General features: G+C 37.6%; 6 protein-coding genes, 1 non-coding gene and 3 pseudogenes across 19 annotated transcripts; 6 read left to right on the top strand and 4 right to left on the bottom strand.

Annotated features, from left to right (window-relative positions):
* Positions 1–9,835: 9,835 nt before the first annotated feature.
* LOC148848217 (putative aspartyl protease At4g16563 pseudogene) lies at positions 9,836–11,922 on the top strand (annotated as a pseudogene). The gene has a single exon (XR_016100524.1). The product of XR_016100524.1 is annotated as a putative aspartyl protease At4g16563 pseudogene (transcript).
* Positions 11,923–26,039: 14,117 nt separating this feature from the next.
* On the top strand, positions 26,040–28,793 carry LOC148848216 (polyubiquitin-like). Its single transcript, XM_088950344.1, has 2 exons — positions 26,040–26,441; positions 27,070–28,793. Exon 2 carries the CDS (start codon positions 27,070–27,072, stop codon positions 28,216–28,218), a length of 1,149 nt encoding a protein of 382 aa, XP_088806470.1. The 5' UTR covers positions 26,040–26,441; the 3' UTR covers positions 28,219–28,793.
* Positions 28,794–38,632: 9,839 nt separating this feature from the next.
* On the top strand, positions 38,633–43,391 carry LOC148848215 (cytochrome P450 family protein). The gene is made up of 2 exons (XM_088952538.1): positions 38,633–38,880; positions 42,107–43,391. The coding sequence occupies exon 2, from the start codon at positions 42,157–42,159 to the stop codon at positions 43,162–43,164; it is 1,008 nt and encodes a 335-aa protein (XP_088808664.1). The 5' UTR covers positions 38,633–38,880; positions 42,107–42,156; the 3' UTR covers positions 43,165–43,391.
* A 6,022-nt stretch (positions 43,392–49,413) lies between these two features.
* LOC148848214 (LUC7 N terminus domain-containing protein) lies at positions 49,414–57,859 on the top strand. 8 transcript variants are annotated; one of them, XR_016100929.1, is made up of 10 exons: positions 49,414–49,987; positions 50,208–50,336; positions 50,428–50,467; positions 55,129–55,204; positions 55,295–55,495; positions 55,577–55,786; positions 55,880–56,314; positions 56,409–56,469; positions 56,568–56,690; positions 57,319–57,859. XR_016100929.1 is itself a non-coding variant. In XM_088950593.1 (9 exons), exons 4-8 carry the CDS (start codon positions 54,786–54,788, stop codon positions 56,270–56,272), a joined length of 900 nt encoding a protein of 299 aa, XP_088806719.1. In that variant the 5' UTR covers positions 49,417–49,987; positions 50,208–50,336; positions 50,428–50,467; positions 54,625–54,785; the 3' UTR covers positions 56,273–56,314; positions 56,409–57,859. The 8 variants fall into 8 exon arrangements, 5 of the variants coding, with proteins under 5 accessions (XP_088806715.1, XP_088806714.1, XP_088806719.1 ...); XR_016100928.1 differs by having other exon boundaries at positions 56,568–57,859; XR_016100927.1 differs by having other exon boundaries at positions 56,409–56,690.
* Positions 57,860–58,809: 950 nt separating this feature from the next.
* Positions 58,810–58,882, bottom strand: TRNAA-AGC (transfer RNA alanine (anticodon AGC)). The gene has a single exon. It is a non-coding gene; the product is annotated as a tRNA-Ala (tRNA).
* A 5,979-nt stretch (positions 58,883–64,861) lies between these two features.
* LOC148848212 (vesicle-associated protein 1-2-like) lies at positions 64,862–75,749 on the top strand. Of its 2 annotated transcripts, XR_016100638.1 has the most exons (9): positions 65,098–65,472; positions 65,620–65,690; positions 65,939–66,020; positions 66,116–66,231; positions 66,338–66,502; positions 66,665–66,706; positions 70,458–70,623; positions 70,808–70,885; positions 74,712–75,749. XR_016100638.1 is itself a non-coding variant. In XM_088949206.1 (8 exons), exons 1-8 carry the CDS (start codon positions 65,421–65,423, stop codon positions 74,820–74,822), a joined length of 717 nt encoding a protein of 238 aa, XP_088805332.1. In that variant the 5' UTR covers positions 64,862–65,420; the 3' UTR covers positions 74,823–75,749. The 2 variants fall into 2 exon arrangements, 1 of the variants encoding a protein (XP_088805332.1); XM_088949206.1 differs by lacking the exon at positions 70,458–70,623 and having other exon boundaries at positions 64,862–65,472.
* Positions 75,750–76,534: 785 nt separating this feature from the next.
* LOC148848211 (trihelix transcription factor ASIL2 pseudogene) lies at positions 76,535–78,121 on the bottom strand (annotated as a pseudogene). The gene has a single exon (XR_016100444.1). The product of XR_016100444.1 is annotated as a trihelix transcription factor ASIL2 pseudogene (transcript).
* Positions 78,122–82,815: 4,694 nt separating this feature from the next.
* LOC148848210 (small heat shock protein, chloroplastic-like) lies at positions 82,816–84,033 on the top strand. Of its 2 annotated transcripts, none has more exons than XM_088948548.1 (2): positions 82,816–83,250; positions 83,411–84,033. In XM_088948548.1, exons 1-2 carry the CDS (start codon positions 83,028–83,030, stop codon positions 83,827–83,829), a joined length of 642 nt encoding a protein of 213 aa, XP_088804674.1. In that variant the 5' UTR covers positions 82,816–83,027; the 3' UTR covers positions 83,830–84,033. The 2 variants fall into 2 exon arrangements, with proteins under 2 accessions (XP_088804674.1, XP_088804672.1); XM_088948546.1 differs by having other exon boundaries at positions 82,816–83,253.
* Positions 84,034–92,775: 8,742 nt separating this feature from the next.
* Positions 92,776–112,334, bottom strand: LOC148848208 (uncharacterized; annotated as a pseudogene). Its single transcript, XR_016100281.1, has 3 exons — positions 111,638–112,334; positions 111,478–111,524; positions 92,776–93,408 (listed from the first exon to the last, which is right to left on the bottom strand). The product of XR_016100281.1 is annotated as an uncharacterized LOC148848208 (transcript).
* On the bottom strand, positions 103,575–104,084 carry LOC148848209 (uncharacterized). Its single transcript, XM_088951308.1, has one exon. The coding sequence runs from the start codon at positions 104,082–104,084 to the stop codon at positions 103,575–103,577; it is 510 nt and encodes a 169-aa protein (XP_088807434.1).
* Positions 112,335–116,648: the final 4,314 nt, after the last annotated feature.

The following is a 116,648-nucleotide window of genomic DNA, read 5'->3' as shown; positions in this document are numbered from 1 at the left end:
ATTATCTCATAAAAAATAATTTTCAACCTCAAAATAATATTCAAACAATATAAATAAAAAATTAATAATTAATAATTACTAATTAATAAATGAAACAATTAAAATAAAAAAATAAATAATGATTATAAAAATATTAAAATAATTAATAATTTACACAAATAAAAATTAAAAATTATTAGTTAATAAAAATAATTAATAAATGACACAAGTAAATTAAACTTTAATAAAAATATTAAAATAATTAATACAACAATTTTATAATTAATAATTTATAAAAACATTATTATTATTCACCGAAGTACCAAACCACCACTGCTACAACGGCGGTGACGATGGTGGGAAGATAGGGGAGGGGGAGAGAGAGAGAGGGGGAGAGAGAGAGCTGCCGCTGGGGGAGAGAGAGAAGACAACGGCGGTGGCTGTGGTGGGAATATAGGGTAGAGAGAGAGAGAGAGAGCAAGCGAGAGAAGACGAGAGGGGAGAGAGCCGCCACTACAGCTTGTAGCGGTGGTGGCGAGAATACAAGGGGCGCAAAGAGAGAGTGAAAGCAAGAGGGAGAGTGAGAGAGAGAGAGAGAGAGAGAGAGAGAGAGAGAGAGATAAGTGAGAGCGAGAGAAGACATGCGGAGAGAAAGCCGCCACTGCAACTTGTAGGGGCGGCGGGAATACAAGGGGCGAAGAGAGAGTGAAAGCAAGAGCGAGAGTGAGAGCGAGAGAGAGAGTGAGTGAGTGAGAACGAGAGAAGACATGCGGAGAGAAAGCCGCCACTGCAAGTTGCAGCGGCGGTGGCGGGAATTCAGGGGGCGGAGAGAGAGAGAGAGAGAGAGAGAGAGAGAGAGAGAGAGAGAGAGAGAGAGAGAGAGAGAAAGGGGGAGCAGAGTCGTCGCTGCAAGTTGTAGTGGCGGTGGCGGGAATACAGGGCAAAGAGAGAGAGAGAGAGAGAGAGAGAGAGAGAGTCGGAGAAAGAGAGGTTAAATGTTGTGGCTTTCTGGGTTTGGGGTATCAAGGGTAACTCAGGTCATTTACGAAAACTTGTAAGGATATTTTGGACATTGGGCCAGCTCTGAAACATGTCTAAGTGCATTAAGAGCCAGCCCAAGGCCTGTGATTTTTAGATCTGAAAATTAGTTTCAGACCTAGTTTAAGAGGTACAATCAAACAAGGGGTGAGGTCTGAAAAGTAGCATTTTCATATTTATACCTCTAAAAAGTGCAATCAAACGGCACCTAAGTCACACCATCTCTTGCATAGCCGGCACTCTGGTGAGTATTTTGAAAACAATGTCTTCACTTACACAAGGATTGGCCATCTTCTAGTTCTCCCTTTGTACTTTTGGCTTCAGCGATGAACAGAATCCTCTAAATCAAAATCAAATAAGGAAAGTTGCGAATTTCTGAAGCCTAATTGATTTCTTTCTTTTTTTTTCCCTATTTGAATTTTGAACTTGATATGTGATACATGATTTTCTTTGAACGCAAGTAAAAGCTTCTCTGAAAAATGCTTAGGAAAAGGAAAAAGAAAAAAAAAAAACAAATTTCCCTATTAAGATTTCCACAAGATCCCTCACTTTCCTCTCCTAAATAATTTCTTCTCCTAAATAATTTCTTCTCCTAAATTACCTCTAATTCCTATTTACCTCCCAAACTATCTCTAATTTAGTAGAGAATTTTTCTCCTAAATTATCTCTAATTCTTATTTATCCTCAACCCCAATTTTTATTTATTTCCACAAGATCCCCCAATTTTTATTTATTTCTATTTAAATATTCCAATAAAATTATATAATAAATTTAAAATACTTATTCAAACACAAAAGTAATTATAATAGATTTAATAATGTTCATATTATTAATAATTTATATTTTTACAAAATTCATTGCGAAATTATAAATTATGATGTTTTGGATTGTTCTATTTAAATTCTATATAAATAATAAAATTTAACATTAAAAAATAAAATATTATTTAAATATTTTAACAACTAAGGGGTGTTCTCTAGTGTGGATGAGAAATTTGTGGGTGTAGACTGGTCCAAACCACACCCTATGACAGGGACCAATCCACACCACACCACAGTCCAGAACTATTCTAAACTATGGACAAATTGTGTGGACTGGACTAGTCCACACCCATAGTGGCAATCTGTAGCGTGGTGTGGATCAGTCCACACCACAATTTTTTGACTTCATGTATCTCATATACATTTTATGAATGATATACATAGTTAATCATAAATACTAATTTTTACATTTTATATGATAAATATTTTTAAAAAATGCATCAATGAACTATATTAACCAATAAATCATGATTTTCAAAATCGGACCAGACTGAAAAACCAAGAATCGATCAAGTGACCAGTTCCATTTTTCTCCAAAACCAATTTGCAAAAAAACAAACGTTGATTTGGTCAGCAAACCGCTGACCCGGATGGTTCAACCATTCGAAGAGTTCAATGGTTTTGACTATTTTTTATGTTTTTGTTAGAACGGGCCAGTCATTTGGTGAATGGTCGGACCATTTGATCCAGGAACTGGACCCTTGATCGGTTTGTTCTCCAAGTCAATTTTAAAAGCCATGCAATAAATATTATTTTTTTATAAAACAATAGTAAAATAATTAAAAAATAAAGAAATATATTTTAAATATTTAAAAATATTATTTTATTGATAAAAGCATTAAAATTTTATAAAGAAAATAAAAATTAAGAAAAATAATTAATATTTTAGATCATACAACCAAAATGCAATTGGAATTTCAAAGATAAAATTAAAGGTGTATCTTTGTGTATCTACAGTCTGTCTTAGATCACATAACGTCTGACCCCTGCTCCTTGAAAAATTGGATCAAAAATAAACCATTGGCGGGATGTATCCATAAGTTTTCCCGATGATGATATATTGGGGTGTGGTGTGGACCGGTCCCGTTCACACCTAGCCGAAACGGGACCAAATCCCGTGGACAGGATTGAAATGGTCCCTTCCACGAGATATACGTTGTGCCAAACACCGCCTAAATATCTTAAATAACAAAATAACATTTTTGAACAACCAATGGCATTCTCTCTCTCTCTCTCTCTCTCTCTCTTCTCTCTCTCTCTCTCTGTGAGCACCCAAAATTGAACATTTGACCCCCTTTAAACCATAAATTGCCCATATAGACACTTCATTTAATAAATCTAACATTACCAAAAGACCCTAACCCTAAAACCCTTGCCTATCAAGTTTCACCTTGAAACACCTTAGTTTACCCCTTGATCAAGTCAAGATTCTTTTTCAGCTCATCTTATTGATTAGGACCTATGACCCTTGAATCCCTTGTTTCTAAGCTTCTTTCGACCAATTGGATCTCGCCAACAAGTCTAAAAGCCTCGAAAACCCCATCCTAACAAATTTCACCTAAAAACTCCATCCCTAACCTTCAAACCAAACAAGGTTCTGTATCACAAGTTGTCATTCGCTTGCATAATTTTTACCCTCTCCCCCACCTTTTATCTATATACTAGCAGGGACCCGTGCAGTGCACGAGAAAATATGAAAGATTTAATAATTTAATTTTTCATTTAATGTTGATTTATAAAAGATAATTATTGTTAATTGAATATAAATAAATTTAGTTTTATTAATAATTTGTAGTAATTTTAATAATTTTTATTATTTTTAAATGAAATTTTGATTAACTTTAAATAAATAAAAAAAAGCATAAAAGATAACATTTTTATTAATTCCAGTAATAATTAACAATTATATATGAATGACAATAGGGTGGGTTCACGCAGGTTCAGGGCAAGGTAACCACTCCTCAATGTCAAGCGAGTTCAGGGGCAAGGCACCCCACTCCTCATCAATGATGGAGAATCCTCAAATTTCCCTGCCCCATCCCTAGTTAGTAGAGCTTCCCCCACAGGTCGAGCTCCCTGTGGCTCTGGTATAAGTAGACGACCAACAGACTGATGCAATGGAGCTATGGCACCAAACTACTGGCCAATGCCAACAATAACATACAAGGGGAGCAAAACGTAAAGGACTAGCCCGGGCAAGTTTCAACGATCTGGCCCAGATTGCCTCCTAGCCTGAACTGCAAAGCCTCACTACTGATCGAACCCTGTATGGCTCCTGTAAGAGTTGGAAGCGAACTGGATGTGGAATTGGCTTCACAAGTCAAACCCTTTGTGCTTCTCGTGAGAGTAGGCGAACTGCGGACAATAGAGCCACCAATTCCATGTGAGCCTCCCATGGCTCTAGCAGGAGTAGGTGACCAATGGTTCCAAGAGTAGGTGCAATACATGTATGCCATGATCTCCCAAGTGACGACATTAGAAGCAACCATCTTTAAAGCCACAACAGAATGACTATCCACCTCGGTGACAACGGGAAGATCGACCTCAAAAGGTCAGCACACCCGTTTATATAGCTTAGGTGCACACTTGAATCGATCTCAAAGGACATCAGCCACAAAAAAAAATGAATGGAAGACTAATTCTCTTTTAGCACCATTGCAGAATCGTCGATCTCTTTACAGCTAACCTTTACCTCGGTTTCAGGCTTCGCATCGGCCTCACCGGCTACTTTGTTGAGAAACCGGCTTGAAGGACATTGCGTCAAAGTCTACCTGAGTGGAGTAGCCTGACAAGGCAATCACACAGTTAGAACCCCCTCTTGAGGACAGCATGATGAGCTTCACTCTTGAAGTACTTAGTTAGATTGCAAAACCCCTTGATGGTTGCATCCCTAGTAAGGTCGATGTCCTCGGGGTATCTATTCCACCTCTTTTTGAGCAGATGAATTCGCTCCAATGCCCCGATAATAAAGACTACCTGCGTAAGGCTACAAACACTTGGACTCTTCCGACTTGAAGAGCAAATTGGACTGATGCCTACGACTACGAGCTTATCGAATCAGTCATTCTGGGCCAAAAGGAACAATGTACTCCCTTCGCCAAGCTACACACAACTCGAGAGTGGGGGGCAATTGACGAGGGCGGATTTGGCCCTCCAATGACATCATGACACATGGCATCTTAAAACAGTTGGATGACACACAAACACCACCTAAGCGATGATTTGGAGTCCCAGATTGCAGTTCATCTTTTTCCCGACCTGGTGACCTAACTTAGGCCAGCTAGAAGCACCTTGTCCAGGGCTGACCAATAGCACCTCGTCACCGGCCGAAGTGACCTCGACGCGAGGAGCGACCTTCCTTAAGGGCTTGCCAACCTCATTGAGGTCCAGGAGGCAACCTGCGAGACATGCTCACTAACCAATTCTACATGCACGACCCGTCACTACTGGGTCTCTCACAAGTTGGCCCCCGTACCGAATGTTCTGGAGGAGACCGAGCAAGGTGCGAAGATTGGTCTACGTGTATGGATACACCCGTGGACTTCAAACATGTTGGGCACAACCTCCTAGAGAACTCGGACACAATGCATGAAGCCCACGCCATGCAACACCTATATAAAAGCCTAACCTCCAACCTAACAAGGTGGGAAGGTAAGATGCGCAACTCAGCTCTCACAGCCCTCTAACTCTTTTACTCTCAACTCTCCCATAATAAAATCTCTGATTCACTGACTTAAGCATTGGAGTGCCCACCCTAGGTAAAGAAACCTAGGACACTCTAATATTGCCACCTTGTAGGGCTCTTTGGAAGGATATACAGCTCGTCGGTTTATTCAGCTCGGCACCCGAGTCATTTCTCGACGAGGAAATTCTCCAACTCGATATTTGAATAACCTCTTAACAAGGAATCCACCAGCTCAACCTCTGAGCTGCCATCCAGCGCAGGAGCTGCCGCAATGCGCTTCAACAACTATTATTATAAAATTATTACTAATAAATATAATTTTGTTGATAGTTATTTTCTATAATTATTAATTGATGTAAGTGAAATTAGTTATTTGCAAATTTATTTAGTTATTGAAATAGTATTTTTATTTAAATTCTTAAAATATTAATTATATATTGAATTTAATAGTCCATAAAATAATAGTTGTACTATTATTACATAATTTGTTATTAATTTGGTAAAATATTAAATTATTATTAATACGAATATTATGAATTCTATTATAATTAATTTTCTACTTTTAATTTTTTAAAATTTATTATATAATTTTTTTATTTTAACTATTTAAAATTTTGTTATTTAAATAATATGTAAAACATTTAAAATTTTTCATTATTTGAATTTTATTTATTTTAATGTTATTATGTAATATTAAATATTTTGTTATATTATTGAAATATTTAAATAGTGTTTTACTTTTTTAATGTTAAATTTTTATTATTTGAATAACATTTAAATTGAATAATTCATAAAATTATAATTTATATTGCTACTACATAATTTCATGATGAATTTCGTAAAAATATTGAATTATTAATAATATGAATATTTTTAAATCAATTAATTTTTTGTGTTTTGAATAAATATTTTAGTTTTAGTATATAATTTCATTATAACATTTAAATAGTTCTTAATTTTTTTAATTGAAACGGTCTTTACATAGATATAGATAAAAAGTGGGGAAGAGGATAAATAGGAATTAGAGATAGTTTAGGAGAGAATCTCTCTACTAAATTAGAGATAATTTAAGAGATAAATAGGAGTTGGAGATAATTTAGGAGATAAATAGGAATTAGAGACAATTTAGGAGAAAGTGGGAGAAAGTGATGCCACTTGGCTAAACATTAGAAAACCAAATCCCTCTTTCTTTGTGGTTGTTATAAATAGTTAAGCATATGTGATTTCCTTCTTAATGGGTAATTATATGGAATTAAAAAATAAAAGATTAAAAAAAAAAACAGAAATTAGGAAGGAGGTTTGAAGCAAGGAAAGGTATAGTTAAAATGTTATCCTCAAGAGTCAAGAAGTCCACCATGTTTATTACTAGTTGGCATGAAAATTTTTTGCCAATTTTTGCTTCAGGTTTAAGTTTGCTTAAAAAGAGAGTGCAATTTTTGAATAATAGGAGTGAAAATTTAGATGGCTCTCAATAGAGACAGGATTTATATAGCCAGCCTCTAATGGTTACAAGGTTTAGTTTGTGTAAGGTGTATAAGGTGTGTGTGTGAGAGAGAGAATTACTCCAGAAATTTTTTGGTCTACCCATATCCATTCAAGCCATTGCCATGTTCATTGTAATGTTTCTCACTTGATTTGGCATCTTTGGGAGTTGGGATAAACACCTCAGTTATGCACCCAATGTTGCCCATGTGGTAAACCCACAGGTCATGAATCAATAAAAAGGTTCCATTTTGAAGTGTATTGAAGAACAGAATTTTTCATGAATTACGATATTGTCAATCTTAAAAGTACAATGTGTAGAAATTATTGAGCAAAATGGCAGGTTACAATTTCTGTAGCCGACCCCAAATAGTTTAGATTGAGGCTGACTTGTATTGAATACATGAAAACTATTTACGATTAGAAAGGGTATACACAAATGTTCTATTTGGTCACCTCATTGTTTGTACTCAATTGTGAGCCCTATGTTCTATTCATTGTTCTGTTATAGTGTCTAATGTGATCACTTGTGAACATCAAACTTGGATCATCATAAGCAATGTTTGATGACCCAAATGGATATTCTATTGATTACTTTTTTTCCCGAGACTATTCACATCAATCTCTGAGATTTCCTTTAAAGCAAATAAAACTGCTTGCACACAACAGTAAAGTGATTATGATATCATGGGGGCGAAGAGAAAGGAACGGTTTTAGTTGATCCCTAGCAACTGTGAAATGGTAAACAGATTTGCTTACACAACGGTAATAAAATAGGAAAGTAGATTTCCATGCATCCACTGTTTTTGGTGGCTTTAGATGCTAAGGACTGGATCCACAAGATCGGCCCACACCACAATCCATGATTGAGATGTGTGCCTTTCAGTGCGGGGTCGAGGTGAATGGTTTTTGACATGATGGAGAGAGTCTTTACCAGACTTGGTCTCATCTGTCGCCATCAAGGGAATCGCAGATTATACATTGCCATTCAAATTCCAAACAAAGTTTACACTCTACAGGATGACTGATTAGTATCGTAGTATAGAAAGCCTGGGCCCCAGGCCTTGATGTGAAGCCCATTAGTTGGTTTACACATCGGGCCTGGGCCTTGCCATCCTTCAGCAGTGGAGCTGCCAATGCCATACTGTCGTGAGCATATATACCTATACTCGTCTACTAAATTTATCTGGGAAAACTCTTGATTAGTATATTGGATCTAGTTTTATTTTGGTCCCATAAATTTAAAATGTGACAATTCAGTATTTGAATTTTTAAAACTTGACAACTCAGTATTTATCGTTAATTAATTATTAGCCAGCCATTAAATGGTATTTCAAAAAGACATAAATGCCCTTCAAGTATTATTTAATTTTCTTTATCAATCATATAAACGTTGACAAAAATTAATAATCCTAAATCCTTGTTTTTTCCATTCAACAAAGTTAGGGTTACGTTTGAATGAGTATTCTAGTGACCCCAACTTTTTTGAATAAGAGAAACAATGATTTGAGATTGTTAATTTTTTGTCAATGTTTGGATGATTGATAAAGAAAATTAGATGATACTTGAAGGATATTTATGTCTTTTTTAGATACTACTTAATGGCTGATTAACAACTAGTTAACAATATGTACTGAATTATCATGTTTTGAAAATTCAGATACTGAATTATTGTATTTTAAAATTCGGGGATCAAAGTGACACTAGGCCAATTTTCCCAAATTATTATTATACTATAACAACATCAAACAAATACTTCATAAAAGGAGGGAAAGAAACGTCGAGTTTTGTACCCAGCCGAGCAGCTACCTCCTACCAAACCTGCATCCGAATCCGCTTTCCTTACCCGAATGCAGTATTCACTTGCCCTTGAGTCGAGAAAAATAGATGACGTGGAGTCTTCAACTTCAAGTCTCGACTTCTTGTCTAGGTCAGCGTTACAGCTGTCCTTGCCATGGTTTCGTACTTGACCAGTCACTCGACTGGTCAAGTAGGACTTAGGCGGTATTTAGTAGGACTTAGGCGGATCACGAGAATCTCTGGAGCGGTCTCTGGCCAAGTCACCACTCGCCAGTAAAAGGGTGATCAGTGTTCTGTGATGTCTTCCCCCTTCCCACTCACTTGTGGGTCCACTTAGGGATGGGCCCACCCTGGACTGCTGCGTTTGTGAACACTTTGTTTTTGAAACAGCTGACCAGAGGCTCAGAGCAGATCAAAGCTGAATATAATTTGCTAGCTTTTGGAAGCCGGAAACTGTTGGTAGGCTCGGCTGCCTCCCTCCTGTTTGACGAAAATACCACATGTTCTTCTGGCCATTGGTGTTAGGAGGTTTGAATCTTTGATTACCCTTTTGACAAAAGAAAACAAAACTGCAAGCCCACAACTTTCCGGTTTCCACCACTGAGTGACGCCGAAAGGGAGATAAACTCATGACTCATGGGTCATGGCCGAAAGATTCCTCCAGTTGAACAATGAAACCGTTCGATGTAACTTCAATATCAAACTATCAATCAGATCACATACGTCAACAGTTTCATTTCTTTCTCCTTTTAAATTCGCCCTTGTCTTTTTTTAGGTAACACACTTTCTCTCTGCTCTGTGAATCTGCATTTTCTGTATTTCTGTACACTGATTCTATCATCCATCCAATTTGAATTACGTACCTAGCAAACCCGTAGATAAATGGTAATAAGTTGCCATTTGCTATTTTGCGCCGCAGGGTTGAGGCCACCCGTCCGTCATACAACAGTTGTCCTCAGTCTCTCTCTCTCTCTCTCTCTCGGTCCCCAATTCATCAATTAATTAAACCTTTTAAATGATTATTTATGAAATTTAATAGCTCTGAGATGATCTCTCTCTCCCTCGATTCCGCATTTCTCTTTTTCTGCTTTTTATTAATAGTCCACACAACAGTCTTCGCTCCGCTTTGCTTCTGTTGTTGTTAATAAAAAACTTCAACCAGTAGGCAGAAGCTTCGTCATCTTTTTGGTTTCAGTCTTCACCCACCTCTTTTAAAACCCAATCAAAGCCCTCCCTCTCTCTGTCTGTATCGCACTTCCTCTACAGCGATACTCAAAGGCTCTGCCTGTCCTTGTTACCTCTGTTCCAGTTCTACTTCTAGTCTTCTTTCTATCCCAGTTCTGCATTCATGGCTTCCTTCCTTCTTTTCGCCATCATCGTTATGCACCTCTCTGTTTCGTCTTCGCAGATTGTTCTGCCTCTCACACATTCACTCTCAAATACCGATTTCAATCACACCCACCACCTTCTCAAAACCTCTTCCGTGCGCTCCACCACCAGATTCCATCGCCACCACTTGGTTCGTCGTCATATCTCTCTACCACTCTCTCCCGGTAGCGACTATACTCTGTCCTTCTCCCTCGGTTCCAACCCAACTCAAACCATCTCTCTTTACATGGACACTGGGAGCGACCTTGTCTGGTTTCCCTGTGCCCCATTCGAATGCATACTCTGCGAAGACAAATACGGCACCACCATCACCGCCGACACCACCCCGCCCAATGTTTCCTCTGCCACCCGCGTCTCCTGCAACTCCCCTGCCTGCTCCGCCGTCCACTCTTCTCTCCCGTCTTCCGACATCTGCGCCATAGCTCGCTGCCCATTAGAAACCATCGAAACTTCCGATTGCTCCTCCTTCTCTTGCCCTCCTTTTTACTACGCTTACGGCGACGGGAGTCTGATAGCCCGTCTGTACCGCGACAGTTTCTCAATACCCTCGTCGTCTCCCTCGCTTCATCTACCAAACCTTACGTTCGGGTGTGCTCATACCGCACTCGCCGAGCCAATCGGAGTTGCGGGCTTCGGCCAAGGCCTCCTCTCTCTGCCTGCTCAACTCGCTCACCTCTCCCCGCAGCTCGGTAACCAATTTTCGTATTGCTTAATATCCCATACATTCGACGTTCATCGCATTCGTCGACCCAGCCCACTCATTATCGGCCGTTACCAAAAAGAGAAACAACCCGGCGACGACGAATTTCAGTACACGCCGATGCTCGATAATCCAAAGCACCCCTATTTTTACTGCGTCGGGCTCGAAGCGGTCTCCGTTGGCAGTACTCGGATTCCAGCACCACGGAATTTAAAGCGAGTAAACGGGGAAGGAAATGGCGGAATGGTGGTGGACTCTGGCACTACATTTACTATGCTCCCGGCGGGGTTGTATAAAACAGTGGTGACCGAGTTTGACCGCCGAGTCGGACAAGTTTACGAGCGAGCGACCGAGACGGAGGACCAGACGGGACTCGGTCCGTGTTACTACTACGATGACTCGGTGGACAAGTACCCGAGGTTGCCCAAACTAGTGCTGCATTTCGTGGGCAATACAAGTATGGTTCTGCCCAGGAGGAATTACTTATTTGGGTTCACAAGCGGTGGCGATGGAGGGCAGAAGAAGAAAGCGGGGTGTTTGATGCTGATGAACGGTGGAGATGACGCAGAGTCGGGCGGGCCCGCTGCTACGCTTGGTAACTACCAGCAGCAGGGATTTGAAGTTGTGTATGAGTTGGACAAGCGAAGGGTTGGATTCGCTAGGAAAAGGTGCGCGTCCCTCTGGGATAGCTTGAACCGCGGCTAACGTTCGCCGGTAGGAGTGGCCGTCCGACACCGGGAGTTGACTCTTCGTTTAGTCAATTGGGGGGAGGAGTTTTGACCGCACGTGGAGTCTCTGCAGGTGGACGAGTTCAGAGATTGGCTTTGCTGTAAAATTGTGAATAAAAAAAGTATGAGTTAATTAAGTGCTTTGTAAAGAATGATTGAGATTAAGAGTGTATAGAAAATATCAGTTTAATCTCACCCGTCGATTGTTGGACGTTAGAATTGTATTTTTCGGCATAAAGGGTGCAATCTCAGCAAGCCACGTGTTAGTAATGGTCTACACGTTTGGCTTAATTTAGAGTAGAGTCGAAGACCTTACACGCTATTGCCAGTTTGCCACACCTTCCTTGGATTTGTTAGAAACTAGCACACATTTGGCGGAATCTGGTTGGCGTGGAATTCAAATTTGGGCCGGACCGGGGACATCTCAACCGTAAACTGGTTCAAATGCGAACCACAGTATGGTTTTCTCGGAATCCTAATAATTTATCAATCCTTCCCACCGACGGGCGGGGCTGTCCTTATCCATCATTAGTGTGTTGTAATTAGGACAGATTTGGGTCGAATCCAATGAGATCCGAGTGTAATCCAATTATCAAGAATCCCTCAATCCCATTTGGGGCCTTGGGGGTCTTGGGTCGGATTTTTGAATCCAATCAACCATCTTAAAGAGAGAGAGAATTCACCCGTTAATAACTATTTAAACTATAGGGTCTGTTTGATTTACAGTCCAAATTAGAATCGGATTTAAAATCTGAATTGGAATGATTTATTCCCTTCCTATCTGGTTTAAACCTGAATTGAAATAGAAATCGAGTGGAATGGAATTTTAGCAGTGGGAGGAGGAAAGAGCCACTCCAGGAAATATCGCTCCATTAATCAGAATGAATCATTTCAATTCCGATTTCAGAAAACCAAACGGACCCTAAATTCAATCCGATTACACGTTGAGCATCCGAGTTCAAGATAAGTTGATCGAATCTCAAGCAGTCAAGCTTGACCAGTCCGGTGTCAACGAGAATGGTGACGGTCGTTTTCTTTTTTCCTGAATTATTATCTCCACCGTCCAAAACAAACGAGCCACTAGATGATGATGATACAAGTGGAACCACCCGCCTACTCCAATCACTGATAACGAATGTTCCTCACTTCCTCTTGAATCCTTTCCGATATTTTTTTATATATTGGTATGTCTTTGAAAAAAATCTTGTCAGTAGTTTATGTGGTTGTTCAGCTCAACCACCATGGGTTGGTGTGTGGGGGAGTGTGGGCTGCCCGAATCCTACGTGATAATCTAACTTTATTTGATGGACCCACCAATCTTTCTTACTTTATGGTAGCCTATCATGAGGGACGAGAAGGTGGGGTTATATACTTATATTAATGCAATGTCGTATTATATACTATACACTTCTTCTGCCCCTCAAATGAGAATGATTTCCATTCCTTAAAAAATTGAAAAAACAAACAAATTATTGAAAAGCCGATTGATAGTGTTGATTAGACTAATGATCCAGTTTAATAGTTAAATTAATCCAACTCGCTAATGGACAAAATCCTCCTAACCACAAATTTTATATTCCTTTGGAATGTTTATATGATCATCACCACTTTTTTTTCTCCTTTTTCTTTTATAATTCAAATTTACCTTTTACATTCCATTTGATCTGAAGGAAAATTAATGATTTTCTGAAAATTGTTATTTTATGATGTGTGGTTCATTAAGGAAGGAAAAAGTGAGGAATAAGTGTAGGTAAATGACAAATTATATGTAAGTCATTTTTGGAAACCAGAAAAATTAGAAATATAATTTGTTTTTTTAATATCATTTTCCTAGGAAATCAATTGTTTTCCTTTGTTTTTACATGCGCAGCCAGATACAGCCAAAGTGTGTAATCCATCTACTGGAATTGTCTGCTAGGAGAGAACCCATTTATTATAATTTAGGGAGTATCTTGGGTCAAATGACCTACAATATTTGTGTAGTGTGTGTGTATATTTCATCCCTCCTCCTTAAATCCCCAAATCTAGTGGTAGCGGAATTTGATCTCAATCTCTACTCTGATAAATCAGAGATCCTATCAACTGAGTCACCATCACTTGGTGATCTGATTTGGGAATTCATTCAATATGCTTAGGTTGAATTCAAACATTCAGCAAGTCTTAACAAATCAATTTTGAAACAGAAATTTTGGATATCTGTAGTCACAGTGATGATTCCTAGCATGGCCCAAACCACAAATTTCCAGGTCAGGCCAGGTCTGAATATTAGAAACTAATGACATTTGCAACTTAATGGGGTGTTTTACAATGTGAATTGTTTTTCTTCCAAAAACAAATCAAAACCAACCGGTTTCGAAACAAATTGGTTTTGAAAAGGAAAAATAGAAAACGTATTCATGGTGGTTATATACGTATTTCTTGTTTCCAAAGCTGAAACAAAAAATATGTTCTTGAACTTTTGTTTTAAAGAACATGTTTTTATCTTGTTATCTAATATCATGTTCTATAGCTTGCATAGTTTCTATACTATAAAATTTATTTTTGTTTTAAAAACCATCATTTTGATGATTTTAAAAACATGCTTTTTTTTAAATAAAACCAATCTATTTTTGCTTTTCAAAACAGAAAACATGGTTTAAGAAGGTTTTTTTTTTTTTTTTACTTTAACTGATGTGACAAATTGTCAGTGGCAGAAATAAATGAAAACAAGAACATTCGTGTTGGATAACACCCTCTGAATAAAGCAATTTCCCAATACTAGAAACTAGTGAGATTTACAAATTAAATAAAACATTTTTTTCTGAATCAAATTAAGTATCCAGATATTTAAATGATTCGAATTTTAATCTATGCTTCACATATCTAATAGATATCAAATCGAATTTATATCTCCCATATTCTTATCAGGTTGGATGTAAGAAGAGGTCTGTACTGTTTGCAGCCTTAAATCCAATACCCCAGTTCACATATCCAGCCTGTCATGTATGGCTTTCAGGTTCAACATGCTTATCCCTTCGAAGTTTTTTATTTTGCCTTGTCCTCAAGCACATAAACAAGGTGATGGAGAGAGAGAGAGGAAAAGACAACCAAAGCTCTCTCTTCGATAAGAATAAGGATGAGACTACAGTAGATATGAATATGAGCTTTGACCACAAACCCTAAAAATATCTCGTAGGAAACTTCACATAAAGAAAGGAGTTGGTGAAGAAGAAAGGAGGAAGCTACCAATGGCTGCTATACCCTTTTAATACCTTTTATTTTTAGCTTAAAATCAAGAGTTAGAAGAGGAAAGAAGGCAACCAGTTGGATGCATGTGAATTCATTTTCTTTGGTTGCGTTTGAAAACAATGCAAATGGAGTGTAAATTCCAGTTTAGGGTAAATTTATACTCTGCTTCACTTTTACCTGTGTTTGACAACATTACATTTATAGATTGATAAATGATAGAAAACATATTATCCAATACATATTTACATTGATAATAAGATGTAAAAGTGCATCAATAAAAAAAAAAAGTAAATTTGTATTCATATGGGCTTTTGATAAAAAAAAGGCATATGTTTTATTGGATTTCTTATTTGCATCCATTATAGCTAAAAGTTTGTTTGGTAAGAAGGTAAATTTGTCTATACAAAACTAACTCAATTTTGCAATTTATATGGACTGTTTTACACTCTACATATTTGCAATTACACTTATTTGCATTGTTTCCAAACAATGGGCTTGCACATTCAATCACGGCTCAACATATTAATACCATGGTTTTGAAAACTGGACCAGACCGAATGATTAGACCGGTTTCACCATAGAACTGTTATTGGGCCAAAAACCGTTGACTTGGTCAATGGCGTGCTGATTCAGGAGGTCAAACCATCAACCCATTGACCCAGACAACAGTTTTGGCCTTTTATTTTAATTAATTTTTTAATTTTTATTTTTTAAATCAGAATGAACCATCTGTCCAAACTGGACAGTCAGACCATTTGACCAAAAAACCAATGGCCAAAACAGTTTCATGCCCAGTCCAGTTTTTAAAACCTTGGTTAATGCAATATGTTTATGACGTATCATAACGATTTCTTTTTTTTTTTTTCTTTCTTTCAACATCATATTGGTTTTCTTATTTAGGGCACTGATACACTATATATTAATGACTGGTTGGGTTTATATGTTCTATTTTTCGTATAAGTATTGGTTAAATTGAAATGTGACTTTATTTGGTCATTAAATCCTGACGTAAAAACATGTATTGAAAACCAAAAATTCAAGGATACTCTTTTAGTTTCATTTCTAGAAATAATAGACACATATACAACCAACGACATGTTTACTGTGTTTTTATTTTAAAAACTAGTCTATTTTCAATCTAGATAGTTTTGATTTTTTTTTTCGGATTTAGCAACAAGAAAAATCGGATTGAAGACAAATTTCCTAACTTTCGACGCCTTTAATTTTGTCTTTCATTTTAGAAATCAGGATTTTCAACAAGTTAGAATTCCACAACTTCATACTCAACCTTTGAGTGTTTGTGTGTGAGAGAGGGAAAGGAAATTACTCGTTCTTGTATAATTTTGTTCACAAAAGCATTTAATTGATATAAAGATATAATAAATTTTGCTAAGTACAGATTCCCAGCAACTAAGACTTGCATTGAAGACAATAATAATTACCTGTAACAACGTTTAATTTTTGGGTACTAAATTAATTATCCAACGGATCTATAACAATTAACAAGTATCCCTATCTTGGGTGGAAAATCTACGTCAATATTTGAATTTTCATTCAAGAGTCTTTGGATCTGAAGAATCAAGCAAATCAGACTTGGTTTACAATCATGTCTTTCGAGAAGCTAATCAAGCGGTAGATTGGCTCGTCAATCAAGCTTTTTCGTCCCTATTGGGTACAGTAAGTCTCAATCTTAATGATCTTCTTTAAAATTTAGCTTGTATTTGTAAGTCTGATTTATAGGGACGCACTACCCCCCCCCCCCCCCCGGTCTTGTGTAGCCCCTCTTGATTTCTATCAGAAATATATATTTGAATTTTCATTTCTTTGAATGGATACGTGGATTTTAGCCTCCGTAGTCTACTTGTGACTAGGATTTGGAAGGGGGGTAAGACAGATTAAGAAAAATTGAGGACAGGCTGACGTGGTAAGTGTGACTGCTGACCTAAAGGAAGAATATAACAAATGGTTAAAAAGAGAAAGAGATGATGTGGCAAATTCAATGAAGATAAACTTGGTGTCTGTTTGGCATGTTGCCGTTGCTTTAGAAAATGGCACCACATTAGTGCCACGTTGGAAAAAATAGTGTTCCAGAAAATGGGCTTTTGTTTATAACCGTTTTTTCCATAAAAAACAGTGTTCCAAGCCACACTTTGGAAATCGGGAAGGTATGGCTTGAAGCAATGCCGAATTTGGCGTTTCCTGGCGTTGCAGCTCGTTGCTGCCAACAGGAATGTGAGATGACTGTTGTATGGCACTGGATAATGGGTACCAGTGCTGAAAACGTTTCTTAGAGCATTGGTACCAAACAGAAAAAGTTACTATTGTTCTAAAAAACATCATACCTGGCAGCAAAGATTCTAAACAAAAAAAATATAATAAAAATAAAAGTAATGCTTCCAACCCACACATCAGCAGCACCATCGATGCCAAACATATACTAGGTTACAAGGAGGAGACATAAATGCTAAATATAAAAGAAGAATGAATTATTTAAGCATGCTAAGAATGATAAAGGAGAACGGATTGCGGTAGAGGAGATTAATGCAACTTTCAAGCGGTTGCTTCAGATTTCCTTCAATTCTTGTACATGACATTTCATCAAGCATGATTTAATGAATGAGCCTAGGGGCACTTTTTTTTACCACAAAAGAAAAAAGAATAAATTACTAAAAATTAAAAACATTGCCCAAAATCATATCCCCAAACAATGAGCATTTATAAAGGGGAGACAAGGGGTGGATAATATCATAATGGTGAGAGAAATCTTTCATCATATGAAGAAGTTAGGGAAGGGATGGGTTGCAATTAAAATAAACATGTCAAGTGCATAGGATAAAATGAAGTGAGAATTTGTAGTAAAAGTGGCTAAGAATATGGATTTCTCATAGAAGTGGTCTCAAATGGTGGAACATTGTATCACAATTTGCAATTAAGGGTGCATTTGGAAATGATGCAAATAAAGTGTAAATCTCGGTTCAGGGTAAATTTGCACTTGGGTTACTAACACAATTTTACATTTATGCATTGATAAATGACAAATCAATGCATATTTACATTGATAATAAGATGTAAAAGTACATCAGTAAAGTAGAAGTAAATTTGCATTCAAGTGGGCTTTTGGTAAAAAAAGGCATATGCTTTATTGAAATTCGCATTTACATCCATTACAGCTAAAAGTCTATTTGGTAAGAAGGCAATTTTATTTGTGCAAAACTAGCTCAACTTTACAATTTATAGACTGTTTTATACTCTACATATTTGCATTCACACTTATTTGCATCGTTTCCAAACACAGCATAAGTTGAATGGCTACTCAATAAAACCTTTTTATTTAGACAAGGGTTTAATTAAGACAAAGCGAACTATTGTCACCACACCAATTTATTGGTAGGCAAGACTTTTCAACTTTCAAGCATGATAGAGAAGCCGAAAAAAGAAGGCAAAACTCAAAACTCAGGGTTTGAAGTTTGGAAGGAGACGAGTGGGACTTTTCCATCTTCTATTTAATGATAATTGTATGTTATGTAGCTGATTTCTTCTTTACCGAAATAGGGTAAATGACAAAGAACCCCGTGCTGTGGGGTCCTGACAATTGTACTCCTTAAACTTCTAGCTGTGATAAATATCCCCTAAAATTTTACTTCGTAACAAATATCCCCTTTGTTAGAGTTTCATCAATTAACTTTAATTTCCAAATCATCGTTTTCTTATTTATTTAAATGATTTAAGGATTCAAGATATTAAATCCCTCTCAATTGCTCTAATACGTCCTTGTAGATTTTTTATTGGATTCATTATTCAGGTGAGAAGGTAGAGGTTTCTTTTTGATAGATATAAATTTAAGGTTCCGTTCAGTTTTTCTTAGTCTATTGGCAGGAGTGGATAATCTGTATATTTTAAGACGAAAAGAGACATTCATGTTAAAGAAATGAAACAAGAATTTAAAGAAACTTGTTATTTTAGCTGGTTTTGTTTAGAAAAAATAAGAGGTATTCTTGGATCAATTAGAATTAAGAGAAAATGACGAAGAAAAACAAATTAAAAAAAAAATTATTTTGATAAGACATGGTGATGGAGGCCCATCTCACCTCTAGGGGCAGCAGCTCCTAGGGTAAGGTCAAGACTCCAATATTTATCAAGAATCCAAGATTATCAAAACTCTTCCAAGATTAGCAAGAACTCAAGACTCCAATCAAGATCCAACAAAGACTCCAAGAAGCATCAAGAAATCCAAGACTCCCAGATTCATGCATAAGGAGAGCCAGGGAGATCGGACGGTGGAAGATCAAGCCCAAGAAATCCAACAGGGTTCGACCTTATCAAGACAGCCCAAGAGGATCAAGATCAAGATCAAGATTCATGTTCTTTCCTAGTCCTTTTACAATTTCCAAATGTATTATAAATACTGCTATTTTCACAAAGTTATTCATCAATTCATACTTCAGATTTTCAGAATTTCTTCAAGTTCTCTTCTTCCTATTTTCACTACCTTTTTCTCTCTCCTAGAGAAATCGGTGTTTTTCGCTGGTGCTAGCGAACGCCCAGTCATGTCCAACCCAGACGGTAGCAGTCGCAACCCACCCCGTGACGGAGATCAGGGGTTCCCAACTGTTTGGAGAGCAATCGAAGAGCAACGTACAGCCACACGTAACATCGAACGGCAGTTGGCAAAGGTGACTGAACAACTGCAAACCTTGTTACGGGAGGTTGTCCCACGAATCTGGGAAAATCCATAGCAGATCACAGGAGACGACCACGACAGACTACCCGTCGCTACTGTGTCCCGACGTCCAGTTCTTGACGACGACAGTGATGTTGATTTCGAATTTGGTGGTGCTCCAGTTCTTCCCGACAATGACAGAAACGGTAGAAATTGGCACAATCAAAGTAATTTCAACCCCCGTAGGAATAATGATGAATTTAAACTCAAGGTAGATATTCCTACTTTTAGTGGAGATCTTGGTATAGAGGGACTTCTGGATTGGATCACAGAAGTCGATAGGTTCTTTGATTACATGGAAATACCAAAGGAACGAAGGGTAAAATTAGTAGCTTTCCGATTAAAGGGAGGCGCATCTGTTTGGTGGGAACGGATGAGAGAGACCCGGATGAGAGAAGGAAGGGGTCCTGTTCGAACCTGGAGGCGCATGAAACAATTAATCAGAGGTAGATTTTTACCTCCTGACTATGAACAATATATGTTTGAATCTTATCAGAGGTGTGCGTAGGGTTCCCGTAGTGTTAATGAATATACATCTGAATTTTTGAGATTAGCTGAAAGAAATCAATTATCTAAAAGTGATAATCAGCAGGCAGCCCGTTATCTAAGCAGTTTAAGACCGTCTATCAGAGATAAAATTGGTGTACAGATGGTTCTTAGTGTGTAGGAAGCAAGGAACCTAGCCTTGAAAGTAGAATTAATGTTCCAGGACAAGGCACGCAGTGATAATTATCGTCAGTACAGCGGGAGCGACAACAGACTGGCAACTGTCGACACGAACAAATCAGCTCCAGCAGTACAACCTTCTCACCCGGCAAGTACAAGTAATGCCGGTAAGGCTACTACAGGAGGACATACTCGAGGTAATCCTTCCAACCCTCCTAAACCCAGTAACCCTTATGCAAGGCCTGCTCCTATTAAATGTTTTAAATGTAATGAGGTTGGACATAGATCCAGTGACTGTCCCAGGAGGAAGGCAGTTAATATGGTAGAAAGGGAAGAGGAAGAAGTATATTGTGGACCTGATGGGGAGGATGAAGAGGGTCCATATGAACATGAGGAGTATACTTGTGTGGTAAGAAAATTAATGTTGTTCCAGAAAAATAAGGATACTTCTCAAAGGCATAGATTATTTCGTACTAGATGCACTGTCAAGGGAAAATTATTTAATTTAATTATTGACAGTGGTAGTCAGGAAAATATTATTTGCAAGGATGTCATCCAACAATTACAGCTAGTTCCTGAAAAACATCCCAACCCATACACAATTGGGTGGATCAAGGAAGGAGGCGGCATACGAGTGGAAGAACGCTGCAAGGTACATTTTTCAATTGGTAAGTACCATGATGAAGCATATTGTGATATTGTAGATATGGATGCTTGCCATATTTTGTTAGGGAGGCCTTGGCAATTTGATAAAGATGCAAGGCACATGGATAGGAAGAATACCTACCAACTTGAAAAAGAAGGTACACATTATACTTTGTTACCCATAGAAAAAAGTATTACAAATACTCCAAAGGCACATGAGAAAAATTTCCTTACCATCACCCATCATCATGTTGAATTTGTTAAAGAATGTAAGGATACTTATGAGATACATTTGTTAGTAGTAAAAGGAGAAGATGTTAATGATGAAAATACAATTCCAACTGAAATACAGGAACTACTGGATGAATTTAATGATGTAGTTCCAGAGGAGTTACCAAATGAACTCCCTCCCATGAGAGATATACAACACTATATTGCTTTTGTTCCAGGTGCTAGTCTACCTAACCTCCCACATTACAGGATGAGTCCTAAGGAGAATGAAATTTTACGAGAAAATGTAGAATAATTATTGAAAAAGGGGCACATTCAAATCAGCATGAGTCCTTGTGCAGTACCTGCCTTATTAGCACCTAAGAAGGATGGCAGTTGAAGAATGTGTGTCGACAGCAGAGCCATTAACAAGATCACCATTGGGTACAAATTTCTCATTCCTAGGCTGGACGACATGTTGGACCAACTAAGCGGAGCTGTAGTTTTCTCAAAAATAGATCTCAGGAGTGGACATCATCAAATCAGGATCCATCCTGGAGATAAATGGAAGACAACCTTCAAGACTAGAGATGGCTTGTTCGAATGGTTGGTCATGCCCTTTGGACTAACCAACGCACCCAGCACTTTCATGAGGCTGATGAACCAGGTATTGCACCCCTTCATTGGTAAATTTGTGGTAGTCTATTTTGATGATATTTTGATATATAACAAATCTATCACTAAGTATGTGGGACAAATTAGGGAGGTCCTGAAAATATTGAGGGAAAATAAATTATATGCTAATTTGAAGAAATGCATCTTTATGAAAGATAATTTATTATTCCTAGGATTTATTATAAGCAAGAATGGTGTGAAAGGAGATGAGGAAAAGGTGAAAGCCATTAGGGAGTGGCCGACCCCATCCATTGTCACAGATGTCAGGCGATTTCATGGGTTGGCAACCTTCTATAGGTGTTTTATTAAGAATTTTAGTAGTATCATGGCTCCCATTACTGAATGCTTGAAAAAGGGGAAATTTCAATGGGGAGAAGAACAAGAGCAAAGTTTTGCTCTCATATAAGAAAAGTTATGTACTGCTCATGTTCTTGCCTTACCTGATTTCAATAAATTATTTGAAGTTGAATGTGACGCCAGTAGAGTTGGCATAGGGGTTGTATTGTCCCAAGAGAAAAGACCCATTGCCTTCTTTAGTGAAAATTTATGTGAAGCCAGGAGAAAGTGGTCTACTTATGACAAGGAGTTTTATGTTATGATAAGAGCCTTGAAAACATGGGAACACTATTTAATTGCAAAAGAATTTGTTCTCTATACTGACCATCAGGCCCTAAAATATCTTAGTGGGCAAAAGCAATTAAGAAGTGATTTACATGCCAGATGGTCAGTTTTCCTAGACAAATTCCCATATAAAATTGTGTATAAGACAGGACAGCAAAATAAAGTGGCTGATGCACTTAGTAGGCGTGTAGCTCTCATCAAGACCCTCAGTGTTGAGATTGTGGGTTTTGAGTGCCTAAAAGACGTATATGCCCAAGATGAAGACTTCCAACAGGTATGGGAGAAATGTATGAATAAGCAGTCAGCAGAAGACTTCTTTATTTATGACGGGTTCCTTATAAAAGGGGAACAGTTGTGTATCCCTTGCACCTCCATCCGCGAAAAGATCATCAGGGATTTTCATGGGGGTGGACTAGTAGGACATTTGGGAAGGGATAAAACAATAAAAGCTGTTAAGGGGCGATATTACTGGCCGAAATTGAGAAGGGACGTGTCTACCATCGTAAGCAGGTGCTATGTTTGTCAGACAACTAAGGGACAAACTCAGAACACAGGTCTCTACATGCCCCTACCCGTTCCTACTGCTATATGGGAAGACTTGTCCATGGATTTTGTGCTAGGCTTGCCAAAGACCCAGAGGAACATGGACTCCGTCTTCGTGGTGGTTGATAGGTTCTCAAAAATGGCTCACTTCCTCCCATGCAAGAAAACAACAAATGCATCTGCAACAGCCAAATTATTTTTCAGGGAGATTGTTCGCTTACATGGGGTACCCAAGACCATCACTTCAAATCGTGACACACGGTTCCTCAGTCACTTTTGGATGACCCTGTGGAGGTTGTTTGATTCATCACTTAATTTCAGCAGTACAGCCCATTTGCAGACAGATGGACAAACAGAAGTGGTAAATCGAACCTTAGGGAATTTAATTCGCAGCATATGCTGGGAACGACCGAAACAGTGGGACTTCGCCATAGCCCAGGCTGAGTTCGCCTATAACAATGCAGTGCATAGTTCTACAGGCAGATCCCCATTCTCCATCGTGTACATGAAGGTCCCTAACCATGCGCTGGATCTAGTGAAACTACCGAAGGTATCCAGTGCCAGTATCTCAGCAGAGCAGATGGCAGAACAAATCCAGTCCGTCCAAAATGTCGTGAAGCAGAAGCTAGAGCAATCCAACGCCAAGTACAAGATGGCCGCAGACAAACACCGCCGACCTCAAGTGTTTGATGTAGGTGATGAGGTTATGGTCTTCTTAAGGAAGGAAAGAATTCCCGTAGGTACCTACAACAAGTTGAAGCCTCGGAAGTATGGTCCATACAAGATCGTGAAGAAGATTAATGACAATGCCTATATAGTGGACCTACCAAATCATATGGGTATATCCAAGACCTTCAACATTGCTGACCTTCACCGGTACCTGCCAGAGATAACACTTGCCTATCCTCGTCACGACTCGGGGTCGAGTTCTCTCCAAGTGGGGGAGAATGATGGAGGCCAATCCCAAGGCCCATCTCACCCCTAGGGGCGGTAGCTCCTAGGATAAGGTCAAGACTCCAAGACTTATCAAGAATCCAAGATTATCAAGACTCTTCCAAGATTAGCAAGAACTCAAGACTCCAAGAAGCATCAAGAAATTCAAGACTCCCAGATTCATGCATAAGGAGAGCCAGGGAGATCGGGCGGTGGAAGATCAAGCCCAAGAAATCCAACAGGGTTCAACCTTATCAAGACAGCCCAAGAGGATCAAGATCAAGATCAAGATTCATGTTCTTTCCTATTCCTTTTACAATTTCCAAATGTATTATAATTACTGCTATTTTCACAAAGTTATTCATCAATTCATACTTCAGATTTTTTAGAATTTCTTCAAGTTCTCTTCTTCCTATTTTCGCTACCTTTTTCTCTCTCCTAGAGAAATCGGTGTTTTTCGCTAGGTGCTAGCGAACGCCCGGTGCTTGCATAGCCAGCTCCGGTTCTCATTGCTTCCACGCTGCGTCACATGGTATGGGAGAGTTTTGTGGCACGAAACTCATTCTTTTAATTCTTGCTGATTCTAAAAATGAATGGGCAAGAATGAATGGGATGTAGGTGTTTGGATAATCATTTCTTGTTGCAAGACTCATTCTTCCCAGAATGAAATTTCAATATCGGCAAAAAAATTAACCTATTTTGTGGCACGAAAAATTTTCATGCCGCATTACTAATTCTTTTTTTGTTCGAGTTTGAAACTCGAGTCCTCTGAACTGAAGTCACTGAACCCTTGTCCCCCGCCTCTCTCTCGTAAAATCGATTGAAGCTAAGATCTCAACCTGTTGAAGTCCCAAAGCTAAGATCAATCCAAAGAGCTCAAATCCAAGGTAATCTCTCTCTCTCTCTCTCTCTCTCTCTCTCTCTCTCTCTCTCTCTCTCTCTCTCTCTCTCTCTCTCTCTCTCTCTCTCTCTCTCTCTCTCTCTCTCTCTCGCCTTCTTCTTCATCTCCTTCTCAAGCTGAGCATAGAAGATGTATACCTCCTCCTCGCCCTCCTTCTCCTTCTCCTTCTCCTTCTTTTTCTTCTTCTTCTTCTTCTTTTTCTTCTTCTTCTTCTTCTTCTTGATATATTTTGCATCTCATTGTTTCTTATTTTTAAGGCATGTTCACAACAAAATTGTTTTTGTTGAACTGCTATATCAGAAAAATTATATTGTTTTTGCTGATGTGGTATTTATTTTTGTATTCAAAAACCAAATGAATGATGTTGTGCAGCACCCTCTAACATATTGTTTTATAGGCGTTGCAGAGCAACTTTTACTGCCTTGCATTGAGAATATCTCTATGTTTTATTTCATGGAGAGATATTTCCAATGCAAGATTGCAAAATGATGTTAGAAGGGTGTGGGCCTGATGATCTCAAATCAATACCTTTCAACGCCTCTCTTATTACACAAATATCAATTATTTTCTCTTTCCTTTAATCAATTCGGAAATTCTACAAATGACCTTCTCAAAACTCAATAATGCACAATGTTTTTATACAAAAAAAATCAAGACCATGTTTGAAAGTAATTGTTGAGGGTTTCTGTTTTCACATTAGAGAAGCCAAAAGTGGTTGGGGGGGGGGGGGGGGTTAAAAATTCTATGGAAAAGTTTGAAATGTTATTGTCTAGCATCTTAAAAAATAAAATAAAATAAGGGTAAAATAAAAAAACCTCCTCTGAGATTTCAATTTTACAAAAACTTCCCTCGTAGTATTGAAAAAAACCTAATGCATTAGTTTTCAAATTATATCCATCAATTCAGATGAGAATTTACTAAAATACATCCAAAAGAATTTTTTACTTTTAATTAAAAAATATTTCTCGTTGAAAAGAATAAAGCAATTTTACTCTATAAAAAAGTTAGGTCTAAGAATTGAATTATATTGAAAATGCCCTAATAAGTTGTAAGAATAATTTCGTAAATTTGAAATCTACATTAATAGAACAAAGTTGGAAGGGAGATAACCGAAGGTTTTCGTGAAACTAGAGGGGAGGTTGTTATGATTGTAAGAAAATTCAGGCAGAGGACTTTTTATTTTATCCAACCATTCATCCAAACACTATTTACTTCACATATTCTCAAATAGCATTTTTTTAATTAGAAAATAATTTTCCAAACCCATTCAAATGCGAAAAATACACACACACAACACTCTAAACACGGCCCAAGGGCCAGGGGCCCAGGATCCACGATCATATTCCAGAAGTGCGGGTGAGGTGAGAACACGTGAACCCGATTACCCCGCCCGAATTTTATTCACCGACGTTGGCACTTCTGGCAACTTCTAGAAATGTCCGGTGCGGTCCATTCTGACAACTAGAAACGTGCATGAATCATCATCTCATACGGAGACCATAAGAACTACCGGCCTCCACAAAGAAAGCTTATAAATTGCCGTCTCTTCTCGTCTGTGTGCAACACCATCGAATACGAAGAGATATATATAAGCTTCTTTCAGTTTTCTTCGGTTTTAAATTCGCTTCCAGTGCCCTTCGTCCCGTTTGTTCATTCAGATTACACTACTGAGTCAAGGTATGCATGATTTTTCTTCTTCTTCTTCTTCTTTTCAACGATTCTTTCGTCTCTCTGGTGATTTTTATCCTTTCTCTTTTTCTTGATCTAAAATTCTATTCTAGATTTATTGGCTTTTGTTTATGTTTTTTGTTTAATTGTTTTCCTTTATTTCTTTCTCTTTCGGTTATGTGATTTTCATCCGCTTGGATGTTCTTTTTATTTCGATTCGAGCTGTGTTCAAATACCTAGGGTTTCCGTTTTCTTCTATTATATATTCGTATATGTGATTCTTTATGGTTTTATCGTTTCTATTTATTTCAGGTTTTTTGTGCAAGACTTATTTCTCTTTTCGCTTTCAGAAGCTTTTGCAATTTACCTGTGTCAACTACTGCAACCTTTTATTTAAGTTCTAAATTTATGAAGATGTTGCAAAGAGAAAATTGATCGTTTTGTTGCCTTTTTAGTTTTTACACTATGAAAATTTCCTCCTTTGTGGTTTAGGGCTTTTGGTTTTCCTGATTGCACAGCCTTGACATAATGGATCTAAATAATAGTCTCTATTTTATGCCCTTCTATATGCCTGCGCTTAGTTCTATTCTTTGATTTGCCAGTTGTACTGAAATCTCTTTGCTCCCTGTGGTTACAGATGCAGATTTTTGTTAAGACTCTTACAGGCAAAACCATCACCCTTGAGGTTGAAAGCTCCGACACTATTGACAATGTCAAGGCCAAAATCCAAGAAAAGGAAGGAATCCCCCCTGACCAGCAGCGGCTTATCTTTGCTGGTAAGCAACTAGAGGATGGCCGAACCTTGGCAGATTACAACATCCAGAAGGAGTCCACCCTCCATCTGGTTCTTCGATTGAGGGGTGGAATGCAAATCTTTGTCAAGACTCTAACTGGGAAAACCATTACTTTGGAGGTTGAGAGTTCTGATACAATCGACAATGTCAAGGCCAAGATCCAAGACAAGGAAGGAATCCCTCCTGATCAGCAGAGACTTATCTTTGCTGGAAAGCAACTTGAAGATGGTAGGACACTAGCTGACTACAACATTCAGAAGGAATCCACTCTCCACCTTGTTCTCCGTCTCAGAGGTGGGATGCAGATATTTGTTAAGACCCTTACTGGGAAAACCATCACGCTTGAAGTAGAAAGCTCGGACACCATTGACAATGTTAAGGCTAAGATTCAGGATAAGGAGGGCATCCCACCTGACCAACAGAGGCTCATTTTTGCTGGAAAACAGCTTGAGGATGGTCGTACCTTGGCTGATTACAATATTCAGAAGGAATCCACCCTCCACCTTGTCCTCAGGCTTCGTGGGGGCATGCAAATCTTTGTCAAGACGCTAACTGGGAAGACGATTACTTTGGAAGTGGAGAGCTCTGATACCATTGATAATGTGAAGGCCAAGATCCAAGACAAGGAGGGAATACCACCAGATCAACAGAGGCTTATCTTTGCAGGGAAGCAGCTGGAGGATGGAAGGACCCTAGCTGATTACAATATCCAGAAGGAGTCTACTCTTCACTTGGTCCTCCGTCTGCGTGGTGGTATGCAGATCTTTGTGAAGACTCTTACAGGGAAAACCATAACACTGGAGGTGGAGAGCTCTGACACCATAGACAATGTGAAAGCCAAGATCCAGGACAAAGAGGGCATTCCTCCGGATCAGCAGAGGCTCATCTTTGCTGGGAAGCAACTAGAGGATGGGCGAACGTTGGCGGATTATAATATTCAGAAGGAATCAACCCTCCACCTCGTTCTTCGTCTTCGTGGTGGCATTTGTTGAGGCGTCCTGGACTCTCCTAGTTCCTGGCATGTCTATTCTCGCTTCATTGATTAGAAAACAATTTGACCTTACAAGTAAAAACGATGGGCCATTGGATTTAACTATCTATTTACATGAATAAGCGAACTAAGCAGCAGCTTCCGGATGTGAGCCCAGTGCATCTGTTTTACCCATGAACTTGGTCTGGTATGAATTGTGAAGAGATTTAACAAAATTTTCACAATCAGAATATATTGTTATATCAACTATATTGGCTGTTGAGTTGAGGATGCTTCTAGACCACTAGTTAAGGCACGAAGCTCCCCGTCATAATTGGTGTCATTTATAGTTTGTTAGAAATGTGAAAAAAATTTCTTTCGCTGAGTTTATGCTTTATCCTCAATGAATAGTTCAAGTTTAGTGGAGTGTCATAGAACTCTGGCAATTGCCTTTTTCGTCCATGTTTAAGTGATTTGGTCGAGCAACTTGTCTACGAATCTACGATATGTGTTCATACTTAGTCATTTCTGTGGAAATAACAGTGCAATCATGTAATATCTATGTGGTTGAGTTTATTTTCTGAGTGATTGAGATCATTTCAACTTTATTAGTATGCTTTATGATTGTGTCGAAGAGTCCCCAAATGAGGGACAAGAAGCTTATGTGTAAATCTCATAAGTCAGAACTTGCACATTGTCAAATACTATTTTGCTTTCAGGTGTTAATGAAAATGAAAAGATTTATGAGATGTCTTAGGTTTCTTTGGGTACCATCCTTTTATCCTTTTTGTTTGTTGTTAATTTTCTTTTGTGCTCAAAATACCAACTTTTGTATGCGGATTTGAGTAGTTGCCTTTCAGAATGTTTACATGGACCAAAGAACTTCATTACTGTTTTAGGCTCACTGTCTGTAAAAAAAAGATCCCATCTCACTAAGGGGGCGTTCTTTTTTGGATTTTGAGAGGAGGAAAATTGATTAATGGGATTTTGATTTTCATTAATCAAAAAATTCATGTTCTGTTTTTCATATTTATGTGGGGATTATGGGGATTAGGGAAAGTTTATTTTCTTAGGTATTACTTATTCTATCTCTTAGGTATGATTAAAATGATTTCTTTTATTTACTTGCAAAATAAAAGAATATGAATAAATACACTTATATTCTCTCGAAAATATTTATCCAGATAGGGAATTAGGTTAATCTTGTGGTTATGGTCCAATTCAAGCAAGCTCGCCTGGGATCAGATTGGTCCAATTTATTCACCCGCTGTTGTTTAAAAAAAAATATTCTCACTTCTAAGATTTTGGATTTGCTAATTAAGGTTGACTAAATTGAATGCAAATTTTGCATTTTGATTTATATTTGCACTATAAATATGAATAACAGCCCAATACAAAGTAGAAAATGAACACATGTCCATGATCTAATAGTTGAGATGGTTATTTGGTGGTGTCTTTTCAAATACGGACGTGTAGGATCAAAATCATGGGCCTGTTTGGTTCGTTGCCAAGTTCTGCCATGCCCTACCCTAAATAAAACTTTATTCTAACAACAAATAAGAATAAAATGAACAATTTTGGAAGAAATGAAAATTGTTATTTGTTTTTAACTATCAAAAAACAGAGCATTTTCAAAAAAAAAAAAAAACCTCAAAAACAGAGTACCATTAAAAAAATAGAGGAATTTTCAAAATTGCTTTTGGTTTAAGAATTGACCAAAATATTTCTCAACACTTTTTTTGCTTGGTGATTCATGTTATTTAAACCCAAAGTTATGAGCCCTACTTGACATTGCTTTCAGGAAATTTGAACATACACAAGAAATTTTTATAAAAAGAAATCGATGGATCCCACTTGACATTGTTTTATAAAATTTGAAACATATAGAGAACTTTTTATTATAATAAAAGAAAAATTAATGAATCTCACATGAAAAATGTAAACATGAATTATGTACTATGTAGGTGAATCAATGCAAAGGTGTGTATTGAGAGAGAGCACATCTGCTCTGGTGGTAGTCTCAACACTTTTTGTAAGTTGTAACCTCCCAGTGAAAGACAAAAACATCACTAACCATGGTCATAGGGAGAGGACATTTGTGATCATGGTTATAAGTGAAATATGTATACATCACCAATAAAAATAAGGGAAAATTCTCAATGGGTATCCTGTACTTTTAAGTCAAGTGCCAATTTAGTATTCGAATTTTAAAATACGATAATCTAGTACTTGAACTTTATCTTGAAACAATTTAGTATCTGGTGTTAATTCATTATTAAGCGTTATGGGAAAAGACACAAATGCCTCTTAAGTTTTATCTGATTTTTTACTGTTTATTGTTTCGTTGAACACCACCCCAACGTGGCCTCTATGCTACTGTAAAACTCCTCCTCTATAAGAATGAGACCGTGAAACTCATCTGCCTATACCTTTGCAAAGCTACAGAGAGAGAAAAAAAGAGTCCCAAGAGGAGAAATACAGAGAGAGATGAGATGGGACCTGCAAGTGCAAATCTGCATGCATCTGCTGCCACCAGATTCGGAGGATGGAATTCTCCACTACCATACCTCTTCTCCTCCTCCAAGGGAAACCCATGAACCCAAGAAACCAGCATTGGATAACTCGACTGTGATGATTGACGAAATCAACTTGCTTAAAGAGAAGTTGACAGAGAAGGAGAAGCAATTGGACATGGTTCGGGAAGAGAACGAGCTCTTGAAAAAGAAGGTGAAGGAGGCAGCGGTGAAATCTTCTTCTTTTCTAGTTATGGAGGAGGAATCCGCTCTGAAGAAACACCAAATGATCTGATCACTTTCGGCTACCTTCATCTATTTTGACCACCACTTGTCTAGCATCGTTGAACAACTTTAACGCGGTAGAGGACTAGGAATACTATCAGAGCAGAAGCGGGAAGTGGAACATGTGGATCAGTAGTAGGTACATCTCCGTTGTGATTTAGAAACACCAGATGACCTGATCACTTTCGGTTATTGATGGAGCGCAATCCGACCGGTCTCAGCTGTCAACGATTTCGCCTCTGACTGGAGCGACGGGGAGCCTGAAACGGAGAAGATGAGGGAACTCCGAGGGGAACCCAGTGAGATAATTCCGAAGCTCAAGTTAGTATTCTCTCAAAGGCAAAGTAAAGACCAGATGACGCAAAGTTTACATACCTTGTTGTTGGGGGTAGGGAGCCTTTATAGCCACTTCGCGCACTCACTCCGAAGCCCCTGTCAGGTCGGGTATCATTCTTTCTACTAGGACAGAACCATCACTGCTCTTTGTCGGAGCCGTCTCTGTAATTGGAGATGACGGTGTCAGGAGGCGGTGGCAGGTGGCCGTTTGGAGTGCGGTCGTCAAGCGTCAGATCCCAAGTCAGTCAGGTGCACCGCCCTTGGGTACGAACTTCCTCGGTGTCAGGCATGGTACGGTTTGTTCGGTTTTGGCGTCCTGGAGGTGATGTGCTGGAGTGGTGAGCGAGGTGAAGCTTGAGTACGGAGGTATGTCTTGTATTGCTATATGGCAGGCCAGTTCGGCGAGGTGTGTCCCGAACTACTATAAGGCAGGCCAGTTCGGTGAGGTGTATTCCGAACTGCTACAGGCAAGCCTGTTCGGGTTACTGTCTGGCTTGGGGTCAAAGGGAGAGATCGGGTTCCTAGTAGGGAGTTCGGACTGCCGGCAGGGGAGTTCGGTCCACTAGTTTCTCCCTTTGGTGCTCGCACCTTAGGTGTGCTTTTGTGCTGAGCTGTTGCCTTTACCACGTATTGCGTAAATATGAAGTCGGGCCAAATCTTCCTTCATCAATTACCTTCATCTGTTTTGACCACTACCTGTCTAGCATTGTTGAACAACTTTATCGCAGCAGAGGACTGGGAACATTACCAGAGCTGAAGCGCGAAGTGGAACATGTGGATCAGTAGGTACATCTTCATTGTGATCTAGAAACACCATAAGAAGTTGAGGGTAGAGACAGAGCAGAGGAGGAAGGCAGCCGATGCAGCAGCGGCAGTGTTGGCCGTTGGAATGGAGATGAAACTGAGGAGAAAACAACAAAGCCCACCAGCCCACCGCCCGACACCGAGTACAGGGTTCTCGTCCTCATGCCTGGAGGCAACGAGCCAACCTTCATCGCAAAGCCCGTCTCTTCATCCAACATCAGTAGCAGTGATGAAAAGAGCCCCAAGATAGAGAAATACAGAGAGAGATGGAGATGGGATCTGATGCCACGACTTCCATTGCTTTGATGCCACAACTTTCTGAGTTGCGGCTGGACAAATGCCCCCAAGTTAAAAGAGCTGCCCCCTCTGTTTTTCTCTGCTGAAGCACTAAGAACACTGTGCATCAAGAACTGTGCTCAGTTGACTTGGACGCCGTTTACGCCATCGCCATGTCTTCTACAACAGCTTGAGGAATTGGAGTTAAAAGGTGATGTAGGTGGTTTTTCAAGATCATTACCGTAAAATAACAAAATAAAGGTATTGAATATATGGTTTTCACCTTTTGAGTCACTCCCCAGTGGTCTGGAAAATTTAACGGCACTTCAAACCTTGTCGATCCGCTTTTGCTACTTTATTATGTCCATTCCTGTCGAGTTGCAACGTCTCACATTGCTAGTGAAGTTGGAGATTTATCGTTGTTATCTACTACAATAACGTAGTAAGAAAGAAGTAGGAGAAGATTGGATGAAGATATGCCGCATCCAGCGGCAAACCCTCTGGATTCTGTTTCATTTTCTTGAGAAAGAAGATGATGAATAATATATTTTTAAGGGTAATTTTGGAATTTTAAAAATTGTTAAATTGCACATGAGGTCATTTGATATACAGAACTGAGGGTCCATTAACTCTAGGTAGTAGATTGTCACAAAATGAAAGTTTGGGTACTATATTTGTTGCATTTTAAAGTTCAAGTACTAAATTGGCATCCAACCTAAATTACAGGGTACCTATCGGGAATTTTCCCTAAAAATAACAAAGTAGTTTATGCTCTACTTTGAATTTGTTTCCATTGTTAGCATATCTCTATTTTACTACTGAAACATTGACATAGATGTGCAGTGTCGGATCATGTTGGTAGGGTGTTATAATGTGTTTTGTAGGTAGGAGATCCCAATTAGTGATCCAAAGCATGGTTTTCAAAACCGGATCGGACCGTACGGTCGGATAAAAAAAACCAGAAACCAGCCAGGTGATTGATTTCAGTTTTTCCCAAAACAGAAAATTTGCCCAAAATCATTGATTTTGATCAATAAATCACTAACCCGGGCAGCTAACCATTCAAACAATTTTGACCATTTTTATTTTTTTATTTTTTTGTCAGAACAAACCGGCCATTCAGTTTGAATGATCAAACCATTCAACCCATTAACCGGACCACTGACCGATTCGGCCTCCAGGTCGGTTATAAAAACCATGATCCGAAGAAAGTATGATGAATGTGGGTTGACTACATTTATATGGGTCTAAGAGATGTGGCCGCGTATTTGTCGGGAAATTAGATTGCGAAATAGATCCATTCTAATTTTTAAGTCAAATTGTAAAATTAACAAAATAAAAAAAAAATAGAAGACTCACTCTCCAACTTCTGCATGATGCTTAGATCTATGCCTTAACCCAAGTTTAAACACATTCTAAATTATTTTGTATTTTATCAATTTTTAGGTCATTATCTAAGGGAAAATCTATGATGCAGAAAATATATGATACGGAGAGTTTTGATCAATCAAAATTCACCCATGAATTTTGATAAATAACATCTTATTAATTTGCTACCATGTTTATGATTTCAGTGTATTGATCAATTGTTTTCCTATATCTATCTTTTTCATATATCTCTTCATTTCTCCAATTCTCTTAAACTTACCCTGAGTTTTCAAAACCTTTAAAGATCCCCTCAAATAATTTTTGTTATCTAAAACTTGTCTTCCATCATCTTGTTGTTTGTGACCATTGATGGAAGTTGTGCAATTAGGCCATTAATTGTTTTTAATGACCAATTTAACATTAATATTTTTGTTAAATAATTGTTAGAAAACATGTGAAAAATAGAAAAAAAAAATCATTTCTAGATGCTGCTGGAAGAGTCACCTCTCGGGCCCCCTAATTGCATTTTCGCCTAAAAAATAAAAAAGTGATGAACCCCCAAATCTCAGATAGAGGGGTAGTATGATAAATTCATTATTGCACAATTTTGTTTAAGGCAAACTCAAAAAGAGGGATAATACATAAAATTTACAATGGTAATTCATCTCCTAATCATGATTTTGAAAATTGGACCGGACTGGACAGTCAAACTGGTTGACCCATGAACTGTCTAGGTAATCGGTTCTTTTTCACCCTAAAACCGCTTTTGAGCCAATATATATATATATATTGGCTTGATCAGTGACCTACTGACCGGGGTGATCAAATCATCAATCCAGACAATGATTTTTGGTCTTTTTTATTTTAATTATTTTCTAAATCAGAATGAACTATCTATTTGAACCGAATAGTCAGATCATTCGACCTGGGAGTCACCAAAACAATTCCGTATCCAGTCCTTAATGGTAGATCTTTGATAGAGGAAGGTTTTCAAAAGTTAGAATAAGTGTAAAACAAATGTGAAAGAAAGGTGATAAAGTTTTAGATAAGCAATCGTTATTTTATTTATATTTATATTTTTTATTTGATATTATATGTTAGAGGCAAAGTTCAAAGTATCGGAAACGCAAGGTGTATCAGAAAGACAATTTTAAGAAACATGTCAGGATACATTTTAGATAGCATGGATACAAACGAAAAATCAAGATATGCATAAATATGATAGAAAATTCAAATAGTTCATAAAAAATATATTAATAACAATACTTACAAGTTTATTGTAAATAAGTCGTTTAAATGTAAAAAACCATAATTTAATGTTTATATAAAATGTGACATATCAAGATATAAGTAATAACCGTTGAAAAATGATGGAATAATTAAAATGTGAAAAAGTACAAAAAAAACTAAAATGTGAATGTATATACATCAATTTTCAAATAATCAATATAATTTATCTTAATATTTATTAGTATATAAATTTTAATAACTAATTTCAACATTTATTAATAAGCACCACTAAGAAAAGATAAAATTTACTTCAAACTAAAAATGTATATAATTGTAACAAACAAATTGGAATGGCTTAGTGATGAAGCTATAGGCGTTAAAATCTAGTGACAAAGGTTTAAATCTTGTTAATTGTTATTGTTAACATTTGTAGTTTTTTATACTAATAAAATGAAATTAACTAGAAAGAGGATCATTAATTAATGAGAGGATTGGGATTAGACGCTAAAATTCAAATTTGAATTTATGACTAATTAATGAAGGAGATGTTAGACATAAATATACGAGTAAGAAACTACATTAATGAGAGAGATTCGGTATTAAATGTAAATTAATCAAATTAATGGAAGAAGGGGAACCAAAACAAAAAGAAACGAAACATATAATTTATACGTGTTCCATGTATCGAGTTCTTATCGGAATATCAGTCAATATGGCTCGATACATTATGATATTTTAAACCTAGGTTAGAGGTCACTTAAATATAGGAGTAAGAAACTAAATTAACAAGATAGATTTTATATGAAATATAAATTAACAAAATTAATGGAAGAAGGGGAACTGAAATTACTCGGTTTGTATCGGTTTGTTTTGGGCTCATATCGACTGATACATATACAAAACAACTCATACAAACCAATACATACGAAAAGAAATTGAACAAATGATTTATACGCATTCCATGTATCGAGTTCTTATCGGAATGGTACGTATCAGCCGATACGGCCCGATACATTACGATATTTTAAACCTTGGTTAGAGGTGATAGAGAATTAGGGAAATAAGAGAGTACGTTATGCACATTAAGATTAATAGATTTTATTTAGGGTAAATTTCTTAAACTACCCTTATGATTTAGCTAATTGACTAACTATACCCTTATTGTTTGAAAATTGACTCATGCTACCCCTACTTTTTTTATAATTGACTAATTCTATTCTTACCGTAACCTCAATCAAAACCCGTGCAAAATGCCTAAACTACCCTTTTATGGTCCAAAATATTCGATTTTAAACCCGTGCGGCTTAAAAAATGCATAGCTCAAAGACGACCCTACAACAAGACCGTGAAGACAATCTTCAGTCTGGTGGAATCTCTCGGGTCTTTTTTCGATCCCGGGCCCCTATCAAACATAGGTGGCCTCCTTTATTAACTGGTCAACAACGAAATCAAGAGTTGTCGTTGCAACTTGGATGGTCGGTTTCAATTGGAAAGGGGAGGCAGAACATAGGAGAATAGAGAGAGGAGGAGGAAAGAAGATGGAAGAATGGTCAGGTGATTCCGCCGCTAGGTGGAGCTACAAGGCAGTGTTGCCGCCGTCGCCCAGAGGAAAAAGAGAGAGCAAAGGAGAGATCAGAGTTCAGACGGGGTTGCCGCCACCGTCACCCCTGTTCAGTTCGCTCATACCACTTTGGTTGCCACCACCGTTGCCCCTATTCAGTTCACTCGTTCTCTTCTTCTTCAACAGACCACCCCCACTGTTGAAGAAGAAAGAGGATGAAGCCAGAAAGTTCATTCTGACGAGCTCCAATGGAGAGCACTTCGAGGTCGACGAGGCCGTCACCCTTCAATCTAAGATGATCAAGCAAATGGTCAAAGATGGTTGGTTGAAGAAGAAACCCCACTAAAAGAGAAGGATTAATAGATACTCCTGCGAATAAAAAATTTGAATGATACCAGTAGCAAATAGTAGAGATTGGCTTTGATTTTCTTTTTATTCTTGTTTTTTTTTTTTTTTGTTATTGATTGTGAAAAGATCGGACAGATGCTTTAATTTTCTTTTTTTTTTTGGTTCTTTTATACAGTGTGAATACCGTGCTATTGCTCCCCGGTGATCTGGTGTTGACGAAGATGGTGGGAGGAAGACAGAGGGAAGAGAGAGGTAGGTCGGAGGAGAAAGGGTGCGCCAGGTCGAGAGGAAGGAGACAAGAGGCATTGGATTGTAAAAAATTTTAAATGTCACGTGGTGTCACATGTGTACAGGTTAAAAACAGTAAAATAACATTAATTAATTTTTAAATAATAAAAATATACTTAATCAAGTAGCTAAATCATAACGATAGTAAAAAAAACTATCAATTGGATAAGTAAAGGGACTGAATGAATTGTTGGCCCTGACTACCAAAGTTTTTTTCCTCAATTACCAGGTTATTGGCCGCCAGCGAGCACTGAAAAAACAAATAATAAAACTAGTGGGACATCGACAAAGCAATTATTGTGCATATCATCTTTGGGTTAGACCAGAATTATACAGACCACAGTTTTGATAAATGAAATTTACTCAAACTACTTTTTTTATTTTTTTGTAAAAGACTTAAACCTCTTTTGAGGATTATGTTAAATACTAATACCTTTCCTTTATTTTCAAAATAGACTAACGCCTCTCTTATTGGTGATGTCATAAAACAAATACCTTCGATTAAATTTTATTAATATTTTTAAAAACCCAATATTGCCCCTCTATGTCATACATGGTTTGAGTTTTCACGGAGAATGAAAATCCTTTTTTGGATAAATGTTCAATTAAAATCTCTGAGACAAGAAACTTTACAGAGGCAAGTTCTTATAGAGCATGTCATCAATCACTCAATGCATGTTGATGTGTCTAAATTAGATTTCACATCAAATTATCCAAAATATTCATGAGATCAATTTGTGAATAAACTCTTGTGAGAAGCCCTTAAAGTGATTGTACAAAGGTTGATTCAAGCTACAACAATCATTCTTGTTTCAAAATGATGAAAGTTAGTGGTACTCATTGAAATTTTGAAGGATAATAAAGGATAAAAGAGTCTTTTTATCAATTATGTCAAATATAAAGGCATCTTATTTATATGGGAGGTTCAAGTCCTATTAGAAATTATATGGGAGGCATAACTAAAGTCTTTTTGCCTTTTTTTTGGTAACAATATACTGAAAATATAATTGTTCATAAGGCCGATCAAGGCGATCAATCTAATATAGAAAATCAAATCAAATCAAATCAATAAATCCAATCCAAATTAATCTGAGTTGGTCAGTTTTTAACTATTTTCGATGGGATTTGGTTCATGCGTTATGCTAACCCGAGAGATTGGGTTGGTTTCGATTTGAACATAACCCAATTATATATATATATATATAATATTTAAATTTTTAATGTGAGAAAATGGAAATTTTTCTTATTTTTTATTTTAAAATATTTTATATTTTATATTTAATTTTTTATAATATCATTAAAATTATTAATTTATTTTGTTGTTTTAAAATTTTATCCAATCAAACCCTGTTTCCCAATTTAATAAATTAGTTCTGTAAACCAAACCGAGACGAGCTGAATTGATCGATTTGCACTGATAAGCGATCGGTTTCGGTTGGTCAATGCCCCAACCCGATTAGGTAGGTTCGATTGGCCAAATAACCTGCAATCGAACCGAACCGACCAGTCGACGCTCCTCAGTCTGAGACGAGGTTAATACAGATTCTACGGACAATCATCAGTAGCCCGTTATTCCTCAGTGCTGAAGACGCTTCCACTGATTCCCGAGTTATAATTTTCAAACAATTCCAGGCTCCTGGGTTGAACTTCTGATTCTTAAATGGCGTTTTGAGAGGTGATTTTATATCTTGCGCCCTAATTCTCATCTTTACCAGTTTTTTTGTTTTGTTATTTCCTCTTTTGTTGATTTTCTAGAACTCGTTCATGTTCTTTCTGAAATTTGTGATTTACGAATTTGTTCTTATCGAGGGTTAATTGCATATTGGTAATTGATTTCTTGATTTGATGCTTTTCCACGTATTAAGATGAAGGCAAGTTGTCATGAATCTAATCGTTTGCTCTCTGCTTCAAACGCTAGGGTTCCTGGGGAAGCAGATTTTTTTCCTTTTACATCAACAATATCTGGTCCTTGGACTTTTTAGACATAATTTAAAGAAGCAAAGTATTTGAGAACCAACTTGAACTGCTAGTTCATTCAAATGGAATCCTAGTCCTAGGTCAGCCAACAGCCTTGCTGACCTCTGGCAAGGGAGGGAATTGTAAGAATTTAGTTTGCGAGCCCCAGGCCCGGGGATGGATTTGTAACTACGGTGGTTCAAATCCACGAAAACAGTTACCAGTTTGTAGCCTTGTCCATGGTTGTATTTTCTAAGATAATCAGATTAACTTGCAGAAATCGTTGTGGCGGTGTACCTTCGTGGTGGCAGCACAGTAAACACCTTGTGTCCTCCCTAATACCATCACTTCCATTCATTTTTTCTTAGTGAACTTACTTTTTCTTCCTAGTTGTAAAACTTTTCGATAGGTAAGATGGGATCAAAGCCAGAAATCTTCATGTTGCAGCTAATTGAACTATGATCAATCTTATTTGGTTTGAATTGTGCATACGAGTTTGTTGGGGAGGGGGGAGGGGGACGGATGGGATTGAAGCCTAGTGTTAAATCTCTGTTATCGAAGAAGCTATTTGTTGGGAGCTTTTACTAATTGCATTTCAAGTTAGGTTTCTACCTGAGTGGTTGTTTAATTGTGACAATGGAGTTAGTTTGTGTCCTATTTGATCAAACACTAAACATAGTTATTGGCAAGTGTAGAGGGAAAAACATTGAATGTTCAACGTGGAAATGATGAGCATTATTTTGATAAATGATGCAGGATCAGTTGAATAGGTTATATTTTCTTATGTGTTCAAAGATACAAGGTTTTTACATGCAGTAGGCTTAACTTTGAGTAGCACTTCAGATATTATCATTATTTAACCTTACTTATTAATGGCAATTCTGCCAATCTCTGAGGTGATATTGTGGATGATGCCATGAGTGAGAAGAACTGGAACTGTGAATCATGATAGGTTCATTGTAACAGAAAATTCAAGGATAAAAATAGATGACTCCTGGACATTAACCTTCCGTGTTCTTACAGCTAGTTTTGAAATGAAGATAAAAACAATGAAGTAGTAGTTCCAGGCTGCTTGTTGGTTAAAATTTGACAGAAAATATTCTAGGAATAACACTCAGAGTTTGCCTCTAAATCATGTTTAATGAAGAGAAGTATGACATAGTAACCTTATTCATTGCATTCACGAAGGTAGCTTAGTTAAAAATTAAGTCAAAAAACTCTATGGAAAACTTCTATTGTCCCATATTCTGCACCCCCAGCTAGTAAACCTTACTGAACTTGAGGGTGTTTGTTGTGGCCGCATGGCCACATGGCCATAACTTACAACTCTCTTGCATAATAATCATATGTTTTAGAACGTGGAAGTGTGACACGAGGTGTTCCACTACCTAGAGGCGTGATGTTCAGAATGTAAGAGGCATAACCTCCTGAACACAAGGAGGCTTGTACTTCCTTAAGAGGAGGGGGAGGAGGAAGAAGAGGAGGGAGGATCCCATTTTTCTTTGTTTTTAATAAAAATCACTTATATTAAGAAGATTGAAGATGCATAACACGAATTGGGGGATCGGGGGGGAGAAGCCCCCCAACCAAGGGGGTCTGGGGGCTCTACTCCACTTTCTCTCTAATAAATCTTTCTTTTCTCTTTTTTGTTCTCTTTCTTTCTTTTTTTCTTCCTTTTTTCTTTTTTGGATATTGCTATTCTAAATATTTTACTGGAATATGACTAGCAGTGGCAATTGGGCGGGTTGGGTTGGGTTGAGCTCAACCCAACCCATCTAGCCTGCCAACCCATTAATGATCCAGTTATATAAAATTATATGGGTTGGGTTCAACCCAAACCTGCTTTAACCCAATCACATTACATGCATGTTATTTTTACACAAGCGGCAAATCCATTTGACTATGTTCGGGTTTCAGGTTTGATCGAACCACTTAGGTTCAAACCAGTCAAACCAACTTGAACTATCTAATTGGATTGTCTTTGAGCTAATCATATCAAGGGTGGTTGAACCGTTTAGATTTGGATCAGTCCGGTCTGACTAGACCAGACCGGTTCAATCAATGGCCGATTGACATGGACAGGCCCATATCAGGTTTGTGCACGGGTTTGGGACCGAAGGTCGGGTTGTGTGGATACAAGCCAGACCAGGGTCCTAGTCGAACCATCCCGCACCGTGCCCGTTTTGAATTCTAGTCGACCCAGATCGACTTGCCCTGGGTCAGTCGGGTTCGGATTGGCTGACCACCCTAAACAAACCAAACCGAGATGATCGGGTCTGTTCATATTTAGACCAAGTTGAGCTGGTCCGGACTCGGGTCAAGTTGATTTGGATTTATGTCGATTTGGGTGAAGTGTGTTGATTCGAGGCAAAACTAATTTTAGTCAATAATTAATAGAAAATTAATGCATTAATTATATATTATTTCATTCAAATGAAGAAAATTTAAAAAAAATGGCTAAGGAATTAATACTTATATCTTTAGTGGTTAACCCAATGGTTATCCACAACCCAACCCAACCCATTTAAATTGACCGAATGGGTGATCAACCCATTTCCAACCCGCCAAGTAAATGGGCGGGTTGGGTGGGTTAGATACTGGGTGGGTTCAGCGGGTTGGGTGAAAAACTGCCACCCCTAAATATGACAACTAAGACACTAACACTGCACAATTGCTTTTAAGGAAATATTTACCTAGTTAAGTAGACTTATCTATGGTATTCCAGGATTGTTATCTATGGTATTAAGGATCAGTTGATCCAGTCTTTTGTTGTTCTGCTTTCTTATAAACCTGGATAAAGGAACTTAGAAACTACATTTTATCAGCATATAATAGGAATTTTGGTAATATTATGATTCTGTTTCTATTTGGAAATCTTCCATTATAATTGTTTTTTTGGTCATCTTTGCATAATAAAATTTTCTTACTTTATTTTATTATTTCAGGAATCCAGTTCCAGCCAAATCGTCTGAAGTTTCAAGTATTCAACCAACTCATGGCATCCTTTGCACAGCCACCACAAACCATAGCAAACATCAATATTGCCCAACACCGTCTGAAAAGCCTGCCTTACAAGTCATCAAGGGCACTATATAGATTCACCTTTCCCCCAATTTGCTTGAAACTGCAACCAAATTTTTGTACGAAATTGTCCTCTTGGGAACCATCTCCTTCAATCACATATGTTCATAATGAGGAAACTGATGACAACTTTTTGAAGAGTGGTAGCAACATATTTGAAACCATGACTGCTGAAAGTACAACTGAGACTTCAATTCCAAATGATACAAGTGAGACTTCAGCTCTAAATGATAGAGATGGTGTTCTAGATGCAAGTAATCAACTATCCATGCATTCCCAACTTCTTAAATGGCTTATGTGGCTTTTGGGTCCGTCTGTTTTGCTTGCCACAGGGATGGTACCCACCTTGTGGTTACCGTTGTCTTCTGTCTATCTTGGCACTAATGTAGCTAGCTTGCTTTCATTGGTGGGACTTGATTGCATCTTTAATATTGGTGTGACCTTGTTTCTCCTCATGGCTGATGCCTGTGCTCGACCAAAGAGTCCAACCCAATCATGCAAAAGCCAGGCTCCTCTTAGTTACAGGTTTTGGAACATGGCTGCAAGCATCATTGGTTTTGTTATCCCATTGGCAATGTTCATGGCCTCACACAAAGGTTTTCTCCAACCGCAACTGTCTTTCATCTCATTCTCAGTTCTATTGGTTCCCTACCTTCTACTCCTGTCTATACAGATGCTGACAGAAATGCTGACATGGCACTGGGAGTCACCAGTGTGGCTTGTAACCCCAGTTGTATATGAGGCTTACCGGGTGTTGCAGCTTATGAGGGGATTGAAGTTGGGGGCTGAAATTGTTGCACCTGCTTGGATGGTTCATACCATTAGGGGTTTGGTATCATGGTGGGTGCTAATACTTGGAATGCAGCTCATGAGGGTCGCTTGGTTTGCTGGATTCACTGCTCGAGCTCAAAAACAGGCTTGAATATTTACCATATTTGGTATCCTCGATCTCAATGATGGATTTTATATGCCCCCAATGAAGATATATAATAAATAATATAAGTATTTTTTACAGTACAGTACAATTAAGTAACATGTATAGATAAATGATCTTTCCTCCCCCGTTTCATTAGCATATTATTAATATTCCCTTTCTTCGTTGTATACATGTAAAATAGAAACAGCAATGAATGAATATCCTTTTCCCCATTTCGTCTTTAGTAATACATGCAGGATCAGTGATTCTGGTTAGATTTGTTTTGTGTAACTGGCTTATTGAAAATAGCTGTTTGTCTAGCTGCATGATCCATCTTCTTCACCTTGTAGTTAATGGCCATATCCCATATGTTGAACGGCCACCAAACGATCAAGGGTGTACTTGGTTTGTGATTGCATTCATGTTTCATCGAGTTTTGGAACATACCAGAATTGAAATAACTGTTCATTTGATTATTGCTCGTTCTGGAACTGGCAACACATGGTTCCAGAAGCAAAAAATTTGTTGTTTTTGTACACAACTGTTGATGGTTTTCTTAACTAGGCAACATGGTTTTGCTTATTAATGTTTCTAAGGCTCAGTTTGGGAAGAGTGCAGATACAAGATTTAGAAATACCATAGGCAAGGTTTTGCATTCAACATATATTTGCTCTCTTCCCAAACTGAGCTTAAAAGAGGACAATTACAAATATGTACAATATAAATACATACAAAATAATGCAAAATACATGGTTTTCTTTATATTTGTATTTGTATTCCTTCCAAACTGAGCCCAATGATCATAAGATCAAAAGTAAATAGTGACACGAGTCATACAATCAATACTCACATATCATGTTCAAGTTTTGGCAGTGTATTGAATGGAAAAAAAAAGGGTTTTGGCAGTGTATTCGTTGATACATCGTTAACTTTTTCTCTCATCAACTTCTGTTTGAGCCATAATTTTTGTAACACAGGAGGATTTGAAGCCAGGCCTATAGGTTACAACAAGCCTATCAGTCCACCAGGACCACCACCACTTTGAAGAGGGCGGTTAATGTAAGGCCTGTCTAGTGTCTTTTTCTTAAAATAGGTCAAACTTCGAACCTCCAAGCACTTTGCGTATCTGTATCCACCAATACGACACATATCAACTGATAATGATACAGGCCAATACTTCGTAAAATTTTGCCCCTTGGTCAATTATTAATTTTGAATCTAAATTCTATGCTTGCGGTGTTGTGATTTAACATGATAGCTGTTTAAAGTTTAAACATTCCTTAGATGTTGTAGGGAATTATCTCCTTCTAAATTTTGTTTCTAACACTTTTCATCGTCTTCTTTCTGATAAGTTAACAGTGAGGGCCTATATCAGCTAATAATAAGCTCACTAGGACACATCAATGTTGGTGAAGGAAAATGCTATGATGATGTGGATGTATTTATCATGAAAATAACTCGACTTTGATCTATCTGATGTAAGGTTTCTCAAGAATCATGTTTTTGGATTTGCTATATAACAAGATTCAAGGAAGTATTCTGGAACAGATCACCGGATTGGATAATTTGCAATGGCTAGAACTAGGTTGTACTGGGTTACAATGGGAAGGTGGAGCAGTTTGATGCTCCATCGTTCATCCAAAACTTTTGTTTGTGGTGGGGAGCATCTCTCCCTGACTACAAAGAAGAAATCCTAACCGTTATTCCTTGTTTTGATGATGATGATGATAAATAGAATGCTGTATACTAGAAATTTTAATTTTAACATGTTCATACTTGCATCAGCTACACCTACCATAAGAACGTGCTCATTTTGTGAAGGAAACAAAAAAGAGAGAGAGAGAGAGAAATCTAAATGACATGTTTTGAAAATTTAATAAATAGCAAAGGGCATTTATGACATCAAAACGCAAAGGACAGATGGTCCAAAACGTTTCACTGACGAGTGATCTGTTTGTGTCTGGAACCCCCTCACAAGTAGTTAGTGTAGGGAAACCTCATAGCATATTTAAGTAATTAATTCTTAAAAAATTATTCCTCTCTATCAAACCAAATGCTCCCTTATAGTCTATATAAGCATATAAAGCTACTTAAGGTCCATTTGGTTCATGGGATAGGAGTTTGGAATTGAACCATGATCAAAATTGCATTTCCATTCCTGGTGGAATCATGGAATGGCATTCTCCATTTGAGGAAATAGTCATCCCCCTTTCCATTGGAAATGAGAATCCATTCCATTTGATTCTCATTTCCGTATGAACCAAAAAGGCTATGAGGAATAGACTATTCCATTTCCAATTCTGATGGATTTTGATCCAATTCTAATTTCAATTCCAACTGTGAAACCAAACAGACTCAGTGCAGTTTTGACATTAAGATAACTGAACTTATTTAAATGTGGATAAGGGCATATATGGGCCAGACCTGGGCCTGCCTTGTTAGGCTCGCTTGACCATAATTAGCGTGATATAATCTCTGTCCACTTTGCAAATACATGCATTTAAATTTTCATCAATGTATTAAAATATTAATGTTTTAAGTTAAAATTATTTTTGAAAACAGTTTAAATTAAAACTTAAATTTTGAAATAAGAAGATTATAAATATTCTAAACTAATAATAAGAGAAAAATGGACAATACAACAACACAAATAATAAAAGTAAAGTAAAATTTTAATAATTAATAAAAATCTTATTATAATTATAAATAGAACAATTACAGAATTAAATACAGTTAACTAATTAACTAGATTTAAATGCTATCTAATAATTGCTGTTATTCATTAAATGCTTAATTAATTATAGTTAATTAGAGCTGATAACGAATTACTTAATTAATTAATGTTAAAAATTAATCATAATAACTAATTAAGTAAATTTATGAATTATTCAAATAAAATTTTGCAGTAATTAAAATAACAATAATTAAGCTCAATCCAGACCCAACCCTTAGTTTTGGGCTTAAGGCCCAAGACTAAGGTCAAGCCAGATCTGTCCAACCCTAGCCCAACGAGCACTAAAATAGTAAAATTTGATGCACTCGTGTTGGGCTCGATCCTGGGCTATTGGGCTTAGGTTAGTCAATAAGCACACACTAAAGTTTAACCTTAACATCCATATCTATACTACTATTAAAAGAGTAAATGAGAGCATAGAACTTTGTTTGACTAAAATACCCTGATTTTTTTATTTTGTTACTCTTTAATTGTAAGGACAAATTAAAAATGTAATTTGAACAACCACTTTTCTCCTGGTTCAAGTCCACCTTATCAATTCTTATATTTAAGGTATTAACTCTCATTAACATTCATTGAATCTCATTCTTGACTAAAATACCCCTATTTTGAATTTGATCTCTCTATAATTATAAGGGTACAAAATGTAACCTGAACTATTACATTTCTCCTCATTCAATTCCCTCTCGTTAAGTCTTATATTTAAGATATTAAATCTCATTATTTCATTGAATCCTATATGAATTAATCATATCAAAGAAAAACAAGTGTGATAAAGAATAATAGATTTTAGTGATGATAGGAATAAAATACAAATTAACCAATGCAAAAATGGAGTTGCTTTTCTATTTGGGGGCAAGTCAACAATTCAACCTTTTTGGGGTCAAATGTGTAAGCCCTTAATGTCGTAATTAAATAATAATAATTAAAAATATATAAAACACACACAAATGTATAAAAACTACAAAGAAAAAATTGTATAAGACATTTGGGCACATCTCTAGCATCATATACGCATCATATTAAACAAAATTAAGTGTGACAAATAAGAATAAATTTTATAGACATAGAAATATAAGAAGTTGTAGAAAATTTTGGAAACCTATTGTTTATCATCATTATCATTATTTGTGTGTATGAGTGTATGTGTGTGTGTGTGCACAAATAATGTGTCATATGTTCATGTACATATGTATATTGTTCAATTGGGCTCAAGTTGGGATAAGGTTGGGTTGGGCTAGCATTACATAAGGGCTAGGCCAGGGCTTAACCCCCTAAAAGCTCAAACTTTTAGGCTTAGATCCAACCCATCCAACCCAAGGACCAAAAATTCCTTGCCCATCACAGGTAAATTTATGGGTCAGGTCAGCCTGGTTGGGCTTGTCCAAGTTGCATCCCAGGGTATAGGTTCTTATTTAAGTTTAGATTTATATTACACATGTATCCATTAGTTCGATGCCAATTATACTACAACTGTAAGTGCAAATTATTTAACAAACGTGTGATTTAAGTTACCTATTTAATTAGGCAACTTGTTTATGTGGTTAAACAATCCTAATTAACTTAATTAAATACCGTAATTATTAATTATTGGTAATAAAACTTTAAATTTTGTAATTTTAATCAATCTAAATCATATTTAAAAAATATAAAACTAATTCGATTTTGTTAATAATAATTGCAAGTCCAACTAAAATACTAACATTATAAATGTAATTAATTTATAATAAAAACAGTTTTATAAATAGGAAATACTAATCTTATAAAATTTATTTTGATATGATAAATTTATTAGTTTTAAATTTTTTTATTAATTTAAATTCTGTTTAAAATAGTTACATTAGTAAATCTTTATAATAGACTTAAGCCTAACCTTGTCCATGACCACACCTAATTAAAAATGCCATAGAGCTCTTTCTACTTCATTTTACTCTAAAAAAATCAATACATACTAAAAAAATAGAGCATGGGAGAATAAGGATATCAACCCAATAACCCATAAACCAATTTTCAACTTAAATTAATGACTCTTAAGTTTTCAAAATCTATCACAAAAATTACAATTGAAATATTGCGACATGGGTTGGGTTAATTTCAGGTCGAACCCTATAAGTATGGGTGGGTTGGTAAGGGTGGCCACAAGTCAAGCTTGTGCTTAATAAATCTCAGGTCATGAGGCTCACAAGCCTAATCGAATGTGTACATAGGGTGTCACCTCAGCCACTGAGGAAAGCCTCAACTCGACAACTTGTCAACTGAGGGAGATATCAACTCGGCACCTCATCAACTAAGGAAAACCTCAGCTCAGCACCTCACTTGTTAGGGAAAACTCAGCTCGACGCTTCAATAGCTGAGGGAGATCTCAATTGTTGAGGGAGATCTGCAATCAAAGGTAGTCGAGCTGAGCTCAAACTTCTGAGCTTTTGACTTGAGTTGAACTTGAGCTCAAGTTTCTAATTTGAATCCAGCTCGAGCTCGAGCCTGATAGTTTATGAGCAAGCCAAGCTTGAATAGTCAGATATTCAGTTCAGCTCGAATCCACCCCTATGGGTTGGTATGAGTTTGACTCAATCTTAACCCAACTCTCCCATCTTCCACTCAAACCCAACATGACCTAACTCAATACTATGCAATTTTTTATCCTACCTCAACCTATAGGGTTCAACTTAATACAATCCCAATCCATCATGTAGTATTTCAATTGTATTTCTTGTGATACTTTTTGAAAACAAAAGAGCCAATATTTAAGTTGAAAATTGGTTTATGGGTTCAAAGGTATGGATTCTCTAGAGTGAAAAAAACAAACAAACAGTGAAATAAATATACCTTAAAATTAAAGGTTAGAAGTTCGATCAAATTACAAGAGTACCTTTTATATGTATAGGGGTATTATGACACAGTAGGTGGGGGTTAGCCAAACCTAAACCTGGCCTGTGTTAAATAATCAAAACTTTAGCCTAACCCTACACCCAATTTAGGTTAAAACAAAAATCATAATCTTTAAGGTTAATATGAGAATACCCTTTATACATATAGGGGTATTATGACCTAATGGGCTAGGTCAATTAAACATGTACCTTATTTGAGTTAAATAATCAAAATTCTAACTTAACCCTACACCCTAATAAGCTTGACCATAACCTAACCATGGGTGAATCAAGTCGAAATTATCATTTAAGTATTTAACTTAAATCATTGACATCCCTATACAAGATTAGTCCCTTTTACTAGGGTTTCGATTGCATTATGACCAGAACAACAAAACCTAACTCAAAAATCTAATATTTGAGTTAGTTTGGATTGACTTGATTCAATTAAAAATATCATAAGACTCTTTCTATTTCAATTTCACCTAACAAAGCCGTACATGAAATAGTGAAAAAGAATTCATGCACGGAGCCCATAATTGGGAGAAGGCTTAGGCGATGATACAAATTCCAGGCCCAATATTAGGTATTATAGGTCCATGTCCGGCCCAAGTACATCTTGTGGCTCTTATTCCTTTGATAAACCAAATCTATATCGAGGGTTTTAATAATCAGTATCCACGCGAATCTCCGCTCACATACACAAAAATTAGGGCAATGTTTGGCTATTTGGCTTTCTTTTGCATGCAAGTGAAGATCAGCAGAGCTTGATGAGTCTTGTAGTCTGGACTCTGGAGTAGTCTTTTTGTTTGTTCCTTACTTGGGATGTAGTTTATTCTTGTCCATGCCCAATTCTTTCTCGTCGCATGGAATTGACACGATAGATTAGTATATATACGATAAATATATAGAAAGAAGGAAAATCACACTCGACTCCGACTCGACGGATAATTCCTTTGTGAAACCCTAAAGGACCACAAAATTCCCGCCATTTCCATTCCTTCTCGATCCCTTAGACCTCTGAAATCTCACAAACCGAACCTAGTATTCTCTTTTGTTAACTTTTTTTTTTCTTCTCTTCCTGTTTATTTTGCTAATTAGGGCTGTTTCGAATCTACTTCGTTTCATCCGGTATTGTTCAAAATCATTTGCGAGCTTCGGTTTAGAATAGTTTCGAAGTTCCCCATGGATGCTCAGAGAGCTCTTCTAGATGAACTCATGGGTGCAGGTAACTTATTTAGTTTTCTTTCCTATCTTTTGGCTATTTGATTAGTTCCTGACTGTTATATTGCACTCAACAGAAAAAATTGATATATAAAACTTCTGGGTTTCTGTTTTTTTATTGGTCTTAAACAAGAACAAAAAAGGAAAAAAGTCTCTCTCTCTCTCTCTCTCCCCCCCCCCCCCCCCCCCTCCCTCTATCTAAGCATGTTTTTTGGCCTTCGTAGCTCGTAATCTCACCGAAGAGGAGAAAAAGAGTTACAAAGAAATTCGCTGGGACGATAAGGAGGTTTGCGGGTTCTACATGGTTCGGTTTTGCCCGCATGATCTGTTCGTGAATACTAAAAGTGATCTCGGTATGTCTCTGAAGATGCTTTTTTTTCCTGTTATACTGTTTAAAACTTGGAATTGGTATCAATAATCGTTACTTCTTTGGTTTTGGATTAGGAGCTTGCCCTAGAATTCACGATCAGAAACTGAAAGAAAGGTAACCCGTTGATTCCGTTTGGGTGCTGTTTATTGTGAAATTAGTGCTGAAGAAATTTGATTTGATTGCTTCCATAGGGTTCCTTTCTGTACTTTGAAGTGTGGCTATATATTGTGAACAGAAACAAAGTCATCATTGACCCATTTTATTGTTTCACCACGAGCTTTCTATTAGAAATGCATTGGATGAATTTGTTTCAATGTTAAAGGGTTGAAAGAATCCTTTGAACTAATTGTTTGCTTTGTAGGTGTGCTGTAGGTCATGCTGGACTGGACATAATATAAACATAGTTATCAATGCGGCAGGGCAAGACTAGACATCTAAATTCCTAGGCAGCTGTATAGCAACGGTTAGGTGGTAGTTTTTTTTGACAAATAGGTACAATCTATATTAATATGTGACATATTTTCAATTTCTTTTTTTGTTTTTGAAAAATACTAAAAGAAATCTAGTAATAGCGAAATTTGCATATAAAGACACCTTATCATTAATTTCAGTAGCACTATCACTTCTATCGTAAATTCAATGCCCTATGTACAATATAATCAACTCCATTAGCAAAGTAGCAAGGCATATTTAAAATCATGAATTTTCATATAAGAAGAATTCAAATAAATAAGCAAAGCAACAGGTCAATAGCATGATGTCCAAGTAAATGCAAAATTATAACAGATCGAATCCAAGCAAAGAAATATTGCAGCAAGAATCCAAGCAATTCAACAGTGTTTCATGGATTCTCCTAAGTGGTTGAAGTGCCCTGTTGGGCACATGTCAGATTTTGAAACCCTGTAGATTCTCAAGGGACACCTCTACAAAATATTTTCCTTTTCGTCCTTTCTTGTTTCACTCAAGTGAACAGCTAATGTACATGATGAATGCAAACTTTAGACCTTTTTCTATAGGTATATGATGTTAGAATTCAAAATATATGGACCATTTTTTTTTTATCATTAACCACAACCATATTAAACAAGGGTTAAATAAAAAGTACACTGCTCAATAAAAGAGCCAGCTTCTTATAATTAAGAGCATAAATAAGCCCAGAACAGATGATCCCTAGAAACCCCTTGTTTGGCGAGAGAGTCTGGCAAAGAATTTGCAGATCTGTTAACCCATCTAAAGGTGGCCTAAACCTCTCTCGCTGTCTCCCAAGTCTCTTTCATGGCCTTTCTGTCTATTGCTGAATATCCACCCCACAACCAGTATGAGTCCCCCTCAACCTCCAACTAGCCTGAATAAAGAGCCACCATTTGCACCCAACTCACCTCTAAAGACTCCACATATACCAGGAGGACCTGGGTTTCCAAAAGAACTCCCATCAAAGTTCAGTTTGGTCTGTTGTTTTCTCGGGGGAGGGGAGGTCTACTGTTCTTGCACTGTCACTTTCAAGGTAGATAAGGCTGCTATCACCACCAACCTCTTAAGAAGTCATTCGCTTTAAATCTGCAAGGTCTTTACCCAATGGGTCACCTTCAGCTAGATTCCCTCGATCAGAGCTTCCAAAGATTTACTTTTCTCCTTAAAACAGTCTGTTATTTCTCTCTTTATCCAAAGCAGCTCTTGTTGCTTCCCAGATCACCTTCCCTCTTTTAGGCTCATTTATATAGCGTGGGCTGAAGAGAATTGACTATTTCCACTAGAGATCCAACCCACACCTGAAAAGAGAGCAAAAGTGCACCCATACATGAGACACAAAAGAGCAGGAAGTTATTAGATGGGAGATCGTCTCACCATTAGCTTTGGAAAGGGTGCATATATGGGGAGAGAGACAGCTGCTTGGTCTCCTTTTTTTGGAGCATGTCACAGGTATTGATTTTACCTAGGGGTTCTCACGGTTCAGTTAACTGAACTATGGGCCTTTTTTTTAAACCGACCTGATACTTTGGTTTTTGGAAAACCACAAATCAAAACTGAACCGAAAACAATTGGTTAACTGATTGGTTGGTTCGGTTTCTGACCAGTTTGGTTCTTCATTTTTTTTGAGTTTTTTGAATTTATAATATATTATTAGTAAATATATATTTACATAATATAGCACCAGTTTTTCATATTGATTAACCGAAACCAAAACAGTACGACATTACCTTTGGTTTTTCCAAAACACCAAACTGATCGGTTTGGTTAATTGGATTTTTGGTTTGGTTTTTGTTGAGCACCCCTAATTTTACCATGTACACCCCAATAGAAAGGTTTTACCATACCTCTTTCACAGGAAAAGGAGTGGCTGTGGAGGGATCAGAGTAAAACCAAGTTGAAGAAGTAGGAGCAATAAAACAAGTTGTGCAGCTGTAGGTGTGTCCATAAGTCCATATTGTTCTTGTCTTGCCAAGTCAAACTCTTCAACATATATTGGATTCTGATTCCTGTTTCTCTGTCCATGTGGCGATAAAATAAGTAGTAAGGTTCCTGCCTTGTACCATGCATGAATGTAAAAAAGGCATGATGTAAAGGCATCCCCAAAAAAGCTATGCTGGCTAGTCGTTGCTCAACAGTTATGAACATGTATAGGAGCTACGCTAAATAAGATCTTTGGAGTCTGGATATTTGCAGGCTTTTACCTGGGTTACTGGTTAAAGATTTTTATTTGTATATTTGCATGAAGGGGAATTCCCTACCTTAGCAACAGGTAGATTTCATTGGTGTTACCATTTGGTTAGTTATCAAGCTGCCCTCTTGTCTGAGTGGTGCTTACAATTCAAAGTTGTTGAGGATGGGGGAAAGAAATATTGTGTTAATCAAGCATATTTAACTAGTTACTCTACATCACAAATTATTGCCTTCTTTAGCTTATACATTTTAACTTTATCTGTTGAAAGGAGATCATCTTCAATACTGCAGAGTCCTCTCATAGGGGTAAGAAAATTCAACAATATAATGATTGGTGACAGGTTTTGATACAGTCCTTTTCTTATAGAACAAGGGGCAAGGGAAACTAGTGAGATCAAAAGTGACATCTTTTTTTGAAGATTCTCCATTTGTTTAATGAAAGTGTATATGGCTTTTTTATCAGTGATAGGGGGATATGTAAATGGAAAAATAGAAGGGAGTGGTCAACCAAGGCTAGCATTTTTTGGCGTGGTTGGCATAACTTGGGTGTATACCATTATTTCTTAGAGATGTTAATAAAATTTAGTTTTACTGACAAAAGCATGACGTGGTTTTAGAAAAGCTGTTTGTAGTTGTTGCACATTTGGTTTGGTATTTTATATGGAGTGGATTTTTTGGTCTGATTTTGGTAATTATGGCTGCTGATATATAGGTTGTACAAGTTCCGTTTTTGGATAAAGAGATCTTTTATACAGTATTGATACCTTAAATACAGTTCTTCAGTTATGGTAGTTTTTTATGGTCTAAGATTTTATTATTCTATTGTTTTCTTTTGAGTTTTGGCCAATTCACTATGATTCAGAGTTCTTATAGGAAAAGATCTTGTATAGTAATTTTGCCTTAAATTAAAATCACTGAATTTGATGCATCAATTTGGAGGGACCCATTGCTAGGTGCAATGGTAAGATCTCAGGCTGACTCGCATGAGAATGCATGTTTGAGACGAATGCTGAAGGTTAGATCTGTATCCAGCTTACCCCTCCTCTGACCCAGGATCAGTAGGATCATTATTAGCTAATGGTCCTTTAGAAAAGAATGTAAATTAGATCAAACCCAGATCCCACAGTAGTAATCTTAGGCAACCTGAGATCATGTGATGCACTAGATTCTTACTTTTCTTTTTCTCATTTTGTCATTTCATTATAAACTTGTCTAGTGGAAGGCATTGCTTGTTCAATCTTGCTACAGCCTCCAAGTAGCAAATGGCCAACTCTTATATTTCCATGTTCAGACTATTAAGATCTCTGGTGCAAGGCATTATTGAGGTTCTCACGTTTTTATTAAAAAGTAAGCAAAAGAGTGGAGTTTTAGAATCTTAAAATGATTGAATATGGGAAAAGATTACTATTGATAGCATTTAATGTCTTGTTTACTATGAATTTAGTATTGTAATTCAAATTAATCAGAAAATTCAATTAATAAGATGGTATTTAATGCACTCTTTACTTGAAAGGAAAAATGTCAAGGAGGATGAATAATAATTGGATGGGGAAAACTGTCCTTGACAAATAAAGGATGGACCTAATTACCTGATGCTGCTTTTGTATTAGGTAAGGGGCCATTGCCTGGTGCAATGGTGAAATTTCAGGATGACAAGTGTGAGAACACAGGTTCAAGTATGAGAGCCAACACTGGAAATTTTGCCAAAGGCTAGGTCTATATCCAATCCACCCCTCCCAAGACCCTGGATATCCAGGACTGACATTGGACAATGACCTTTTTTTGTATAAGGTAATTAGATACACCGACTACCATAAACTCACAGTTGATACTTATTATCCACATATAGATGCATTTACAGCTTTTGATGTTGTGCATTCTTCAACTGGTGGGTTGTGGGCTTGAATCACTTCATGTCATGATATAGTTTTTTAATCATACATGTAGTGGATGCATCTTGATGTTTGAAAAAAAAAACGCTCTATGATGCCTATAGCTTACAAACTGCTCCAGCTGTCTGCCCTACATATTATCTATCATTTGAAGGATTTTTTATGCTTTGTTTCTTTAATCTCAGTGTTATCTTGATAAGAGTTTGACTTTGTTGGTTTTAGCTTTGAGAAGTCTCCAAGACATGGTTCTTTTGTTCCCAAGTTTGAGGCAGAACTTGCTCAGTTTTGCGAGAAACTGGTAGGTTCCATCCATTTAGCTTTCCTCAAATTTGATAACACTTTGTGGTTTTAGATTTATTTCATTTAATCATCGTTTCTCCTATTGTAGGTGTATGATCTGGATAGAAAGGTTAGGCGTGGTCGGGAACGCCTTGCTCAAGAGGTTGAAGTTACACCCCCTGCTCCAATCTCTACAGAAAAATCTGAGCAGCTGTCTGTGCTGGAGGAGAAAATTAAGAACCTGTTGGAGCAAGTGGAGTCCCTAGGGGAAGCAGGCAAGGTGGATGAAGCAGAGGCACTCATGAGGAAGGTGCTACAGTAATGCCTATCCATCCCTTCCTTTCTAAATGCAGTTTATAGTATGACTCATTTGGAGATTTTTTGGACACAGGTGGAGATGCTTAATGCTGAGAAGACAGCATTGACTCAACCACAGAATGACAAGGTCTTGATGCTTACACAGGAGAAGAAGATGGCACTTTGTGAGATCTGTGGTTCTTTCCTAGTAGCAAATGATGCTGCAGAAAGGACACAATCTCATGTGACAGGAAAGCAGCATATTGGTTATGGGATGGTCCGTGATTTCATTACTGAGTACAAGGTAAATTTCCGTTCTGATGGTGCCTTGCAGCACAGGTGGAGTATTTGTTCTGCCTCATTTTTCTGAGTAAAACAATGGAATTTAATTTTACAGGCAGCTAAGGAGAAAGCAAGAGAAGATGAAAGACTAGCAAGGGAGAAAGAAGCAGAAGAACGGAGAAAGCGGAGGGAGAAGGAATATGAGAGTAGAAGTAGAAGTGATTCAAGGGAGAGAGAGAGGTACCATGACAAGGATCGAGAGAGGGAGCGAGATAGATACCGAGAGCGGGAAAGATCCCGAGAGTGGAGTGGAAGAGCAAGCAGGGATGGGGGAAGAGGGATGGATAGGAATCACCATGGAAATGGAAGAGACTGGGGTAAGGGCAGGTATCGTGATCGAAATGGAAGTATGGACAGGCGTGAAAGGGGCCGAGAGAGAAGCAGATCATGCTCCCCTTCTAGGCATGGTCACAGAAGGTCATCAAGAAGCCCAATCCACACAAGTTAATGGATAGTGTAGATAGATGACTGGTTTTTGAAATCAAACGAGGTAGACATTTTCTATCTCTGACTTCTTTTCTCAATGTGCGCTTTCGAGTCCCAAGTAAAAATGTCATCATGGGTGGAACTCTTTTTTTTCTCAGAGCTCTGTTGATAAGTATACCATCTCCCTGTCATCAATATTTTAGAGGACAAAGGGTTGAGGTAGGTATAATTTCATTGTTGTAACTTTTCTTATATTCTTGTTTGGGTTTTGTGGAACTAAACGTGTTTTATGGATCATCTCTGAACATCATCTTCAGAGCTTTTTTGTTTGGTCATTGTGTATCCCAAATTCTTGAGTAGTTAAGATGACAGATCCAAAATATTTGCGTGAATGATGCTGCTGCTGTGGAAGGTGATGGTTTTTTCTCAACCTTTTAGAGGTAACATATAAATCTCAACTTTGTCATGGGCAAAATGTAGAGTGAAATTCCCCAAACCATTAATAATTTGGGGTGCCTGCCCTTGCTGTCCTTGATTATCCTTGCTGCATAAAATGCCGTGTGCCCATGATTCTATGTGACAAGGGTTTATTATAGCAGTCACATGGATCCAGTAACTGTTTACCTATGGCATGCTGGGCATTAAAGCATTTTGTATTCCTCCCTTTTTATCTCCTTTTCTTTTTCTTATTACCAGCAATGACTTGTCATCCTTTAAAGATGAGAAGGCTTCTGCTTCCTCGTTTTATCTTAGAAGCCAACCTTGGGGAAAAGGCATTTTCAGAATGCTTTGTCTTTTATTGGCATGGAGAGCATGTTGTACCTTCAAGTATTGGTATACTACAAAGATTCCTTGTAGAACCTGAATTTTTAGCACCTTGACCATCTCTTTAAAAACGAACTAATACCAAAAAATGGCATTTATGTATCATTTTATTTGGCTCTAGCCTGCTTCATGTTTTGTGTCAAGGACAGATGAAGCTTATTCATTAGCCAGAATAATCAAATCGGTTGATCATGATATCTTGGCCCAACAACTTTATGTTGGCCCTCTCCCATATCTTTGCAGGGAAATGGGATACAAAGGTTTCTTTTCAAAGGGGCTGGTAGAGCTCTTCTTCCTGAGAAGTGATTTTTTTTTTGTCCTGGAGGTATATCCATATTGTTCTGCAGAGTGGAATCTTTCAACTATTAGCTGCAGCCAAAACAGGTTCTCCGTCAAACCGACTGACATCAGGTTCTTTGCAAGTGTAGTAGTGCGGTAAAAATAGTTGGGCCATCTATATTTTGAAGCAGGCTTTCTGTTCAACCGCAATGGAATTATGTCAGCTGCTTTAATGAAGTGTGCTTATGTCAAGTTTTTAATCTGTGCTGCCTGTTACCTGGGCTGGTTGTGCTCAAATCCTCTTTAATTGATATGTCCTCGCTTGCTTGAGCTCATGTAAACTATTTGGCAATATTCCGAGCAGCGAAGTACTAATGTTTAGCCCATGTTTTTCGAGGTTTTTAATCAAACGCATGGTCACTAAAATACACATTTGAAGTGCTGAGTACTTTGTTACTGCGATTAATTTTTTTTTTTTTCAGAAGTGGATTATGCTTGAGCAGTAGACCAGGATTAATGGCTTTCATCTTCTCTGTTCCTCTTCCTCCTTTTAGATTAGGAGCTTCGCTGAAACTGAGATTGAATGAAATTATGTCATCTAAGAAATTCATTCACACCGTGTTTACAAGCGATTGTTAGTTTGTCGGACGCACACGATTACTAGTTTAAAAGAACGAAAGGGTGGAAATGGAAAAACAAAGAGGTACACGCAATTACTTGGGTGTTGCAGTTAAGATTGAAGGCTCCACTCTTGGAGTCTAACCTCTGATCTACCCTCTGATTATTTTTTCTTTCCTTGATGCAAAACAGATGGCTTGGTTTGTGAAGATAAAATGCACTAAACGAGTTGGGCTGAGCGAGATCTGTGTTGTGTTTTAGGGCGCTTGCGTACCCAGAAGGGGAAAAAGAAAGAATAGAAAACTGCAACAGTCTACGCTTATTCTTCTTAATTGTTAATCCATAAGAAATGTAAGGATTGAAAAAGGAGGGAGTAGATTTTGCCCTCTTTCTACGATAAAAGATGACTGGCTCCCTTTGGTTCAAGTTGAAATGTGCATCTAGCATGATGATTGATCTGAGGTGGACACGCAGCCAGCCCTTCCAGTTGGGAAATTTGGAAGTGCGAGTGGTACATGGTGCCTCCCAGTTTACATAAGAAATTGCCAGTAAGTTTGGAAATCCAGAGGTCATGTAGGAGAATTCATTGAAAAAAAAAAAAGGCCTGTTGGCAAATAAAATGATTCGACCCCCATCCACAGCAGCTATAGGATGCCATCCATTGTTTTATAGTTTGAAGCTTGTGGCTGAATAATCCAAGAGCTGCAGTAACCGTCTCTGATCCACCAAGGCATTAGGCACCAACTTCGCATTTCCACCATTGTCTAGCTGCTGATGTATTAGTATGGCCAGGCCAGTCAAATTTATGCAAAATAAATGAAGTCTTATAAAAGAAAATGGAGATGCGGGGTATCGATCCCCGTACCTCTCGCATGCTAAGCGAGCGCTCTACCATCTGAGCTACATCCCCATTGTTATTTATTAACGTTTATAATGTTTATAAATTGTTGATTCGCTGCCCAACCCATGATATTAACACTAGACGCTCAGTGCTGGACCAGGACACGATCATCGCTCCTTAGCTTTGACCATATAAATACTTAAATGATGAATAAACTTTATAGGGAATGGATTAGCTAAACTTGACATCAGGTTGTGGGAGTTGGGAGGGTGCTGGAACGTGTTTCGTTGGTAGTTGTTCCAAAGTCATTACTGTTTGTCAAGGTTGCATTTGTTTTCCAGTTTAAATGAGAATTGAGATAAATTTTACACTTCGATTTGATTTTGTTCACATTTGTTTGTAGTGTAAGTTTTACTTCGAAAATCGATGATATAATTTTTTACATGCACTAATTATACCTTTTTCACTTTAACGGTTCATTATATTTAAATTGATCCATTCACTTTTCACTTAATGTATTTTTACATCTTAAAAACTTTATACTAAAAACAAACATAGCCTTTAGAATAAAAAAAAAAAAAAAAAACTAAAAAAAGAAGGTATACACAAAGTTCAAAGTCTCCCGATAACACCCCTTTCAGTATATCTAGGTGTTATCGGGAAACATGGCTTGTTGATGTAAGCATGATATGGTGCAAGCACATGTACACATGAATCATACAATCAATGCCCACATAATGTGATTCAAAAAATGAACCTTGAATAGAACAACCTCTTTAGGTGGTAATCGGCTCACGGTTCTAAAATGGTTGTTCCTATCTCTTTTGTGAAAATGACATTTTTTAACCACACAATGCAAAAGAGGTTGTTTTATTTGCAGTTTATTTTTTAACCCTGATATGAACTCAAATCCGATGTTCACTGGGCCATGTATCACTTACTATGTAACCAATCATAAGTGAATATGCCAATGTTCATGCCAAAGTTAGCGATAGATCCCAAGTGCCATAATACACAAACATCGATTGTATAAATCATGTGTACATGTACTTTACATTATCAGTGTATGAGACACATCATACTATTGCCATGCACATTGGCAATAGTATGATGTGTCTATACTTGATAAGGTTTTCTACTGATGTTAGTGGAGAATTGGGATCAAATCCTGTCAGTACTTGAATTGGGGGATGAGCCATTTTCTTGAGTTCTTGTGAAGTCCTTTAAAATATATATATATATATATATATATATATATATATATATATATATATATATATATATGAACAATCACAAAACACAACCCTCAAAGGTTGAAACCCCCTTAAATGATTATTTAATTTTGTAAATCTAAGCAAATATTTTTGAAATTGAAATGTTACCAATAAAATCACTTTGTTCTTGAACTCGAATCCGTCATTCTTTTTATCCCTTCTTTTACCCAAATATGCCCCACGTATTTTATATTTAAATTTCAAATTTGGAAAGCCACCGGTCCACCACAATATCAAATTTGAGGGTTGGCAGAATTTGGTTGATTTCAACTTACGTAAGGGCAAATTTTGAAATTCATTTTTTTCATCGACTTTATCCCATTCACTTTATATCCCACTACGTGTCTACGCTTGACTCTGAAAGAGGAGAAAAAAGTAACTAGGACAAAAAAAATCATTAATAACAAATATAATATTGATCTATTGAAAGGGGACTTGATTTCGGCAGATTCTCATCTCTGATTAAAAGACAAAGAAGCCCCTGACCGTACAGTATGATAAAGTCAAAAAGAAGGTCGTCTTTGTCTTTTTCATTATTCGGGGGGTGTGCCCGTACTGAATGTGGTTTGCTCAAATCACTCCCTGGTCGGATTCGGTTGTTGGAGTGGTTGGACAAAAAAAAAAAAAAAAAAACTTATAATGAAATTGCCCTTAATGTTGGATTATTTGAAAAAAAAAAAGGGTTTTCAATTTCCCTCCACCCCATCCGTCTTTCGATCTCCCTCCCACTCTCTTACTATCACAATTGTCTCTCTCTGCTTAATGATTATATGATTTGAAAATAAACAAAAAATGGTTTTCGGTTTCTATGCTTACGTCATCTTTGTCAATCTTTGTGTTTTTGTGTGTATGTATGTGTCAATCTATTGTTCTTCTTCAATATCTCTTATTCTCATTCTCGCTCAATGTCTCATTCTCCCTCAATATCTATCGTTCTTTCTTAGCTTCTCTTGCACTCCCTATCTCGTTCTTTATTTTTTTATTTTTCTTACACATTTAATAATGTATTAATCATACCATATAATAGAACATAAGACCAACTACTTGTATAATCAAATTATAAACTTTTATCAAGTTGGTGTAAATTTTATAACCAAGAGTTTCTTGTGATTTTTTATCAAATTTGGCTAAGGAAATTAGAACCATACCAAGTTGGTTTTATGTTCTTTAATATAGTCTAATTAATACCATATAAGTGTGTAAAAAAATATAAAAAATAGTGAGAGAGGGAATATGAGAGAAGTCAAGAAAATGATAGAGATTAAGGGATAAGGAGAGAGAGAGAGAGAGAAAGAGAGATTAACCAAGAAACAAATGAGAGAGACTGAGGGAGAATGGATTATAGATTGATAGAGAGGGAGAGAATGAGAAAGATTGACAGAGATAATGTAAAACCCTTTTTTTTTTAAATCATACAATTGTTGAGCGGAGAAAGACAATTGTGAGAGTGAGAGAATGGGAGGGAGATCGAAAGATAGAGGGAATGTGAGGGAAGCTGAAAACCCATTTTTTTATTTTCAAATAATCCAACATTAAAGGCAATTTTATTATAGGTTTTTTGCTTTGTCTAATATGGATTAAAAGTCCCATATTGGCAACTATCATATAAACCTCTGATTACATGATGATAGCTTTTATAATTTAAAATGTACAGTTGGTTGTCAGAGTTTTGTAAGTTTTTGAACCAACTTACATATGTGTTTGGTTCCATTTATGTTTATTGGGTGGGCGTTTATTAGAAAAACGTTTATATGATAAACGCCCACTTTAAATGGTTTTCACTTTGTTGTTTGGTTAAGTTTAATTTGGGCCCCTTTACACTTTAGCAACAATAAACATTTTTCCATTTCATGCTGTTTAGTGGGGCGTTTCAAGAAGTAGCCATATGGATGTTTCAATGTGGCACTTTCATGGGAACTATGTAAAATAAATAAGAATATACCACAATCAGGATCCTCCACTTTTGACCCATGTTAAGTTGAAGTTATGAATAAATTATTTCTTACCACTTTTGACCCATGTCCATCAAAAGAGATCAACAGTGTTTCATATTTGCCAAGCCATAGTTCAATTGGTTCCTAATTAGTGGATGGGCTGGTGAATCAAATTATTATACATGATTCAATTTAACATTAATTGGTTTAATTAATCGTTGGTATTACTTTTTTACAAGTTACAACTTAAAGTTTGATAGAATTGAAGTTCTTGTCAATTCATTTTATTCAGTGTTCCTTAATTGACTTCCACACTTCACCACCAAAAATATTGGTTACTTGGTGTATCCACCTAAAATCTTTTTAACTTAAAAACATCATCCTGATTATTCTTTCTTTAACTTAGGTTGACAGCAGATACAACCAATGCTTGGATGAGATCCACATAGTCATATATGCATTCCATGTTGCATCTAGTGCTTGGTACAAACTACAAACCACATTTTGTTGGCAGCTAGCCAATGTTGCTCGTTGGCACAACTATAGGACAAATAGAGCTGGGTAACTCTAATTCAGAGTTTTTTTTTTTTTTTTTGTTTCAGAAGTGGGTTTCTATCTCTTGGAAACACATACATTTGTTTTCTCCAACACATACATTTATTTTCTCAAACACATACCAGCTAGGCAGCCTTTGTGTCACAAACACATACATTTATTTTCTCAAATCTTTAGCTAAATGCTACATCAAAATAATAGACGAAAAATAGAAAACAATAATTGACAAAAATAGATCTCAAAAAACATATCGGCGGCAAATCAGAGATATAAATCAAAGATACGAGAAACACTTTCTCCCTCTCTCTCTAAAACATTTAGCTACGACAACACTCGCTATTCAAAGAAAACAGAGATATTGTCGAAAGTTAGGAGAAAAGAGAAAACAAAGAAAAATCAGAGAGAAAATATGGAGAAAATAAAGACCTTATCGGCGACAACTGCTCCTCCCTCCGACGAAGAATCCTCTCTCTGATCGTCGCTGGACTGAAGTCTCCTGGTGTTCTCCTTTGGCGGCGAAAGACTTTCTCTTTGGTGCTTTAAAACTAGGTTATTGAAGTGAGGAAGATAACCACCTTTAGTGTGGTAGATCTGGGTTGCACTGGATCACCACCTTTGGGCGACACATCAGCAGACACATGTGCTCCATGTCAATGCCCGTTTCATGAAATGCCCAAGCATCGAAGGAAGTGAGAAATTTTCACTTCCCGCAACAACTCTTTTCACAAAAACCAAGAAAAATAAACGCATAAACGTTTATTTGCGTTTTTTTAATAAATGCACGTACCAAACAGTTAGTTTGAAGCCAAAATAACGTTTATTGTGCATTATGCTGATATGACACTAAAGTGGCACTATTTTTTCAATAAACGTAAACGGTTCCAACATGTCCAACATCATTTTAAATGTTGAGCTGGATCAGTCTATAATTTTCCTATATCTTATGAAATATTAATCCATTAAATGAAATACATAGTATTTTTACTATAATTTTCCTATATAACGATATAGTATTTTTTAATAAGATTGGTTGAATTTTGATTTTTTTGTATCATAAATCATATCCCAATCTTCTATAAAAAACACATCCCAATCTCCATCCAATCAAAACAACATCCCAATGTATTTCAACATGATGATTTACGATCACGTCATATATAGTGGGTCCCAATCTTATGACGAGTAGACCTGTTCATGGGTCGGGTAGTCCAATGGCCCGACCCGCACCTCGATCGGGCTTGGTCATGTAATTAGGCCCGTGGGCCTAATCTCGGGCCTAACACGGTAAGCCCGACTGTGTTTTGGGTCGGGCTCGGGATTTGTCAAAAAAACCCAGCCCGAGCCCGACCCGATTCAGCATTATATATTTTATAAAATACATAATGTGTATATTTATATATTATATAAATAATATAATATTTATTGAAATATATATTTATAAATTAATATATACATTTTTTATTATAATTTTTCTCTTTCTCTCTCCATTCATTTGCTTTAACAGTAGTAACAACATGGGCTAAATTTTAGGCTCAGGCCCAGGACCGGGCTTTGGGCTTTTTATGAGAGCTGGGCTCGGGCCCAAGTTGTAGGCTCGATGGTCAGGCCGGGCCGGGCTCAGGCTTGGGCTTTAGAAAAATCTATTAATATAGAGTGAAAGCCCAGCCCGGCCCATGAACAAGTGTAATAACGAGATGTGTAGAGAAGATAGATAGTGTTGGAACAAGACGGTTTTTTTTGTTTGGAAGAGATCCCAACTCAACTTTGAAAGCATTCAGCCATTCAATTGGTGGTGCCATTTCTATTAAAAGAGAAATGACATAGGCACATAGCACCAAAAAAGGTCATGACATCATTCATACCTAATTATTTTTGGATGATTTATACAATAATGAGAACCATAGATGCTGATGACCATCTTGAGGATTGGTCCCACAAGTAAATCCTCTCTTTTAGCTCAAGAATCTTTTCACTAACTACACCTATCCGATCTGAATTCTGATCGACACAATCAGAGAGATATTTATCAAGTGGGACATATCTCAAGTTCCTTATCCCTTGGGAAAGGCCCATCAACAATGACCTACATTAAAACTTCCTTTCCTTTTCAGAAGGGCGGGAATGCTTCTTTCAAAGAAGATTCCTCGGAATGTAGCGACGTGGCTTTGTTATCTACCGTCAAAAAGAGCACTTCCACCATTTTAAAGTAACACTCAAAAAGTGGTGATTTTCATTTGATCGCACAACTTTCTCAAATTCAAATAACGAAATGGCCAAAACACCCTCGGTTAAGCGGCCGGCGAGGGACATCTCGTCCTCGATTGAATGGGTCCAGATTTTCAATCCCTTTTTCTGAGAATCTTAATTACTTGTCCAATGAGATGTAAGGCGGAATTGGACGGCTCTGATCTCCCATGGTACTGATTTCAGGCCGTTGATCTCTTTGGTGGGATCGTCAGGTACCTATTCAATGCTGCCCGTACCATACACAGCAAAGCAACAACAAATAAAAGAACAAAATGAAACACGAGAGAGAGAGAGAGAGAGAGAGAGGACTGTCCCACGACGTTACTTTGCTGCAATGTTCATTCTTCGCTTTTAAAACATCTCATTCTCCCAAGAAAACCAGGGAAAAAAAACAGGTTTTAATTAACAACAATTCCAGATCCCTCAGGTCTTCGGAGTTTCTCGAATTTCTCTGGTTTCAGGCTGGTTGTGGTCGCCGGGAAACCAGTTTCTCAGTTCCAGATCTTCGCCAGGTTTTAACCTATCCGCTTAAAGGCCGTTTTTCAACATCGAGAAATCGGTACCCCTTGCGGTTTTGATCAACAACGATCCTGCAGTATGAATTCAGGAGAGTTTCTCTGCATTGAGCCTCAGGAGCTCAAGTTTCCCTGTAAGTTCATCTCTCTTTGTTGTTTTCTTTAACTATTTCTTTTGGAAGCTCTAAAGATTTTGCATTTGTAGATCTGCCCTTCCTCTTTTTTATCTATAGGGTTTGATGATTTTAATTATTTTGTTTTTGTTTTTTCGTCACGAGAAGTCGAACTGAAGAAGCAGATCTCATGTTCGCTTCAACTATCGAATAAGACGGATAACTATGTTGCTTTCAAGGTAATTCCATTTAATCATTTTTTCCCGAGATAGAATGCACCACCCGAAACAAGGCGATGATCTTAACAATAAAAAATTGTTCTTTATTCTCTTCGTTGTTTTTATATCTTCTTAATTTATCTATTTATTTTCGGTTATTTTGTCAATTTAACTTCCTTTGAAAATGTGTGATATTTATGGTAAGAAATCGGTCAATTTTGAACTTCTTGCATGTCTCGATACCTGAATGTAGAATTTCTGATTTTCAGGTGAAGACGACGAATCCAAAGAAGTACTGTGTTCGTCCAAACACCGGAATTGTATTGCCTCGATCAACATGCGATGTTATAGGTCTCTCTCTCTCTCTCTCTCTCTCTCCAGACAAACACACTGTAATTGTTTTGATTAATTAGCCACTCACGTTTACTGTTATTATTTGTTGTCAGTTACCATGCAAGCACAGCGCGAAGCTCCCCCTGACATGCAATGCAAGGACAAGTTTCTCCTTCAGAGCGTAATTGCAAGTCCTGGTGCTACTCCTAAGGATATTAACCCAGAAGTGGTAATAATCAATGCATGGAGTCATATTTAGTGCAATTTTTTTTTTTTGTGAGAATTAGATGGTGTAATGCATAAGAGTTTTAATCTATGGGATTGGTTTTATTTAGTTCAACAAGGAATCAGGAAATCTCGTTGAGGAATGTAAATTGAGAGTTGTTTATGTTTCTCCTCCTCAACCACCATCACCAGTTCCAGAAGGATCTGAGGAAAGTTCTTCCCCAAGGGCTTCTATATCAGATAATGGGAACTTTAATACTTCTGAATTTGCTGCTGTGAGTAATTTTTATTTTTATTCTTCATGTTTTAACCAAAGGTTAATGTTCTTTAATATTTCTATCTATCATGGAAATTGTTTTCATACAACTTGTTGCCCGGAGTGCAATCAGAATTTTTAGAAGCAGATTGATAACAGGTCTATATAACCATGCTTACAGGTTTCTGGCGCATATTCTGAGTCTCAAGATAAATCTTCAGAGGTAAGTTTTCTTTCAGGGAATTTTAGATGATACACTTTTACTTGGGTAGTTTTTTGAACTTGCAACTACTTCGTGATGCTAAGTTTTTTTTTCCCTGATCAGTATGTTGAAATTTTTTAAGTTGGGAAAAGAATGGGTAGTATTTATAGTACAGGCCATTCCTCAGCATCCCACAATCCTTCTTGTATTTTCCTTCAGTCTCGCCCATGCTTAACCTTTTTTGCTTTTTTAGTTACATAAGCCTTCATCATCTGTTTTAGGGGTTCTCCAATATAGTTGGTCTCCGTTCATACCTTGTCTTGCAAGTGAATCTGCCACTCCATTTGCTGATCTATTTGTGCAATCGAATATTGTTCTCAGCCCCCTTTGCAGTTGTCTGACTTCCCTTAGTTTGTGCCTATACTGCCATGTTCATGGTTTGTTGTGCTTAAGACATTCAATAATTATCTTTTGAGTCTCCTTTCACAATTAAATCCTTGTAATTTAGCATCTTCTCTAGTCTTAGCCCCTGGAGTACTGCATACAATTCTGTTTTGATTGAGTTTCCATAAGCAATAGGTCTTTAGTCAATTGTCATAATTACACTGTCTTCATAGTCTCTAAAAATTCCTCCGATACCAGACACTCCAGGGTTGCCCAAGCTGCATCTGTCAAAGTTCAATTTTACGAAGTTTGTATGTGGCGGGAGTCCAAAGAAGTTTGATGGTGCTTCTAACTGTAGACAAAGCTGCAATATGTTGTCATCCCCTTAAAATATCTTCCACTAATAATTGTTCAAATATGGGCATTGTTTTTCCCCAATGTGACACCATGTGATATTCTCAATTAAGGCATCTTTAGTTCTAGCCTTTTCCTTGAATACTCTCAATTCTCATGTTCCTTTCTTCCCAAACTGCCCATAGAATGACAACCCTTCTGCATCTCCAAAGCATCTTCCCCCTTTTCTTGGATAGGGAATGGTGGAATCTTTAAATAATTGCGATTATTGTTGTATTACTATTATATCATTGTTCTTACAGTCCATGGTATGGTTCATCATAGGCTATGAGTTTGCACGTAGTTCATTGTTTAGTTCAATATTTTAATAATAGGGTAGGAATTGTGGAATCTGAAAGATAATTTTTAGTTTTGAAAGAATATGATCTATGTTACTCAGATATCGCAAAGACACAACAAGATATGGCATTAGATATGATATGAAATTTACACTAAAAATTGAAGTATGTGATGCAACTCTGCACCCTTGCGTAAGTATATGGATTTAGATCCTATGGAGAGTGTGCTATAGACACTCGAGTAAGTGCCCACAACGCACTCGCGTTGTATCACAAACCCAAGCTTGGTGACTAGCAACGCAATCCCACTTAGTGGTTAAATCACAACAAACAGGCATACTCGCTATGAGACGTAGTGAACCATTGTTTACAACACAAAACACAACTGAGCTTACTGCAAACATTAACATCATAGTAATCCTCTACGTTGCAATGGCATATCGCCAAAGTGTTACAGCACAACAGCATAACGTACTCGCAAAGGTCTATAATAATTGACAATTCATTACCTGAATGCCACAATGCAATACTATAACACACCAAAAGAATTGTGATGATAATGAACACCCCTAATGATGTAAGCAAATGTCAAAAGCATGATAGCTACACTTGAGCTCACATATGGATCCCAAGGAGAAGGGCAAGAACCCAGACCATAGGATCTCGGATCTCTATAGTGACACATGGCAAAACCCTACTTGTGACCAAGGTTCAAAGTATCGATACGATACGAGTTTCGGTCGTATCGTATCGGTACTTAGAAACGACTGATACATACTTTTTTTTTAGTTTTTTTTTTTTCAAAGTTTAGTTTTTTGGGAAGCTTATAAGATATTTTTTATTATTAAAAAAAATTGGGGGTCCAAAACACATGGAAACAGGCGTTTCGGACTGTATCTTTTTCAAAGATATGATACTTTGAACCTTGGTCACATGGAAACAGGCGTATCGATACTTCGAACCATACTTGTGACCTCTCTGTCCTAGATCTAGCTGAATAATAATAGACTTTCCCGCTTTGGGGAAAGTTCCCTTTCTCATTACGTGTTTTCTATTCTGTTGAGGATCTTTTCTCTATAAATAGGGGAAACTTGAAGCTTTCCTCAGACATATATTACCCTCTCCTTGCGTAAGTTTTGTTGGACTGTGTCTTTAATCTCCATTACAACCTCCATTAAAGCTCCCTGCAACCTTTCTTCTTCCTCTTCTTTCCTCCCAAAGTTATCTATTGTCTTTCAGGTAGACCCCCACTGCTGCCTTACCCCCCACTCCCCTCTCACACCTTGTACAGGTATCCATGTAGCATAGACTATGATCATAAAATTTAGAGTTCAGAACATTCTTTCTACTAATAAGTTCTACCATAAGAAGTTTATTAGCTTGTAATAACATAGGGTACTCGAACTATTTCTCAGGATGGGCCATTTGTTGTATAAAACTATATAAGTATTGAGTAGATTTGCATTTATATCCGTCTATTGGGGTAGACTTATTTCTAGTTGATATTTCTATTGCATTATTGTTCTAAAGATTGAAGGTTTCAATGATTTAGAGGCGAATATATTATTTATGTGATCCTTCATGGTCAGTGTATTGATTTTACATTGTAGGGGTGGATCCAAGCTGAGCCAAGCCGAATATTTGGCTATTCGAACTCATCTCGATAGAAAAATATCAGGCTCGAGCTCGATGGTGAGCCAAGCTTCATATAAAAAACAAAAAATTTTGCATATAAAAAATGAAAAATTATATATATATATATATATATATATATATATATATATAAGTTAAAAATATTATATATAATATAAGCTCGATTAGGGCCATTAGGCTCGCAAGCCTCACAAGCCGAGCTTCAATAGTCTCAAGCTTGGCTTGAAGCTTGGTTTAAACAGAGTCGAATTGAGCTTTTCACGAGCTGAACTCGAATAGCTTGTGAGAAGCTCGATTCGTGTCCATCCCTATTACATTGTAGATCAAAGCATAGAGTTTTATGCTAATGCTTTGCTTGCATGTCTACTGTTGGTGGGTGGGGGTCATTGGTATCAATAACACATAGGTATAAGAGTCCTTTGAAATTAAGTCTGGTGTGGCAAACATAAGTGTGAAAAAGTACTTTTTTTATGTTGTACGAAGCATCAAAAAGGTCATCTGGAGAAGAAAGTTGTATGCCAACTTTGAATTCTAGGAAATAAACTGGAAAACATTAATTGAATAGAGAGAGGAAATTCTTTCTCTATATCTTCCCTATCAAACCTTGGTGAAAGCCAAGTTTGATTTAGCCATCTGCCACATATTAGGTTCCTTTTCATCTCATTAAAACAGTTTTCAAAACTTCCCACTAAAAACTCCAGTTCTCAAAAGTTTCATATTTTGAGAACCCTCATCTTTTTGTGCCAAATCTTCTCAAAACCCTTCCAAAATTCAATCTCCTTCTTTGATTCATTTACCTGAATCATCCTCTAAAGAAATTCCATTCCAATCTTGAAAACATTGATTTTTTATTTTTTTATTTTTATATATTCTCTCTGGAAATTTCTGCACATTGCAGGAATTCCACCATTAAGCTAGCTTTCTGATAACTTCATTCAGCCATATAACCCTAAACAAACCTTCATCCCCCTTCTCTAGACCTACTTTTGCCCCTCAACTCTGAACCTCGGAACTGATCTCTTACACTCATCTTTACTTTTCAGTTTCCCTCGAATTTGTTACCAGTCCAGCTTGGATCACAACACTCCTACATCAGATTGGTATCAGAGCAATTGGTCCTACGTGATCCCCTTGTTTATTGATGACTCAGCTTGGCCTCATCATTCTTGTACATGGAAAAAAATATGAGTTATATGACAGGTCATTCAAGTAAGCCCCTACTTGTCCTGATTTGGGACTGTGTGTCTCATTCTCCCAGTTCCTGATGTTTATACACTAACATTTTTGGAACAGCATGCCTTTTTTTATATATATGAGCTTGAGGGTTAATTACCTTGTTTATGTCAAGTGGCATTGTTACTGCAGATTTGACTGATAATTGGTCTGTTTTCAGGCAAAGGCTCTTATTTCAAAGCTCGCAGAGGAGAAAATTTTGGCTATTCAACAGAGCACCAAACTTCGTCAGGAATTGGTGAGGGATTTCATACAAGGAATTCATCTTTAAGTTTCTGAACTTCTGCTTATGTGCATCAGATTAATGGTCATCTTAGCATTGCACGAATTAGTGATATTTTTATATGCTCAGAAGCTTCCCATTCCTCTTTTATTAGACTATGTTAGATGGTCTGATTTCATAAAGATGTTGTGCTGCTCAACTCTGTATCATTATCTTATATATCCCTTTGTTTATTATATTTCTTTGTAATGTTATTGTGACAATCTTCTTTCATTCCTGTAAGATATACAAAATTTTTGGATGGGATGGCAGTAGAGTTTACTTTTGGGTAGAAGAATAGTATGGGGAGGGAAGATTATGTGAACTATGTTTAAGACCAGATAGGCTGAATGCTAAAACATTAGGGTCAACCAGTGCTTTGAGAAGAGAGGAGCAGATTTTGTGGAGTCCTATATATGGGCACCCATTGCTCAATAGGGAATTAGAAGAAAACTTTTAGTAGGTAAAATATATCAAATGTAATGTCTTATGCCTGGGGCTTTCTATTCTTTCTTTTCAGTGAATAAATTCCTTTTTGTTTGTCAGAAAATATCTAGATTTTATGTCAACTACATTTCACATGTATGTATATAAAATAATGTATTGAATATATTATTTATTTTAAAGCAAATTGGACTTTTGATTTTGATAATTTATGCAAATTCGTTTTGAAGTTTGAACATGATTCCATCTCTAGTTGAATTTTCTACTTACCCTATGTTTCTTTATATGCCTGATGAAACATGTAAAAGCTAGGGGTGCAAAAAAAATGCTGAAGGATATGTCTGTACATAGTCCACTCTTCCCAGTATAGCTAGGTCCAACATTGGGTAATAGCCATTTTCTAAACATATAATATAAAATGGCACACAACAAATTGTTGAGGTTTGTTGAAATGGAAAACTATCCTTTTTTCCAATAATAAATTTGACATTCTATAAATTAGTTTAGTGGAGAAGGTATTTCTAAATTTATTGATGAGAATGCCATTGTGAGGTATGTAAACTAGCTACTAGTATTAGATTCTGACCAGTATGTCTCATTTTGGAGGTTGAAGAATGTGCTTCAGTTTATTTTCTAATTTATGGTGCAGCTTCAGAGTGACTTGCCTTCTTTTAGGGGTGTTATTTCTTATCTTGTCCTGTGAGGTTGGAGATGGTTTGGCATCCTCAAAAGTAACTGAGAGGGCAGTGGTTTGCCTTCTTTAAGGATGTATTTGTTAATCAAGCAGGTTGGGGTTTTAATTCAGGGCTTTGTATATTTATCTGCTTTTAGGATTTCTTATTTGTTCTGATGTAGTATATGTGCCAATCAAGAACATAACTTTGATTAATCAGTTGATGGAGGCTGCTTTATTTAAGGTGGTCATCTTTGGAGGGAGATTTTATTTTTTATTTTTTATTTTCATTATTAAACAATGTTCTAGAAAGTGAAAGGGTTGGATTTCTAGCTTATGGAGCCATTATGATGTTGGTCAGTTTTTTTTTTTTTTTTTTTTCAATAGGAAACAGTGACTTTCATATAAATTAATTTAACAAAATATTACAACTGTCAACCACCCTAACACAAGGGTGCTGACCCCAAAAACAGTCTTAGGTTACAGCACTGCCCATTAGCTGACCTTCGGACCCAATTGAAAGAGACCCCTATCTCCCTTGCTAACCAATTTATTTCCCTCATGAGTTGTCTATAAACCCAGACCCCCAACCTTTGTGACTAAATCCAACCAATTACTAGCTTAGAATCTCCTTCTACCTCAACTTGACGAAGACCCAACTGCTTAGCCAATCTTAATCCTTGAAGTAAAGCTATCACCTCCGCTCTCAGTGAATCACCCACTCCTATTGTACCTGAAAACATAACAATTAGTCTGCCCTCTTCATCTCTCAGTACTCCATGTTTCCACCTATTCCAGAAGGGCCCTGGTTGCCTAAAGAGCTCCCGTCAAAATTCAGCTTCACCCTTCAAGGAAACAGAAGTTGCCAGTTGCCACTGCGCTCCAACCTCCTTAGTATGTCTATCAATTGAGAAGTCCCTGAAAAGCTCTAATGTTTTCAGCCAGTGGATAATTTTAATGGTTATTACATCAATGACTTCTTCCTTAGATTTTCCAACATCGCTAAAGATCCTCTCGTTCCTTTGTTTCCAAATTGACCAAAGGATAGCTTCTCTTGTGTCTCTCCACATTACTTTACCCCTCTTGGTCAGTGGTAGTTTAAAGAAAAAGAGAAAGGGGAACATATTACTCCTTCCAAAGAGTGCTGGTGTTTTTAGGTGACAATGGGGCACCCAATTGCCTAGGCAAAAGGAATGTTACTCTCAAAGAACCATTCAACCTAAAAGCTTAAGCTGTTAGATGAGGTCCTTGAATAGGTTGATATTTTCTAACATGCCCCCTCACACGAAAGTCCATTGGGCTTGAAGTGTGAACAAGCACAGACCCACTCATACCTTGTGCTTAAACTTAATTATAATGGGGGTAATGAGGATTGAACACTAGACCACTTGGTAAAAAGTGGCTCTGATACCATCTCAAAGAACCATTCAACCTAAAAGCTTAAGCTGTTGGATGAGGTCCTTGAATAGGTTGATATTTTCTAACAGTCATAAAGAAAAAAACTAAATTCTAGGTTTGTTTGCCAATTTTATATACCAATCAGCATGCATTTAAATTCAAAAAATAGTAATGCTTCTTTACTAGTAGCATTAGTTTTCTTATCAAAACTAGAGACAATAGCATTTTAAGTAAATTATTTTTAATATTTCAAACATAACATCATAACATAGTAAGTATTTAATAGAGCAATTGCATGTCAAAAGGTTCTTAGCAAATAAAGAAGGTTGTGCTTTTATGCTCTAAAAATAATTTTTAAGAGTGACGGAAACAGAAAAGGAAAAAAGGGGAAATCCTTTTCTATTTGATGTAGGAGAGGGGAGAAATTGTTGGAAAAAAAAAGAGAGAATTCATTATCCTTCTTTTTTCTCTCCTTAAAACCCTTGGATTTTTTATGATTTAATGGTAAAATCATTAAACAAAGCATAAAAAATATACATAATATATGATAGGGTGTATTAAAACACATTGTGCTAATATGTTGCCATTAGTAATAATATTATAATAATCCATAAGCAAAGTTCAAAGTATCGATACGTATCACTCCGGGACCCCTCCGGTACGCCCCTACAGTGGGTGTATTGGGGGTCTGACCGGTTCAGGGGGTGGAGGAGCCCTAAACTGGTTGCAAAAAAAAAAGGGCATGAAAAGCTGTATTGATTTGCCTGTTACGCCCATACCAGCGTATCGGACGTATCGATATTTTGAACCTTGGCCATAAGTCATGACGGGCACATGGTTGCCTCGACAAAGTGCCTTTTTTTGTGGCATTCAATTGAGGTGCCTTATTGCATAGATGATCCCTAGGGTAATCCTACTAATCACATGACCATTTCATAAGTGCACAAGAAAAAAAATGATGTTGCCTTCTAGAGTAGAAGAATCAGTAAACTGGCTGAAGATAGTGGTATATTGCTCTGGTACATAAACTTGTGTAGAACAGCCATTTTGCACTTTAGATGTGAATCTGTGCATTTTTATGTTTTTTGTTACATGCATTTCCTTTTTCATTTTATGGCTAAATGCATTTCCTTTATTTATGCATATATACTAGCAGGCATGCAAACCATGTCCAAATTACAAAATCCAATGAAGACGAATAAGCTAATAATTTGCATGGCATAATTCTATCTTCTCTTTTATTTGTTTACAGAGAACAAATTATCATTCTTTGGTTTGGCTGTGCAGGATCTGTTGAGGCGTGAAGCCAACAAAAACCGTACTGGTGTTTCATTCCTTTATGTCGTGCTTGTAGGTTTGCTGGGTATCCTTTTAGGATATCTTTTGAGGAAGACATGATCGTTGCATATTCTACTATGGCAGTAAATTCTCCTCTTTTATTTTTAAATCATATTCCAACAACAAAGAAGGAACAGAAAAGAAGAAACAAAATGAAATTATGACAGTTGGCGGTGCTTCTGTTAGTTGTAACAGCAGTCTGTGGAATTAGAAAACATTTTCCTTTGGAGTTGATTGGTTTGCTATTGTTCAAGCGGGAACTCTGAAAATGTAGTGTGTGACTAACTCCTGCCTTGTTTACAGGTTTTCATTCGACAACTCCTGAGAAGTTTTCTTTTCTTCTTCATTCTCTTTCATTTTCTTCAATTCTGTTTAGGTCACTATTTTCAAAACTGTAGTTAGTCTTGTCTTAGGTTTTGAAAATATAGGTTTGTCATGTAGTATGTATATTTGGTGTTGAAAGTTGCTGTTTCTATCATTTGGCACATGGCAATCTATTCACGTATTGCCATGTAGTGGAAGATTAGAGTTCAGTGCGTCAAGAGCTTTGACACTGTTGCCCTTTAGCTCCAGGCTTTTTAGCCAGTATCAGATAATGTGGAAGCCCGAGACTTATCTATGGAGTTCACTGCTGAGTTCTGAATAGCCTGAATTCCAAGCAGTAGCAGCACAAGCCTGGAGAATTTTAAGTAATGGAGCCCAGACCAACTTTACCGGAATGCAGAAGAGGAAGATATGCGGTGTACCCGCACATACTAAACAGGTAGACAAGTTCTTCCACTTGGACACTGTCGAGGCGTCGGCCAAACTGCACAAATCTCCTGAGACGCAAGTGGGTCTGGGTGGACAAGTTTCTCTGCACAGTAGGGCTTTATCACCATGTATTTGGTTATAAACAGTTAAAACACTCGAAAGTCGGTACTGCTATATGGCTTTATTACCATGTTTTCCATATATTAACGTTGTAGACTCGGTAGTCGCTCCAAATTGAGAATTAGGTGTAATCTCTTCCTATAACGCAATTCTGAACCATTGTCCAGAAGCTGCCACAACGTGATCCATGTTTGGCTCTAAGCATTGTAACCGTGTAAATCTCGAGATGATTTGATCTGAAGATCTATATCATCTATGATCCCGATGCAAATTGGTTATAAGTTTTTGGACTCCCAAAGAAAGTTGTCAACCATCCGGCCTCTTTTTTTTTTTTTTTTTTTGTAAGGCTGTGTTTGGTTTGAAGGAAAAAAAAAGTAAAGAAAGGAAGGAAAAGCAAAGAAGTATAAGGTTTCCCTACATTTTCCTTCCTTTTCCTACTTTTTCCTTCTAGTCAAACATAGCCTGAAGGTGACCAGGTGGCAGATTCAGGCTTATCTTCTGGGTTAGCCACATGTTCCATTGTATTTCACGAGAACCCCACATCAATGCAATTGATTTTTTTTCTTTGTCAATTGATATATATATATATATATATATATATATTTCTGTCTTGTAACAGAGAGATTGATGAGATTTGCCACCTAGAAATTGGCACTTGGCATTAGAGAAAACAGATGATGCCATTTCAACTTCAAGTCTGCAACGTCTCATTATCTCAAAATACAAATGAACTTGTGATTTGTTAATACAAAATTCAACTGAAATTCAACCATTACTTTTGGTTTGACAAACAGAACTGAGCCACTGATGTGTTTGAGTTTAGTCAAGCTAATCTATCTTTCTCCGCTTTGATTTACATGAATGTAACATTATCACTGTATCTAAAACAAAATTGCGACTGTCATTAAAATGGGTACCATTTACCCAAATCTATTAAATAATTGAATAAAAACACAGTCGAGGAGATAAGATTGAGAGATCCTTAATTTAATTCATAATAAAAACTTCCACCATTTTTATGGGTGGTTTTTGTTTGATTTGATTTGGGTTTCAAGAGGCAGTAGTAAGGAGCAATCCTACACGAGGGATCCATGGATTGAGAGTTCTATCCACTGTTATTACTGTTCCGTCGACCATTACCTACGACGACCCTTCTTCCGTGTTTCAGCTGAGACAACTCGATCTGGGTCTTCATGAAAAACCGCAACCTCTGCAACTCAAATTCCCTGGTCAACTCCATTCTCTGCTTCTCCATCTCCATCATCTGCTCCAGCTTTGACTTCTCCACTTTCTCGTACACTTCACCGAATTTCAAAATCGCCAGACTGAGCTCCCTCATCGAAGATTCGGACTTACCTCCCCAACCACTTCGAATTGATTCTCTCTTGAACCTCCATCTCTTCCCATTCACATTATTCCTCGCCGGGGGAAGACCATCCGTCGAGTCGCCCGAGTTGGTCGACTCCCGCTGATTTAACTGAGGCTGTCGCAACGATCTGAAGTTCCTAACGGCGGCTGCCGCGGATGACTTCGGGGTGGGACCGGATGGGGTGTTATTGCCGAGATCTTCGTTTTTCCTCGACGAGGGTCCGATGAGCTGATCAATGCGGTCAAAGAAAACCCATTTGGTGGAGAATCCAGAAGAGATCTTGGCCTTCTCGACCTTATACTTCTTCTTCAACGTATCGATTCGGTTCTTACACTGAATATCGGTTTTGGGCACCTTCGTGTAGTCTTCGCGGCTGGTCACAACATCGGCTACCTCTTGCCAGTGCTTCTGCTTCAAGTTGCCTCTGTTCAGCTCAATGTATCGTTCACCCCAGGCATCAATTAGAGTAGATGTGGCACCTTCGCTCCAACAATCTTCGCGGCCGTGTGTGACGCCTCCGCCGGTGTTGGTGTTAGTCATCCAGGGTTGCTGAATTGGAAGGGCTAGGGTTAGATACTGACGCGCCGGCGGTGGCGGCGCCGCTACGGTAACTGGTTGTGATGGTCCTATTTGGTGGTCTGACGATGCTGGGGATGTTGGGTTTGATTCCATCTCCTCTTCGTTTTCCATTCTGTGAGAGAGAGAGAGAGAGGTTAGGGTGGAGTTTGCCGGCGGTGAGGATTTTGAGGTTTGGTTAGGGGTTTTGTGTGTATTTCCTTCTTGGTGGGTCAGACGGCGACCGGTTAAGATCGAGAGGGAGGAGGACACGTGGAAGGCGATTAAAGTACAGGTATTTTGATCGGCGACCGGGGAAGGGAGACACCTACCGGCGTAACGTGGGTGTTGACAATGACGCCCGTTGGGCTCAGTAACCGGTGTGACGTGTCTGCTTCCGGTCCGTCCTAATTGGGCCGGCTTCTTTAACCCAGTCTACTCGATTAGGGAAAAATAATCTTCACTCTACAATAACAAAGCTGATTAAGACTTAGCCTTGGCTTCACGTCCAGACCATTCAATATTCAATTAGTCCATTAAAATAAGTATTTTATTTTATTGATTAAAAGCAAGGGATTGATTGATTGAGCATACACACACAAGCTTGAGAGACAAAGACCCTCAAACTATCAAACAGGTGTCTCTTTTGTCCACGTGTTTAGGGCCTTAAAATAATTATTTAGAAAAATATCTTTCACAAAGGTCACGTGGGCAACATTGGTATTTGGTAGCTAGTAGGGGTCCCATTAATGGCCGTGAATCCTTTTATGTTCCGACGGAGATGGGCTTGTCAAGTCTGTGCCCACACCCTTCCAACCGCCTTTTGCAACCCTACAGTAGAGATATCACTCCGAAGCCGAACTCGTTCCGACGTGTTTAACTTATTACCCAGGAAGAATGGATTATTTTGAAAACTGGCAAGGAATTGGGGTCAATACACGTTGAGATGTGCATGTGGGGTGCCAATGTGACTTGGGAGAGGAGGGTTAGGGAGAATTAGCATCTGCATCCTACAGCACATCCCAACTGTCTATTGGAAACATCTTTCAATGACAACTAAGAAAATGTTCCCAATGCATGCTGAGATGTGCATGTGGGGGCCAATTAAGGCTATCAACAGGTTAGGTTTGGATTGGTACCGATCTGATAGAAAATATTGAGGATACAGAACTGAACCAGACCCAATAGAGTTTGTAATTTTCATACCCATAATCGAATCGATCAGTTCTCAAGATAATCAGGTCTGATCCAACAGACCTGATTGTAATAAATAAATACATACATACATACATATATAATATCAATTCTGAACCAATAATAATCATAAATATCAGGACCAGAATCAACCCATCGATTCCAGTTCCTAGAACCAGAACCAACCCAATCAGTTCAGGTCCATCAAATTGAACCTAAACAAAATGAATCAGTTTTCAAATCCATTCCCACTCCCATCGCTCTCCCCTATTTTAATGTAAAATTTAGGTGCATTCCCCTAATTGATCCCACAGCCTGCTCAACAGCATGAGACGTTCAACTAATCCGAACTTGAATCAGCCGATCCTGATTTTCTATAATTTGATAAGATGATTAGATTAATTAAACTTAGGGAATTGGGGGATGATATGCCATTTAGTCCATGCCAATAATGTGGCAATGTGCAAATCAATAATATTGTGGCAGTTGTATGCTTTATTAAATTATCCCTATTACAGTTATTTATACCAAATACATATTATTAAAAATCAATGGTTCCTCAAAACCCTAGAAATCATTGTTTATTGAGGAAATAGTTTTGACAAAATGATTCTTCTAACCTAACAACCACTTGGTTGGTGGTGTTTGGTTCTAGTCTTTTTTTGTAAGGTATCTTTGCCATGTCAACATCATGTAGGCATTTTGATCTACCTCTCACTTTATTTTATTCGGTCGAATGGTTTCAACCCGTTTCAAGCAATATTGAGTGTCTCAAATTTTGTAGGAATTGTTTTTGAAGAAAACATCATTTTAATGTTTTTTGAAATGAAAATAATATTTTCACTTTTTTATCTCTGTGGTGACTAATGAGAAATGGGATCTGCTCCTCACACTTGGGCATCTCACATGCACATCCATTATGCATTGGAAACATCTCCCATGAAAATTAACGTACATGTACGGGAGATGTTCCCAATGCATGATAGGATGTGTCTGTGAGGCACCTTGGGAGGAGCAGATCCAGTCTTGACCAATGATGCCTAATTAGCACCAAATAACAATATAATATATACATAAAACTTGTAGTAATTTTGTTGAATTCCAAGGTGTCATGTTATCTAAAAAGTTGGCAATGATACGAAATACTATCTTAATTGTTTAGTAGCCTTTTTGAGTATTGGATGAAAACTTTGTGAGGCAAGAAAATCCTAATATTATAATCCCGAATGTATACAATTGAGTGCATTATACATGGCTTTTGTAAGTGTGGGCGCTTTTTGGGACTGATTTTCAATAAAAAACGCCCATGCTTCAAAAATCCATTTTTCAAAAAAAAATGTTTCTGTCACGTAGGCAATGAGCAATACTATGTTGTTTGGTAAGGTGATTTTTATCAATGTTTTTCATGTATATGCTGACAGGTAAGCACCACATAGGATACACATCAGTCAACTGTTAGGGGAAATGGTTCACCGATGCATTCATGCATCGGTGGGGTTCCAATTTTCGAGACATGCCCGATTTTTAAATAATTGGCCGAACCAAACAATGAGATACATGGGTATTTATTGAAACGCCTATGCGGACCCGATGTAACACCATTTATTTGAAAAACGGCTACGGTTTCAAACCCCTATAAAATTTGGGGTAAGGCTGCAAATGGATCGGATCAGATTTGATAAAGGGGATATTCGATCCTTTTCGATGAAAAATTCGATCGATCTGAATTCAATAAGAATCTTTCGACTTTTCAAGACTATGATTAGAATTCAAATACAAATATCTTATCAGATATCTGATTTGATTTGAATTGTAATAAAAAAACTTAATGATATAATATAAATAGTATATAATTATATAAATAATATTATAAAATATATATGATATACACAAATAATATAGAATATAGAATATTTCATAACTAATCGATCAGATTAGGTCGGGATATATTTGAAATTGATTCATTAATCAAACATATTGATTTTTCCAATTCGATCCAATTTATTAAGATCAAAGGAGGTGTCCGAAAACGACTATTATCAGATCAAATTCAGACATGGTCTGACTTATTTGCAGCCCTAGTCTTGGGTTTTAAGAAGAAAAAATAACGATGATTAATAATGTTTTCCAATGCAGACTTCTGAATTCTGCTACAGACCTATAAAATTTCAAAATACCAAATCCCCTATTCCTTACATTAATGGCCCCCGTGTACTGTTCGCTTAATGCAGAATTCTGAATTTTACTGCATTAATTCCGAATTAACACTTACCCCAAGTGTATTTTGGGCCTAAAATTTTTTACCTTGGGCTGAACCATCATTCTCCCAATTGTTTTTGTGGGCAACAGTCTAATCCCGTACAAGTGGTGCAAAAATCTCTCTCCTCTACGGGTTGTTTCCTTTCCCATGGCCGGGGCGATTAGTGGCTGCAATTCACCGCGGATAGAAAAAATGGGTTCATCTATGGCTCCGCCCTCTGCCGAGCCCTTGGCTATTATTTGGTCAGATCTGTGTTCTCTCCTGCGCCTTCAGGTCAATAGGTCATCATCTATGGCCCCTGTTAACAGTGGAACTAGCCAATAAAACCTTAAAGATGCGGGATTATAGGTAAAAGTATTAAAATTGTCTATTATATTTTTCACAATTTCATTCATTTACAAATTTTATTGCTCCATCTGTTGAAAAAATTTTAAGTGATTAAATTCACCCATGTGAACAATAAGGTTTATAGTGAATTAATTGAGTTTAAAAACAATAGTTCGATGAAATAGCGCCTACTTTCAACAAAGTTAGACTGTTATACCAATAATTAACAATAAAGTATTAAAACATTTTGGAAAAGAACAAGTTATGGACTATGCTTTAAAGGCCGATTGCTTTTTCCTGTGAAGACCTTTCTCTTTCGAGCTGAAAACACGAAAAATGAAGAATGAAGATGTTAGCTATTTAATTAGTGTGATGTTGGTAACACGAACAAGTTCGACACGATCATATGGGTCATACTGGGTTTGGGGTTTTAAGTCCATGGGCTAACACGACATGGCATGATTGAGCGGGCCGTGCCGCCTGTGCCTCGCGGACTGGCATGGCTCAGGCCACAGCCCGTTCCAGTACGGTTCACAGCCCGACCCATATATTATTTATATATTTTATATAATATTATATAATAATATATAGTATATAATATATTAATAAAATACTTTTTTTTTATTTTATTATACTAATTTATTTAATTATTGTATATATAAGCAATTGTTTACACAAAACTCATATAAAATTAAAATTTTAAGCAATTTATTATACTAGTCTGACCTATAGTACGATATAGACCTGTATGAGCCATATTAGACTAACCCCCAAATTTTTCAGTGGGAAAGATGGCACAATCCATACTGACGTACGGACCAATACAGCACGGCCCACTTTACACCTCTAGATATCGAAACATGAGAAATGAATAAAGGCACATTTTGTTCAGCACAAAACCAATGTTTATCCTCCTCTTATGTTTTGGCCCTTGAATACATTTATATTTAGAATGTATCTATATTTAAAACCATAGTATTAATGCTTTCCCAAAAAAAAGGGGTGTTTGCTAATGTATATGATATTGTTTAGTTTATGATGAACTTTTGTTTAGTTGGAATTCCACTCTTCCTGAGCTCCTGTACTCCAACGTCAGCTGCTTTTCTCCCTTCAGCTTTCGCCTTTCAGCTAGAGCCTAGAGGTAAGGCTTATTCAGCTGGGCTGGGCCTAATCTGGATCTTTGTATTGTTTCTCGTGTTCTCGTGTTTTTTCAAAATGGACGGAAGAACACGATGGGCCTAACTAAATTAGCAAACCCTTTATACAAAATATCATCTAAACGATGCGGCCCATGATTATGTTGACTTATTTTATTCATTAAAATAAGTTATTCAGTTCAGTTGTCACCAAGAAATCAGTTATTCATTAAAATAAGTTATTCAGTTCAGTTGCAAACCCTTTTGGTAATTTCTTTTCCTTTGTCCATACAAAAAGTATCTCCGCGCCACATTCTCTCACTCTGTATGCATCCAGAACCTTCTGTAGTTTTCTCTGCTCTCGAAGCTTCTACAGACTCACTCCCCTGCCCCTACACCTTCGTTTTATATCTATATAAACCCCCTTTCCTTCGTCCATCATTTTCAGAAAATCAACAGATTTCTCGTCACAACTCTAGCTATCTCGCTTACGGTCTTTCTGCTTTCGGTTGAGGTCAGTTCAGGTGCCCAAATTCGCTTCCTCTCATCTCATGGCTTCGTTACTTGTTTTGAGGCGAGTTTCTGCTCCAAGCCTTCTCAACAAGTTCCTCCACCCCCTCCGATCTGTCGCCGTCGCTCCTTCTGCCGCTCGCTCCTTCAACACTAATGCTCAGTTGCGCGATCATGACGACGATGAGCGTCGCATCGATGTCAGCCGCCACTCCGACGAGCCTGTTTCCCGCCGTCGTGACTACGTTCCTAGCTTCTTTTCAGGTAGTTGTGATCTCAGTCCTTGTTCTTCTGGTCTATGTTCACCATTTTCTTATCGACGTGTAGTCTTTTTTACTTCTAGTTTTGGTTTATAATATTGTCTGATTGTGTCCATGATTTTTATCGGTTTCTCTAACGTGTCTATTTCAACTCGGTTTTGCAGATGTGCTTGATCCCTTCTCTCCGACAAGGAGCTTGAGCCAGGTTCTGAATTTGATGGATCAATTCATGGACAACCCGTTCTTGGCTGCATCCAGAGGGATGGTAGCTGGATCGAGAAGAGGATGGGACGTTAAAGAAGACGAGAATGGTCTCTATGTGAGGATCGACATGCCAGGGCTCGGGAAAGATAGTGTTAAGGTTTCCGTGGAGCAGAACACCCTGATCATCAAGGGAGAAGGGGAAAAGGAATCCGAGGAGGAGGAGAGCGGACTGAGGTACAGTAGCAGGATCGACCTACCTGAGAAGCTCTACAAGACCGATCAAGTTAAAGCTGAGATGAAGAATGGTGTACTCAAGGTTGTAGTTCCGAAGGTGAAGAAAGAGGAGAGGAAGGACGTTTTCCATGTCAACATCGAGTGATTTGGCTGAATTAACCTGACGAATTAGCGGTAGTGAGTTTTTGTAGAAACCTTCTCTTTACTTCTGTCGTCAGTAGTGTAGACATTGAGAAGAGTTTGTACTTAATGGGGAATTGAGGTTTCTGCCTTTTTGGTTTTAACAGCGAAATGTAAAGTGGGTCTTGTGACAGAAATGAATAATACTTCGGTTTCTTTCTTGGTTTTATTTATCTTCGACTAATTTTGTTTCTTCCATTTCTATAACCGACTGAGCTTCGACGAAGTTACTGTAACCGACTCAAATGGCAAGTGGATTGGAAGATAACCTTCCGTAGTTCCTTTGTACATTACTCTAATTGAATTTGCACCTATGGAGGGAAATAAATTGACCACAGAAATGGTGGTCTGGACGTGGAGCTGAGTACTGGCATTATATGGTAAATATAGTAAATGAACAATGCTTAAAATTGCTTTCCATCCTCTTTTCCCCTGTATCTGTCTACGGTAAATATAAAACAGAAATAATTAACTGATGGAATATATTTGCATTTCACATCCTAACTCTACTCCTATGCTATCGGGTTATTTGCCCGATCCGAGTTAGTCGATTCCGGATCTCCTGCCCACCTGTAAGATATGAAAGAGGATGTGATGTTCCAGGAAATCCGGACTCTAGGGTCATGGATATGGGATTATTTCGGTTTCGATTGTCTCCAGGTGGGTTTCTATAAAGGTGTAATTTGTCCTATTTTATTGGTGATTCTGTAAAGGACATGGTACACCTCTCTAATCGGGTTATCGACCAATTTTTAGATTACAGGTTGAGTTGCTACTCTACTATCGTTCTATCATTTCATATATTTTGGTAATTTTTTGTAGTTTGTGTCAGACAACTCCTTCTTGCCATATGCCCTGAACCCCTGACCGGCTGACCCTTGAGAATATTCGCGGGGCAAGGCGGGTTTGGGTTAGGGTGGAGTCGGGTCGGTTTTGGACAAAGGCTAAAGCCCCACCCAATCCTCTGTCCTCATCTCATCTCATCGCTGACCTTTGATTCCGTGCGGAGGTTTACTGGAGCAAAAGTTTATCCGATCACCGAATAAAATTTTTTTCTGAAACTTCTGGATTGTACTAGATGTCTAGACAAGTTTGAACCTTATCCGAATATCAAATAAATAAATTTAAAAAAATTAGGGATTTTTAGATTACAATCCCCCTCAGAAATGGGAAATGATATATTAATGAGCGTTAATATATTAACATTTTAACCTTCATAGAAAAATATAAAATATATAAAATAAATTAACGGGTGAATATATAACTATTTTAATATTTAGACATGAAAAAAGAAAAGTTCAAAAAAATATTTTCAAATATAAAATACATAAAAACGTAGAGATTACGAAAATATAAAAATTATAGAAAATACAAATAAAATAAAAAATTATTTTGAAATTATAGTAATTATAAAAATTGAAAAACAAAATCAGAAAATAAAAATTATAGAAAAAATACCAAAAATTTATAGATTTTAGAAAATAGAAAAATATAGAAAACAATGAAAATTATAATAAAGCATTAAAAGTGCAAAAAAAAAGAAAATTGAAAACTGAAAAGACCATTTTTCCACTAACTCACCATTTAAGGGTAATTTGGTCATAAAAATTGTTATTTATGCTGACATAAACACCTCTATTAAGAAGCATTAACAGTGCACTAATGGACGGTGAGTTTTGAAAAATAAAAACTGACATATTCAAAAATTCAGAGTGAGTTTTAGACAATTTCCCAGTAAAAAGGGCCAGGGTCAGAATTTTTAAGCTCAAAGTACATTTGGTGGGTGCCGGCTTGGAATTGATACCAATTCGCAGGGCATATTATGTACAGTATGGGTTTTTGACATTTTGAATATTTATAACTATGCAGTGGAAAAAAAAAATCTATATTAAATCTGTCCGTATTTCTCCAAAAAAATAGGGTTTTTATAGTTTAGTCCACCCCTAGGTGGAGTTAAGATTTATAGCGGTGAATTTGCATATCATGGGCAGGATATAATTTATAAGGGGGGCTAGGAGGCCACTGCAATTTCAGATTTATGAGGTCGATTACACTCCACTTATCCCAAAAAAAATCGCCCTACTGACACCATGAGACTCGTGAAAGTGACGCTACAACACAAAAGACAAAAGCGGACATGGTCTTTTGGGTCTGTACTAAAATTTGCATATCCATGGGCCTAGCCCATATGATTAATGGGCATTAAAATTAGACCCAGATCTGACCCAGGGCTTTAAAATTGCCATCATAAGAGATTGAGATTAAACCATAAAGACCCAGAATTTAATGGGCTTTTCTTTAATGGAGTTTTGGTTTTTGCCTGAGCTCCTTGTTTTCTTTTTTTCTTTTTCTTTTTTGGCTTCATTGACCCATCTTCTGTCCCCTTAACTCTCCAACCCTGGTCTCAGCAGGATTTGATCCCAGGTCTCTGTTACAAGTTAGAGATTCTATTTCAGTTTTCTAATTAGGATTTCATTTGATTCATATTTAGAATCGGAATTGAAAGGGCCTATTCTCATAATCTGTTTGGCTCAGACCGGAATTAAAATCGTAATTGGAATAAGCTAAAATGGGATTTCACTCTCAAGTAAGGGGGAAAGAAATGGCCATTCCCTTAAATGAGAAGAATGTCATTCCAGCAAGAATAGAAATATGATTCTAATTCCACCCAACGAAACAGTTGGAATTGGAATAACCCTAGGGATGCGATTTAGGAAGGACCAACCCAATGTTGAAATAATTCACCCCAAAATCTTACACGTGCTAGACTTGGGCCCGAGCCTAGTCCTTAGGTAGCCCAAACCTGGCCCTAACTTTATTCCCACTATATATATAATTATATATATACATTTGCATATGTATATACATATATAATTTTTTAGAGTGGATTCATTGACCAACTCGAACTCAGCCCTGGCCCGAACCCAATCCAAATACATTAAATTACAATGTGAGTTAAACTCGGATTAGAAAGGCCGGATTTGGTCTGGTCTAGACTCAGGCCGTAGGACCAAATGTTAGGATTGGGCCTGGGTTGACCATAAAATCAGCGCAACCCGCCTAGCTTACACAATTTAGCATACTTCTGTCCACTCTAATAAATGGGCTTCAAAGCATACATATTAAACCCCGTGACTCGGTTAAAAAAACAAGTTTAGCAGTTTAAACTAACCCATCTAAGTGACCAAAGCATAACAAATTATATAACGTTTTCTTTATTCCTACGCCAGTAACTAAAGGGATGGTAAGAATATTATTTAAAGTTTCCCCACCTGAAACCGGCAAACTCGTAATGAGTGCAGGTGAGTGATTTTATTTTTTTTTAATAACCACAAAAAGCAAGCCGTACAAATATTGCAAAAGCCAAATGCAATTGAAAACTTTGTTGACATTGATTGGACTTGAAATTGCACTCGGAGTTTGGTTGGTCGGCATTTAGCATTTGGTAACCCTTTTTTTGTGTTGTTTTTTGTTCCGGAGACAGGAATTATTTGTTCCCTTTCTTATCTTTGGCGTTTCTTGTTATTTGTTGCCACCTAAACGCCCTATCCTGAAGTCAACAGAATGGGTAGAGAGGAAGCCCTAAGGAGAGCTGCACGGGTGGGTCATTAACTAGATCTAACCTCTATTTATATTATCAGAAAGAGAGAGAGAGATGTGTATGTAAATAATATAAGAAGCTATGCACTAAAGCAAGTAGAACCAAAGAGGCACAAAGAGAAAGAGGACTTGTTCTTCTTGGATTTGGTGGGAAAGTTCAGAAGCGCCATTCTTCCAGTTTGATCGGGGTCCGTTAGTGTCCCCTTCATGATCACTTGTTTATTGTGTACATCTACCACGTACTCCAGCAAACCTGTTCCAACACCACCACCACCCAGAAACAAAATTAGGTTCTTGATTCATCAGGTTTCAATTTGATGCGTGTATGGAAGTTTATTGTCTAAATCACCCTGATCAATCTTAGAGTTCTGAATCAAGGTGGGGTTCTATGTTCACCAAACTGATTGTAGGAACCACACCTGATTCAAAGATGTAAAGCCACAAAATCTTATATATAATTAATGGTTTTGATGACCTTTGACAATTGTACATTGTAATGCTCCAGAGTGAGAAAAAGCTCAAAAGAAACGTAATGCCCTTACCGTTCATCTTGGAAATAACTTGGGAGACCCTCTGGCGGCAATGTATACAGCCCATGTTGGCACTCATCACAACTACCTGAAACTGCAGAACATCACCGACCAGACGATCACAAAAGACACCCGAATGAGATTACAAGATATATATAACCCAAAAGTGAATCTGTTCAAAGATACAAGAAAATCAGCACCCAAGATGGGTGGCTTAAGAATTGACACCTCCTCATATGCCATGCCGCAGAGAGAAGCTTTGATCGGTTCAAAGCGCTGACCAGCGTAACTGGAGCGCTCAGAATGATCTTTGCTTCCTTCATTGAAGGAGCGAAATTACTTTCTTGCAAATGAGTTGTTGGATTTGGATTTATACTGGTTTTACAGCTGGAAACCTTTTGAGATAGCAAGGCAGAAGGGAGGCGGAAACAAATGAAAATGAAGAACAAGCCATTTTTTTATCTCGTTGAGTCTCTGTAATACTTCTATATAAATTTCGAAAAAAGAAAGATTACCCAATAAAAACGAGGAGTGGGGGAAGAAGAAGTATGCTAACTTTCAACTTACAGGAGGGAGCGTTAAATTCTCTGCAAATCTCAAAGCTTGCTTTGTCATCGTCTCCATAATCGCATTTCACTCTCTCTCTCTCTCAGATGAATAACAAAGATTAGATTAGGCTCCTGTGTTTGACAATTTATATGGTATTATAGGTGTATTTGCCGAGTTAACAAAGAAGTATTTGCAGACTCGTGGAGCTACAGAGAATTTTAGAATAATATATAATAATTAATAATAAAAGAAAAGAGAAGAACTTTCACCATTTGAAGTTTCGTAAACAATCAATTTATCTTCTCTAAATGCTGTCCTCTAGCTGTTCTATTACAAACATTGACGCATACATACATACATAATATACATATATACATACATATAAATATAACGTAATATGTGGGCCACCTCTCTCTCTCTCGTTCTCTCAGAACCTTCTCCCTCACTGTTGGATTCCAGAGCTCTACAGTTCAATTTTGCAAAGTGCAAACACAAAAGGATGGTGTCCCACTAAAACTAACCGAAAGTTCCAGCTGACTGATGCAACAATAAATTGTCTTTTAAATACAATTTACTTTGATGGGGAACCCTAGTCGTTGGATCCAAAAGCTAAGCCATCGATTACTCAACAGTGATCTGATGGTATCATCAGATCGAATTATATCATCATAGCGAATAAGTTTGAGCTATGGTCTGGTCTATGGGTTGAATAGTCAGTCCATTGTCCATTATGGCGATGTTCAGCATTAATTAATAATAAACAAGGAAAACAAACAATACAGGGCAAGTTTTTCCCTTTTTTTTTTCAACTTATTTTACTGGAGATAAGCCGGTTAAGATTAGGTACACTAAAATGGAGGAAAAAGTCTGGCAGCTTTGGCATGTTATAGCCAGCGAAAGCCTTCCTAGCCCTGCACGTCATATGACAGACTATGGGCTTCACGCTCTCCTCGTTACTCCCTTAATTCTTTATTATGGTATGTATAGATAAAAGAAAACCTAATACTCAACGGGTATAAGGATAAGAAAGGTTGAAATGAAGATGCTTATTAATTGGTTTCTAGAATTAGGTGAGACAACTGATAGGACATTGGATGATCAAAATATTATTTTGGGCTCTCTCCATCACATTTTCCTTTAGTTATTTACTATTATTATTTAATTGTTATGCACTTCCTAAGATATTCAGGGTTTGAAATTCATGTAGATTGTAACCATCTTTCCTGCTCACAATAAAATATTATCAAAAAGCATTCAGAAAAAGTGAGCTTGATTTCTCTGTGAATGGACCACCTATAGGCTAGAGTCAGTCAAACTTTTTTGGTCGTCTGTCCTGGTGGCACAAGTTCATCCATAAACGGATTCATGGATATTAAATTAAATGGCTGCTTTAAGGGAACTGGCCAACCGGGGGTATATCTATGATCCATTCCAGTACGAAAAGGACCGCTTCCAAAGATTGTGAATTCGTGATGTTGGGTACCAATTGGCATATCACATGAATAGAATCGATGGGGAAAACAGTTAAGCCGTTTCATGTGAAAACAACAAAATGCCAAAAACATTACATTTCTTGTGGATATCTCAAAACCAGAGATTTCGAGGGGAAGACCCTGTTTTGGCCTCTTTGATACAATCAGAGTTTAAAATATCGATATATCCGATCAAGGTTCAAAATATTAACATGTATCGGTCTATATTGTTAGACAGTTTTGTATGTCCTTAGCTTCAATCCAATTTTTATGTACTTTTGACATTTAGTGTAAATAAATAAAGTGTATGTTTAATTTATGTTGTTTGGTATAATTTTGTGTATGACTCTAAAACTGGACACTTATAGAGACTCGTGTTAGTTTTAAATGTTTACAACCATTGGATAAGTCTGGGGAGATTTATCCCACCAAGTGTTGGGATGGCTTGTCTTGCCCACCAGGGTAAGACCCAAGGCACATGGAGTATAGGATTACTTGAATATTTGAATCGAAACAGATTTTCAGTATTGCCTTGGACTTGGAGACAAATGGGTAAAACTGAAAAGTTACACCTGACCCTTAGGCTCGATTATGATACTTCACTAGGTGTCGGATCGGACTGTCTTTGATATGTCAATCAGTGAGATCCTTAGCGGGGGTCAAAACCTTGGTATGTTGGGGCAGTCTGAGAATTCATCTGAGTGAGTGATCATAGTGATAGGATCAACCCCTTTGTCGGACAATGGTAATGATCGGGAATGCACTCTCTTTGATGGAAAACAAACTGCTGGCAGTTGATTTCAATCGTTGAAATTTTGTTTTGCAATATATATATATATATATATATATATATATATATATATATATATATATATATATGTACGATTTCAAAAAAGTTTGCAAATGGTTTTAATTCCTGTGATCCATGTGAGTAGAGAGTGCGGCACTGTTCCTTGCAACCGAGGGAGAGGTCATCTCTTATCGGGCAATGCTTGATCATTAAGGGCTGAGATGTTAAGTGTAAGACCATTTAGGATAATACCTGATGGGCTAATTTTGCACCTGCCCACAGTCCCTGAGTTTTTATAAGATGGCTTGGCCCAGGGATCACTTAATGTAAATGTTGGGCCCATAGGGTCCATGTGATGGGCTCAAGGCTTCACTGAGCTTTTTAGTGAATTCGGCTAGGCCTTATAATAAAGGTTGTGCCGAACCCATGTGGTTGGTGTGTAGATCAATGCTTGGGTCCCACGCCATACAAAGAAGCCTAACTGGGCAGCAGATTAGAAACTAGTTAAACACTGAACACTTAATGGGCCAAAAGCCCATTACGACCTGGGCTGATATGATCACCCATCTATAGGGCGAATTTGAGATTAATGTTAGTAAAATGATTGGGTCATTGACTTTATCCACTCTGGGAGACCAAATACAAATCAGATTTGAATCTGGTAACCTCCTGATAAGATCAGGAGTAAACTAATTTAATTTACAGATAGGATTAAAATAATCCCCTATCCAAATACCGATTTGGATTGGGATAACTCCTAATTAGAAGGTTTTCTTAATCAAGAAGACAAGAGGAGAAACCTTAAGAGAAAAACATCAGATTTCGAACTAGGGGTTTTTGAGTAAGCAAGAAAGCATCCTGCAAATTGAGATCAGCTCTCATACAGACTCCCGAGAGAAGAGAAGCAATTCAACCATCTTCGTTTTAGGAGTTATCCTCCAACCGCCACCATTCCCTCTTACAAGATTTGATCTTTGCAGCAATAGGAAGTCAAGAAATCAGTTCTTGACATCAGCCTTGCAAGAAAGACTGAAAAAAATTCGGTATTTAGAATTTCCAAAGGGTTCTTGCAAAGAATTCAGTGTGTAAGATGCACCCTGCTAGTTCCGTTCCACCCACAACTGTGTCATCTTCAGCAAGAGCGGATCTTAGTGTCTTGTTTGGGCATGAACACCAACTTTGAGAGATATTGTTTCTCCAGATCAGGTATAATCTCTATTTTTTTTTATTCAGATCTGGTTCGATTATGGTTTAAATAGAATCATTGAATATTTTATTCTAAATTTAGGGAATATGATTTCCAATTAGAAGAATGTAAAAAAATTTTTAAAATTCGTTCACCCATTCCACAACCATCATGATATCCATTAGTGAATGTGTCGGGATCTAACCAATTCAAGGGGTAAAGGAGCTCAAAACCGACCCCCTGAACCAGTTTAGGCATTTCAGGCGTATTGATATACCTAAAACAGCCCTATTGACATATCGAGTGTATCGATATTTTATTACTTTTTTTATTTTTTAACTAATTCAAGAGGACCGATTTAAAGCTCCTCTACCCCTGAACCAATCAGACCCTATACATCCACTGTATGGATATATCATAGGAGTCTTATATGATACGTATCGTACGTATCAATACAACCGAAAATCAGCCATAAAATCATTAATAAAAGTTTAGTTGGCAAATCTAAGATCCTTCAATAACCAGAAGCTTCAGTTTGGATCTTGGATTGCATAGCGAAGAATGTGAATCCAAGACTACTCAAGGATTACACAAAACCATGGTTCTGACTGAACATCACCTCTCTCCTACCCATCAATCACCATCCTCTTTGACAGATTTCAATATAAGTATTAGTGGTCTTGTTGATGAAACGTATTAATTAAAGGGTTTGACAAAATGCACAGAGAACAAGAGAATAGAATAGAAAATTAAAAACAGGAAAAAGCAGAATGAAGCAGCTGGCATCAGTATAAAAGCTTTCTCTTGAAACTTGAAAATTAATACAACATAAAAACCGCCTAACTTTTGCGGTCCAGATACCTTATAGAATGATATTTACAACCCACCTACCCCAATCTCCCTGCACAAACAAAACAAAGAGTCAGGTAAACTTTCTATATCTCGCAAACAGAGAACGGAAAAGCATACTACACCATAACCACCACAATAACAAATCTTTTGAACCAGGCTGGACCAAATGGCCCACGTCAGGTACGAGCTAAAAACATCACATCAGCTGTTGTTTCCTCATCAATCGTGCAAGTTTGGGCCACTAAGTTCAATCCAAAATCAAGTAAATTCAACAAGAAAAATCTCGATTAATGCAAGGCCCCCATTTACATTCCGTTACCAGAGAAACGTGGTATTCACATGACTAATGGAGAGAAAAAAAATAGCATAGGTGCATGCTATGAACAAAATTAAGGCGTTATTGTTCTGAACCATCGATCGGATTACGAGAGATTTGACTTATACTGTAATGTAGCAGGAGACAAAGCCCTTCAAAAGGCTCATGATGTATCTACTATAAATCTATAATGGAATTTCTGCAACCCCCGATGTACAAGCTTATCCTCTCCCCATGTAACACCTGATCCTGAAGTCACATCAGGATTGAGAAGTTGAAAACTCTTACACAGAAGAAACTGCTTGCAAAAATTTATTGAAATATCCCTCAACTAATAAACATACGGAAAAAGAGAAATCCTCCTCAACAATATAGAGTAATTTATACATCTACATACATATAACAGACTAGCATCACACGCAAAATGTAAATAGGCATGTATTATCAGGCGGATTTAAGTTCTTTGACACAACACTTTGGATTTCCTAATTTTCTCCTCAACGTAATTTAGCTCATTAAATATAACACTGGTGTATATCTCAAGAGAGTTTATACCGAGTATAGGAATAGAACCCATGAAAGAACTTTTTACCCATAGCTTTCATGCGAGTCACTCATTTTCCTAATGTCATTCAGCATTAAGAGGTGAGTGTAAACTGCATCCTACATCACAAATATTTTCTTTTGGGTACAAATAGAGAAAGGCTCTACAGGAAACAATGGGTACAGCAACTCCAAACATCTTCAAAATTTCAAATAATATTGATGTAGGCACACATGGCACGTCCAATGGCATAGTCACACATGGCAGGCTCATGATGGCGACACGTGGCACAGGTCGGATCACATCCTGGCCGTCCGCTCATAACAAACTCCAAGCAGGTTCAGGTATAAATAAGTGGCGTCACTCCTTAGGTAAGCTATATTGGCATTTATTGCTTTAAGCTCTCTAGCTCCCTGGTGACCTCATCTGAGCTACTCTACTCAGGCCTCATCCGACCCCTCAGTACACACTTGCTAACTTGACCGTCGGAGTCTCTGCCCTTGGGATAACACCTGGGGCCTCTGACATGCTTCCCCCTCTACAGGTCAGACTTACAGGCCCTCAGCTCTATCAGCCCTTGGACACATCAGCAAGCCCTCGTCTACAGAAGTGAAAGTGCATTGTTGCCCTCGGCCCATCCTTGGCAGCAACAAATATTATATAGAATCTTTACTAGGGATTGATCACCAACTACCTTCTTTGAGTGATGTGGCCGAAATTAGCTAGGAAGTCAGCAGCTTTGTTCCCTTCCCTACAAGAGGTGAAATTTGATCAATTTGTTGAGATTTTTTTTTTTAACTCTTAATGTGTCACCAAGAATGTTAACCATCGTCCATGGCGTTTAACTTCACCGCTTAGACAATGGTAAGTCTTGAGTCTCCTTCAATGATGATTCCATTTATCTTCAACATTTCCGACCAGCTTGAGTCTTGAGTCTCCTTACACACCTTCAACAGGTGTAACAACAATAATTACCAAAGCTTACATATGTAAAATTTTCTTGTAAATAAATCAAAAAGAAAAATTCATTAGGAAGAAAAAAGTACAACAGAATCACCCCAAGGAGAGAAAAAGAAGCAACCCAACCCCCGAGACCAACCCTTACAAAGAAAAAACCCTCTAACTCCCTTACACTCTCAATCTCAACCTCAACCCACACTACTCCAACCCTTCCCTCAACCTAAAAAGAAACAAAAAAGATAAAACCTTCAAATAGAAGTATAGAACTACCTCCCCCTTCTACAACTGTTCCGTTCTTCTTCAAGAATTGGCCTCCAAAATCTTCAACTTTTCTAAAAAATTTTTCTTGCAAATTACTCACCTCCACCTTCCTTATTAACCACCTCTTCCAAATCTAACACTCCCTAAACAACATGAGTTTTGCCAACTCTCACCTCTCTCTCTCTCTCTCTCTCTCTCTCAAGAAAAACATCTGAATCCAAATCTCCTCTTTCTTCAACATCCTCAATAGGTTTTGTTCTATACTTTCTAATCCGAAGGGATTAATCTGTGTTTTCCTTGCTCACCTCCCTGGCCTTGAAACCTTCTTACCCTACCTCTTGTTCAGTAGCTTGACAATGAGTGGTGAGTCTGCTGACTTGACTATGAAGAACACCTTCAAACTCACTCCAGACAAATTTCTTGATACTGGTAGAAAGAAAATCTGCAAACACCCCCATTTTACCTCTTATTTTATCTTTTGTTCTCGTATGTACCATTTTAAATTTATTGGACGGGCTAGAACCATGGGTACCTTCTTTTCGGGAAAAGACTTGCCATGTCCACCAACTGACCAATTTTTGAACTCTTCATCCTTTTTGGATTCACCTAAGTCTTATTTTTGCATTTATCTCCTTTTAAAATCGTAAGCTTGCAACTGTCCTTCCTTTTCCTACCCAAATCTTTGCCAAATTTTCCAACAACAATTTCTACAAAGTTACCTGGAACATTATCCTCCAAATCTCTGGCAACAAATTCTACAAAGCTTCCATATATAGATTGAAAAATAAACAACAAGGCAGGCTTCAAACTCAAGTATGATATCACCTATTCAACAATGCCTAGACCTAGGGCTGTCAATGGCCTCAGTCTGTATTTAAGTCCTGATTATTAATAGGATTGGGATTGGTTTTACCTGTTTCAACCCAATTAACACCTAAACTTCTTTTATTTTTATAAATATTCTCATGGTTTACCTGTAATAACTTCATACAAGATGTCTAAACTTATCACTTAGTGGGGGATATATTAGATATTTTGAGAAGAGAGAGAGAAAGAGAATTAACAGGTTTATTATCAAAATACCAAGCTAAAGGCTTATCAAGTATAAGCCTGTCTTATTTGGTCAGACCAAATAAGCCCGATTAATAAATAGAGTCAGTTCTGGGTCTAGTAATTACTAACCCACTAGATCAAGACTGGGTCTGTGTCTTATTGGGTTGGGACCAGGTCTCCACACTGACCCTGTCCAAACCTATCTGAATTTCTTTAAGGAAGAATACACAATCCAAATCTACTAATTCATTTCATTTTGTCAGTTGCATATAGGAAAAACTGCACCAAAGAGACCATGAGATTAAGATAATACTAACTTCAGGTCTACTCACTTTACCCTAAATTAGATACTAATGCTTTGCTGGGGATTTCAGGCAACCTGCTGAACTGGGGAGGGTCTTCACAGCTACAATGTAACCCTTTCCTTCAATAAACCAATAATTCCATGTTGTTGCCAGTGTTCTGAAAAGCAAGAGGCACAAACAAAGCACAACTGGTTCCTAGATTCTGAGGTTTGCGGCCAGGAGTGTGCCTGAACAAAGTGAGGCACCACTTATGAGATAAAAGTAGAAGATAACCAAATATAACAAGCAAATCTAAGTTCTGAAAGAAATAAAACCTTGTTAGCTTAATTGGTTAGAGCATTGTATTATTAACATGAAGGTTGTAGGTTTGTAAGTTTAAGTCCTACATAGGCCTGACTATATAAATTCTAAAAATCCATTTATCACCTGGAACTGTGAAATGTTGCTTTCACCTTCTAGTTTTTGTTTTTGTTAGACCATGTAATGTTGTTTGTATTCTACTTTCAATATTTAATTTGTTTATTTTAGACCACTTTTAATGTTTGGTAGCTGCTACTTCAACTAGGAAAACTAGTTACCATAAAAGATGCTAGAGAAAAAAAAATCTAAATTCCCTTTTCTACTGCAAAACCATTGCCCAGGCATCACTTGGTTTTTGGAATAAAAAACATTCCCCAGGCAGTGCCTAGGCAGGTGACTAGTGACCTAGGTGACAAGGCACTCCCATGTTGCCTAGCCTCAGCTTAGTGCCATGATAAATATAGTAAGGCATAAGGTGAACACAGCATTGTCTCAGTGCTTTTCTATGCATCAGTTTGACAACTATAATTTAGAATTTAGACAAGAGGTGATGGATTCATCCGATCTCTGGAGCTTTTTCAAGGGAGCTCAGGCCTCCTTCAAAGAAAAGAGACAAGGAAGAGTAGGGTTTATGCACTCGAAAGGTATGTTGTATATATAAGGATTACATCACGTGGGAGGCTTTTCAGTTGTAACTAACTTGCTAATGTGGTCCTCTCACATATGTCTTCAGGTAAGGCTGGATGGGGGTCATGCTAGTGAGCCGATTAGTGGAGATCCCCGCCTTGACACAAACCTTATCATCAAGGTTGATGTGGGAAAATTCTTTCTGAAGGCGAGAATACTTTTCCCAAGTAGCTTCTTCTTTGGGTAGGTTGTTCCAAGCAATGAGAGCTTCCTATATAATACTTTCCTTTACACAGCAGCAGAAATCGAGCAACTTGTGAGGCTCCATGAATAGAGATCCTTTGTCAAAGAAAGATACAAGGGAGGCTTGGGTTTTCACTTTGTCTCCAACATGCTTCTTAAGTAGGAAATATGAAATACTGGATGGAGCTTGGAGGTGGTGGGAAGCTCAAGTTTATAAGCAATGGGCCTGACTTTTTCTATGATCTTGAATGGCCCATCATACTTCTGTGCCAATTTTTTCCATGCACGTCAAGCAACTGATTTCTGCCTGTAGGGGTGTAATTTTAGATGAACCACATCACCTAGATGAAACTCCAAGGGGTGATGTCTACGATTATAAGTAGCCTTCATCACCTGTTGAGCCCATTATAGGTTGTATTTTAGGTCCCTTAAAATGAGGTCCACTACTGCAACTGATGTGGAGCCAACTTTGTAAGGGAGAATAGCAAGGGGATCACACCCATATAAAGCCTTGAATGGTGTCATCTGTGTGGAGACATGGTAGGTGTAGTTATACTATAACTCAGCCCATGGTAGCCATTTTAACCACTGCTTTGGTCTCTGCTCAACAAAGCATCTCAAATATGACTCAGTGCACCTATCAACCACTTCAGTCTGCTCATAAGACTGAGGATGATAACTCGTGGAGTGGGCCAAGGAGTGCCCTGAATCTTAAAATATTCTTGCCAAAACTTCCCCATGAAGAGTGGGTTCCTGATCAGAAATGATGGACCTTGGGTTCCCATGTAACTTAGTGGTTTGTTTGACAAATAGTTCCACTACTTGAACTGATATAAATGGACGAGACAAGGCCAAGAAGTGGGTGTACTTGGTCTGTCCACCACAACCATAACCATGGTCTTACCCTGGGACGGTGGTGATCTGGTAATGAAGTCCATTGTGACATCATCCCGGACCTTCGGGTATTCGAAGAGGCTGAAAGAAGCCTGGCTGGTTGTTGGATGTCATATTTTTTCTGTTGGTAAGTGGGACAACTGGCCACAAATTGTTGGACCTGCTTCTTGATTCCCTCCCAGTAGTAATGGGTGGCAAGGCGCTTGTAGGTTCACAACACACCAAAGTAGCCCCTTCCAGCAAGTTATGGAACAAGTGTAGTCAAGTGAGGAGATGCCTGAGGTAAGACCAAACCTCCCTTTATAGAAATAACAGGGAGTTCACTACTGAATAGCCAGGCACTTGTGTCTGATCCGCGGCCCATTTCCTCCTAATTTCCATCAGGCTTGAGTCAACTAATGCCTCTTGTCTAAGAGTCTCCAGTAGGGCCTGGACTCTGCCTTAGCATGCAGCTCCTGCCTTAATAAGGTGTCAGCCACCTGATTAGAGGCTCTCATTTTGTACTCTATTGTGTAGTCAAACCCTAGTAGTTTGGACACCCATTTTTGTTGCTCTTCCGTGAGAATATGTTGCTCCAAATGGTATTTAAGGCTTCATTGACCAGCTCCTTAACACAGGTAGTTTGAGTTTGGGCCCAGGGAGAGAGGACCTTGCTATAGTAGGCCAAGGGCCTCCCCTCCTGCATCAAGACGACTCCTATGCCTAAACCAAAAGTATCACATTCAACAACAAAGAGCTGGGAAAATTTGGGGAGTGCCAGAGTGGGAGGAGCCGGTACTACCTGCTTCAGGGAGTCAAAGGTGTGTTGGGCTTCCTTAAACCAGTGGAAAGCATCCTTATGTAATAATTGGATCAGGTGGATGCCATCAACCCTTAATGTTTGATAAATTGCTTATAATACCCGGTCAAGCCCAAGAAGGCCCATAGTTGTTTCACCGTCCTAGGCTTGACCCAATGTACTATACTGGTCACTTTTTCAGGATCAACTATAACTTCCCCTCCTACGACATGGCCAAGATACCAGATCTGTCCTTGTCCAAGAACACACTTTGAAAGCTTAGCTAAAAGTTCATTGTACCTAAGAACATACAAGGTTAACCGCAAATGAAGGTGTTGGGTTCAATTAGGACTGGGATAAGAATATCATCAAAGAACACCATAATAAACTTATGGAGATAAGGCCGGAAGATGTCATTCATGAGTGATTGGAAAGTTAACAACGCATTAAATAGGCCGAATAGCATAACGAGAAACTCGTAATGGCCGTCAAGCTGTCTTGTGCACATCATCTTTCTGGACTCGAATCTGGTGATATTGGGACCTAAGATCCAACTTGGAGAAAACTCAAGTTTCTAGCAGGTTATCCAACAACTTATCAATAAGTGGTATAGGGAACCCACCCTTGACTGTAATGGTATTCAACACCTAGTAGTCTACATAAAACCGCCACATGTTATCCGTCTATTTAACCAATAGGACCGGAGAGAAGTAGGGGCGATTACTAGTTTGGATGTAGTCCCATTGCAGCAAGTCTTGTTGGCATCGATAATGCAGGTATCTATAAGGTTGGACGTTTGTTGGGGCCACCTCAGGCATAATGAGAATTCGGTGATCCTATTCCTCTCCTGTGGGAGCCCATGTGGCTCTTGGAAAGCCTCCAAGTATTCGGCCAAGATATTCTGCAATTGGTGATCATAAGAACCCATACTAACCTCTATAGCTGTGGAGTGTGGAGTCCAATTGTGAGTTGGGGTGACAAAGGCCTAATAGCATTAGATTGAGCTGTTCTAGGCCCAAGTTTGACTTGAATAGTGAGTTAAGAGCAGTTGGTTGCAATGATAATGTCTTAGTCCCACTAAGAATGATTTATCGGCCTTTTTTTTGGAACTCCATGGTCAGATTTGACTAATCACAAATCACTTGGCCGAGCTGGCACAACCACTATAACCCTAATACGATGTTGGTCCCACTAAAAATCAATGTATATAAGGCAACCCGAAAATCTCCCCTCGTATTTTCAATTCCAACCCTCTACGTATGCTTTCACATGTTAACTAGCTACCATTGGCAACCTAAACATTAAACCAGGAGGTGGGCCAAATTGACAAGCGCGCAAAGGTGGCCACACTCTCTAAGACAACCTACGATTCACATAGTCTGTGGATAAGTGAGCCCAATGAGGGCCTACAAGAACACCTTAGGTGGGCCTAACCCGAATATCATGTCCTAGTTATATTGGGTGTCTTTATTGGGCAATCTTTTGTTCGGCCCATTGGTCTAGAGGAGAAAGACTTGTTGGGCCTTGCATTTGTGTCCTAGGCCGAACCACTCATCACAATTATAGTAGAGACCTTTTTCCCTTTGGGCCTACATCTCAACCTAGGTTAATTTCATATATGGGATGTTGGCCTAAAGCCACAGGTTTCTACTTTCTAGTTTAGTGGAGGTCGGAGGAGTTAGAGTCAGCCCCATTTTATCATCAACGGGTCAGCCCAATGGTGGTGTTTTAAGTATGGGCCCTTGGGGTTTAACAAGTGGTTTCTTAAGACAGCCCAGTTTCTCTTCATAAATGCTAGCTAGGCCCACAACGGACATGACGGTAGAGGGTTGCATGGATTTCACCTCCACCCTAATATCATCTCTCAAACCACTGATAAAACAACCTAACAAAGCCTTTTCCTTCCATCCCTATACTTTGGTGGAAAGACATTCAAACTCCATTTGGTAATCCCTCACAGACCCCGCTTGGTGTAACTTAGAGAGCTGCTCATCTTAATCCCTAAATCTGGTGGATCCAAACACAAAGAGATTTAGTGAAATCCAACCAAACCACTAGGGGATGTGACTGACAAAACCATTGAAACCAGAGAATCACTTCTCCCTTGAGGTGTATAGTGACGATTAGGACCCTTCAATTGCTTGGAGTTTCACGGTACTCGAAGTACCTTTCAGCTCATAGTTCAAGATCCTCACCTGAGAAGTTAGGAAAGACCAGTTTGGTTTGCTTCTAAGGCGTTGCCCCACTGCTGTGGTTGCTAGTCTAAGTGGAGCCTTCCTAATAGGTCCCAGTCAGAAGCGCAAGAAGTAAATTGCTCTCTTAGGGTGAGAACAGACCTCAAGGTTTTGGGATAAATTTTCTATGCTTTTTGAAAATAAGCATACCGGTATGGGCGAACATTGATGGGTTGTGTCCCTTCTTTCAAAGGAATGTGATGGTAGATTTCCCTTAACGGCGGTAGCTTGGTGGGCTCTTGAAAGATGTCTCCATACTCTCTTAATAGGTGCACATATCTGTTGGAATGTCATCCCACTGAAACTTTTCTAAGGCTTGAGCATAAATTGCAAAAACCATCTGACCTTTACGGTGTTCCTTCGTAGTAGTCTTTAAGGAAGTAGCTTGAAGCCCGCTTTGAATTCCTTGCAGCCTATGTGCTTGATTTTTCCATTTGAAATCCATTGTCAATTGCTTCCAGTTACAAACTACGGACCCCAACATTTCCAACCATTGAATTCCTAAAACCATATCCAACCCAGCCAATGGTAGTGAATAAAATGTAAGTGAAAATGGAATTCCTTGTAAGACTACTGGTACCTTATCAAACCGCCCCTAGCAGAGGAGTCACTCTCCATTAGCTACATGGACTGTAAATGCCTTGGTTGGGATTACTGGCAGCCGTAAGGAATCAGCTATCCTGTCACTCACAAAGTTGTGCGCGGAGCCACTGTCAATTAATATTGTTACCTCTTGCGTCCCAATTGTAGTTGTGATCCGCATAGTCCATGGTGAGGTCCACCCCGTTATCGCATACATGGATATTTCTGGCTCCTCTTCCCCTGTTAATAGCGATCCGTCACCCCCACAGCTATCATCATGAGTTTGATTGTCGATGTGGCATTAGAGGAGTTGCGAGCCTTGACATTTATGGTCAGCAGTGAACCCCTCGTTGCAAACGAAACAGATACCTTGAGCTCCTCTCTTTTGCATTTCTTCCCAACTCAAGCGTTTAGGGGTTACCGGCGAAGTTCACAGTGCTTGAGGGGCCTTTGCAAGAGAGAAGTACTGGGGAATTGGTCGGGCAAACCTCTGCTGTCGTGCGAGTTGTTCGTCCTTCATCCGTGCCAACCCGATTGCCTCCTTTAAAGTCTTTGGTTTGAACATGCGAATACCATCGGCAATTTCTGATTTCTTGCCTCCCATGAACGTTCCAATGAGAGATTTTTGAGTCCAACATTGTACCCAATTGCCCAATTTCTCAAATTCCTGTTGATAGTCCCGAAGTGACCCAGTCTGCCTTACACGAGAGAAAGCCTCATCAAAGCCTTCTCCATCTGTTGGTCCGAATCAAGCCCAAAGCTCTTCAGAAAACATGGACCACGTCACCAACTGGTTTTCCTCTTTGTATGTCCGGGTCAGCCATTGCCACCACAGGTTCACTTCACCCTCCAAGTGAAAAGCCGCCAAGCTCACCTTCTGCTCCTCCGGAGTTCTCTGAAATTCAAAGTACTGAGCTACACGATTGAACCATTCTGTTGGATCATTCCCTGAAAACCGTGGGAACTCAATTTTGGCTCGAGGGGGAAGAACGTTCAGTCGATAGTTGTCTACTTAATCCTGTTAGTGCCGGTGCGACTGACCCCGCTCTACTAACTGCAAAGTTGGAGATGCCTTTGAGGAGAGAACCGCGTTAGAAGCCCTCAAAGACTCCTCAATCCGCTGCATTCGATCGCCCATTCCAAGCCCAAGCCGCTGCACTTCATCCTGTAAGCCTCCCAACCCTTGCTCTAGTATTTCAATTCGCTCTTTGTTGGATGCCATTGTAGCTTTGATACCAATTGTTAGGTCCCAATCAGATTCAAGGCAACCAGAAATAAGACTTTCTTTTGGTGAACGATAGACCAATTAAGAGAGAATAATTCAGCTTGCTCATTCCAGCTAGAGTGGTTACATAAATACTAGTTACTGTAACAACTTACTCCTAAATGTTAGCTAATTGACCTGAATTCTAGGAAACAAACTCAAAGCAAATCCATGTAATAGCTTACCTAATTACTAGCTAACTGACATGAATTCTAGGAAACAAAATGTAACAACTTCCTAATGACTAGCAAACTGACCTTGACAAATTCAAACCATAACAAATAACGGAAACTGAAATAACAGAACTTCAACAAATAGCTAGCTGACCAAGTCAATCCCGGAACTTGGGATTTTTCTTAGGAACGCGCAATTACCTTCTGGGTTTATCAATACTTTCCCTGCCCGGAAGAACCTTATCCTCAAGGTTTAGTGTAGGAAATTGATGTTGGAGAAGCACTGCAATTTCCCAAGTGGCATCTTCAATGGGCAATCGCTTCCATTTAACTAAATATTCTTGTAGGAACTTAGAGCCCTGCTTTATCCAGCGTACGTCTAATATCTTCTCTGGTTCAATCTGGAGAGATCCTTCATCAGAAAGTGGGGGCAACTCAACAGTAGCAGGTGAGGAGGTCCCAACAAATTTCTTTAAGAGTGAAACATGAAAAACAGGGTGTATTTTGGCTTCCGAAGGTAAAGATAGTTTATAAGCCACTTTGCCTAGTTTTTGTTCAAATTGTAAAGGGCCATAGAACCGACTGGCAAGCTTGTGATGAGCACGCTTAAATACTGTGTGCTGGCGGTAGGGATGTAATTTTAGTAGCACAAAGTCACCCACCTCGAAGTCCACATCTCTCCTCTTACGATCAGTAATAAGCTTCATTCTTGTGGCTGCCCTTTCTAGATTCTTCTTTAATTATTGGAGCACTTTGTCCCGATGAAGAAGAATCTGATCTACCTCACTGACACGTGACAAACCGTTTATGTACAGCGGAATGAAGGGGGAAGTTGACCATATAAAGCCTGATATGGAGTCATTCCTATAGAGCAATGGAAGGTGGTGTTGTACCAATACTCAACCCATGACAGATAGTTGTACCATCTACATAACTGACCTTGCCACTTGAGGACAAGGTTCTTCCAGGCGAGGAAAGTATTGATAAACCCAGAAGGTCGTTGTGCGTTCCTAAGAAAAATCCCAAGTTCCAGGATTGACTTGGTCAGCTAGCTATTTGTTGAAGTTTTGTTATTTGTTATGGTTTGAATTTGTCAAGGTCAGTTAGCTAGTCATTAGGAAGTTGTTACATTCTATTTCCTAGAATTCAGGTCAGTTAGCTAGTAATTAGGAAAGTTGTTACATGGATTTTCTTTGAGTTTGTTTCCTAGAATTCAGGTCAATTAGCTAGCATTTAGGAGTAAGTTGTTACAGTAACTAGTATTTATGTAACTACTCTAGCTGGAATGAGCAAGCTGAATTATTCTCTCAATTGGTCCATCTTTCACCAAAAGAAAGTCTTATTTCTGGTTGCCTTGAATCTGATTGGGACCTAACAATTGGTATCAGAGCTACAATGGCATCCAACAAAGAGCGAATTGAAATACTAGAGCAAGGGTTAAGAGGATTACAGGATGAAGTGCAACGGCTTGGGCTTGGAATGGGCGATCGAATGTAGTGGATTGAGGAGTCTTTGAGAGCTCTTTCTGACACGGTTCTCTCCTCAAAGGCATCTCCAACTTCGCACTCAGTAGAGCGGGATCAGTCGCACCGGCACCAACAGGAATATGTAGACAGCTACCGACTAAACGTTCCTCCCCCTCGAGCCAAAATTGAGTTCCCACGATTTTCAGGGAATGATCCAACAGAATGGTTCAATCGTATAGCTCAATACTTTGAATTTCAGAGAACTCCGGAGGAACAGAAGGTGAGCTTGGCGGCTTTTCACTTGGAGGGTGAAGCGAACTAGTGGTGGCAATGGCTGAACCGGACATACAAAGAGGAAAACCAGTTGGTGACGTGGTCCATGTTTTCTGAAGAGCTTTGGGCTCGATTCGGACCAGCAGATGGAGAAGGCTTTGATGAGGCTCTCTTTCGTGTAAGGCAGACAGGGTCACTTCGGAACTATCAGCAGGAATTTGAGAAATTGGGCAATCGGGTACAAGGCTGGACTCAAAAAGCTCTCGTTGGAACATTCATGGGAGGCCTGAAATCAGAAATCGCCGATGGTATTCGCATGTTCAAACCAAAGACTTTAAAGGAGGCAATCGGGCTGGCACGGATGAAGGACAAACAACTCACATGACAGCGGAGGTTTGCCCGACCAATTCCCCAATACTTCTCTCCTGCAAAGGCCCCTCAAGCACCGCGAACTTCGTTGGTGACCCCTAAACGCTTGAGTTGGGAAGAAATGTAAAAGAGACGAGCTCAAGGTCTCAGTTTCGATTGCAACGAGAGGTTCACTACTGGCCATAAATGTCAAGGCCCGCAACTCCTCGAATGCCACACCGACAATCAAAATCATGATGATAGCCGTGGGGGTGACGGATCGCTGCTAACCGGGGAAGAGGAGCCAGAAATATCCATGTATGCGATAACGGGGTGGACCTCACCACGGACTATGCAGATCACAGCTACAATTGGGACGCAAGAGGTAACAGTATTAATTGACAATGGCTCCACGCACAACTTTGTGAGTGACAGGATAGCTGATTCCTTACGGCTGCCAGTAGTCCCAACCAAGGCATTTACAGTCCATGTAGCTAATGGAGAGTGACTCCTCTGCCAGGGGCGGTTTGATAAGGTACCAATAGTCTTACAAGGAATTCCATTTTCACTTACATTTTATTCACTACCATTGGTTGGGTTGGATATGGTTTTAGGAATTCAATGGTTGGAAATGTTGGGGTCCGTAGTTTGTAACTAGAAGCAATTGACAATGGATTTCAAATGGAAAAATCAAGCACACAGGCTGCAAGGAATTCAAAGTGGGCTTCAAGCTACTTCCTTAAAGACTACTACGAAGGAACACCATCAAGGTCAAATGGTTTTTGCAATTTATGCTCAAGCCTTAGAAGAGTATCAGTGGGATGACATTCCAATAGATATGTTGCAACTATTAAGAGAGTATGGAGACATCTTTCAAGAGCCCACCAAGCTAAGAAAAATCCCAAGTTCCGGGATTGACTTGGTCAGCTAGCTATTTGTTGAAGTTCTGTTATTTCAGTTTCTGTTATTTGTTATGGTTTGAATTTGTCAAGGTCAATTAGCTAGTCATTAGAAAGTTGTTACATGGATTTTCTTTGAGTTTGTTTCCTAGAATTCATGTCAGTTAGCTAACATTTAGGAGTAAGTTGTTGCAGGAACTAGTATTTATGTAACCACTCTAGCTGGAATGAGCAAACTGAATTATTCTCTCTCAATTGGTCCATCTTTCACCAAAAGAAAGTCTTATTTCTGGTTGCCTTGAATCTGATTGGGACCTAACACTTCCCCTCCACAATCCATGTTCTCATTGATAGGCACCTTTTTAGCTTGGCCAAGACTGCAATCAAAGCGGCCTTAATCTCAGCAATGTCTTCTTCAATCTAATCAATGCGCTCTTCAGTTGAAGCAGAGGCGGAGCCAGGGGGTGGCAGAGTGAGGCCATGGCCCCCCTATGCCTTTTAAATTCCCAAAAGGCCCATTTAAATTCCACTTATATTTTGACCTTCTTACCCTTGTTTCTTAGCTTTTGGCCCCCCCTATCCATGTTTTCTAGGTTTTGGCCCCCCTCAAGAAAAAATTCTAGCTCTGCCCGTGAGTTGAAGAGGACCCAGTACCAACCATGGCGACATTCAGGTCATTGCTCTAATACCAATTGATAGGTTCAGCCTATCTTGGAGTTTCTTCAAGGGAGATCAGGCCTCCTATAGATAAAGAGACAAGGGAAAGTAGGGTCTATGCACTCAAAAAGGTAATCCCCTCAAGGTTTTAAAAGTCTAAAGGTGTAGTTGAGTCGTAAGTCTCAAGGTGTTGCAAGGTGTAAGCCTCAAAATTTAAGGAATAAATTAATTAAAGTTTGTAAATTGATAAAAAAATAACATATAATCTACCGAATTAAAATGATAGAAAGTATACATATCCATAAACTAGAAGTTTATAAGCAATATGTTTCGGCATTTAAGCATTAAATAAAACAATAACTAATCGATTAACAATTATAAACATTTTACATTTCATGTAAAAAAACCAAATTAGAAGGAAACAACTTAGTTGATTTGATCTATAATAATAATAATAAAAATAATAATGTTATTATTATTATTATTATTAAAAAGAAAAAAGATCCATTACTAGAAGAAATAAGAAAAATAACAAACTTGGGACATTACGTTTAGAATAATAAGAAAATTCTCACTTGATTTATCAAAAAGAAACTAAGAACTTGATTAGTCCTTCTTGCATTGAACTCTCTTAAACACTAAGAAAAACATAGTTGTCATGGCGTCGCCTAGGCGACCAAGGGCGCCTCACCCAAACACCTTGACTTTTAGCAACTAGGCACCCTTCTAGGCGACTAGGCACTTGCCTAGGCAATTAAGCGTCCGCCTAGGCGACAAAATGACAAGGCGGGCGCCTTTTATAATATCATTTATATTGTTGTATCTTATTAATGTATGTGTTAATACATTTTATTATATGCTATATATATCAATTATATTTTGTTTTAATGTTTTACTATTGAAATTTAAAAGATCAAAGGGCTTTAAGAAGAGAAAAAGAAAGAAAGGAAGAAAGAAAAAAAGAAAGAAAGAAAAGAAAAGAAAAGAAAGGGGAAAGAAACAATAGAATAATAAAGTTCTTTTTTTCTATTTTCTCTCTAATTAAATAAAACAGAAACTCCATCCTTGTTTTTTTTTCAATTTTACTTTCCATCTTGAATATTTATCATATAAAGTTAATACCTTCTTTAGCTGCTAATTAATATGAATTTCTCTATTAAATACTTATTATAGTAGTATTATTTTTTAAAATAATAAAATTAATATATGTAAAAGATTTTTAACTTTTAGATGTGATGATTTGCCACATTTTTAGAGGAAATTTAATGTTCTTAATAAAGAGAATTGCTATTTTTCAATTAACATACATGCTGAATGGTATATAAAACTAGGAAACTAGCCATAAGCCAGTTTTTCGTATTATAAAATTTTTATTGCCTAAGCAACTAGGCGACTAGGCACCCCAGTGTCGCCCAGAATCGCCTAGACGCCTTGAAAACTATGAAGAAAAATTAATAGAATTTGATTTGTTGTATTGGTTTTTTTTCCCTTTTCTTTACTCTATTATTTGGCCTATAATTATTGAAGTGTTTTTCTATATGTTTAAATTATAAAAATGTACATTTTTTGCATTAAATCACTAAGTAATCATTCATAGTTGAGGCTTAAGGCTTATGCCTTGAGGAAAAATTTGTATGCCTCGCCTCAAGGCTTAAGCCTTTTAAAACAATGAATCCCCTTTAATTCAGAAATGTTGTATATATAAGGATTACATCACATGGGAGGCTTTTCAATTCTACCTAACTTGCTAACATGGTCCTCTCACATATGTCTTTATGTAAGGCTGGGTGGGGGCCATGCTAGTGGGCCGATTAGTAGAGATGGGCCTAGCAGTGTGCTTATCAAGAGGTCACCTGGACAACTAGATCAAAGGATCAAATGTTGGAAATTGGAACTTCACAGGTAAGGACTAAGAAGAAGGCAATAGAATTGATAGAAAATTTCACAATTCTAGGTGGATACCATTGCTGATCAAAATACAAATAGATAAATCTAGGCGGATAGGCTTGACTGAAATAGAAATGAAGATTCTACCATTTATCCATGTCAATGATCTCATCTATCTGTCATTAATAAGATCTTGGATTAGACTTTGCTAAATCATATTCAAGATAAATAGAACATTTATGTTTCTAGAGACTGTTGTAACAGATTGTGATAAGATCCATGTCCACAATGTAATATACTGACCAAATATACGGGCAGGAAGATCCAACTCATCCAACTCACAGTTTCCTTCTTATGCATCTACTAAACCTTTTTTGCATAAAATTTATATCTTATTTACTAATGCTTTCACCAAATATTTCACTCCTCTATGACACAACTCTTTCTCATATAAAAAGTCACAAAACAATACAATGTAAGGTAAAATGACTGCATCTATCAAAGACAAACTTAATATATAATCTCCCCCTAGAAGAGAATGCTCAAAATTTGTTGAAATAAAGACTCAAGAAGAGAGAATATGGGTTATACTAATCTAAATTAGGTAGGTACATAAAGCAATCAATAATATTTTGAAGCTTTTGATAAGTAAGAACATCCTCTAATATTACAAGATGCTTAAAATATACATAAGGTAAGGAAGAAGGGATGGAGAACTTCGCACAAACAGCATGTCAGAAGAAGATCTGAAGCTGGAGAAGAAGAAATTTCTGCTAGAGGAATCAAGAAGTAGAGGAACCACAATTCTGAAAATCAGGGAGGATAGTAGGGAAACAGTTTTGACAGGAATGGAAGCTCCAGGTTGGCTTAAGGGCTTCATGGATGGAGCAACCCTTACAGTGAAAACTTAGGGATGGAGGAATGAACTGGTGAGAGAAGGGAAGAAATTTGTAGTGGAAGAGAAAAAAAGGAAATAGAAATGGATGGTTCATCACACTTACAGAAAGTTTTGGATGGTTCATCACACTTACATTAGAAGAGTTTATACTAAGAACAGAAGCAAGAGATGAAGAAGAGGTTCCATCAGTCTCCACTTTAGCGGCACCAAAACTGACTTGGGAAAGCAAGACAACTGACTAGGGAAGTAAAAAGGTAGTCTCAATAGAGAAAAAAGAGTAAATGACTGGAAGGAAGTCTTGGAGACAATCATGGAGAAGCTTCAATTAAAGCTTAAAGGTAAGGTCAAAGCTTTTCCCTTTTGATGATAGAAAGGCAATTTTGGAGGTGGGAGATATCCAAGCTAAAAAAAACCCTGAGAAAAGATGACAAAATTTCAGAAGGTGTTCGACCCTTGATTTCTAAGAGGACTTGTAAAGGTAAAGCAAAGGAACCCGTGTGGGTACAGTGCCAAGCAGAAAACTCCACCACCACAGGGAGGCCCAAACCACGCTTCAACAGAGAACATCCTGACGAGTCAGAATCAGAGGAAGAAGTGGAATGGGAGGATCTCAGACACATGGAAGACAAACAAGTGGATCAATCTTTGATCGTTGGAAGCATTGACACTACAAAAGACTGCAAAATCCTGGAACTCAACCAGATGGGAACTGAGCTTATATTCGAAGAATCGTCCGCAATGAAATTTCTTGAGTTGAAGGAAGGGGAGATGGAAGAATGCACCATGAATTTTGGGGGAACTCGGATGCACCAAATGGAGAAGGGATTATAGGAACAAACCAAATACAAGCACAATTAGGGGACTTTGGGAGGGATACAAGTGAAACAAATTGTGGTTATTTGGGAGAGTTTGTTTCATTGTACATCATGCTATGACGTGTTATTGGAATTTTAGTCAACCTTGCACCACAGCAATCAAACCAGTATCTCCAAACCCTCCAACTCAAAACTCAGCACCAAGCATAAATTAGAACCTTAGTTAACCAACATAAATTGACTAGTTGGTAAGAATTGAAATTCAGTGAAGTAAGAACCTCAATGAGCTAACATCAAAGTTATGTTATCAATAAATGTGGTTATCTGAAGGTGCTGATAACATTCAGGAAGTTAAAGAACAAACTGGAGAGCCATCAACAACCATACAAAAGTACCAACTACCAAAACAATGCAGCCAACCATGAATTCAGTTTGACGCACTACGATGTTTATTTCAGATTCATACGGTGCCTATTAGATACAATTGTGCTAGGTTAGAAAAGTATAGACAGCATACAGAATTCAAATGGTAATACCCAGTTTAGCAAGCCTCAAATATGATTGGCTTAGGAGGCAGTGATAATGCACTATTTTTTATTCCCCTTTTGTTATATAGAGGGAGGGTATACATGTATATGTTTTAAATGTTTCTTGTGCTTTTTTAACGACATAAATGTTTCAATAGAGGGAATCTCTCCCTCCTGTTCATAGTAATACAATTACCATTCGTCAAAAGGAATTCCATTTTAGCAGCAAAGATCATGAAAATTGCTTCATATTGATCAAACTGCATATAATGCAGAACTTCAATAAAACTTTTCCTGGGCTGCAGATTAATCTGTTGAATTAAACCTTACCTCCTCTCCGCACCCTCAATTGCCCAGGCCTGCTTCAACTAGATCATCTAGAGAAAAAACAGAAATAGAATATCTTATATAACTTCCTCCAGTAATACAAAATGTGCAAAAATAATAACAACAAAAAAATATGAACTTTGCAAATTCCAAAATACTTTACCTAGAAAACCTCCTCGCTTTTGTAGTGGCTGCATCTCTTCTATTGTTCTCTAGAACAAGTGCACGTTCCCTCTCTTTCTCTCGCTTCTCTCTCTTCAGCCGCTCCTCCCTTAATTCCTCCAACGTCGTCTTGCCAGATTTCGTACCCTCCTCCTGCTTCTGTGGTCCCGATGGGGATGGAGTTCCACCAGGTTCAGCATTTGTATCGGATGGTCTCGACATGTACCAGGGTGCTTTTACACCTTTTCCAGCCACTCCATATCCTAGCCTGTATTTCTCATCCTCTGGAAGAATAACTTTTGGCACTACCTTCTTCTTCAGCTTCTTCTTCCTGGAGCTCTCCTTTTGAGCATCATCATTCTCTTTCTGGCAGTAGGTAAACCACGAGCGCGCCTGAGCATCTCGAGGCGGAATTCCGCATCTCTCTTTCTGGACTGTTCTCGCTTAAGCTGCTCTTCTTTTGCCGCGGCTTCCTCATCTCGCCTAACTTTCTCTCTGTTTTCGTAGTTGTAAACATTCCAGCGCTTCTGAGGAAGAATGTTCAGACCTCCATGACCTCCCATTCCTTATTGCTTCCGAAAAGTATATATTCAGGTAATATATGATTTGGTCTAATTCACACAATGTAAAGACGACAAGAGCTTGAAACAAGTTATGTGAAATAGTATTTTCCAAAGAAGAAATAGTAGGAACCAAAAGTTCAGGTGGAACTCCATGTCTTACAAGTTCTACGACATCAATAATGAGTTTTCTTATCAGACCAAGGGAACCCGCTAAAAACAAATCAAATGTTTAGGGATTTGGATAATCAGATAAGAGGAAGTTTTGCGAGCCCAATTTCATAGAGAATCAACAAAACCGATCCCCTTTTCTCCAAAACCCCACGTCTAAATTCAGGGCACCAAGATAATCAGAGAAGAAATCCATAACTTAAATTTATGTTCAGAAGAAAACATTACATTGGTGAGTAAGGTGCCGAGGGTGAACCTAGCTTTGTTCCAGTCCCAACTCTCCTCTGGTAGCGAAAACGAATCTCGTACGAGAATAGGAACACAGGCACAAAATGCAGGCACCTTCGGTTGCGTTGTCGGCTATCGCACTCGCACCTCGCACTCTCTCAAGTCTCTATATATAGTTTTTGCTCTGGGAATTACTCGCAGACGCGCAATTGATAATTGAGATTTGAGAATGATTCTTATTGGGTGCAACTTGGGTGGGTTGGGTCAGGTACTCAGGTTTAAGATCGATAAAAGCAGGCCCATTTAGGGTGTCCATGAAAAACCGAAAAATCGAAGCGAACCGAGAAAATCGAATCGTAAAATGTAGTTAATCGAACCAGTTGGTTTAGTTTCGGTTCAGAATTTTAGAAAAACCGAAGGATCGATTCGATTTTTTATTAACCTATAAAAAAATTGATAGTTAACCAAACCGATCGATATATATTTATATGTATATTTTATAAATATTTTAATATATGTCACATATTTTCTATGTATTTTATATAAATATATATTCATTATATATAAATATATACTTATATTATATTTATAATAATCAATTTAGAAATAAACTATATATTTTTAAAATATTTATAATATTATATATCACTTATTATTTATAACATAATATTATACATATATTTATATAATATATATTACAAATATAAAAAACCGAAAAACCGAAGAACCAAAGAACAAAACCGGTCAAAAACTGAAACTGACAGACTGTTTAACTGGTGGTACCGGTTCGGTTTCGGTTTGGCAAAATGAAAGAACCAGTAGTACCGGTTCGGTTTACAAAAAGGGGCCATGGTTCGGTTAACCGAATCGTTGACACCCCTAGGTCCATTATTGACCTGGCCCAACAAAAGGTGAAAGCCCGAGTTTGTCAACTAAAGCTTAACTTAGGGCCCGTTTGGCAAGTCTTTTTGAGAAAATATTCTCGTAGTTCTAATAGTCAATAGGTGCATTGAGCTTTTGACATAAGATATAGGCAGCTCAAAGACCATTTGGCAAATGCACATCTTTTCATGTGTCATTTTGGGTCTTTCCGTGCAAGATCAAACGTGAAAGACACAAGAAGCTTCATTTGGAGCTTCCCGAAATCAACCATGTCTTTTGGCGGCTAAATCTTCTGCGTGCCAAACGGGAATAGATCGATTTTCGATCTTCTTGGCTTGTAAACAACCAAAAGACCACACAAAAAGACATGCCAAACAATGCCTTAGCTTAATACAACTTAAGTTTGGTTACTTTCACGCTTCCTCGGGTTTGGGGGCCGAATAGATTGGTTTGATATGAATGGTTTCTAGCATGTACTTAATACATTTACTAGCATGCCGATGCGATACACGAGAAAAAGATGTTATGACTTATTTGGCTTAATTCAGGGATAAGTGCACCGCAATCCACCTCATAAATCTGAAATTATAGCCCCTCCTAGTCTACTAGTAGCCTCCTCCCCCTATAAATTGCATCCTGCCCATGAATTTATCATCAATCCACAAGCAGGATTCAGTCCACCATAGAAATCTTAACTCCACCCTAGGGGTGGACTGAACTATAACCCCTAAAACTTATTGCTCTACATGGCTATACAACTCAAGGGTAGGGCTATCAAATTTTCCCAGCCATGTCAAGTATCTAGCCTCCCCAACCAAGCAGGGATAAGGATGGAGACCGTCTAGCGGGGGCAAGGGGGGGATAAGGTTAATAGGAATATAGGGAGTGAAGTCTACACCTTGCCCCAACCTTGATTATATATATTAAATATGTGTATATATATTACTAAATATGCAAGCTAAATTTTTTTTCTAGATGGGGATTAATTTAAAACTTGGGGTCAAGACGGGGAGTATGATTCCAGCCTCGAACCCACCGGTTGCCATTCCTACCCAGATGGTCATACCCTAAACCCGTAAATATAGTTCCAATAATTATAGTAATTATAAATGTAGAATCTAATACTTATGGAAAATATTAAAATTTTCCAAATACTTATTTGTATAATTGGAAGCTTTATAATTTAACTTTCACAAAATTAAATTACCAAAATCAATACTTTTTAGTAAATAAATTACCAAATTCACCAATTATTGCTCAAAAATTATAGTAAATATCAAAATTACTAAAAAATAAAATGTATATATATATATATATATATATATATATATATGAAATTAATTTTCCACTAAAATTTTATTATTATCTAATAATATCATTAAATATTAATAAAATGACCAAAATTATTAAAACCATCAATAACTACTAATTTCTAAAACATTATTGATAATATCGAAATTACTAAAAATGTAAAAAATAAATATGTATTAATTTTCCACTAAAAAAATTAATTATTATTACCGGATAATATCATTAAATATTAATAAATTGACCAAAAATACTGAAATTATCAATAAATACTTTTTTAAAAGATTACTGAAAATATAAAAATTACTAAAAATATAAAAAATAAATTATATTTATTGAAATAAAATTTCCAATGAAAAATTACCGATTAATTTTAATTAATAATATTTTAATCAATTATTAAAATATTAATTTTAATAGTTATTTATTTCAATAATTAATTTTCAATAAATTACCAAAATCAGCAATTTTCAACAAGTAATTTTTAATAATTAAATTTTCCAATTTATCAAAATTACAAAAAATTATAGTTTAAGTGTTAATATTTACTAAATAATATTTGATGATATCAATCATTATTGAAAATATCAAAAACATTTCACAAATTAATTTAACAATGTTTTTGGTTTTTAAATGGTTTATTGGGCTAGAAAATTCCACTTTAGTACCCTAAACTTTGGGGGTAGTGTCAAGTTAGTACCCAAACTTTCAAATGTGTCACTGCAGACCTAAACTTTCAAAAAGTGTCAAGTTGGTCCATGTCGTTAACTGACTATCAGTTATCTGTTGAAAAATGTCAAAACTACCCCTCAAAAGAACACTATTCATTGTCTTATACCTTAAGACTGAACCGGTTGAGGTGTTTGAGATTCTAGACTAATGAAGTCATTGTCTTCTACCTTTAGATCTGAAACACATTCTTGTTTAGTTATTTCTTTGCTTTCATTTTTTGTTTCCCTCTATCATATTTCATGTTTTTTCTCTCTTTTTCTTTGAAGGTAGCAAGTTCAGTCTCAAGGTAGTTTTGACATTTCCAATAGATAACTAACGGTCGGTTAATGTCAGGGTACTAAAGTTGGCACTACCCCTAAAGTTCAGTCTCAAGGTAGTTTGGGTACTAACTTTGCACTATCCCTAAAGTTCAGGGTACTAAAGTTGAATTTTTCTTATAGATTAAGTGGTGTTTAGGAGGAATTTTAGGTGGGAGAGATAGTTTAAGAGAAATTTTAGGAGGGGGTTTGCTAAGTGATTAGGCACATGAGAGAGAGAGAGAGAGTTTTAACACTAATTAAAATATCATTATCTCTGTCTCTCTCTCTTTTTCTATCAGCTCTGTTAATAATCTCTCCTCATTAATCATGCTATTAACTCTCTCACTCAATAACTCATGCCACTAATTCTCTCTCATCTCCATTACTACATTAAATTGCATAAAATTCATTAACTTTACCTATATATATTCATTCCCATTTAACTATATATAATAGATATATTTGCATTCAGCTGTAATTATCAGTAGAGATTAATTACATTGAAATTGAGATATTCAAGGATATATTATTGCGCTAAATAATCTACTTCCATTTAAAATTATAATCTATTTATATTCCATTTGAAAATAATAAAAATTAATTAAACATAAAAACAATTTAGTAAGTTACTTAAATAAAATAAAAATAATTATTAATTATTTCTATTGATACAATATTTTTATTAATATAATAAGAGGAATAAGATAAATTAGAAACGAATATCAATTTAAAATTAATATACAACTAATACAAATTTGTCTAACAATTATTAGTTTTATAGTTAAATTTTATTAATTTAAAACCAACTTAAGTTCCACTAAAAATAAAAATT

The sequence above is a fragment of the Nelumbo lutea genome, chromosome 6 (genome assembly GCF_056320005.1).
Source record: "Nelumbo lutea isolate HS-2025 chromosome 6, American lotus-T2T, whole genome shotgun sequence".
Taxonomy (NCBI): domain Eukaryota; kingdom Viridiplantae; phylum Streptophyta; class Magnoliopsida; order Proteales; family Nelumbonaceae; genus Nelumbo; species Nelumbo lutea.
Note: the sequence above shows the minus strand (reverse complement) of the source record. Positions and strands in the feature narration are given on the sequence as shown.

Bases quoted from the DNA above. Each gene is read 5' to 3' on its own strand.
- LOC148848216 (XM_088950344.1), top strand. From the start codon at position 27,070: ATGCAGATTTTTGTTAAGACTCTTACAGGCAAAACCATCACCCTTGAG.
- LOC148848215 (XM_088952538.1), top strand. From the start codon at position 42,157: ATGGCATCCTTTGCACAGCCACCACAAACCATAGCAAACATCAATATT.
- LOC148848214 (XM_088950589.1), top strand. From the start codon at position 49,945: ATGGATGCTCAGAGAGCTCTTCTAGATGAACTCATGGGTGCAG. The intron at 55,496-55,576 runs GTGCTACAGTAA...TTTTGGACACAG, and splicing joins CAGAGGCACTCATGAGGAAG to GTGGAGATGCTTAATGCTGA. The intron at 55,787-55,879 runs GTAAATTTCCGT...TTAATTTTACAG, and splicing joins ATTTCATTACTGAGTACAAG to GCAGCTAAGGAGAAAGCAAG.
- LOC148848212 (XM_088949206.1), top strand. From the start codon at position 65,421: ATGAATTCAGGAGAGTTTCTCTGCATTGAGCCTCAGGAGCTCAAGTTT. The intron at 65,473-65,619 runs GTAAGTTCATCT...CGTCACGAGAAG, and splicing joins TCAGGAGCTCAAGTTTCCCT to TCGAACTGAAGAAGCAGATC. The intron at 66,503-66,664 runs GTGAGTAATTTT...CCATGCTTACAG, and splicing joins ATACTTCTGAATTTGCTGCT to GTTTCTGGCGCATATTCTGA.
- LOC148848210 (XM_088948546.1), top strand. From the start codon at position 83,028: ATGGCTTCGTTACTTGTTTTGAGGCGAGTTTCTGCTCCAAGCCTTCTC. The intron at 83,254-83,410 runs GTTGTGATCTCA...TCGGTTTTGCAG, and splicing joins TCCTAGCTTCTTTTCAGGTA to ATGTGCTTGATCCCTTCTCT.
- LOC148848209 (XM_088951308.1), bottom strand. From the start codon at position 104,084: ATGAAGCTTATTACTGATCGTAAGAGGAGAGATGTGGACTTCGAGGTG.